At 39.7% G+C, this 135,279-nt stretch overlaps 6 protein-coding genes across 8 annotated transcripts; 2 read left to right on the top strand and 4 right to left on the bottom strand.

Annotated features, from left to right (window-relative positions):
- Window positions 1–15,685: 15,685 nt before the first annotated feature.
- Window positions 15,686–20,533, bottom strand: LOC134862883 (protein phosphatase 1 regulatory subunit 3E). Its single transcript, XM_063880984.1, has one exon. The coding sequence runs from the start codon at window positions 20,220–20,222 to the stop codon at window positions 19,299–19,301; it is 924 nt and encodes a 307-aa protein (XP_063737054.1). The 5' UTR covers window positions 20,223–20,533; the 3' UTR covers window positions 15,686–19,298.
- Window positions 18,941–24,117, top strand: LOC134862881 (uncharacterized). 2 transcript variants are annotated; one of them, XM_063880982.1, is made up of 3 exons: window positions 18,941–20,055; window positions 21,310–21,537; window positions 21,925–24,117. In XM_063880982.1, exons 2-3 carry the CDS (start codon window positions 21,343–21,345, stop codon window positions 22,810–22,812), a joined length of 1,083 nt encoding a protein of 360 aa, XP_063737052.1. In that variant the 5' UTR covers window positions 18,941–20,055; window positions 21,310–21,342; the 3' UTR covers window positions 22,813–24,117. The 2 variants fall into 2 exon arrangements, with proteins under 2 accessions (XP_063737052.1, XP_063737051.1); XM_063880981.1 differs by lacking the exon at window positions 18,941–20,055 and adding an exon at window positions 21,031–21,179.
- On the bottom strand, window positions 24,018–32,108 carry atmin (ATM interactor). Its single transcript, XM_063880979.1, has 4 exons — window positions 31,732–32,108; window positions 29,112–29,237; window positions 28,192–28,391; window positions 24,018–28,087 (listed from the first exon to the last, which is right to left on the bottom strand). The coding sequence occupies exons 1-4, from the start codon at window positions 31,960–31,962 to the stop codon at window positions 26,347–26,349; spliced, it is 2,298 nt and encodes a 765-aa protein (XP_063737049.1). The 5' UTR covers window positions 31,963–32,108; the 3' UTR covers window positions 24,018–26,346.
- A 387-nt stretch (window positions 32,109–32,495) lies between these two features.
- On the bottom strand, window positions 32,496–36,939 carry cenpn (centromere protein N). Its single transcript, XM_063880983.1, has 10 exons — window positions 36,631–36,939; window positions 36,469–36,514; window positions 36,309–36,368; window positions 36,121–36,194; window positions 35,830–36,003; window positions 35,640–35,741; window positions 34,161–34,215; window positions 33,890–33,999; window positions 33,616–33,739; window positions 32,496–33,361 (listed from the first exon to the last, which is right to left on the bottom strand). Exons 1-10 carry the CDS (start codon window positions 36,799–36,801, stop codon window positions 33,252–33,254), a joined length of 1,026 nt encoding a protein of 341 aa, XP_063737053.1. The 5' UTR covers window positions 36,802–36,939; the 3' UTR covers window positions 32,496–33,251.
- Window positions 36,940–38,139: 1,200 nt separating this feature from the next.
- Window positions 38,140–40,460, top strand: cmc2 (C-x(9)-C motif containing 2). 2 transcript variants are annotated; one of them, XM_063880525.1, is made up of 4 exons: window positions 38,140–38,219; window positions 39,298–39,414; window positions 39,505–39,576; window positions 39,682–40,460. In XM_063880525.1, exons 2-4 carry the CDS (start codon window positions 39,334–39,336, stop codon window positions 39,763–39,765), a joined length of 237 nt encoding a protein of 78 aa, XP_063736595.1. In that variant the 5' UTR covers window positions 38,140–38,219; window positions 39,298–39,333; the 3' UTR covers window positions 39,766–40,460. The 2 variants fall into 2 exon arrangements, with proteins under 2 accessions (XP_063736595.1, XP_063736594.1); XM_063880524.1 differs by having other exon boundaries at window positions 38,161–38,449.
- Window positions 40,461–41,603: 1,143 nt separating this feature from the next.
- On the bottom strand, window positions 41,604–61,370 carry LOC134863460 (chromodomain Y-like protein 2). The gene is given in 8 exon segments (XM_063881995.1): window positions 41,604–44,544; window positions 44,629–44,772; window positions 44,934–45,144; window positions 45,228–45,400; window positions 49,284–49,507; window positions 52,915–53,046; window positions 53,049–53,514; window positions 60,972–61,370. Coding segments are annotated over 8 exon segments (1,533 nt in total). The 5' UTR covers window positions 60,996–61,370; the 3' UTR covers window positions 41,604–44,385.
- Window positions 61,371–135,279: the final 73,909 nt, after the last annotated feature.

Here is a 135,279-nt window from a genome sequence, read left to right as displayed (position 1 = left end):
TCAGCCTCAGCTAGCCCTTGTGTGATTTACTAATTTGCTAAATGTAGGTACACTAACAACAGATGCTATGTTAGCATGTAGTTCTAACCAATTAAAGCCTAACAGAGCCTCGAGCCTGGCTGTAGACTTTAACTTTTGTTATTGTAGTTTCTGTTGCTCATCCTAATTATCTGATAAAGCCATATCAGGGTGAACAATTTGATGTATTTGTCTGAGAAAAGCTTGTTGCAAATGTCTGATCAGTCACTGTCCCTATTCCCTCACGTTCTCCATTAGTTGTAGAGCCAATTTAAGAGATAATCTATAGAGGAGACATCAAGGGACCATTACCATACATCTAGAGTGAGGTTATTCTTTTGTCTCCTGTATTTCTCTCAATTCTCCTGCTCTCTTCCATGACAACCCCTTTCACAATCCCCCTTCCTGAGCCATCCTGGGCTATGGGCCAGAGAGCAAAATAAGAGTCTTTCTTCTTCTGTCTTTCTCTCAGACAACACAGTTCCATCACATTGAAACCACAGTCTTCAGTACTAGCACTCCTCAAGCCACTCTTTGCTGCTCATCATACAATTTGCATTAGACAGTGCCTCAAAGGTTTGCTATGACAGGAGCATCATACCTGGTTTGATGTTGAATTGAATTGAGAACACACATATAAATCCCACCCGTCTTTCTGTCTTAGTCATAGCCTCTCCCACTTACAACAGGGCTTTTGTTTCATATGATATATACAGTACTCTAACAAAACCAAATAGACATGGTTGTTGAGTTTGGATCAGAGGACAAGTTGACAGAGTTGGATACGGCTCTCAACTAGATTTCTCTCATATTGAAAAGTACTTTACTGTGTGCTTGTGTTGCCAAAAGAAGAGATCCTCTGTTTCTTCATGATCATCATCTCAGTAGAGGAATCTAAAATGTAAATGGACCATGGTTGATAAAGTCTGCTCTGTTGTCTCGGTGTAAATGTTGTAATACTTTTTGTGTGCACTAGTCATTACGGATGTGGGTGTCCTCTACATCCAGGAATGTGGTGTTGTGTTTGTCTGACAGTGTGTTTTCATGTGGTGTGAATCATATGAATAAATGTGAATGTGCATGTGTCTGAGTATGCATCTATTACTGCATGTAAAAGAAGTTTACGAATGGTACATTGCTCATCCCCAGATGTGTGGAGCAGGTGGCCACATTACTCTCTTCTGAGCTAAACTGCAGGCAGGGATAGACACTCTCCACAGCTCATATGTATACTAATTCTCATGTATCACCATTTACCTGACAACAAAAAGAGCACAGAATCAAAAGGCAGCCTCTGTGCATTTAATCGAGTTTCACCCTGTCTCTGCATAGATGTCTGCAGGTTCTGATGTGTGTGGGTGATTGAGCACATGTGTGTTTATCATGATGCCTCACCTCAGCTCTCCCACAGCTTCCCAGCAGTTTCCCGAGGATGAAAGCGAGTGAAACCCCAGACTAGTGGGGCTCCACAGCCAATTAGGATTGTTTATTTAGCCAGCCACGGCCGCCTTGCAGAACAGGAGCACACAGCCAGCCACACAGGCCTGCACTGGAAACCTCTTTCTCTCTCTCTCCCTCTTTTTCCACTCCTTTAAACTTCTTTGGCATCATCTCCTCTCTTGCCTCTCTCAACCCTTTGCCCTTTTTCTCCAACTTGTATTACCCTTCAGTCAGACGAAACCTTTCCAGGATTTTCTAGAAGTCATAAGCTCATAATGGTTATCAATAAATTGGAGATTATTTTGTTTACCCAGCAATTTCTTTATTTGTTTACGGATGCATTTGTTGCTTCTAGCATTAGCGCCTATAATCTAGCCTTGCGTCAAGCACACACATACATAAACACACTTGATCATAAGTTATTATTCCTCTCTCAAACTCTTGATATTCAGCCTCTGGCAACATTAGACTTTTGTTGTAGTAAGACCTGTCATACAATGTTACGTTTCCAAGCAGTCTAATGTCGAAATGTAACCAATCTTACTGATTTCTGACCAGTATAAATCCTCCAGCCTTTTGTCTGATGTTTTCACTGCAGAAAACTGACATGATAAGTTATTGCTGTACAAGCGTTATCACCCATATTGCTGCTAAATAGGCAGGAGTTATTTGGAGAGAAAAACAATTAAACAAACTTGCAGATTAAACATATCCCAAGGGTTCACACACACACATGCACGCAACTTGCATAAGGAGTCTTTATATCCCCTGCTTTCACACATTCACCCAAGGGCACACACAAAAACACACACTCACACACACACACACACACACACACACACACACACACACACACACACACACACACACACACACACACACACACACACACACACACACACTCTCAACTTCTCCCTCCAGGTTTCCAATGTTACTTCACACCAGCAATCAGCCAGCATCCTCACCCTCATCCAACACTGTAATCAGGGCTCTACATCTTCTCCCTTTCACTTTTCTTTCTAGCCCCAGCCTCTTTTCCTGTCTTTCTCTGCTTTTTTTTCCTTTTCTTCACATCAGCGCAAACTTCCCATGATGGATTGGCTCACTGACTGATGCCTTAGGGGGGTTTTAGTGATGTGTGCATCGGGGTTTGCGTTGGGGATATTGGACAGAAGCAATAGCTGGGGAGAGGGAATAAGGGGGAAGTAGGCAACTTGATATCCCACAAAGATACATTCAGTTTGTGCCGAATTCCTTCACTGGGGAAAGATAAGTCTTTATTCAATCAACCACTCCAACGCACCTCATATATTTGTAAACACATATTTTATGGAGTTGGTTTGAGGTGTTTGTTCTGGAAAAAAATCAGCTGGTTGCCCCCTAGAGTCCTCTTTAACTTACCCCCCCAACAAAAAACACCCAGAGGTTTCCAAGTGTTCTTGTGTATACACAAGCATACACACAGTAACACACACATGTACGCATGCATACATTAGCACACACAGGGCGCCCAGGGCTTCCAGGAGAGTGGAAAATGTAAAAATGTTTACTTCGACACACAGTCAGTAACCCAATCAGTGTGTCAGACAGGTACTGGGGGGCAAAACAGGCTGCATCCCTCGCTGGGCAACAGGCCAAATAGAGAGAGTTCACTCCAAGGTCACAGAGCAGGCAAACTAATTCCTACAAGTAAGAGGGTCAGCATCCAAACCGGACAAAGACAACTTATTAAGAATAAGTTCAGCACTTTAACCACTTTTGATAGTCATAAAACAGTAACACACACATAACTAAGTGAGAGTACATAGAATTGATCCTCACAGTTTAAACGTTTGAATGATTTGGTTTACTCATAGATCAGCTCAGTGCAAGAATCAAGGTCTGTTCACTGACCCGTTCCATATGGGTGCCTGTGGTTTGGGCCTGTCGTGACCACGACGTGTGTGTGTGTGTGTGTGTGTGTGTGTGTGTGTGTGTGTGTGTGTGTGTGTGTGTGTGTGTGTGTGTGTGTGTGTGTGTGTGTTGTCTAACCCTTCCTTCCCCATTACTCAACGTGTGCATGACTGTGGAGAGCAGAAGATCATGGAAATCAACAACACTTTACAAGACCTGACAGCATCCTGATGAGTAAACCAAGAGTGCTGGAAATTTGCAAAAAGCAAGCGTTGACTAATTTCTTTTCATTCCTCAAGTGGGTGTTCTATGGCCAACCTGAACATTTCATGAGGCATACACTTTGTACGGAAAAATGTATTCCTATGTGTATTAAGGAGTGCTTGATTTGAAATGGTCATAGTCCTAATTTATGCAAAGATGTAGTTGTTAAGAGAAGAGATTATTCTCGAGGCAGACATTTTCCCTTTTTTGGCATTATCACAGCACAGGTTAGAGATCAAAGCGATCCCAGAAACAAATATCTATCTTACGCTGAAAAATAAACATAAAAATAGACCAACTAATGGAAAAGTAATCATTTCCAGTAAGTATTGCTGTTGTATTGACCTCTGTTAACATTCTGCTTCTGAGTAAAAAGTTGGCACCCATCAAAGGCGGCTCACATAAAAAGATAAACGTTGGTTTCACATCCAGTGTGTTCAATACCCTAAGGCCTCATCAATCTGGGTTTGGCTAGATAAATACTGTAGACTGTCATGCACAATCAATCTCCTCAATTCACCCCCCATGTGAAACACTACTGTCTGAACTTTGTTTGGTACATCGCAGTCTTTCTCTCATGGTCTCTCTGACTTACTGTCAGGTTGGCAGAGTTGTTGCTGGCCTGCGACTGGCAGGGCTATTGTTTTCATTTCCCTTCCATTAAACACAGCTTTGGGAGAAAAGAGAGGGAAAGTAGGAGAGGAAAGTGGAGAGGAGGGTTGGGGATCCATCTTGGGAGGATCTGTTGCTACTAGACAGTGTGTTTATCATAACAGCTGCTGTCCACAGGGGAAACTTGGCAGGCTACATCAAAGGCTCATTCACAGCCCACCTCGACCATCTGACACACATAGACAACCACGCATACAGGCGGACACACACTCGCAGAAGGACGTGCCATCTTCCCATTCAAGGTGCAATGTATATTGAAAGAAAAGCCTATAAAAGGCTCATTCTCAGGTTAAAGGAAGTTATGTTCCAGCTTTTATTACCTAAGCTGTTAGCTCTCAGCAGTGAGGACTTTTTACGATTGTTCTGGTTTTTGTGTAAATGAATTAAAGTTCCATTTGAGTGGCGCCCCTTGTATATGCCAACACATTCTTCAGATGGAGAGCTGCGCTGGCCTCACTTCAACACATCTCTCTCACAGACCCTTGTTAATAGGCAGCAGTCCTTACAATTCATCCCTTGAAGACAGAGAGAGAGAGAGAGAGAGAGAGAGAGAGAGAGAGAGAGAGAGAGAGAGACAGACAGACAGACAGACAGAGAGAGAGAGAGACAGACAGACAGACAGACAGACAGACAGACAGACAGACAGACAGACAGACAGACAGACAGACAGACAGACAGACAGACAGACAGACAGACAGACAGACAGACAGAGGGTAGGGGAAGCCAATGAGAGCACTTTTATACAGCAATTTTACCAGACTCCTCAAAGGCTCAGAGGATGAGGTTACAATTTATTTCCTTGTTAAATTTCCCCCTGCTCTGTGAGAAGAACCCAATCATGTTACTTTGCTGCCATCATGAGGCTGAAAACAGCATCTACCAACTATCCATCCATACAAATCACAGTTACCTTTAGAGGTGTCATTCCAACACCATACTATTCAATATGCCAGACAAATCTGTAGTAAATACCAATACATGGCAAATGTAGTATTCCGAAAGGATCAGTGCAGTCCTACTTTATCCAGTTGCATATTACTGTATGCAAGCCAGTGTGCTTATTCTATTGTGACCCAAGGTTCAAAGTGTGTGGTGGATTGTTATAATGAGGTATTGTGCTCACATTTTCTACACCCTGCAAGCAACAGGCAATACATTGTAACAGAAGCTGCAATAATAAAAGTAAAACAAAAAAGAGTATGTGATTTGGAACACATATGATTATGTGTCCTCAAGAAAAGATTTCATTTTGGGAAATGTTTAATATAAGTAGGAAAAATGTAATGTCTGCAAGACCAGTTTACTAAATTACGCATGGTAATGTACATATTATTCATGTATATATCGTGAAAAATATAGCTAATACAAAGAAAATGTTGATTTGTGCTATGGTGCACATGCACACTGGATTATTGATTAAAACAAGTTTAAAATAAATGTAAAAAAGGAATTATGTCGTTACAATTTTGTAATTGTGTTTCATTGTATACAGTACACATGACAGACATATAAAAGGCATATATCACTTGGTCTGGCTCGATAAACAAAGGAAATATTCTCCAAAATTACAAGCAAGTTTTCTGCATTATACATTTATATTTCTTCTATATATATTGTTGATGAAGGCTCGTCTGCTGTTTGTTTTTTCGTAAGGCTCTCTGGTTTTTAATAGACCTATACATAGTCAAAATGTGCAAGAACTGAGACAACTCCACCATTTTTTTCAGATATTCACTAAGGCTGAGATAAGAAATCATTTGTTGGTTTTACATATCAGACAGGCAGAGAAACTGCTGACAAGTTATCATTGTTTTTGTACATGACTAATAAATCTAACAAAATAAAACATTAAGGGACAGACTGCACTCAGAGGGCACGAGCTGAGAAGGTCCTCCTCTTTCATAGCAAACATTTTGACTTGAAATCACAGGAGTTACTAATGACATAAAGACAGCTGTGTTCTAACAAGTCGTAACACTAAGACAGTGAGTCAGCATGCTCAACGACCAGACACTAAAACTGAAGCAGATAAAAAGGATACAGCCAACATTCCTTTTCTCATCAGCGAGTCAGCAGGGATTCTTGTTTGGTTGTTCTGTTTACCCAAGAGAAAAGGTTGTTGAGTTTGTTTCCACTTTTTTTTTTATTAAGTGTCTACTTGATCCGACTTAAACATGCATAACTGGAAGATGATTATAACCTCAGTCCTTTGTTTAGCCATTGTACAGCCAGAGGGATCAAAGCAACTCTCATGCTGATTACCACAAATTAGTTTTAGATATACAACAGAAAATGATGTGTTTTTGTCCCTCAGTGTAGATAAAATAGTATTACATACTTTCCTCTGTTATAATCAATCAACTGATGACACTGTGGAGCTATGTTTGCCCTCAGCAAAGATAAATTGCCCAACATAAGTTTAGTCAAGTGTTCAAATCTGTTAGATGGTACATCTAATATTTTGTTCTGTTACAAAATGAGTAAGCTCTACAACAATGGAAACTGAAAACACGCCATTTCAGCTAGACAGTTTATAAATGTAAAATTACACAATGAATGAATGCTTCAAACTCTCATCATCATTTTGTTCCCATTGAATGAATACATGAATAATATTCAGCCCTGGTCGCTGAATATGAACCGTAACTACTGTTTTGGAAAAGCTTCTACTGTATGACCTGAGAATTCATTTCACAACAACTGTTTCTGTCTCATGTGTGTCTGTTACCATAAAACATAAATGAAAATGCACCTGTTATTATATGCTGAGGCCCCAAATGCAATATAGCTCCAATTCAACCATCTGGGGATTGTATCCACACAAACAAAAACAGGCACGTATACACTGAGCTATAACTGGACGACATCAATACAAAGACAGTGACGTCAGAGTGAAAGCACCTTTCATATTTCTGTCAGGCTTGAATGAGGTCATTATTGCTTCCACATAACTTAAGTGTCTGGGGATTATAGTGATTAACGAGAAATTTGTCTTGCCATTTCTGTCTGTGTGTCTGTGTGTCTGTGTGTCTGTCTGTCCGTCTGATGTGTGTCATGTTAAAATCCTCCCCTCTGGATCTCTCCCCGATGCCCGAGGCTGCCCAGCTGAAACAACATGGAGTGGAGGACATTTAAGAGCCGTGCTCTATCCTCTCTCACACACTCACACAGGGCCGCCAAACTCATAAGCCCTCCACTCATCTTCTGCCAAAACCTCTTCCTCGTGGCATGGAAGTGTCAGCTCTGATTTGACAGCTGCTGTGATGAATTGTTTCTATTAACCCCTCGTCTGCTTTTCAAAATGATAAATACAGAGATCCACCAGTGTGCATAATCTGCTGGTATAACACCTGACACCTAATTGGGGAGATGGGGGTCTCACCTATGCTGGAGTAGTAGGTCACCAAGGCAACAGGGAAGTCTATGGAGAGATGTAAGCAAGTGACTGAGAGGGAGACGGGGAGTGAAACAAGCCTGGTAAAAACATGTTCTCATACTCAGTGCATAAGAGAATCCTTTTTTGATTTCTGAAGTGACGCCTTGAATGCATTTGGGAGAAATTGGGGCCTATTTTTCCAGTTTGTCAAGAGGATATATTCCCCCGTCATTCCAGATAGAACTTTTGTCTTGGTGATAAGCACCGCAGATGTAATTTAGCTAGTATGACATTACATGTCACTTATTCGACCGTTTTTATCCAAAGTGACTTACATACATTCCATATAATCCTCACAGGAGCAATTGGGGTGAAGTGTCTTGCCCAGGGACACAGAGACTCAAACCTACTCTCCCCCGATCCAAAGATCAGCGCACTATCCCACTGTGCCACAGCCACTGCCTACTACTTTGGACACACACTCTGCTGTAACAACTGTATGCTGTTGCAAAAGTACTAGATGTGCTGTTGCACATAAAAATGTCGGCATGTCTGTGTTAAATGCAATATCACAGCAGGGGAGATCATTGCTTGTGTATTAGTGTGTGCAAGAATATTGAGGAACATGCAAAAAAAGAAACATATAAAAAACACAAGAGAACATTTTCAACAGCATATGTTTGTGATTGGCCTGCATATGGTGACGAAAATGATGACACACAAAGACAAACACACCCCCCCCCACACACACACACACACAGGTAAAGGAGGAGAGCAGATGGATTGTGAGAGGGTGATAGAGGAGAGAGATTGTGTCCTTCAGGCAGATGGAGGCAATGATGCTGTTTCTGATGACTGGGCCCGAGAGACAGGGGCCATTGCCTGTGCCACTCTGTGGCAGCAGGCAATGGCTCATACGCTCATACTCTGGGTTTGTTCTCGGTAATTTGCTAACCTGTGGAGCATCTGGACAGATGAGACCATTTTTAAGGCAAGAAAAACCAGAAGGCCTCTTTTAATAAACTAAATTGAAGATTTACACCATTTTAAGAACATGTAGCTGTATGTGTTTACATGAGAGCATAATATGATTAGTCCCCCAAAAGGACAGTTTCACTGAGGAGTTTTTTTCTGTAGCACTGGAAAGCGAATATTCTCTATACATGTTTGCCCGACAGATGGCAGCAGAGAGTAAACTTGAGCCTCAGGAGTAAAAGTCACCATATGCAGAGTCTATGTGCACACATGCATGAAGGGAATCAATGTGGTTCATCACAAAAATAGACTTTCTCCCACACGTGCAAGGCCCTAAACAACCCTTAAATGAACAGATGAAGTTCTGCATATGCTCACAGTCTGGATGTGTGCTACAGATGGGTTTAAGTGCACTGAACCAGCATTATAATCACATTTTTTGTATTTCTATAACTGTCTTCGAGTAAAAAGCACTGTTTATAATGAGACAATATCAGGAAAACAGAATAGAAATGTCAAAAATAATCAATTTAAAAAACACTGAAATGTTATATTGAAATTATGAATCTGATGGTTCAGTCTTAAAACATGTCCTTGGCTCTGTCAGTCTAGGCAAATTGACCAAATAGAAACACTTTGATACTACACAGATAAACCAACGACAACCAGGCACGTACGTGAGCTAAGGGTGAAGGAAGGCTACAGCGCGTCCAGTCACACGTTCGCTCCATGTGACCTGTCTCTGTTTGAGGAGAGAGTCAGTGAGACATAAGAGGGTGCTTTGGGATGGAAGCCAGACACCCAGAGAGATGTGTGAGGGTTCAGCTACATAATTATTTAATGAGACCTGTTGTGAGTGCTCTTCAGCACCCAAAGGCAACAGGGCTCATAGAGATGTAGCAACCAGGGTGAAAATGATGTGATTCAGGTTACCATAAGGCAGAGAGACACAGAGAGAGAGGGAAACCTAAATACACATAGCATTCCCTGAGTCACACAGATGTGTATACGAAAATGAACTTTCAGTATTTATAATTTTCATGCTACACATGCATGGCCGCAGCATCGTGCCTGGTGCATCTCCAGCACCCATCTTAAGGAAGAGACGCCCCCTAACAGGGTAACAAATATTTGTCCTGACAGCAGTCACGTTTTGCTGAATCACTCACGTGCCCTGTCCTGCTCCCAAACAGCAGACAGGGTTTTATTTTGGAAACCAGGGTGGGGGTAAGAGTCACTGACGTCATTCCGGGTGAAGAAGTGCCCATGGGAGCCCTGCATGGGTGACGATGGTGAAAACGTAGAATTGTGGGGCTTAAGTCACCCAGCATAAACAGGTGACACGGTGAGAGACAAACTGGCATCCTTGGCTCCTGTTACACACATATCCTATTTTAGCACTGCTGAGTATTATTTAGGGTGACCTTTTTCATTGCTGCTGAGTCTGTTCTCTCTTTCTCTCTCTCTGGCAGACCCCAATTCACTGACATAGACACACAAATGTACACAAAAAAGCTAATCTAATTCGTTTCACACAGGGGACTAAAGTCTGTCCGAGAATGGATTGCGTGCATATCCTGAAAAATGTCATGCCTAACAAACCAACATTTTAATAGTCTATAAAGCTCCCAAAAAGTTCTGTCAAGACTTTTTCATTTACTCTGCTCGGTTTTCTCAATCATGACACCATTTCAGGTACGCAGGTTAGAACATGTCCTTTCATATTTGTTCTGATTCTTAAAATCCAAGAAGCAAATCCTTCCTATCAAGTTAGCCCAATGCTACCGCTGCTCTCTCTTACATTTAACATTCAACCACAAGGTTCAGGGAAATCTTAATCCTATAAAGTGAATAGTATTCTACACCTCAGTCCTGACCTCAACCCATACAACACCTTTGAAATGAACATCAACATAGACTACAAGTCTGGCCTTATCGCTCAACCTCAGTTCCCTACATCATGCATGTGTGCCTAGATGGGAACACATTTCTGCAGCCAGATTAATGTGGAGGGCCTTCCCAGGACACTGGTATTACAGCATAAAAATAAGAATAGAAAAGAGAAGTTCAATAATCCAAAACAGGTCATGCTTTTCTATTTCCAAATAAAGGCCATGTAGTTTATATAGTATGCTGTAAACTGATAGGAAGCTATTTATTCTCTATAGCACTATTGATTCAAACACATTGACCATCTCTTATGGGCACCGTCTCAAACCTGTATTTGCCACAAGTATTTTCCAACAGTTTTGTCTGAAGAGAAAGTTCTTCAAATGTCCTTAATTCATTACCTATTTTGGCGTTACAGACAAGCCATTTTTAGAGTGGCAGTGACAGACCTGTCAGCTGGGAACTGATGATGCTTGATGTTCCACTGATTATCTCGTCTGGCCACATGGTCCTTCAGTATGGGAGTGAATGCACTCTTGTGGGTGCTTTTTATAAAAGTCCCCACAGTCCACTAAGATGGTCTTTCCACCTGTTTGTTAATGGGACGTTTTCTGTTTACCCATCTTAGGTGAGACTGATGCAAACTGATGAGAGTGTGGAAAGAGTCTGGATGTGTGGATTATTTATGAGTTTGCCTCCGGCCCAGGGTTATTCACTGGTGCCACTGCAAGAAATTTGTCTGCAGTCTGAATACTCATTGCTTTGAATATAAGATACATCCAGAAGGACACTGAGAGCAAAGAGGTCAAGTGAGGACGGAGTGAGCAGAGTGGGAAAGGAGAGGTATGCAATGAATAGAATGGAATAAGAACCATTTCATTTATTGGACAGCGTTGAAAACAGAGCATGGAAATAAAAACAATGAAGAGAATGGAGGAAAACAAAGGGATTAACATTTCAAAATGTGGAAGGAAATGCTTATCTAATCCTTTTGTTTTATTCAGAGTAAGATTCCCTGAGCAATAACTCCTGCTGTACTCATAGGAAACTTGAGGGTTTTATTATAGAAGGCTTGGTAGACCTGAGGTCACAAGATGGGCACGACATAGTTATTAAAGGTGGACAGAACCGTCTATACAGCTCTTTGTATTCACATCACACACACAGGACTAGATTACTGCTTCTCAAGATATTTTCAAATACTGTACATTTCATTTTTTCAATATCAGGCTCTTACCATTTGTTGCATGACTGATCTCGCAGGTTAAACATCTGCAGGTGAAATTATATCAACACATACAATAAATGATATAATAGTTAATGCTTAAAGAGTAAGTTTGTTGTTATTTAAGTAAACAAGCAATACTCACTTAGATAGTTCAGCTTCATATTCAATCTCTATCAATTTATGAGGGAAAAGGGTCTTTAACTGCCAAACATTTACCAGCTAGTCGCTAACTTTGTCTTTTCGGCGCTGAACAGATAATGTACATTAGCTTTTTCGCTAAGAACAGCTTCCTGCTCAGCTGAACAACTACAGAGTGGTAAGAGTGAACCAAAAAACAATGAGCTAAATCTTGCTATACAGCTGAGGGGAGCTTCAGATCTAGGTTATACATCTCATAGTCACATTGATTTCACATTTGATTGGGTTAATGCACATATAGCCAATACAGCTGTTTTAAGTAGAATTATTAATGCAGCAGCAGTCTGTGCCTTTTCCAGGCATAGCAGCAACATTAAAAAAAGACATCTGTAAAACATGGGTCAATTGTTTGTGTCTGTGGAGGAAGTTATAAATCACATTAACTTTATCTCACTAGCTTTGGTATGCAGCCTTGGCATATGACCATTGTTTTGTTAGGGAAACATTTCCTCTCTAACCTGTTTTCTTTGCCATGTCTAAATATGGTGTGTTGGCACACTTCCACTGAGAGCTCCATGTCCGGAAAAAGCCCCCACTGATAAAGATACAACCAATGTTATAGGATTGTTTGGTAACTTCTGTGTGTCTGCTTATGTTTCTCTACCATTACCTAAGAGTAGCGTTCTGTTGACCTACTAATAGGCCTTCACATGAATGGGACAAAAGCTAAACCTGCATCTTCTTCAGTTCGCTGCACTTCCTGATGCAACTTGGGTTTCCACCTTCATCAAATTTTCATGATCCTTTATCTCTCAGAGAACTGTTATAAAACTCTAAAAACAGCAACACACTCTGCAATCTTTGGATATTTCATGAGACACTTTCGCGTGTGAATATTTGAGCTCCCATTGGCTTTCATAACATAATTGAATAATATATCACTGTGAGGTAGCAGCACCATAATCATGTATTGGATTAGGTATCCTGAACACAAATGTAAATATTATATAAGGCAATAAAGACGGAAAATATTTAAAGAGGAAAATAAAGCATTTGTAAGCCTGAAGGAGTCAGTGGGAGAAGGAAAGAAGAATTGTGCTGTAAAGAGGGAAAGAGAGGAAAGGTGAGAGCAGGCTGTTTGACAAGACTCAGTCTGACTCCTGCCATATGTGATTTCCACCTCTTTAGATGGAAAGAGTAAAGGTGCATGTATATAGGAAACAATGTCCTTTGAGACATAATAAAAAGTTCATTTCTAACCGGTTTTGGGGATGGTGACATGATGGTTGCTTCAGCCTAAGTGTTGTAAAGACGATGAATGTAAAAGAAGAAGCTGCAGTCAAAAGAATAAGGAAGACATTTTGGTGGACTGTCTAATTTGACAATTCGAAAACAACAAAAATCCAAAGTTGTAAAGACCATTTAGCTGATTAATTATTCAGTTTGAGTGCTCACTGAGATGAACGTTCCCTATGCTGCAGCTCTGCATGGCATCTGCTGAGTCAGGATTAATGTCACGTCACAGCATTTCTCTAAATGAAACCCCTAATTTTTCAAACTACAAGTCATGAATCCTATTTGTGTTACGACGACTTGACCACATTTTTAGAGCCGTAGGACACACTTGGGATGAGAAGCTATGCAGGTGTGGTGAAAATGGCACTGTGGTTGCAGTTTAATAAAGGCAGACACCTGAGGGAGAGAACAATAAAAACGTCATCATCACATGGACACAGCCGTTACATAAGCAGCTGTTGTTACACAGCAATGTTTCCTAATTACCACGGCTTGTTTTTACACAGGCAAGCATACAAAACACTTGCCTATCTATATGGATTGACTGGAGTCACATTCATTCCAAAAGTCAAATATGTAAAAATGCTGTAAAATGAAACTTGAAATTTAAATGTATCTGAGTCAAACACAAGAGAACACACAACTACCACATTGCAGGAAAATCCATTCCCTGAGTCACAATTTACTGAGAGCGGGTATTTGAATCTCTCTTCATCTGTATTCCGGGGAATTACTTGATGTTCTGCTTCAAGCTAACTGCTGAGTAGCTCTAATCTTAGAATTAGATTGGGATCTCACAGCAGGTTTTTATTGACCGGCCTCATGGATTCACACTGACTGGTTACTGAAAGCACTGAGCTGGAAAACAGAGCAGCTGCAAACAGTCACGATGCCTTCAACACAACTATAGGTAAACAATGTTGTCCTCTGACTGGGGGTCCAACACATCCCTCATCACTGCTTTAGGTTAACACGGAGATTAAGCAGGATTGTGTTTCCTCACACATAGGGGACAGTTTTATCCTCCAGGCCATAATACTGCTTAATGCCTGAGCTCTGTTAAGTGCCTCCAAAACCTAAAGCATTCATCTGTTTGCATCTTAAAATGTATTTATCTTAATGTTAATCACGACAATAAACTGTATTTTATTTTACATTCTGTTATGGTATATATTAATATATAGACTCCTGCATTTACTTGGTCACTTACAACCTTTTGTGCATTATGTAGCTTATTGCTATATTCATTTCTGACATGTATATAGTTTACTTCATCTGCATTAATTGCATATTGGTCTTGCGACATAATCTGCACTATTCTATTCTATTCTATTCTATTGTTTCTTCTTCTACTATTTTTATTATTTTGTTTTTAAATTAGTTTTATGTCCTTTATTATGTTGCATTGTTGGAGGAGCTTGGGAAGATTTGTATTGCCATATCTGCACTGTAGCATCTGTTCATATGACAATAAAACCCCTAGAACCTTGAACCCTAAACAGCATACACCTATACACATTTGCACAGATAAGCTTCAAATGCAGCACATATCCATTGCGTTCCAAAAACAAAACTTCACTTTCCATCAGTTAAATCACTGAGCCATTATCAGCAATTGAATTCAGTTAATGAAACAGTTGGCGGCTGTCGATGTACTCTAGAGGTTGTGGCTTTATCTAATTGAATGCCACTTTGCTTGATATTTATTACATGCGAGTGGTCTTTGCTATATTCAGAGAGTGTGTGTGCTTAAGTAAAGAGATTGTAAAGTAATAGTAGTAACACAGAAAGCAATTGATATAAGATGAAACACTAAGCTTTGAATCTTGAGGGACATACTCAAGGCATTGGTTGACATGAGCATATAAGATCTTAACACGTTCAGATATAATATATATAAACAACTGATTAAAGTAAAGCTAACCACATAACTGTAAGTCTGACTACAGTTAAATAGATGCACTTACTCTTTGAGCCATGAGAGCATACTAATATTTAGGTAGGGATACTGAAGGAAAAAAAAGGTCAAATATATGGTGTTATTTAGAGCATTTCCCCCCCATCTTTTATATGCTGTGTATTGCACATTTGCTCAGCTATCCTGCTCCAACCCCTCCCATCCCAACAACAGAAAGGGGGCGTGGTGTCAGACTGTGATCAATTCAAGGACATGTCTGCAGCCATGGATACAATGGCGATGGCTGCAGCCCTCTGCAGTGTGCAGCTTTATGAATGGGCGCCAGCAGCAGCAAATGAGATGCTCAGCTGATCTAATACCCACACACCTCGGCAACACACGCAGAAACAGCCCTGCACATTGTAACACATATACTGTAAGATCTTATTTTTTAATTATTATACTAAATACTGTGGCGGTTTGCTAGATTCTAAGAGATGTGATTTATTGATTACTATTTAGCAACAAAATTAGGAGATAGAAATATCATAAAGGCTATTGAGACAACATTTAGATAGTTCCAAGTACTGGCTGAGTATTTGTTTCCATCACAAATGCCTTTATTAACCATTGGTATAACAAAATATAGGTAACATTAAAAAACTAAACATTAAATGTAAATAAATGTGTCACAGCTGTTCATGCAAACATGGTTAATGTTAAAGTTCACTGCAAGAGATCAAATAAAAAAACAGCTCACAATATAGATTAACACAGTCAAATGACTGCAGTTGTTACAAAGAGAAGTGGTTGCATAGAATACACAGAACTGAAACAACACTGAAATAAATTCAACGTCATACAGTGGTTATAAATCAAACAGACATGATTTAGGCTTTCCACAGTGAGAGAAAAGAGCAGAAGAATGGAAAACATCTTGGTTAGTAGCTATTCACAGGAGAATATGTCATTTACAATGTATAGTGACCTCCAACCATAATCCTTTCCTTGTTCTCACTCAAAGTACATTGCACCTGCTTTGACAAAGTCTGCTCAGTGTCAGCTACAATCATAAGTCATTCCAAAACGTTTCTACTATCAAAGCACATCTTCCATTACGTTTCTTGCACAGATTTGTCGCTTTTTCATTGTCTACATTGCACATGTTTCCACCCAACAGAAATCACATTATTCCTTGACAACCAAGCACCTGCATTCTTCCATCTGGCTTCATGTCTCTCAGTAAACGTTTTAATAAGGCATTGTACACCTATATTTGTGCACATGGGTTTCCGAAGTATTCATTTCATTCAGATACACTGCTCACATTTTGGAACCTATTTAGGGAAATTCTGCAATATCCTTCTGATATATTGCAACATCCTTTTGAGACAAATTATTGCAGTTATTGGTAAAACCAATATTACAAGAGCTTTATTTTAACTTATATTAAAGAAAGGTTAGATAATTCAATCTAACAGTAAGTGTGCTTTAGGAATTTGGTTGGGCTCATATGTTATTTTCCAACTTCACAGACTTGTACCTCTCGCTTCCCTCAATACTGCTTTCAAATGCTTCAAAATACACACAACATAGAATAATAACAGGAAGACATTCAATATGAAACATCAACACATTTACATACATATTTAAATATCAGTGAGATCTGATGCAAAATGTTACGTTGACATTGAGGTGAACATTTAATTAGACCAGAAGCCCTTCATTTACTTTATGGTAGGGATGCACCAATAACAACAGCAGTGTGGGAGAAACCAGGCTAAAACTGGACACCGCTATCCTACAGTTTCCACACTTTTGGAGTCACATGTGATGAAAAATGGAGAAAGCATCATATTCTGACAGTCATCTATGTCAAGTAATCTCAAACTGATTGGCAGAGCAAATATTTTCAGGACTTGTTAAAACCCAATGTTAAAACCTAAAAAACACAATCTGTTTTGGCAGTAATTAATTGGTATTGATGCATCTCAGTACCCACGTCAGACTGGATAATTAATGCTTTCTGGTATTGCACAGCATCAATGCTTGAACAAAGTTTACACAGGCCAAAGCAGACAATAAGCAAATACAGACTGATTAAAAAATATAGCACAGTAAGATCTGCCGAGGCCAGATCTTTATATCCACAGTGTATTTAAATAAACAAATTTTAAAAAGCAGGTCTACATGTGATAAAAGCAGAGTGAGCAAATATGAGCTCAGTGCTGGCCATCTCTCACTTCAGCAAAACTATTCTAACAACATCAGGTATAGCTTTAGAAACAGTGTTGGATTTATAGACAAACACCACTGATGGAAACACAGTGGACCTGCTCCAAAAAACTAAGTGGTTACAGGAAGAGTCTTTATCCACATCCCAACATGATGGCCTCATTAAAGGAAAGCTTCCCTCTGACACCACAATGATGTAAACACTGGACAAAGTGTTGTTCAGATTACAGTCAGAGCACTGGAATTAAAAGCATCCCGTCTGTTGTTTCTCTACTTGCTGAACTGAGATCACGGGTTCTACACTAAAAATGTTAATATCATACACCTGAAAAACAGCATGATGAATATTTATATTTTCAAATCAACTTATATGACTGTGACATATTATAGCCTGTTTGCCACAGAGTACATTATCACAAATGGTTTGGAAGATTACCCGATATAAAATGTATGGATGTCGCATAAGCTGTTGTATGAAGATATCAGACTTGTTGTTTAACATCAATCTATGCATATGGTTTGTAAATTAAGTAATGTGATTACAGTTTGTCATCTAACGATGGAAATATGAGGCTCAGGAGGTTAAAAATATTTGGGGTTTAAGGAGCTGCTCTATTCTTGCACAGTGGCGAATGAGGATATTATCATGTTCCTTTAAAGCCCTATAAATACAGCCATCCGTGCAATAGCTACTTTGTCTATAAACAACACTGCCTGAAGAAAACAGAGTTACACAGTACGATCAAGAACATTAAAAATGATTACACATTGTGTTTTGAATCGGCAAATTAGCAATAATTTTTGTTCTGATTGAATGCATCCATTGTAAAATAATTCCTGTGAAAATAACATCTGTTTTAAAACGGTCTACCTGAAGTACAAGAGAAAGGTCTGCTAGTAATGAGGTAAATTTGACATTGCAAACATTGCTACTTTTTTTTCTTGGTGGTACAAAAACCACAATCAAGTGTTTCATTCTGATCACAGTACAGCATGAGATAACTGAAATGCATCCTTTATAAACACAGCTTTTATGATTTGATGGAATACTGTAAAGGGTTTAATCATTAAAGAAAACTTTTTAATAGTCTTGAACTTTGGTAAGGGTGTCTTGATTTTCGGAATCTGGGAGAAAAAAAAAGTTGGGTGTTGGATAGATGCAAATGCTGCTGGTTTATGACTAAGTATGGTGTCCCTGGATTGAAAGCCTACAGGCATATGGACACTGAATGATTCCCAGTGCCTGAAGGGCCTTATTTTAAAATGTAATCTAATGCTTTCAAGCCTGATGAAGAAAATACTGTACAATATTCAATGCACAACTTCCCAAATCACGGCTTAAAATAAGGCATTTTTCCATGGCATGACGGTGGGAAATTATACATTGAATGTTTCAATCAAACAACATGCCACTTCTTTCTGTCTGTCAAGTAAGACATTGTGGGTGTGTTTCTCCCAGCCTGCAGGAGAATGAAGGAGTATGCACTAGGTTATCTTGGCATCCATATCAGCCAAGATGCGATGCTTTCTGCTTCTCATCAATCCGTTATGAATGCACGCGCGCATGCAAAGCAAACTAACTCAAACAGCTCCGTGCCACCAACCATTTCACAGCTTCTCCTAACAGGAACAGCGATGCCTTGACTCGGCATTGCCTGGCACGTTTTTCCGTGGCACGTGTTTCTATATTACATAACGTGGACATGCCCTCCCAAAGGGCACCAAGCTATACAGAGAGCCCTGGCATCAAGGCAAATTATCAAAGAGCATCCCCAGGCACCTATCAAAGGCTTATGCTGTAGTCTTCGCAGCGGGACTAAAATTTGAATTATTGTGGTAGAATTTTGAGTGTCACAGCATGTAGCTGGCAATGGCAGAAAAAAAAAAACATTTTAGAGCTACAGTCATACTTAAGGTTTCCACGGATCAGATACGCGCAAATTACGCACGCAGTGTGCCACTTAAGACAACAAAGCTCAAATAAAATGAATCCATCCATTCTCCCATTCTCGTGGAGGGGACATCTTGAGCCGGTGACGCCGCACTTTGTAGTTGTTCCCATTATTATTGTCCCAGAACTCTTGTCCTCCGACGCAGTATTTAATTGCAAACTGAAACGTGCCTCCGTTGTCTAGGTAAGTAGGCATGACGATCTTGAAACGGAACTTATCGGTGTCGCCGTTGCTTGACTCAGGGACGTAGGAAGCCAGACTGTCCATAAATGTTATCCAGTTGTTAAGGGAATACCGCAAAGAGACGCTCTTTTCAAAAGCCAGGTTTAACACGCGCACAACCCCGGAAAGGTTGTATTCATCTGCCTCCACTGTCTCTAACAAGACTCTCACCTCCCTCACTCTCAGCTCAAAGTCGGGTAGTGTGCCTGGGTTGGTGAATTGCAACTCCATGAACACAGGCTGCGCAGGAGTACGTGGGAACTTTGTGTCCAAATGAGTAAGGTGCAGGTGTCCTTTGGGTAATTTGGCCAAAATGCGCTCAGGCACATCTGGCTCATCTGTATCATCGAAATGCTTGACTGAAATGAGCTCCAAGCCCAGGGAGTCGGCGAACCGAACCTTTTTCTGACTGGTTGGACTCCGGCTGCGGGAGATCTCTAACTTGGCCCTCTCTGTGGGTGTGGGCAGAGACTTGCATCTCCGACGCAGATTTGGACTCTGTGGAGGCTTCAGGCAGATCTCTCTTCCCCGTGGTCTCTCTTCCACCACCGGGCTCTCGGTAGGTAGACAGTTATCGTTGATCATGTCAAAATCTTCCCCATCATCAAGCCGCGGGTTTGCCGCTGCCAGGCTTCCAAACAGTCCGGCTATGCAGCTGTAGTTCCTCGGCAGGCAGTTCTTTGGGGGCAGCATGACCACGACAGGATGCACAGACTCTGCTTCCATAAAACACAGTTTCTGCACTGCAGATCCAAAGTGGTCGTGATAAAAAGACCGGCGTGTGGAGAGATGGAGCTGTCAGGTGTCAGTGTCCCCCTCGCGGATAGGTGCTCCGGCTGCGTCAGAGTTCGACACCGTGCAGCTCTGGACCAATAAACCAAGCCTTCACAGTGCGTGCACCAACAAAGTGCGACTCAAGCTCCTGCAGATCTTTTATTTTAAGTGTGTAAAGAATATATGCCATAGCTTGCCCCGCATTAAAAATACATAATAAAAAGATAACAGCCTACTACTTTCCTTTCGGCAGCGACACTCGCTTCCTGTATTTAATATGATGTGGTTCTCTATCAGTGACGTAAGCCCTGCGTAAAGCACTTTGACGTCTGTTGCTCTACGTGCAGAAGTGAACGTTGCAATTTACCACTATGGTTTCCTCCTTCACAAGCCAGTAACTTCTTCCTTTTTAAAATTGTAACATGAGAGACCCAAATGTCGACAGAAAATAAAAAATAACTCTCATTTAGTACAGTTAATTGAGTTTTTGCATGTTTTGTGATGTGAAGACAATTTCATTCACGAGCAGCCTCCGAACATAAATCTTAGATTAGATGTTACTATAATGTATTATACTGCTTCGTGCACCACCAGATGGCGGGGGGTACAGTATAACTGCATAGTTTTGGCTTTACATGGAAGTAATCATTTATCAGAATGGGGTTCAGCAGCCCTCCCCTTTTCTCTACGTCACATCTTCCCCGAGCAGCCTCTACGGGTTGCTAGGACGACGTGGTTGCAGCTCGTCTGCAAAGGCATTCAGAGCCTCTGCACTTGTGTTTGGGAAAACTCTGTGGACCGGAAAGATAGATCACCACGACAGTTATTTGTGAATGGTGCTTTCTGCTATTGGAATACTTATAGAAATGCGCTTAAAGTGCAACTAGGACTTCAGAGTTCTTCCTTTTGGTGAGTGCGGTTTAAAACAAAATAAGTATAAAGTGTAACTTGACATCTAAATGTAGCCAGCATTTCAAGCCAGCTCGTTCCTTGTTGTTGTTTTTTTTTTACTTTTCTCTCTCTCTCTCTCTCTGTCTAGATATCACCATGAATCCCATGAGTTAATTACATAATGTCGACTATAAAAGAAGTGGATACCACATCCGTGAATGGATCAGACAAGGATCTTTCAACACAGGGGGAGGCAGTGGGCGAGCAGACACCAGAAAGGAGACATGCTGATGCCCTTCTAGATTTGAGTGAAGAGTTCTTCATGAACGAACTGGAGCCCCATGAGTATCATTGTTACTCCGGTTGGGAAGAAGCTGTAGGTATCTTATTACTGCAAACCTTTTTTTACTGCCTGCCTAAATCTGATTTAGTGAATTACGTTGTACTTACAGTGTATGTTGATCATGAGTAAGTGTTTTGTAACACAGTTTGGAGTCAAAATGACGTTAAAACAAGAGAGCTATTTTATAAAACCTTTACTTAAATTTCTGATTCAGTATGGTTCCACATGTTGATGTATCCCTTATAGAGACTTTTTTCATGACATTCTTATGTAATACAAATAGGTATTAGGTAACAATATTAGCATCATTTCCACGACTGTACTTTTAAATTGGACTTTGCAATCTAACTTTGTTGGTTTTCAGTTTAAACGTATCAAAACAGTTGTTTCATATTATTATTATATGTCATTTGAAAACAGGTTCATGGTTGGGCCAGAGTTGCTCCACTGAGCTGCATACTTTTGAATCAGAAGAGCTACAAGAAACCGAAGCATAAGGAGGCTGAAACCCCGACCCCCTTGTATGTTGACCCAACAAACCCTAAAGAGGACAGCTCAGCCCGCATTGCTGAGCAACGCTGTGAGTCTGAAGAGGGCCTGCATAACAGCATTAAGAAGTCCATGTCATTAAACCTACACACGCATCAGCCTACGGGATACTGGATTAACACTGCTGCTTCAGCTCTGCAGAAAGACGCTTCAGATTGGCCTGTCCCCAATGCAATGCAGGACACTATGTCTAATTTCTTACACAAAGAGATGACAGAAAAGGAAGGGAGGCGCAGAGAGACCCCTATGCAGCATCACCATCTACCCTCAAAACACCCGGAGAACAGGCACACTAAGCCTCAAAAACACAGACAAAGGCCAAACAATATGGTGGTTCCCATTAAAAACTTCACATTTTTACCACCCATTATATCACCACATCTGAATTCTCCAAAAGTCAGTGGCCGGACCTGCAGTTGCAAGAAGGCCCCAGAAGGAGAAATCACAGAGGAAAACTTTTCGATGTTTGATAAGAGAAGCGGGACAAGTCGATCAAGAATGGACCGTGTGGCTAACCCTGAGCTTCCTGCTAACTCTGCAGCGCTGACCTCCAAGTACCGGACATGTCAGCACAAACCCCACTTGTTCTCTGCTGTGAGTGTCTCTATCCCCAGGAGGTATCAAGTACCGGTGTCTTCCAAACCTGACACAGCGCACCGCACTAGCTACTCAATGGGAAAGAGCCTCACAAAGGCCCTCCACCCAGGTACTGCAGGTGCACAAGCCCATATGCACACTGGCAAGACTGTGTGTATGTAATGTGCAATTCAGGTCTAATCAAGTAAAAACAACCCGTCTTATCTAATGTGTATCATGCATGTTTTAGCCTCACCACCACATACAATGTTCACATCAACATTTTAGGAATATATATCAAGGTATGAGACATCAAACTCATTGCAGGGAATGTAGTACAACATACTATCAATACAGAAGACAGTCAATTATTCTGAAAATAATTTGGATGATTTTTTAAAAGATAGAGGAAACAGCTATGGGTAGGGAAAACAAAAAGTGCAGTCATAGGTAACATTGGCATGAGAGATCAGCAAAAGGCCCACGCCTTTAAATGTTAAGCTTGTTATGTGCTTTAGACCTTTATTTTGTCCTGAACAGTTCCCATAAGTGCTCATTAAGCCATTCTAGTTACCTAGCAACTGTGTAACTACTTCATACGAAACATGGCAGTGTGTTTGTTTCAGACTTTCTACTATTTCATCCTCAGCCACCTAGGTCAAAACCAGCAAACTGTGACACAGTAGCTTTGGACTTTTTGTGATGATGATGATATAACCCGTTGCCAAACTGCATGTGCTCTATCAAATGTGATTGTATTTAGTTTTATAACAGTCTGTGTGTTAGGATTCCTGGTAATTGTGGATGGAATCTGGGTTATGTAATACACGGGTTATCAGTGCTGCACTATGCTGGATCCATAATCAGACTACAGTATGTCACGTTGGTCTCCAAAGGACAGCCAATTACTGCAACATGATTTACAACTGGGATGATCTTGTCACTTTGTTTTTGTTTTTTACTACCTCGTTGTATAGCTGCCCTGTTAAATAAAACGCGATCCACAATCCACTCAGTGGTATTGTTTTATAATACAAAGACCTGCGGCGTTAACTTACTAGACCAAACTTTTGTCGAACCTAAATGTGCATGCGAAATTAAATTGTGACTTTAAACATTTGTAAGGAGTTGCACAAGCCTGGACTCAAGGAGAAAAGATCAAGGAAAAAATATTACATTTCAGTTAAGTACAGGGAAGCAAAATGTATTGCACACATATCACAACATCAGTTTGTTTTTGTACCGTGCTAAACAAAAAAAAAGGTGAAGGTTTAGCAAACAAGCCGACTGATATGGGTGAGTGAAAGTGTTTGTACTGATCCTGGACGATTGCAATTGTTTTCCTCTTCCACCTTTGTCTTATAAAAAAAGTCATAAGTACCACAATGTACACTTTCCAGCATTTTATTTAGAACATCTGTAGTGTAGCATCAACAATTAATCAAGGCAACCATTAGCACTACACATATAGGCAACAGAAACGTAAATTCCGCTTAGACAAATATTTTTGTGCTGGGAAAATATCGGCATGCACTTCCTACAGAGAAAATAAAGCACTGTAACAGACACTTGAGACTGACAAGGCTTCTACAGAGATCTGTATTAAAGCAAGGCATTACCCTGTGCCGCTAAACCAGCAGGGAGCAGCTGTATTTGCATTCAGGAACCACAAAGTATTTAACTCAACACAAGACATTTGAAATGTAGGATAGGGTAAAAATCCTTATCAACACAGGGAAATGATCCTTAAACCATTTGTTGTGTGCAACAAAAAAAAGGAGCATGTTTTACTTAGGCAGTGTATGTTCTGTACATTCTTCAGTTAAACCAAAAACAAATGAACAACTCACCAATAACAAGCAGTCAGATGGCCTTGAGCAAACTATGTTAAATTAAATGCTGAATAGCATTATTTTCAAGAGACAAAACACAAATCTTTCCATATCAACTACGGAGAAAGAGTAGGGACAGTCTGATATTTCATGCAAACATGATAAAAATACCAATACAGAATAGATTAAACATGCAAAGGAACAAAATAAGGACAACTTTTGAGTGCGATACCTTTGCAAAACAAGTAGCATTAATAAATATAAATTATTTTGAAGCAGCAAATCGTCTGTAACAGAACTAAAGTTAGTACTTGGGTTAAGGCACCAACATAACAGAATTAACAAATAACCAAGGCCTATAGCATTATGTTTCGTCAGTACAACACAGTCTACACGTGGGGTCTGTGTTTAGTGAGGTAACTTAGTGCAACAGTAACATGAGAAAAAAATAGCAATAACTTGAAATACTGCTCTGATTGTTTAGGGTTGAACATCTGATGATGGAATATATTCAACAGGGATCTTTTCAGTCAAAATCAGGTTGTGAAAACATACAATAGCTCTGCGCTAATCCTTGCTCTAATCCACTATGTGTTTCTGTACAGTAACACAGCACTGCCACTGTATACTCTTACAGCTAGCTAATGAATAAGTCAAAGACGATGACTGCCGAGTCTGCTTACTGATTTGACAGCTTACACAACATCGAACTTCACAATCACATTTCAATGAAAAGTGTGCAACAATAGGATAAACAATTACGTTTCACTTGTGCCACACCTGCATGAGTAATGGTGTGTTTCAGAGATGCATCTTAACAGCTTTTAGCGATGCCTTGTTCAGGGTGGAAGGCTTTATGGGGTTTTGTTTTGGAAAACATAAACCTAGTCCAGCAGTGGCTCAGTCGGTAGGGGCTTGGACTGGGAATCGTAGGGTCACCTGTTCAAGTCCCCGAACAGACTTGAAATATGGAAAGTGGACCTACTTGGAGAGATCCCAGTTCACCTGCCCTTGAGCAAGGCACCGGACACCTCCAATCCCTCCTCCCCATTGCTCCCCGGGCACTGAATGATAGCTGCCCACTGCTCCTAGTACTAGGATGGGTTAAATGCAGAGGACCAATTTCACTGTGTGTGTATGTGACAAATAAAGAGGGTTTCATCCTCCGATTCTATCTTCTATCTATCTATCTAGTCAAGTTTTCCACTGGCTGTAAAGCTCACAGTATGTTATTCAGATGTTATTAGTCTTGCTGCAACTAATGAACCAACATCAACAAGGGAGCAGGCTGAGAATAGATCTAGGATGTTACTGTGCTGACTAACTAAAGGCTTCATGCGCATTTTGTAAACTAAATGCAAAATGTTGTTTGCTGTACAGCTGAGATGAAAGAGTTTTAATGCAGTAAATGCACATCTGAACGCTGTCGATACTTTTATATAAGCCAGTTTTCTTGACAGTCACGCACGGCTAAAGAGAATATCCCTTCGAAGTGCAGATCTAACATTGATGACACGAGTCATTTTTAAACTGCGAGTAAGACCATAGAGTGAAAATCTGACTGGTTATACACTGAAACATAAAAGTTAACTGGCATATCAAAGAAGACACAAATAATATGTTACTTTATGTGCAAATAAATATGTAAACTGTTACAGGAGCTATCAAATCATGCCCATTGAGCTAATAAAGTGCAGGAGAGTTGTCAGGATGTACACCTGGAGGCTCTGGACAAGATGTCTACAGTGGAATGTTCAAAGACATTTTCGCAGACTGCTAACTGCTAAGACTGTGGTCTGCTGGAGGACAGCTGGGCTGATTCCTCTTACAGGAACAGAACGGCCTGAGAGACCTGTACTGCAAAGGCAGCTTCACTAAGAGGGCTTCAGCTGTTGGGTTTCTCCGGCTGCTGCAGGAGAGCATAGAGCTCCTCACATGTCTGGGTTTCAACAGAGCTGAAATGAGACTCCATATTCCACGCCAGGTCTGCTGACAAAAAGTCATCCATGACTGTTTGTGTTTCATTGCTAGTAAGGAAGAGGTTTCCCAGGCTGTCTGACTGGCTGGTCACTGTCTGTGTCTCTGTGCTGTTCAGCAGCCGGGCCTGCTCACCCTGACTCATAGGAGTCGGAGCAGAGAGACCTGTTGCGAATGAAGGGATATCTGTCTGTGTTTCTGTATCTGAAGACTCAGTGCTCATGGAAAAGCTTGAATGTCGTAAGATGCTGCTCAGGGGCATGTGGCTTCCGGCGTTCAACAGGAAATTGAGGTCAGTCTGAGTTTGAGTATCAAATAGCTCCAGGTCACTGGCCTGGGTCCGACTTGGTCCCTCACTTTGGTCCAGTTCATCCATCAGGAGGAAGTCAGTCTGGGTCTGGATGTCCAGAGACTCCAGTGGCGTGTCACCACCCAGTCCCCCCAGCTCACTCTCCTCTGTCTGTGTCTGGATGTGTACTGCGTTAAGAAACTCTTCAAAGTCAAAGTCAATGCCAGTGTGTTGCTCCTGAACAGATCCTAGACCTGCTCCACAGCCTGCAGACGCCACAGAAAGCACCTGGTGGCCTGACATGCTGTCGGACAGAATATTTTCCAGGTCATTTAACAAGGTCATTGTTTGGGTCTGGTTATCTGCCATATTATTTGAGTTGAGCTCATCAGTCTGCACCCCAAAACACATACCACCTCCTGCAGCAGTGAGGGTGTCGTCTATCTCCAGAGCGGTCTGAGTGGAGACGCTATCGAATAGGTCAGAGCACATGATAGCCTGGTCCTGCATCTTCTCCTCTGGTTGTGGCACAGAAAAACATGTCTGCGTCTGCCTGGTTTTGTATGGGGGCAGAGATGAGGACGAGAAAGGAATTTGACTCACGCACTGGCTGTCTGTCTGAGCTGCGATAGAAGATGTGGCTCTGGCCCGGGAGGAGAATGTCTGTGTCTCAACACTGACTGGCAGGAGGACTTGGGCACTTACGCTGATGTCTGTTTGGGAGCAGGATGACACAGAGGACTCGCCCACAGAGCACAATGCCAGTCCCTCACCAACCCCTACTCCTGTTGGCATTTTCGACAAGTATGATTTGTCCGTCTGAATGTTGGTAGAGGTGCTTCTTCCTCGATGTCCTGCCAGGCTAGCTGAGTCATCTGTGCCTGCAGGGTCCAGTCTGACCTGTACCCCTGTGCTAATAGGCCCAAGGCTGGAGCGGGACACGGGCATGCTATTTTTGAAACACAGACTCTTAGCATCAATTTGGGGCACGACGGCACCCGTGGGCTGTGACAGAAGGTGAAGGGTGCTAACAGAGCCGTGGCTGTCCACTGCCAGCACAACAGACCTCAGAGCGCCGCCTTCTGCAGACGGAAGGAGGACAGGCAGGTGGGCCAGGTGCATCACAGGAACACTGACCAGAGCCATCTTGGGCTTTGGGAGGAGCATCTTCTGAAGGCTCTTATGGGGGTTTAAGCTCTGATTCACTGAGTCTGGGATACAGATGGTTGTATCAGAAGGAAGGGCAGTCTCTGTCAGGTCTTGACTCACTGCCATGATCTGGCAGGTCGACGCGTTCATCTTTACCTTTTCAGAGCCACGTAACAGTTTCTCCATCTTTCGCTTTTTTACTGGAGGAATTCTGTGAAGTAAACAGATGGAGAGAAAGCCAGCCAAATTAATATTTAGCCATATCTATTTTTAAAGTTTTCAATATACATCAGTCCAAGCCATGCAGGTACATGCCTGTGTTCGGTAGGAATCTCGTGTCCTGTCCTGTAGATGTGGGAGAGTAGTGCAGCTCTGCTAGCATAGGGGCAGCCACAGGTACAGTGGTAGGTCTTCCCACAGTCTTCTATGTGCCTCTTGAGATCCCACTCAGTGCTGTAGCCATTGTTGCATTTAAAACACTTGTGTTTCTTCTCTGCATGCATCTTCATGAAGTGCTACAATGAAACAGATAAATTAGCAAGAAGCATACAACTGCTTTTTATTTAATCTCGAAGGTAACTTGATTTTAACGGTAAGTAACAGATGGTCTCAGCCAGAATTGGTCAAATATCTAAGAGGATATTACGTATGCTGATAAATAATGCTAACATCAGTTAGTTTTGATCAACATATGGCAGTAGAAAAGTATTTGGGGATATATAAATATTACCAGGAAGAATTTGTTCCTGTACAATGTAATTGTGTAACATTTTTGTACTAAGCAGTAAACAAGTAGTAATACCAGTGGAGTAGAATGTGTTACAGGTTTAAATCCTGCATTTGAAATGTTATTCAAGAGAACCAAAGTATAATCTAAATATAATTCAAGTACCAGAAGGAACAGTACTCTTAGAATATTCTGCTTAATATTTTATGTTCTCATATTACAATTGTTTATGCATTTACTATCCCTTTATTGTTGAAAGCTGTAACGCTTATTTAATGTTGTAGGTGCAGGGCCGCTTAATCTTTAATAAGATACATTATTAATACAATTATTAGAATTTAAATTTGCAAACTTATTAAGGCTGTTAGACCAATGTAGTCGATGTTATACTATTTCTCTCAGACACCATTTAAAGTAGTAAGTTACAAAAGTGCTCGAGGGAAACCTCATCATTTTTGTTATATTACTTGCATGGATAGGAAAACATATCCTTGGAGAAAAGGCTTACTTGTTTAACAAGGGAGAACTGGGAGAAGGGTCTGTTCGGCCCCCTGGGACAACCCTCAATTGGACAGCAGTAGAGCTTCTGAGAGCCCTTCATGTCTTTCCTGACCGTAGGATTGACAATACCATCCTGACGGTGACGAAGTGGGTAAAAGACAAAGAGAGAGGAGAGTCAGAGAAATATTTGCATTTGGGATGTTTGTATCATGCCATTAATCACCATGGCTTACAGTGTCACAGTCTCAATGAATTCCTTGAACACTATAAATACAAGCAACCAACAGAAAGCTTGTCAATGCTTTGGAGTTATTCTAAGAGCTTGAGCAAGGTGCAAAGTTGTCAATCTAACAGGTGAACCTTGTGACTGACAAAGACTATAGCCGAAAAACTGAGGTTTTACTTAATATATCTTACTGTAACTGATGTGAAAGGCACACAACGCAAACTACACTGTATACCTCAAATTCTGAAATGTTTGTACAAATATAAATAAAAGAGATTGTTGCACATTCCCTTTCTTCTTTCCTTCCTAAGTGTAGCTAAATACGCTATGTGAATTAAAATAACCTTTTTAAGAAATCACATTGTTCGGCTCTGCTTTACATAACTGACAAACAAAACTAATGAGCAGTATGGGATGTAATAGTTTCCTGTCCCAAGGCAGACTAAAGCAGATGTTACCATATTGTATATCATTGTAGAAAAGTCAAGCAAATGTTACTCATTACAGAAAAAAGCACACCCACTGGTTATAAGTTGCATGTCTTGACACAAAGGGGTCAGTACACAGCCTTTTATGTGGCCATAGCCTTGGTATATTTCTTATTTCTGGGAGACTTTTCAAAACGGCGTCAGAGTAATAGGGTAATTCTGCTTCTCCCTGCTGCCAAAGTAGGTGATATAGATGAGAAGGCCAATATTCAAGCACAAAACGGTCACATCAAACTGAGAAAAGGTGTCCACACTGGGCTGGCTGAATGAGTTGGTCTGAAGTTTATTTGTGTTCACGATCTGTAAGAACCAGGAATAATGATCAGCAAATATGTATTACTTCTGTGTAATGATGCAGTAGAGCTAAAGCGGTGTTAAAGTGGCGTTAATAAAAACAGATATGATGCCCCACACATCATTTTTGCAGTCTGACTTCAAAGAACTATGCATGGAAGGGTCGCCGGTTCACGTCCCTATCGGACCAAAAAGAATATGGAGTGAGCTGGTAGCTGGAGAGGTGCCAGTTCTCCTCCTAGGCCACTGCCGAGGTGCCCTTGAGCCAAGCACCTAACCTCTATCTGCTCCCTTGGCGCCGGGTACCTGGCTGCCTCTCTGCTCTGCCACCTCTCCTCTGCATGTGGTTGTGTGTGCATGTATTTCCTCTGTGTTTGTGCATGTATATCCTCTGTGTGTTTAATGTGTGTCAACACAACAGAGTAGAGAAAGCAATTTCCCTGTAAGGGATTAATAAAAGTATGTCTTCTTCTATGTCTTCTTCTTCATTAGGGAGGAATACAGAGGTTTTTTTTAAACATTTGGTAACATCGTCATCATGTCAAACAGTACATCTTTGATACTGCTGACGTGAGTTGTACATAGCTGTGGAGTTCAAATAATATGCATTATTTCTTTACATTTCTATAAAGCCCAGTCTTAGAAAAGAGAGTGGGGCTCATTTTTAAAGAGATTAATACACATGAAGGACAAGTACATTTGGATTTTTAAAGTCCACTTTAGCTCTTAAAAGGTTCGTCTACAGCAGTAATATTCAGGCATTTGAGTGAAGAGGGCTTACATTTAAATTGCAATTAAATAGCCAAATGATACCTCAAATGTTTGACCAAAACACAAAATCAGGAATTTAAAAACACCTTTTCAGCTTGGCTAAATTAACTACTTCTGAAATCTCATTCAAAATATCGTTTACAGATACAAAGGGGTTAGTCTACTAAAAAAAAGGCAGCCTTTTCCAGCAAAGAACTTCATTCACGGAGGGGAAACAGTGAATAACTGCCTCCCACGAAAAGCCATGGTCAGTGAGGACAAAAGAGCCAGGGTCAAAAGTAGACTTTGGTCAAAATGCAGTGACTTCCTCTACTTTGCTGTCTGTTAAGTACTGGTAGTAGAATGTTTATACTCAGAAAATCAATAGTACTTCTATGATCGTATTTCGAAATGTAAAGAGACTCCCTAAAGACAATTCCCTTTACACACTCTTTAGCCAAACCAATAAAATGCTCCCCAAATTCCTTTCCACAACTACAGTCCATTAGTTGTTAGGATGTAATGTTAGCCGTGTAAAGCATGTTGACACGGTCAGTTCAGCACCAATCAGAACACGCGACCGTAATAATTAATTGATGACACACGTTAGCTTTACTATGTAGCTACCTCGCTAAACCCAACTGTCATGGAGAATCACTAAGTGAACTTGTACCAAACGCTTAGCCATAACTTCGTGTTCAACAAGCATCACTATCGTTCGTCACGTCAGCTTAAATTAACTTGCTGTGCATGACTTGCGTTTTCTTGTTTGTTGACAGCGTTTTCACGAGAATGAGTTAGCTAAGTTAGCATTGCCGTTACGTGCAAGGCTAACGTTAAGCATCAACCAGGTTTAAGTAAGCGTTTACCTTTATTCTGTGTGACTTAACAAGATGCATGTTCAATGCAGGTGTGTTTGGGAGGATCTTGCCACATCCTTCAACGGTGCAGAGGATGTTCGTCCTCACTTCTTTGGTCAGCTCCGTGATGGTAGGTTTGATTATTTCCCGTGACTGCGACTGAGACTCTTCATGGTATTTCGGACTGTCTTTAGTAGCGTTATCTCTGTTATTCGCTCTGCTCGACGCAGAAGCAGCCATGTTGCTATGTTGCCAGTCTGTTTGTTTTCAGCATAGACCTCCAGCAGCAGCATTGAATTAACATTGGCATGCCTTCCCTCAGCTTTCCAACCCTCGCACTCTTAGAACGACTGAACCAGCTGATCATACGTCACACCCGGTCTAATGACGTACTTCCGGTTTTCAAGAAACAAGTAAACCTTCAGACTAGTTTTCTCATGTGGCTGACTCCCTAAATATATATATGACTAGTGTACTATAGTATTGCTGTACCTTACACACAATATGATATTAAAGGACCCCGATCACGCTAGCAACGATCTGTTCCGTCTGCTGCCGCCTGGCAAACGGTACCGCAGCATCCGGACCAATACCACCAGACTCAGGGACAGTTTTATACCACCAGACTCGGGGACAGTTTTATACCACCAGACTCGGGGAGTTTTATACCACAGGCTATAAGACTGCTGAACTCCTGAGCTCTGTGAATATCTACTCACATCTGTTTATAGTACACATATGTTATACATTTTATTCTTGTCTAATTGTTTGCATTATTTTATTTATCTTATTTGCACTGTGTATGTTGAATTGTTGGAGGAGCCTGGGATATAAGATTTCCATTGCCAACATATATGCTGTATCTGCTGTGCATATGACAAATAAAACCTTTGAACCTTTGAATGGTTGAAGCACTGGAAGTGAATCTTTTCTATAAGCTATAACTCTTTATTTCAATCAAAACTGTTGGTTAAAGTTTGACCTCACATGAAAACCTTCTAGGCATTTCTAGAAATTCGATTTAACAGTGGGGTGTTTTAGCAACACATACTATAACTTTGGAAAATACACAATTGACATGGCTAACTCATGTCAGCTTTGGGCAGTTTATACTCTATCTCTTAAAGGGTAGTTGTGTTGAGAAGAACCGATTTGCACAGGAGAATCCAGTTACTCTTCTATGCAAATATGGGAATGCAAGTACAGTTTTAAGACACTTTAAAAAGTCTGAAACTATCCTTTAAATAGTTTGTGCTGAGACAATGGAGCTTAAATGAACCCTCTAACATGGACATACATTAAAAAAACACACAAACAAATAAAATAACAATTATCTGTTGTCCACTACTGAGATATTTGCAACTGGGTAATAAAGGGTACATTGAGTGCTAGAGAAATTGGACGGGCAGCTGCTCTTGAACAAGGAGATTGATTATAAAACAATAAAAGTCAAACCCTGGGTTGACCAGACATGGCAACCATGCTGTGACCCCTTTACGTGAAGGTCCTGTCACGCATCAGTTCTGTGTTTAGGACATTTGTGAGGAAGGACCAGGTCCATTTTCTGTGATGACAAAATAATTCTTTCCCTTAAGGGGTATAGATGAAAGCAGAGGTGTGACTGGGGTGGAGGCAATTCCTGAAAAAAAACACAAAAAAACAGACCTTAAATTATTTTGCCTGATTTAAGAAAAACTCTTTGAATGCACTGACCAAGAAACTAATGATAATGTTACAAGAGCAGAACAGGGGGGATAATTCAACATGTGTTTATGCGCCCCCATGTGGTAATTTATGGAAATTTCAGAATTATGAAACATTCAATCGTTCTTTATTTCACAATCTAAGTATCTTTTACGTTTTAAAATATAAATGGCTGTGACTAAAAAGTACCTGAAGATGCACAATTCTTGAGTGACTCCAGGAGGTTTGTGCTGGCAAATTTGACAACACATCTGAAGGGCTCCTCTCGCTCCCTCATGGTTCTGTCGGTGTGGTCTCTGAGTTTTGTCTCCAGCTGAGAAAAGTTCAGAGCATAAATTAGATGATTACCACACAGAGTGAGGGTGACTCTGTGCCATGTATGCCTTTTGTTTCTTAGACTTTGACACTTAGCTATTAAAGATGAAGCTCAGTATTTCAATACACAAAGTATGCCTCAGGATACCTTGTAAACTGCAGACTGTAGCTGAGGTAACATCCCAACACCAAAGGCCTCACAGGCCAACTGTAGTCTGCGTTCTGCAGGCTTCGCCTGTTCTCTTTCGATGTGTGGGTCTGTAAACAAAATAAAAACCAAATAACTAAAATCACATTGCAAAAGTCTACCAGAAGTACATGTTAATGCCAAATACACATAGCTAAAACACTTAATGTTAAATTATGTGCAACATCATATGAAAAACTGGCTTTTAGACATGATCATTTGATTAACATACTTGTGACTGTTTGATTTCTTTCTGTGAGAGGGCTGGGATACTTGGTGGGAAACACCTAAAAAGGAACAAAACAAACAACTGAAAAACTATTTTCCTGTACAGTGGTACTCATTGCATGACAATTCCGACAGTAAAATAAATGGTAGATTTACAGCAAATGGATATTCAAACTATTTTTTTAAATCACTGAATACGGAAAGTATTGTGAATCCGCAAAATATGTAAGTGCAATAGGTAGACTTGAACAAGGAATTAGTTCAACAACATCATTGACAATTTAATGGCAAATATCTAAATAGGAAACTGGAGTGTGATGCTTTTCAAAGTAAGGATTATTAAAGTTCAGTGTTATTAATATCTAAAAAAAACATCAACAAAAAGGATGCACTTTAAACATTCCATTTGGAGTATTAGGTATCAACAATGTTGATAAGATAATAAAGATAAGTGTACACTGAATTCATAAACTATTCATTAGCTACATTTTGGAAGAGTTCAGTGTCAGGACACTTCTAGACACTTGGATGCTAAAAAGTAATTATTCGACAGGGCCTAGAGAGCTTTTTATGGTGTGTGTGTGTTAGGGCTGTTAAAATTGCTCACAAATGACGTTTGAATATTCCCTACAAAAAATACCTATATTTGAACTATTCGAATGGTATTTGCGCATTATGTCAATAACAGGACAAACTAATACAACGAGACATAACTACTTGTATAGGTAGTTTATTTAAGTTTAAACATATTTGACAACATATTACCTACACAAAAATAAGTAAATGAACTAATGGCCAAGACCTCACTCTCGCTCGCTCACTCGCACGCACTCTTTCTGTCGCCTGCAGTACGGTACCTTGGTTCCAGTTCTTGACAGAACTCCCTGAAGCCTGTCCCATCAACGACACTGATCAGTCTCATGTCCTTACATATGAACAAAATTAATTTCTGCGTGCAGGCCTCTTGTCGTGCTGCAGACAAAGAGCTTGTGGCTGTTTAGCTGGAGTTCCACATGTTATGCCATGCTCATTTGGGTGCAAATTATCAAGATGTGACCTCATGTTGCTAGTGGTCGAAGGATAAGCTAACTGTAGCTGACATAGCTTGCATACTACTTTATCTCGAGGCTCCACAATTTTACCGTCTACCGACCAAAATCCGAAGTATTTCCAGACAGGGCTTTTTAGATTTCTTGGGGTTAAAATCAATTTCTCTGCTGCGGTCGAGTTGGGCTCTGCACTTTCTGCCATCTTCCACGTAAGTCAACTTTCAGCAGTGACACTGTGCCAGACAGTGCGACTTCTGTGACCTGTCCCTGACCCCTCAGGCAGCGCGCCTACTCGCAAAGCACAGCCTTCAAAGGTCTGTTTTTAAAAACTATTCGACATACATTCGAATTTAGAATATTCGTTGACAGCCCTAGTGTGTGTGTGTGTGTGTGTGTGTGTGTGTGTGTGTGTGTGCAGTTGAAAAAGACCTAACCTGTTGATACTGCCTCATCAGCAGGTCCCTAATGGCAGTGAGTTTCCGGCCACTGAGGTTTGCATCCTTTAAAGACTGATATCGGGTGGACAGAACCAAGGCCTGCAAAGTACATTGATCTGTTAAACAGGAATGGAAAGACAAAAGAAACAACAACCTGGTAACAAACTATATAAAAGTGAACCCTTACCTGAGATAACATGAGCTTTTTCTTTGAAGTCAGACTGGTCACAAAGACATACGGTGTTTGAAGATTGTGAACAACATATGTTGGTTTAAGATGGTTGGGGCAAGAGTAGGTGTCTCCCCATGCAATCCGAATCCAAACGGCTTCATCTGTGTGCTTTCTTATTTTGACAGACACCTGGAATGCAGTGTTTAAAGCATACTGTAAATAAATGATTTTAACAGTGTTATCTTTCAATGTTGAAACTATATAGTTTAAAAGACTTTGCTGTGTGAGGAGGAATATTGGACTTACCTGGCTCACAAGTTCTCTTATGTGAGATTTGAATTGTTCCTTGAACTGCATCAAATCTACAGAGCGAGCATCATCTGTGAAAAAGGGAAATTAATAAATGGACAATACGGGTTTGAAAGTAAATTATTTAAAGTAAAGTTACTTTATGGCAATGACGTTTAGCCCTCCATAGTACTAATAAGTATTACCTTCAGGGTCAGAAAGTCTGAAGGCATACCACATCTCTTGGTTTGGATTGTCAATAATATCTAGAGACAATGACAAAACGGGCACATGAAGCGTTACAGGATTGGCATTGGTAGTACTTTAACCTAAATTAGATAGGCAGTAGATAGACAATTTACTTACGTATCATCTCGAGTTCTGTGAGGCGTTTGACCCCTAACTCGTTTTTCTGTACAGACAAAAGCGAAATTAATGCCTGTTTATCTCCAAATGAGTCACTTTAAACAGTCAGTTTTTGTGAGATACGACTTCAGCATGTATTTTCACAGCCTATGGACTGTTTACCTCGCAAAATGAAAGTAGATGTTCCGTTAACGCCCGTTTTGACTGCACGGCCTCGATCTCCCGCTGCTGTTTCTCAGTCAAACGGCCCCACTTCTCCAGCGTTATTTTCAGCATTTTAGACGGTATCCGTCTCATAAGTCGCTGCACTAGGCGTTTCGTAGATTCATCCATCCTTCCCCAGATAATAGTGGTATGATACCAGCAGTTTTATTGAACAATTAAAAGGTTGGCTCGGTTCACCTTGCAGTGTGGCAGAATAACAATCCAAACAAACCGCCTACCAACGAAAATACGTATGGACCAATCGGATATGGCCAGAAAACTCCACGTACTCCCTTTAGCGCCCTCTGTTGTTTCGGAGTGGTATTGCTCTTATTACTGCCGATGCTGCTGCCACTTTGACACGACTAATATTTAATAATATTACCCACAATTGGGAACATCTGCAAACGGCGGAAAATGTATGCATGCATCCCTACAATATTACTACACATTGTCAATGGCTAGTTAAATACTTCTTTACCAATTAAGGTGCAAGTACAAGTTTAAAAGCAATTAATCAACTGGCTCTGCAAGTTTCGCAAGTCATGACTTAACAGTGCTTATACTGACCAATGTCTACATATTGATTTAATATGTTGCGTGTGTACCTGATCTTGGTAGCGTTAGTTTTAACTAGTTTATTCTGATTTTAAAAAGCAGTTCCTAAACATGTAGTCACGTTACTTCCAAATGGTCATAATAGACCTTATTAATAGGAGGGTGGAAGAAGAAACGCATAGTTGTTGTGATACACACATCTGTTTTCATTTTCATTGACTTCTCTAAAATGTTGGATTTTCTTGTAAATAATTGGTAATTTAAACAGTTTCTGTTTAAGAAGTTAAGATGGAAATAAACTATTCTTTAACAATTTGAATTGAAAGTAACAAGTAAATATAAATTAAAATATATATAGTGGTACATTTCCCTAAAATATGTTGTACCTGGGACTGTACCCTTTTTATTTGACAGTTGCAGGGGTTCTCTAACACTATTATCCACTGCTAGCTCTACTGCTACTCTTTTCCTCCAATTCTCATTAATGTCCAGTGCAGTTCACTCACCCTTATGGGTAAAGTAAGGTAAGATAATTTTGGACCTGGACTGGAAACGAACCATCTCCTAATATGTTTTGTTAAACCCAAAACAACACTGTAAGGTGGAAACAAGAACATAAAGCAGTGGTGTCATTGCATTAACCAGTACATGACCTTTAAATAGAATAAGACAGGAAACACTGTGTGTTTTGTTGTTGTTGTTGTTTTTTACAACAGCATTATAAGCAAAACACAGAGAGCGTTTTTTGGTAGTAATATCCATAAGTAAAAGCGGAAGTACGTTGCGGGGAAATATCTTGTTTCGTCTTTGAACTTCCGTCAGAAGATGTCCCGCCTTTTATGAGATGAACGCATGCTATTGGTGCTTTGAGTAAAAAGGCTGACGCTAAATCGCTGTATAGCAACGTCACTCAATTCCCTTGTACCAAACACTTACGAAAACCAAAAGCGTGGTTGCAGACAGACGTCCTTCAAGTTCTTGCTGTTTTTGTAGGTTAACTTCGTGTCAGACATTTTCAAGGCTAATATAGTCATCTCATATTGTAGTAATCTTCGTTTTCATTCTACGGAAGACCAACACCATATGTATATCTTCAGTGGTTGATTGGGTTTATGCTGTGTTTACAACCGGTTAATGTTAGCAGAGGCCTAGCAGTTAGCTAACGTGATAATTCACCAGCGTTTTCTGGGACTTCTCAGATGATACACTCTCCCCACTGGTAAGGGTATCACCTTTACACTCAGCCGGCACCATGTTTTCAAATAGCTTAAAATAAACCAGTAGACATGATGTAGCATGACATGTGAGAGAAACTACAAACACCTCCTAGTCTGTTCGAGTGAAGGCTGAATTGTTAACATGATTCAATAGGTTTCAGGGTGAATGCAGGTAGTTACATTGTTGAATATTCTCCCTCTGTGTGTGTGTGTGTGTGTGTGTGTGTGTGTGTGTGTGTGTGTGTTTGTGTGTGTGTGTGTGTGTGTGTGTGTGTGTGTGTGTGTCTGCAGCTGAGTGTCCACTGGAAAAGTCAGCATCACAATGACAGCTCAGGAAGGAGAGGGATGGGGAGGCGTTAGTATCCTTTAGAAAACAACATGTCCTTTTACCTAAGTATAATAATGCTGAGATGACATGTTGGAAAGTGGCACAGAAACAATCACAACTTGTTAAATAGATTAATTGTTTGGTCAATTTTTGAATTCCAGATGCTGTTATATCATTGTACATTTGGAATTGACTATGCTTGGCTTTTGGTTTGTTGCCGGGCAAAACATACACTTTGGAGAATTCATCAAATTGACAGAACTTTCACACTTTATACAATAGTCACAGTCAATGAAATACAATTATAAAATACAAAGTTATTAATGAATAAAACCATGAGTTGAAACCTTAGTATGTTAAGCATATTCTTATCTAATGGTAAAAGAGAGTAGAGCATGAAGCAAGAATGTGTTTAATGGTAAACCTGCTATTGTGCTGCTGCCAAATGAGCTCTCTGACCGTGATAACAGTACATCCTGGTGTAATTGTAAATCAGTGCTGCTCTTGTTTGTGGATTTTCAGTGTTGTCGAAGTGACACAGTAAGCCCTTAACTCAGCATGCACCCTGACCTGTCACCTCACCTGCACAGTGATGAGTGTAATCAACTCATAACTCTTCTGAGGCAGTGCCACAAAGAGGTAAGTCACGCTCCTAAATAATGTTTTGCTGCATGTTTCAATACACTGAAAACAAAACAATGGAAATCTGGTTTCTTGTCGTACCCTTAGCACAATGTCATGAAGTTCTTTGGAACGTGTAACGATATGGACCGTGCCATGCGTCACTGCATGAAGCAAGAGGTATGTCAGTTATCTTTGTGTACTTTGTGAATGACCAGCATCAGAAAATCTGACTATTGAGCTTTGTTCATTCATTGTTATCTTTGATTCTTCACCATTCCCTAGAGACTGAATAAGCGGGAACTCAGCAAGCAGCATGCCAAAGAGATGAAAAAGAGGCTGAAAGAAGGGCCAAGAGAGGAGCTCTGAAGGACATTTCAATGCAACTTTAACACTGCCACTACCAGTTTGAAGGAGTGAGATAGTGAGACACTGAATAAAGCATGACACTGTGTAACAGGCCTCCCCTAATCTCGTGTCAAGGCGGAGGAAGGATGACAACTTCTGTCTTTTTGAAAATTCAGTGGAGTGTGGATTATATTGGTAATTAAGAATTGAGGTCTAAGTGTCATGTGCTATACATCATTTTGAAATTGTTTGAAAAGCAAGGTTATTTTAAATGTTGTGCATATATCAACAATGATATGGTTAAGATGCAAAGCTTACTTCTCTATTCAACCTCCCTAACACATTTGACTTGTTATCAGCCGGAAAGACTGGGATTTACAGCTTTACCAGAACATTTGAGTAAAACATGAAAACACCTGACTGAGTGCTTTGGGTGAAAGATTGCTGTTGGGATCATCTATAATTTCCCCTCGGGACCTTACTGCTCAATAGAAGTTAGTAAGTGTAGCTGGTGGCAGAAGCCTTCCATCAAACTGCTGAAGTTAACAAGACACCTCAGGAATAGTCTTGTACCAGTTTCAGGGTATGAGCAGTGGCTCTGAATGTCAACACACACCCGTGAACACAATTTCCGTTTGATTGTTTATTTGAATGGGGAATCATATTGATTCGGTACAGGTTTAACTTCTTTCAAATAAAGTGATATTATAATAATCCATGTTTCAATTTCGTGTGTCATCATTGTACATCATAATATCCATAACTGGTTGATACTTTGTATGAAGGTCTTGAGAAGTAATAAAAGCATTTACATGATACTTCAAATACTGCTATATGCAGTTATAATTAAATAGATATGTTTTTGAATTTAGATAGTATACATCTATAGCTAAGATGCGTAAAAGGTAAGGGTCTGTTTTGATATAAATATTTCTAGTAAGTATTTACAGGGTATGAACAAAAAACAGGTATTAAATTGAGTTATATTGAAATCGAAATATCATACGAAGTCTATCATTTACTTGGTGAACTCTGAGGAAACCCTGATCAAGTTGTAAAGAAGATCTAAACTCAAAGGTCAAGTAGTTAATATTTTAGAGATTTCATCTGCATCTCATGCTCTCCATTTGGCAACTGGAGCTGGTAAAGGAGTCATCATGTCACCTGAATGAGAATCGTAGGTCCTGGTGGTCATATGACCCCTCTCTTTGTGTAAGGATGGTCTTCTCGATCTTTCTCTTGCTCTTTAGTGGCTCGTGTTTGATGACCTTTGTGTTCATGTGACTGAAAGGTCACAATTATGTCATGAAATTACACCTGAACCGTCTTATTTTTACCATGAGATGCAGCTGAGTGGTAATAGAAAAGTAACAGACCTTTAAGGTTGAATCCTCTTCATCCTGTTCCCAAAGCTCTCATTTATATTTATTGTATTTCAGAGATTGTATCAAGCCTGTACATCAATGAGAAAGACTTTAAATTCCTTATCGACACAAGAAATAACAATAAACTCTCTGTCCATTAACTGTGCTGGGGTAAAAGACAAACAGCAATGACAAATATGCCCAGAAATCCAATCAGAATAAAGCTCAGTTTCTTTAAATGGTAATAATATTGTATTACATGTTGAAGTATCAAAGCCAAGAGACATTGACTGCATTCATCCTTTTTAAATATATACATTTATTTGAGTGACTATCTGATAATTACTACTAGGCTTGGTCATAGGAGTTGGATCTTGTCCTGACCAGTCAGAGCTGTGTTGAGGGGCAGTGAGTGTTAGGTAGTTTGGACTGAAATGAATAGGAAACTATCAACAAACGTAGACATAGTTTGAGACATGCAAAACATACAACACATTGTGAAAGCACTGTTTCTTTATTAAAACAGCTCACCATTTACAACGCATGGATAACTCCTTGACATATATTTAAATTGTAAGGCACCCCAAGGTGTGCTTTGAGACAATGTTTGGAGAACATAAAAAACAAAACATGTCAAAATAGAGATACAATACATGATATTGTGGTTATTAAAGACAAAAGCACAGAAGCCTGTCAAAACACAGTCATTTGAAATAAATAATGGAACAAACATGAGTAGTTCTTTTTAGTGAAGACTTAGTTACTTCAAATTTTGTAATCCGGCACGCTTCAAAAACCAGCTAAGGGGAGAATTTGGATCCAATGCCTAAAACAGAAACGTAGTTCAAAACACGTAAAGAGAGGCATTTTACAAATACAATTTCACAAATTGAAATAAGTAAATACACAAACACCCATGTCTTGAAGGGTTAGTGTGAATATCGTTCAGTGCACCCGAGTCATTTCACTTCAGTAGCCACATTACGCAGATCCCTATCACTTCTTCTTGGGATTCCAAAGCCAAGCAAAATAAGTGTTATTTTAAACCAGACTAACAAAAAGTCTAAGTAAATTAACAAATAAGTAATTGATTGATATTCTAACTCTAATGGAGTCTTTGGTCACAAAACTGCCAAACTGCGTGTTTGAAGCGAAGTTACTTTACGCAGCTACAAATGCTTTTTTAGATCTTAAGTGAAAGTGTGTGGTTTTTTGTTCATTTTACTTGAAACTTAAAACGTCATACAATGCTGCATTAAACTACTTGTTACTCCCTGCAATGACATAAAACTGATAAATGAAAATAATTTAACAAACCTTGTGGAGCATTAATGTTATATGCTTCAAATCTCAAACAAAAAAGAGAGACTTTTTTGATAATCATTTCATGCTGATATCATCCATTCAAATTATCTGAGATTTCTTTGATGATTTTAAATTAAATACATAATATGATCATGTTAACTGAAAGGGTAAACGTACTCCTTCTGGTTTTTAAATATAGGTTATTTATGGGATGATCCTTAGAAAGGATGATTAAGGGGGGCTTCTCGAGAAACGAAACAAAATGGCACTGCACATCCAAACAGTTATTTGAAATAAATAGAAAAATAAACTACACCATTTCTAACAATACTTACAATATTTATACAAAATATACCCCGACATACAAGGTATACAGACAGGCAACACATTTATATGTACATTATATTACATGCAAATAGTCACACAAAGCAGTCTACATTATATAGTATTCTATACTGCATGTGTACCACTGCAAAACAGGGACAAATATCTTCTTTTTTTTTTTTTTACAAAACAATTTTCACAGACCTACATTCTTTTGGTAAAACAAAATAGATCCCTACATATAATGCATATTAATTTAAAACGCAGACTCCAGCTATACGACTGTTGCATTTCCACAATATCGATCACTGACAATTAGTGTAGTCACAATGTGATTAACATGAGGACCAAACACTCATCATCTCTTTTGTGTGCTCTAAAAATTACACAACCAAGCAAAAACTGTCAGCTCATATCAACATAATGATCACACATTTTAAACGATAATATCTGCATTGTTAACTGGAAGCCTTTTTATACACATGAGCCAACAAAGTACTGCATGTACGGCTACTAAATGTAGCTCAAATTAAATGGGATAAAATCCACTACTAATCCTGGTAGTTAATCAAGGGACACGTGCCACCGATGTATTTAATCACCTCAAGTGTTTTAGTACTCAACTCAAGATGCTGTCTGATTAAGGGTAGACATGTTTGCATACTTAGTGCTAGCACTCACATGAGGCTTCCATTCTTGTCCATTTATCTTTCTGATTTGCAATTTATTTCAAGTGTCGCTTAAAAAAAATCCTGACTTCAACGGAATTTCATTTTTATAAATAGAAAAAAATAATAAAATAAACTTTGTTGCAGGTGAAAAAAACTAAGCACAGATGGATGTTGACAAAATGAAGACATTTATATACTCATGCCGAAGTAGTCTGAAATCTACATAAGCATTTATCTAGGTTTCATGTGACAGAAGCAGATTTAATGAAATTATAGTACTGGCTGTTATCTGTGAAATAAACTAGACTTAATGAAGATAAAATAGTCTGTTACAGTATAAACAATGAATAGCGTGATGAAAAAAAGTCAGTTTTAATTATCCAGAGTGTTTAATGAAGATCCAAGCACTGAATGTGATCCACTGATTGTATTTTCTGCCAGTTTTCTCTTGAATAGAAAGGATGGAATGTGCATGTAAGTATCGAGAAACAGTGTCCTCGTGAAAACTTTGATTTCAATTCAAAACAATAAGCGACACAAAGAAAATCCTTATTTTCAGAAAGCAACTTTTTTACACTATTGAAATAAATATATATATATTATCAACTATTTATGTGCTCTCAGACATGAACTGATTTTCATCCTGATAATGTAAAGAAACACTGTACCTCCCTGAAGAACCACCTTCCGCCTTTATTTAGGCAATGCACATTTGGCCCTTTGCTCTTTGATTTCTACACAATAAACAGCTGGACAGTTATGGGTCCGATAAATATATAATAGAAGACGATTTACTAAAGAAGAAGAAGACCATGAAGTTGTTGTTGGTAGATCTGTGAGCAAACAGAACTCTAGAGGATCCCCTCTGCTGATGGATGGAAACAAAGACCCTTAATGCAACTTTTCCTTTCCTTTCATCAAGGATGTCCCTCTAGATAACCTTTGACCCACATCATTCAGTCTTCTGGGTGTGTAGCTCATTTCTCATACGTCTTGTTTTGCAGATAACTGAAGAGGGCCTCTAGTCCTTTGGTTGAACACCACAGCTGCTTCAGCATCTGACACTCCTTTTCATTCACCTCCTCCAGGACTGACATGATAATACTCCTCACCAGACATTTGGATTCTTCCAAAACCTTTAAAACACACAGAAAAAGGAGGGGAAGCTTTGGATATATTCTAGTAAAAGCTTTGCCCATTGCATCTAAATCAAGACTTACCACTGCATTGCATGATGCCATTTCCTTTACACGCAGCATCACTTCCTGGTTAAATGTGGTTGGCCAGAAGACCTGCGACACCAGACCTCGACTGCATGCTTCTTGTGCTGTGAGTTTTCTTCCACAAAACAGCATCTCGTTGGCCTGCCATCGGGAAAAGCAAGGGGGGAAATGAAAAAGCATTTTCAATATTATGAATTCCAAATGTTTTGGGTAAAAAAATGGAAATTAGGTGGTTATAAGAGGAAAGTAATCAGCTGAAGTGGTATTTAAAAAAAAAAAGCCTTGATAGTGCTGTCACCCACCAAAGCTACACCCAGGATCTGGGGAAAGGTGTAAGAGGAGCATCCAGAGGGGGTGAGGTGAAGGGCTGCACATGGAGTTTGAAACCAGGCTCTCTCACTGGCCCACACCACATCACACAGAGGCAGGATAGAGGCGCCTAAGCCCAGGGCCGGCCCATTTATTGCTGCCACAATGGGTTTCTTGAAGTGGATGAATGCCAACACAAACTCCCTAAAGGGGGTGAAAAACGATCAGTACAAACTCTGTCAAGAGTAAGAAAAAGTCAGTGTTATAGGAGAAATATTTACTCTTACCTTACAGCTTCTGCGATGCGGCTGCTCTCTTTCCTGCGGTCAGTGGACAGACGGCCTATCAGGTACGAAGGCTCCAGGCCACTGCAGAAAACAGTCCCCACTGAGCTGAGCAATAATAATTTACTGTCATCAGCAGCTGCATTACCAAGAGCTCGACACAATTCCTTCATGATCTGAAAAGAAATAGGAGGAATCGGCATTACATTCCTAACTCATCTGACACACTGAGAAAGGTTGAGAAAAAAAGGATGAAATATTTGTATTCGATCCTGAGACTAAGGCCCGACATTGACTCAAAACACTTTAGGCAGACAGGCCTAAGAGTTAATGAGAAACACTGGGAGTGCAGGATTGCTTATTTCTATTCCTGCAACACTAACAGTTTACAGAAATGTGCATTTACAATTTTTTCAGCATTTCATTTTATAATTATTTGTGTTAAAGTTACAGAAACATTATGGTTTCAAATATTTTCGGATTTGGTTTTAATTATTGTGCTCAATCTGTGTAAAAATAAAACAAAAGGAAAATAACGTAAGCTGCGAGTTTTTCATTATGTAGATCAATAACGTTCATTCGCTTGTTTTGCAAGTGACAATGCATGTTCTTCTTATTTGTATGACATAAACTTTAAAAGGAAGCCAAATTCCACAACAATAAAATAGAGCACAATGCCATTAACAAGGTTATGTCTAAAAAGGTAGTCATAGTGCAGGAAAAATGTAGTATCCTAACTGGAAATATTTTTGGTAAAGTATTCGCATTAGGAAGTGAAATACATCGAACAAATCAAAATGTGTTTTGGTATTGACTTTTAGCTCGCTAGGCAAGAATAATAGCAATTTGAATCATTAGAAAAGAGTTGTGTCGTCGTCGTAGAGATAAAGTCTAGCAGTATAATCAGTCTTTGCCGAGACAGGCTTCAATCTGCCAGTTAATATCTGCGATGCGTCGTTCAGCATCACAGACGAGTGTTTGGCCTTTGTCTCCTGTGATGAAGAAGGGAGAAAGCCTACGTTGTCAGACAGCCGACCTGATAAGAAGTCTTCTGACAACCCGGCCCACTACATGGCTGTCTGCAGTCGATCTGCCCACTCTATTGCTGCATTTTAATCAGATTACCACCCCTGACCCATATTAACCATTCAACCTCAAAGTGAATTTAATTCTCTGTCTCACCAAGCACATAATTGGTCCCAAGTTTTAACTAGATGTGATGTGTGTGCATGTGTGTGAGTACGAGTAACGTTATTCTAGCAAGGTGAACTAAGAATCCTGATACGAGAAGCAGCGAGTGGCAGATGCTGGTTCCAGTCTGTGAAACAGAGAGGAAGAGGAGAGCTGTCAAAGTGACATTTGTGTGCAGTGAGCAGATGCCTCCAGGACATTCAGAGACAAACAGAAGAGATTTCCACAACAAAAGAACTTGCAAGCAGCAAGCATCGGTTCCTTAGAAATAACCTCACCACGCATGGCTGAAAATAAGTCGATCAATCAATGTTTTCTATGAGTAATTTCTTCCAAGTTTCTTAATATATGTTGATAATGTCGGGTAAAGCTATATTAGTTGTATTTTTCAGGGGGTATATCCAAAAACCACTTCCCTGCTCCCTATGGAACAGACTTACAGTTTACTCTAGAGAGCAGTAGAGTACCGTGGAGATACTTCAAATAAAAAAGAAAGAACAAAGAACAGGTGTAAATAATGATCAAATTAATGGTTGGCATGTATTTCATTTCTTCAGTTTCAGGCTCCAGGTATTATGCATGCTGGCTCATTGTCTCACTAGCATGGCTTACTGGGATTATTTACTCTGACACGTTAATGTTATGAGTAACTCCTGAGCTAATGTCAAAATGTCTGGATTGAAAAGGGCCTATTGGGACCATAAACCCATCCTAAATTAATTTGTGGCAGGAGTGCAAACATATAGTATTAACATTAAAAAACAAACATATTTGACTAGTTTATTTGAATTAGATATATGGTTTCCCTATATAAAGAAAAAGGATATACTGCGTTGTTCACTCATAAGTCAAAAATAATCAGATTCTCCTAATCAGTGTGCTGCTTTGAAATATCAAAACATTGGAATAGCAGTATACCACCAACGCAGCAAGCTACTGTGTGTTGAGCTTGGAAGGTGACAGAACGAGTTCCAGTAACTGCTCTGGGGACTTCTCTCACCTAAAGCTTCGGGTGTTAGGATAAAACATATTCACAGATATTTTTCAAGATTTCCAAAAGCTATTCAGCAGGCACATCTGCAGAGTCTCTTGTTCCTGTCGCTTCAAAGACTGAGCAACAGAGAGGGAGCTATCAGAGCTATTTGTTAAGCCCACGGCTTACGGGCTTACTGTCACACATGGAAGAACACACACATGTGCACACAGTTTAGGCCACTTCAGGGCACTACAGGATGTCGTGCACAAGGCACTGTGTCAAAGCGAGAACCCCCCTCTGTGGAATATCTGAGACACATTTTCAATCTGAGTAACGGAGAATCTTCTTTGCTTAGATTTATGATATATGAGAGGTGGATGATTGTGACACATGCCATTAGCTGTTGCTAAACTCATTATTAAAGCTTTGAACCGTTCAGGAATCTGTAAAAAGTACAATACATCTCATACATTACTTTAAAATGTTTACTAAATGTCAAAACTATTAAACAATCATTTATAGATCATTTCAGAAACTATCTGTCATATTTACAGATTAAAAACGAACTACTGATATAACAACATGGTAAGTCATAAATTATATCTTTAACAAATATTGTATGTTATCAAATGTAGGAATAGTCAATGCATGAAAAATCCAGGTTGGGGAAAGCTCTCTTAAAGCAAGTTCCTGAATATTTCCAGGGAACATGTTAATGGAGCAGCTTGTTGTTGATTGCAGTGTGGATATGAGCAACCAGCCTCAGTCTGCTGCTTTCCTGCAGGCGGCCAATTCTACAAGTGGATCCTCACAATGCATGAAGCTACTGCATCAGAGCAGAGCGCCATCAAACCACATTCAGTGTTGCACCGTTCCATCACTATAAAGCTATCACTTTCCAACCTCTTCATTGCAAAAGGCTCAGAAAAGGTAGCCCATTGTAACACTGGAACTCAAAAGGTCTACACACACTCTAAAATAGATATAGAAGCGTGAAAATAACAGGCTTACATAGAACCGTTACCTCCCTCTCCGTCACACGAGACAGATTCTAACAAATCACAGCAAAACTCCTTATTAAAAATGTTCCGCAACTACATGTTTGATTGACATACAGTTAGCGGGTGATTGACACATGAGACTGTGATAAAACATGTCAAAAGCCAGGAAAGACAGGTTGTTGCTGAGCACCCTGATTGCCTGCAGAGAAGATTCATTTCATCAAACATGAACATCTGTTTTCAGTCATCAAGAAAAAAGACAGTGCCAGCTTAAACCAAATGATCTGACACTAATTGGACAAAACAGTAAAGTTATTGTCAGCATTGCAAACTTGTTATTTCTGTGTAGAAAGTAGAGAAAAACATTGGAAATCTGGCCATCTCAAGGGTCTTCATTTCTCTGGAAGATGCATCACATAATGCTTCCCTCTCCGGACCTTCGGCATAAATAAGTAGTTCAACTAATTTTACTGCAAAAACAACAGAGGGCGTAACACTGGGTTATATGTACCCCTAATTACTCTACTTGTAGAAATATTGTTTGTTAGGATGCAGTTTTAGGAAAATTCTGTTTCAGTAGCATAGAGCTATTTCCAAACCTTTTTGACTGTACATACTTTTTTCTTTTAGCAATGCCCTGTGTCAGATTCATGCAGCGAAGCATATTTATACTTGGCAGCTGTCAAATAAAACCACAGTTTTCAAAGTTGTCTTTTAAAAAGTACCTTGGAGCAGTTTGGAAGTGTAGATAGCTCTGGGGGATCTCTGCAGTAAATGAGGACACTTTTCTCATTTAGAATTCCCAGACTGGGCCCAAGTTACACCAATGAACGTAGCTCTTGATACATAGAAAAACAAAAACAAGGGGAACTCAAACATTCCAGTTCTTACCTCTGGTGTCAGAGCGTTGTTGTCTGTAGTTTGGCTGGAGAGCAGGATGTGAGTGAAGCCTTCCTCCTTCCTGACCACGATGTCTCGGAATCGACAGTTGCTCTCGTTTTGTCGCACATTATACCTGAGCCGCTTGTCGAACACGTAGCTTTTTTCCTCAGCCAGCTTCCGCTTTACTGAGCTGTGTAGATGCATCTTGCCATTGGCCAGAGGGGAGCCTGACACTGAGGAGGAAGGACAAAACAGCTCAATGTCTCTTCTTGGACTTGTGTAGCTTTTAGAAAGTTAATCATAAACCACAATTTAACAGAAACATTGTCTGAAATAATCATTTACATTTTAAAAGCTGTATGTTTCAAACCTGTTGTTGGTTCGATGGTATCATTTTGTTCATTTTAAATCATTCGCTGTACTAGGCGTTAACTTTGATAAATATACAGGATACAGGATTTAGAAGAGACATTTTGGGATAACGATTTAAACACCAATCCACATCATTTTTACTTCCCCCAGGGAAATGACTATAGATAATATCGTTAAACCAGCTTGTTGATCTGGGATAAGCTTGGCATAAACAAATCTATACAGAGCTTGATTTTACTGGGTGTACAATATATTTGCATATCTGATGTTGAAAAGTGGTGATTTTCTGATGTGTCTTGTTGTGTTTGTATTGTTATGTTATCTTACATACTAGACATTATTCTGTATATTAACACATATTAAATAGGCTTTGAAAGTCGAAAAAACAAGCATTTACAACATTTCTTTTAGACATCTTGACTTGCAAACATGAACATTTGGATCCCTGTATAAAACTAAAATTCTTTCACATGAAACTTGAATTTGATTAAAGTCAGATATGCACACCAAGCGTAGATTGAGGAATGTAGTTGTAGTTTTGTCAGGGATGTTACATATTTCTAATCTGTTATTTTGCATATACCATTTGCTTTTATACTGACGTCATTATATAGATTTCTCTGCTAGAACTTCTGACACTCGCTGACTTACTGTGCCCTTGCAATCACCTATTTCTGTCAGACAACATTTACTCTGCATGATATCAGAGCTTTCGCAGTGGGATTCATTCAATTTGAATTTCTGTTGATTACATTAACATATCTGGCTTTTATACAGCACACAAAGCACAATTCTTTTTTTAGATTTGCCAAACTTTTCAGGCCTTTTCACACAGAGAGAACTCGACTTTTTGGAGCAATCATGAATTCAAAAAATGTTTCAACTACAATGATAAAAAGGTTTCGGTAAAAGCCGAGTAACAAAATCTCACTTTTCCACTTCCATTAGTTGATTGGATAAAAATAATAAAGCAGAGTCATTTGTATAAGATTTAGTGATGCAGTAGTTTAAAAGAAAATAACCTACAAGTCATACGTCACACAGGAACAAGCGCAATCTTCAAGCAAGTGGTGTCAGCATCTTTTTAAAACATCAACACGGATAAGGATGCTAATAACAAAGCTGTGTTTTTACCACAGACGTCTCACTGATATATTAAGTCATTGAAGACTTTAAAACTAACTAAAAGCCCTCCATTAGAGTCTGTGTTTTGAACCATGAATGCTTTCCAGATGAATAATGCAGTGGCGATGTAGACCCAGCCAGCACTTTATAAAATCAGCAGATCTTGACCTTTGAATTACCAATAGAAACAGCAATCTCAAACTAAATGAGACAGAAAGAGTTTGCTATAGGTTAGAAGTAATGGTAATGATCATTTTGGCTAACTACACATTTGGGAAGATTACATGTAATCATCCCTAATTATTTCTAAAACTCAAACACAACATTTGACACTTGAATTCATAGTTTAACATTAGACATAATCAGAGAGGAGCCTGGAAACATGGGAGTTCTAATGTCAGCACTGATTCAAAAGGGTTGTAGGACAAGAAGCTGTGGCGCTGGCTTTACTCACAGACCCTAGATACATGACAACACTATGCTGAACATTTGTAGATCATTAAGACATGCTGTGGGAAAGTGGTGCTTCCGTTATGAAGCTCATTGGCACAGAGTGGCCGGCTCATTCATTATGATTTAATAACATTTGCAACATCCACGTCCCACAATTTTCACCTAATATCGCCATTACTTTGTTGCCGTCTTAAAATCAGAGGCAACCTCTGGCAGTGGAGCAGAATAATGGGTGGAGCTGAGGGTGCTGAATGTGGTGAGCAGCTAGTCTTTCAAGGATTAGGCAATAAGGATTTTTAATGGCTGCCAGACCGATAGCCGTTGGTAGCACTCATGTTCTCAAATCGTTGGGCTTTGGAAATGAGAGAACCACTGACTGACTCCGTATAGAATTTCAAAGGAATATTTTCCATTTTGAATTGTACTTCCTACTTAAAATTGGCATAGCCCCAAAGGTAGACAAGCCAAAAGTTAAATACATTGAATATTGGCGGGAGCTGGTCGATAACAAACAGCAAAACTGAGAGCACCACTAGCACATACCAATACGCACATATTCTGTGTTAGAGAACAGAACAGAAAAAGGCCTGGCACCCTCAACACAGAACACAACATTCCTTTAACAGGTATTATGGATCTTGAGAACTCATGCCAAATACAATTGTATGTCACTGTTAAAATACAAAACCCCAAAACAACCCTTCTCATCTGGATTTTGAACAAGACCAGATTACTTTTTGTAAACATTTGTAATGATTAACAATAGTGGTGCAGGCCGTGGACTGTGACCCAGGAGTGAATTTCGAAGGCGTTATCAGCTTCTCCTGTAGTGAAGGACCAGATTCAGGAGGAGCTTCAAAAGCTGTGCGTCAGCATGTGTGACTACAGCATAAATGTTTTCCGACATCTATAAAACAGGATATGATGAAACTTCTATGCAGTTGACTGGCCTGCTAATCCTATATCCACTACATTTCCAAATATTAACAAGCTGATACATCTGTATGGCGTACAGTATATTAGCCAATCAAACATACCGTATATCAGTACGGAATTAGTATGGACTTACATGTCTTGCAGCCAATAGGCAGAAATAAATGGCAGTACAGACAGGTAATTGGTAATGTCCACCCACACTCTCTTCTAATGCCAATGTTCCGCTTGTGATACACTACCTCATTTAGTCCTCTCGGTCATTTTGTTATTACGAAAATACCAAGCCGCTGACACTCAACTCTTTTGTCTACCGGCGGCATTTAAAAGGGAAACTGTCACTTTTACAAGGAGCACATATTCTCCCTCCCACACCGTTGTGTAACAAAGTACAATAGTTCTGATTGGACCAGGAGCCCTTAGTGTCTGATGTGAGCAAACTTTAGATATTGCTGTGTAACTGAAAAGACCAAATCTGTTTGCTTATTTTATGAAGGTTCTCTCGTCGTGATATTGCTATTTCATTGGAACATTTACCATTATTCTGTACTGTTATCATCATTTGAGGATGAGGGGGCCAACGTTCAGCAAAGGTTATTCCCAATTAACCTCGGATGTCTGTTAGGCCCCTAAAGCATAATAGATACATACAATATAGGATAGGAATTCTGGTTCACTTTGGCTCCGTTTACTTTTACCATATTAGCTATTTGCCTTATAAAAGCATCCTCTGATCATTCATCTCTTAACATCTTACCTAGCTCAGTGGTGAACTGTTGTCCAGTGGAATCCATGCCTCCCGGTTCTCTGTCCGAGGGCGGTCTATGTGACCTCGCAGCTGTCCTGTACATGAGAGGCTCCATGTCTCCATTCTGCAGTCCGTTATGAGAACGCTCATCGGAGGAACAAAGTGATGCCCTCCCGGCGGAGGAGCCTTGTACGTCATGGCTTTTCTTATCCGATCCCCTAAGGCATGTTTCCCAGGTCCAACAGCTACCTTCTTCTGCTTCTGAGTGGGACCACCTGACCCTGCACTTCCCATCCCGAGTACAGCTCCTACTCGTACTCCAACAGCCGGGCCAAACGTCCTTTTTTTCTTTCGGGCCTCAGACCGAGCTCTGGAGTTTTCTGTAGCAGATGGCTGGCTGGTGATGAGGGGCTCCTGGCGATTTTTTGGAACCTTGGGCCGTTTGTGTGAGTGCAGTTCGAGGCTGTTGAACTGGTCAATAAATTCCTCGCAGTGCATGAGGTGGTGCTCTGGCTCCCATGTGTCCTCCTTACTGCCATAGCCTTTCCACCTTATCAAGTACTCCCACTTGCCCTTCTTGTTCCGCCTCTTGTCCACGATTCGCTCCACCTGAAGGCAACACACAAAGGTATTAGAAAAGTATTTGAAGAATAAAACATGATGTCAATGATGACCAAAATAATGAAACTATGTTTTTTGCCATAATCAAGTATGGCAGTAATGATTTACAGCTTGATGTTAATTGTATTTGAGACATTGCTAGGGAGTATAAAACCGCCATTTTCTTGTGACGTTTTGTGACATTTCTCCTGTTTAAAATTAGGGCTTCTCTGAGATGAGCTACAAGCTACTATCATCAAGAATCCTTAAACATCAGCCTTCTGAGGCCAAACTAAACCCAGAAAAGTCTGTGTATTTGCAATATATTAGAACAGCAGAAGACATTACACATCAGCAAATGCATCTTTTGACAAAAGGTACTCTATTATTTGTATTTCTGAAATAAAGTCACTGTAAAAAAGGGACACTTTTTCAGAAAAATACACAGATTCTTATTCATTAAAAATAGTGACTAAAGGTACTGGTGTCTTTCTTCATCAGCATAGTAAGAGAACAACCTGAACTTAATAAATGATGGCATATACTAACACCAGGAATATGCATTTGAATTAAAAAAAGAATGATGTTGCATAAGGCAATGACATATTCAGTCATTTGCTAAAGGACTAACTATGACATGAGTGTCTACAGACTTCACACAATCACTCAGCTAATCAGAGTGTGAATCATTACTTTGCAATTCAACTTGATTTGCAAGTCAGAAGGTGCTGATAAGACTCTTCTAAGCAGTAGGCTGTTCATATTCCATAATTTCATATCGCACAAACACTACATCCCTCTTTCATAGAGACAGGATTTTGGCAGACCAAACCCTGGGATTTAATGCCAGTGAAAATGAGCAGGAAGTAAACTTAAATGTAATATTTTGAGACTCCTTTAATTTAACTTCTGTTGTTTTTCAATTTCCCAAATCTGGATGAAACGAGTTGATGTATAAATGTAAACTGGACATTCACATTTTTTGAAAGCATCACCAAAAAGTATAAAACACACACGCCCTGACAAAATCACACATCAATTAAAAGAGAAACAGCCTTACCCCACGCAGACATAGACTGTCAGCACCAGCTATTCTCAAAATAAACAAGTCCAAACCTGCACCATGAATGACACAATGCAGGTTTTGGTTGGATATCTTTGCGCAAGGGTTCTTTATCACTGCCTGACGCGAGGCCACATTTTGCTGACAAACATATGGCTTGCAATTTACAAATCACATGCAATAACAACCTCAGGCATCTTCAGATTCTAGTGTCCAAAGATACATGCTTATTCCAGCATTGTGTTCTTTAAAACTGACAATACAACAAATAAAAATGGGTTAATATTAAACATCCCTCATAAAGACATTTAGAGATGGTTTTGTGCTGTGAGACGGATGGAAAATTATACTTCAGAGCCTCTAGCACAATGATGGCATTAACTGCTCATCATGTCCTCAGATGTGCCGTGCGAGTTAACAGGAGTAAACAGCCTTTGATCGGTGTGCCGCAGGGATGTCACAGAAATGAACAGACGATTAGGATGTTTAAAGTCCCAAACAATGTCACACTTAACAGCATTGCATAGAGACACGCAGGCAGAAAAAAGAAGAGAAGGAAGGAGAGAGCATTGGGGTAAACCTCAGAGAGGTTTAGAAACACTTGATGCTCAAGTAGCACAGAGTGAGAACATGTGGGGCAGGGGATCCTCCAACACTGAGCATACAGTAGTGTTTTCATCACATGGTTGTATAAATTCTGACTATCTATCAGCAGCAACTTTTACAGGAGGACCAAGCACAAAGGCCCCATTTACATTTAGCCATCTCGTATTGTATAGACTATTTTTGTGTGAAATGACCTGCATCAGCACTACTGCTTTCGCTCTCTACGGGTTTTCTCGGAGACCTCTGCCCACAGTAAAAACGGCTGAACAATCGAAAATGGCCAATCTCTTCTTTTATTTTAAGGTATTTTTTAGGGGGCTTTTTAGCCTTTAATCAGATAGGACAGTGGAGAGTGACAGGAAAGTGGGAGAGAGTGTCGGGGTGGGATGCGGAAAGGACCACGGGTCGGGAATCGACCCCGGGTCAACCGCGTATGGTGCAGGAGCCCCAGCCAGTTGCGCCACGGCCGGGGCCCAATCTGTTCTTTTCATCCTCTTTTCAATTGGCAACCACAAAACCAATCATCACAGCAGAAATATGATAAGAGGGACAGACCACACACTTCTAACTGGAGGAACACTTTTCGAAGGGGGAACAGACTTTAAACGACTGTATAAAAATGGCTAAATCCTGGTTTGTCGTCGCCTGACAGAATCAGTAAAGGTTTTGACAGCAGCGCCATTTTGCGTACAGCTGTATTGACATTTAAGATCAACTTTTATAGAGAGGGGTTAAGGCGACTTAAGATTGTTTTCTTAACGTCACTTTATTTTCCTTAACCTCACCCAAGCCCTAACTGGGCATCATTGTTTTGCCAAACATACATTTTCCCAGGCCAGCACCCATTTAAACACCATGCTTTATGATTTATTGACTCGTCTTTGGGCGTGAAATTTCTGGTTTTGAGTGGGCTATGGCTAAAATGAAAAGGAAAAGATGCATTTACAAATGTAACTTTCTGTGGGTATACTCAGCTGTCAACCATCTCAATAGGTTTAGAAATTTAAAAAATACCTAAAAAGCTTCAGTCTGATACAAAAACCCTTGTTGTTAGTAAAAACCCTAATATTATTATCCAAACTCAACTGTGTTAAAGTGCACTACATAATGTATTGCTACTTCCTGTTTATACTTGGACCAACATCACGTACCTATACAGTTTTGCACACAATGCTAAATCATTCCATGCAGTTATAGACCTTTTTAACTTCCCTGATTCTTGCAATTGTTTCGGTTTATCTTTATGGTTGAAATGCATTATTGTAACTCTCCTTTGATAACATTTGAATAAATGTATTGTTATGTAAAGTAAATTCTACTTTCATTGAGTGTGTAAGCTGTATAAAGGTTGTTTTTTTTTACCAATCCACAGCTGTCAAAAAACATTCAATATCCATTCCTAACTTTAGTTTCTGGCTTTATTTGAATCTTAAAGGTAGCTTTTCTGTCATACAACAAGTTATTAGTGGGTATATAATTGCCAGTGACTCATCTGTATGCCATCATCTCATTGGTCCATCAGTGTTTAATGGGCACCGTTAAGCTGAAGAGTTTATAGGCATTACAGCATAGCTACAGAGCCCAAGCACACAGCTACTGTAGCTGACATAGCTAATGCACACCTGCTCAAAAAGTGACTACACATTAAAAAGGTGAGATGGCTCTGGAGTTACCACATACTAAAGCTTGATTGGGTCAGCTTTGGCTGCCTGTGTTTTCTCCTGCAAGTTAAAGAGACAGATCAAACTAAGCGTAAAAGGATGTTTAAGAAGAAGGGTAATTTTTTCCTAAATCACAGCCACCAAAGAAATGTCAACTACAAAACTTCGACTCACCTCAATCCAAAACTGCATGATAGAAAACATAAGAATCTACAGTGAGACTCCCTTAAAAGGTCCTCTATTAGGCAAAAAGCACTTTTTGCTGTCTTTTATACATGAATATGTGTCCCCGGTGTGTAAGGAGACTCACAAAGTGTCAGAAAATATCACCCTCTCTCTTTTCCTCCTTACCCACATCTCTAAAAACGGGGATACAAACAAGCTGATCCAGATTTGCTTCGGTTATGACATAACCGAAATCTGGGCTGGCTTTACATTGAACTCCTGGCCACGTGACACGTCCCAACCTATCGTCCGCAATATACAGTCGGCGAGCTGAATCCCCTCCGCAGCACCTCTGTGTGTCTGGGTATTCAGCAGGATGTCAGCAGGAGGGACTTAGAGTTGTTGTATTATATAATACATATAATGTCACTGTTCTAGTGGTAAACACTGAGAAGTGTTTCAGAAATAATGCTTGATGTGGTTTTGAACATAATATGGCGTTTAGCTGAGTTTCTCCATTAGAAACTTCTCTCTTCAGACAGACAGCTGCATGACGCTCCAAAGGGGTGAGGCCAGCTTCAGCTCAGCTCAGATTTAAAGCGACTGTCACAGAATCAGCACTTCAGGAACAGGGCTGAACTAGAGGTGTATGAGGCATACTTCAATGGGTGATCTGTTTGGTATTTTGAGCAAAACACTTCACAGACAAGTTTTGTATAGATATTGCCCTACAATATATTGTTCAAATATAGCATATTAGGAGACCTATAAACCCTTTTTATTTACTATACATCCATCAGGAGCGTGTTCATACGTACACAAGCATAAACGTTCACAAGTTCGCGCAATGCACGTTCCTTTGCAGGCAGTTGATTTGTTAATATTTAACTTAGTGAAATTTAGAGGGTATACCAGACATTGACTACTGTTTGTTGAATCAGATACGGAGGATTGGAAAGCTTTAAAACAGGGTTTATTCAGCCATGGTAATACATGCTCAATATTTCGTCAGAAGTTTAGAGCACATTAAACAGCGTTTGATGGGTGACCTGCTGTGGGCGTCATTGAAATTAATAGTATATTTGAATGTGCACTATCCCAGATGTCACACTCAACTATATACCAGCATAGAAGGGAGACATGCAAAGAAAAGGAGAAGCAAAGTGGAGGAGGCAGAGAGAAGAAGTTTAGTAACACTTGATGCCAGAGCTGAAAGATTGGAGGTGGGCATGTCCTCCCTCAGCAGCCAAATATCTTTTTAGCATCCTCCAGCCTAAAGCTTAGTGTGGAGAACATATTGTCAGGGACGTAAAGACAGGTGTGTAATGTAAACCCTCACTTGGTGTGGTTGCAGGTGTGATAGAGCACACGTCTGACCACATCCCTCCCTGTAGCCAGCTGAGTCTGCATTGAAGGATAATTTGCACCTCTCGACTGATGACACCTACAGCACCAGGAAGTAACACTCGAGTTACATACTGGGATAATACACTATTTTACTTGAGCAGTTCTCCCAAACACAATATAAGAGTAATACTGACTATAACATGAATAATTAATATGTTTAAAATGTTGGAATAAAAACAGAACTAAATGAAAGGTAAGTTGTGTACCTGTAGTGTCACCATCATGCAAGTCTGCAGTTTTGGGATTTTTTGTACAACTTTTCGCTTTACAGCTCTGTGAAAAATATGGACAGCTGTAATGTTACATGTGCCATTTGTTAGATTTAATAACATTTTGATCAAAAACCACAGCCTACAACAACCCATTAGCTGACTGCTGAAATGTAAACTAATAGCAGACAGGAAAATGTGATTTTTTTTTCATCAATTACTGAGTTCAACAAGCTGGTGAGGAAATGACAAGTGCATTGTTATATATTATTACGTTTCTCCTGTTTTCTTCTGGGAAATTAAAAGATGTTGGGTGAAATTGGGTCTACTTATTCTTGGGTAAAATATGTTTAAAAAGGGATCCTAAACCTCCTTAGAGTCTGTACAGGAAGTCTCTAAATTGGCTACATTGGTATCACCAAAGTCATCGGGATTCATCCCATGGACAGGAGGGTATGTCAGTACAGAAAATAAATATGAATCCTCTGCGCACATCATGGATATTTGTACCAAACATCAGCATGTATAAAAACCAGAAAAGTGCATTTCACTTAACTTTGGCCTAAGCCTCAATGACTCATGGGGGTCACCGCTTGTTCATTTCAAAGGCTTTCAGTCAAGGCTTGAAATCCCAGACTCGCCAACATTTTCTCAACAAAATATGAATCTTCTAATTTCCAGTTTTCAAACTATTCATTACAGCTTCATCTGACAAACCATTCTAGACTACTTGTTAGTTAGTTATTGGTGCTGGCACTCCCAGCTTGCACAAACGACTTGGAATTATTACTTGGAAACTTAATAGGAGACATTGTTTATATTTTGATATTAATAATTCATATCTCAACATTTTTTTTAAATTCAAACTGTTCAGCGGCATCTGCAAACTCTGGTTAGCTTCTCAATTTTGGTCAATCTAAACTGTTACAAGTGGAGCTGTGGAGTGGACACCACTCCAACACAAACGTAAAGCATTTTCAAGGTAGTTATAAGTATAAGCAAAAGTATAATATTGCCAAGTACTTCTGCATTTATGTAATTCAGGCAACTATGAATTCAGAAGCTGACCTGAGTGTTTTACCCAGAACAAGTGTTACCGTTTTAAAGCTCAACATTAGTATGTTTGACTGCATGAAGCTTATCCCAGTTGAAAGAAGCATAACAAAGCTAAAAGACATTTATATTCAAATCCATGTTGTGAGAAGAAAGTATACAAAACAAAAGTCTGAAAAAATATGGGGTGGGGTGGTGTTGTTTTAAGGACTTTCTTCACATTGCTACACATCCATGGATCCTCTTCTAACATAACTGAACATAGGTATTACAGTCAGGAGAGATAACTGTAATAAAACACTTTGTGAAAAGGCAATCACACACTGCTTCTCACATATTTAATATAGCCTACTGTCTGCAACAGATGTCCTGCCTCATCATATATTGTATGTCAGTGTTGTGAGTACATACTGTTATCTTCTTGAACACTCATGACAGGGTGCCCATGTTCCTTCTAGATAGAATTTCTTTGTGGTGTGTTTGAAATGTGATCTTTACTTTACAACATAGAAAACTTGTTTTGTCTAACTATATTCATTTGTCCTTGGAAGTCATCAGACATTTGTAGCCCCCCCATCTCTCTCTGTCACCACCATGACCTGAAACATATGACACCATGTCAGCATGACAAAGGCTAATGGCAGTAAGTCATTGAAGCTGATGTTTAAACCAGGCTTCATGCACATTCTGGCACCCGTTTCAGAGTGATGTTACGCACGAGGGCAGCGTGACCTTCCTACAACACATTTGGGCAACTTTTACGCCCAAAACTGTCGGAGTCACTATTTCACAAATTCGCACATCAACCGCAAAAGGAGCTCTCACATACTCTTAACACTGCTCGATATAACAAAAATAAACTAGTGTCTTATTTAGTGTCAAAATTCAACAAAACAGTCACATATCTGTAAAGGTGTGATGACAAAATATATTTTTGGCATGTATGCGCACCTTCAAAACCATCACTCCGTCTGTAGCTATTCACCATGACCGTTCAAACAGCACCGCTGTCACTTTACCACGACTTTCAACTCGGCGACAGACTGAGGAGTTCAGCCCGTAAATGGCATCTTATCTCTTCACTACAGTCGTGAAGAATTATGTCAAAGTATATCAGAAGCGACACAAAGTGTACGCATAAATTAACTAACATAGTCTTCGCAAAGCATGAGAACGGTTAGTTTCGCCTGTTAAAGGGCTTAGTACACCGCTTTTACATGCGCGACGCCCTCCCCTTTACTTCCTAATTCCATTTTTCGTCAATATTACAAAGCATTTTTCATGGACATGGTTTTATCCTACCTCGTAAAGGTCTCCTGAAGCCATTCTCGGGTGCGGACTCCGCTGGAGCGAGGTTCTTGCCTGCCTTGTTGGCTTTTTTTGGACCCTACTCTCTCGGTGTTTCGCCGAAAGCCCCGATAGACGGGAATTAGCGAGCAGCCGTGTTATTCTGAGCAATCCGCAGTAGCAGATCAGCAGACAGTGTCAATCGAGCCCGGCTCTCTGCGATGGATCGTTCCACACTTTAAACAAACAACCATCGGGGCGGTGCTGTTTACCAAGAGCCAAGTCGAGGACTGTCTGAAAATTAGTCCCCAGCTAAGAATGCACAGCCTGATGGTCTGCGTGCACCCTGTGTTGCAATCCAACTACTCAACGGGAGATGGTATGCTAGATGTCCTGTGTTCACAGAGACCAGCAGAGACAGTTTCCTCTCTATCACCCACTCTACTCTTTACTGTAAACAGATGATATGATTTAACCTTGATTAAGAGTCCATCAGGAAACATTCTTTGAAACTATTTTTAAAGAAGTGATTACTGGAAGTTTCAATCATATGCTTATTCAAGTTCATGCATATCCTCTTTTTACTTAAAGTCACTACAACATTTCCACTCATTTGACAAAATGTATGCAGACATGATTTAAACGTATTATTCATTAAAAATACACAAACACAATTATCTACTTTCCATTTTACAATCCCCCTGTTGCATCTCAAATGAGCTTATTCAACAAGGACACATCTTGGCTGCTGATCAACACAACATTATCAGTGTTGTACTCCACAGGTTTATGGGAGTCTATAAAGGTTAATATGGTAAGGCAACACGTGAATAAGCATGTGTTCCTTACGTATTGACTATTTGTGACTTTGACATTTGAAGTTCTTAATCGTTAAAGCCTAAAGAATGATAGTAAATGTAAATATACCATTATCATAGACTAGTTGACTTACTGTGTGTCTTGTTCTTTGTATTTAATTACCCATTTAATTCTTTTTTATCAACCATATGCTATGCACAATGTAGAAATAATCATTTGAAGAGGTCAACTGAATTATGCAGTGTGGAAAGTAGCGATACATTTAAACAATTTTAACATAGATTTTTTTCTGTCATTGTTGTTAAACTTCAAATTATGACCACACATGCCTCTGCATGCGTAGTCGACCACTTACTTAACAAACCATGAAAAACCTTTCTAAAATAAACTCATGTATTCATATACAAAGCTGTGTCTTGGAGCATATATAAAACAAAACAAACTCTGCCTGCTTCACATTATTCAGTCTGGGGAAAGGAGCTCAGTTTAGAAGTTGATTTGGAGCAAAACTTTTCCTCTGAGTGTAACACAAAGAAAAATCTCAACATGCTGTTTTCATTGAAACAAAAAACATCACTGTGATATAAAATGCTGAATAAATTGAGCACATTTGGGTGAGATTGGATTTAGATAAAAGGTTGGGTTTAAGCATTAACTTTAGCTGGTTAAGGTAAGGGCTAAAAAAAGGCATCCAAATGCATTATAACAACCATTGTCCTCACAAGTACGTACGTTTAATAGTACAGTGTGTGTGTGTGTGTGTGTGTGTGTGTGTGTGTGTGTGTGTGTGTGTGTGTGTGTGTGTGTGTGTGTGTGTGTGTGTGTGTGTGTGTGTGTGTGTGTGTGTGTGTGTGTGTGTGTGTGTGTGTGTGTGTGTGTGTGTGTGTGTGTGTGTGTGTGTGTGTGTAAACATAAAAAGGTGTCCTGGGATCTTGTGACTCCATTTATTGTGGTTAGTGAGGCATATGTTACAGTGCACTCTCCCTTCTGAATTTCTTTGAACGCTACTGAACACTTTAGTTTAAGTTTATTGAAGCTGAGAAGGGAAATTCTCCTAATGGTGTAAACAAATTGACTTTATGGTGTTAAACTGACTAAGAAAACATTGATACAACCATTGCAAAAGGCTAGATCTTGTAGTTTCAGGCAATTTAAAACCTGACTGTTGAGTTTTTAATTCACTAAAAAGTCTACCTTGTAGACCTTGTTTCGTAAATTAAAAGCAGTTTAAACTGTATGCGGAAAGCGAAATATTTTTTTGTTGGCTTTCGCTTTTACTTTCTAGATAATGCTTACTGCTCATTATCAAATGAGGCAGGTGTTCAGTTTGAGTGTCATTCTCTACCTGTCCACCAGATGACCTCCGATTCCTTCACCTGACTTCCTCATTCCTATGCTCACATGTTCCCTCTTCCCTTATCTGTCACTCACTACTTAAACCAGTCCTCTTTGTTGGTTTATCCTCTTTGCTGCATGGAGTTTTCAATAGGTGTTTGCCTGTTATCTGGACTCTCAGCCAGTAGGCTATTTTCAATAGTTTCACTGATATTGTTGGAGGATATTAAAGGATGCACATGTTACATGCATGACATAAAATACTTTCATAATTCCGGCGACAATAATAAACACACACAATTAGAATAAACCAACTCCAGGTTTAGTTTCCAGACTGTTATACAAATAAATTGCAGTATATTATAGCAAATGTGAAGGAAGTCTCAACCAGTTATAGAAAGCATTGAATATTCAGAAATATCAAAATGTAGAAAAGGTGTCCCCAGCTGCATCAACACTTGCATAAAAATAATATAATAGCTCCATGGTGGATCTAATAAAAATAAAAATAGTGCAAGAAGGTTAATGTTCAGTAAGAAGGGCATACAATAAAGTGATTAATTTTGAATGATACATTTACTGGTTACATCACGTTGCCCCGAGTTGAGTTATTTAGGAGTAATTACTTGCTTCAAGCTCCTTTTATATCACATTGCTTATTGTTGCATGTCTCACTCTTTCATAACTCCCATCTTAAGAAAGAAAATCCTTGCTGAATCTAAGAGCTAATATTGCAGTTTTGACATCCTCCCTCTAAATAACTCCTTCCACCACTCTGGCCTCAAACTGTCCACACCACCAGCTCTGTGCCCCTTGCTGTCCTTGTAGTCACTGATACAGCTGCTTGTCTTTCACAGATTCTCTCCTTCAAATTCTCTTGGTATTATAGCTGACAAGAAGGACATCTGGACTCCTGTGGTTTACCTCCCATGTTGCCAACCATTCTCCTAGGTGGTGTTAGAAATTCCCTGTGTTTTCTGTTCACAGTGTTCATTTACCTTAAACAATTTATGGGCGTCTCCGCTTAGCTGTACAATCATGTAAGGCCAATTTCAGTGAGAATGAACAAAACCAGTTATTTCCCATATGTCAAATAGCAGACAGCGCTGAAAGCTCAGACATTCCCCAGACCCAATGAAAACCTACTACTGGCCTACATTAGGCCTACACCTTTTTCTAAAACTGGCCATGTAACACACTTGAATGTAGTCAAATTACTTCAATGATTTAAACTAAGTTCATCCTAAAAAAACAAGATATTGCTTAATGCAATACTCAAATATATGTATTCCTTATGGTTTTTCCAAATATTTTCTAGGAATGTCTTACATGCATGACAAGTATGTACTATTTATGTTTACACCTGAAGATAGACTTAAGAAAGAGAATGCAACAATTCACTCCATCCACTGCCTTTAGTTTGACCAATTATTTATTATCTAACCCTACCATAATCAAGTTTTTGTTAAAGACAAACATGACAGTTTATAAAGTGTTTTACCGGAACAAGAAGGGAAAAAAACTGGAAATACACAGGACAGTTACAAAATACAATAAACAAAGGTAATTTATGAAAAAGAATAAAACAATGGACTAAAGCCTGTGGTTTAAACAGACATGTTTGTTGCATGGTTGCCCCCTCAGTTTAGCTCCTTATTTGCAAACTCCATTTTGTAATGCTACATCCTCATGAATGTTGTCCAATTCACAACAAGCATGATCAGAAAGCTATTTTCATGGTGACCTTGCTGATGATATCACTCTGGCAAATAACATTCTGCAGTGTCTGTGATTGGAGGATGTATTCATATGAGTGTTTATATTTATTTGTATGTATTTAATAGGAATAGATAACATATTCATAGAAAAACTAAAAACCATCTGCAACATACCCTAGTGTTTATAGTGGGTGCTACTTTGCAACACCCTATTACAGTTAGAATGACTGCAGGGAGTCCAAGGACACTGATAACACATGATGACAATAAAGTGTTAGATAAGACGCTCTTTCATGTACAATTTGTGGAATGATGTTGTTAGCCCTCTTAGGAGAGCCCAAGCTCCCGCAGTGTCCGTTCACAAACTAACTGAGTCGATATCTTGCCACAATGCACAAGTAAGAGCGATGGACAGAGCAGCACCCACACTCCCTATACATAAAGCATGTTTCCTTCAGCTGTGGATAAATGTGTAACAGACTTCTTTCAATGTGTACATTTTGATTTGTTACAAGTGTAAAGTACAGTGATGACACTGAGTTAGACCATGACAACCAGAAACTGTATCTGAAACATCTCAATAGCATTCAGTGATCATTGATTTTGTCCTCCCCACCTGTGATTTTCCTGCAGTGACATCTTAAAACACCAGGAGAGTAACAGAAATGTCAATCAAAGTCTGTACATTCCCACACAGTCCAGAGAAGTCTAATCAGAAAATGTAAGTGAAATCACCTGTGGGTTTAAATATGGACCAAACAGCTATAATTATTAAGAATAATTCATAAATAAGGGAGACATTTTTTATTATTTTAAAGGCTTTACAGTGGTTCCCTTTTGCAATAGATACTGTATGTATGGCGAACAACACTGTTCTATCCAGGCGCCAGTTCAACAGGTGATTTGCAATGCTGGCTTTGGCCACTATGTCAAAACCACACTGATCCCAGTGTGGTTACTGCAAATTGTCGTAGACGTGGTTAAGACGTTCATGCATTTCACCCATTTAAAAGACCCATTCAATATAGTGTAGATACGGGGTTTATTGTCTCTGTCTCTACATGGATTATCTCTATAAATCTCTATATGGTGTGAAGATGTGGTATCTTAAATACCATACAAAAGCTACAAAAACAAAACACCACAGTAGATATTTGTTAGTTGAACTTCATTTAGTTGGTCTGATCAACTGGAGTCACACCAGGAGTAGTCTGGACACAGGCCAAAGTCAGATTAAGTGCAACTCTATCAACCACAGTCAGAACTAGGAGTATCAACAACAAGTCTCCACCCCGATTCACCACCCACTTTTCCCTATTGAGCCATGATGTTGCAACATTATAATGACAATGACCTCTCACTTGCTGCTGTTTAGCTATAAAGGGCAGCTGGGGAGAATTAGCTGGAGTCTTATGCATCAAGAAAGAAAAAACTGGAGGGGGAATTTGAAATTTTGAATTGCCCACTTACTTAAAGCTTACTCTTACTCCCCAAACTTGACAACAAAACACGAGATTATCTGCAGTTACATTACTGTATCTAATTCCACAGGTAATCAAATCTCACGGTCATAGTAAGCTTTCACCATAAGCTAATCGTTTTTCGGTTCACCGACGGACTTGATGCTACTGTGCCTCACACACACACACACACACACACACACACACACACACACACACACACACACACACACACACACACACACACACACACACACACACACACACACACACACACACACACACACACACACACACACACACACACACACACACACACACAGTAGACCTAGGCCTAAACCTAATTTAGCTACTTAAACATCTTCGTTAAATAATATTGAGAGATAACACAAAGTGCTGAGAGTATGACTTTATTTTCTATATGACATTAATACATCCATTGGCTAGCAGAGATGTTGACTTCTTACCTGAAAAAGCACAGGTGTAAATGAATACAAGTTGACCTCCTTTGTAAGAATCTATGTAAGCCATCCAAGTGTGATATTATGCATAGTATCTAACAGTCGTTGGCTTACTATGATGTGTCTAAATGTTTGCTGTCAAAAAAGGTTCTACAATGACAACGATTTGCGTATGTTTCTGCTCACCCCCACCGGATAGCGTAGCTGCACGCATGCGTAGTATGATGAGCGTAGAGCGGGCCGCAGAAAACCGACGTTCGAATGGCGCCGCATCGAGAGGGAACTACTACACAAAACTTTCAGAGCAGTTGGTGGACACAAGCTACTTAATTGACACATTGCTTTGCAAAGTAAGAGAAAGCAAATCAAGAGAAAGACCCTTGCAACACATACTGAGGAGAATGCTAAAACCACACACTTGGTGGCCGAGGACGCAAAGAGCGAGGCAGAAGCGTAAAGTTAGCTTGAACGTCAAATTTGGGATTTTGGGGCAAAAGCGAAACCCTGCCAATGACAGCGTCCAACGAGTTAACTGACATGGCGAACAAACTCCCGACTACCAGGTCAGGCAGTTTGGACATTTTCAAGTTGAGACTTGTAGATTATAGACTAAACTGGAATATCGTGTTGGTTGATTGCTGTGGGCGGAGGAGCAAGGCCAAGAAGTACGCACCTGCTGTAAGGTAGGACCGCTGGTTGTGATATAATGTCTATTGCTTGTTAAATGTGCAGTGCAAAGGTTTTGGGCTTAATGTTGCGCTTACTGATAAAAGAGAGTATTTAATTGGTTGGTAAAGGTGTAATATTTTGTTTTTCGTTCCCTCACTGAGGGATTTGGATGAAGGGAAGGCATTAAGAAGAAGAAGTTGCTCTCTCGTTTCATGTAGGCCTACTACGCAGCTGGTTTGAATTAATAGTCGTAATTTGTTGCATGCATGGTTCTTGGATGATGTTTGCTTGTGGTATTTACACATTAATTTTAGCACCAGATAACTGGTTTGTGTGATAAGTGGCCTTTAGTTTGCGTGTTTCCCATGATTGCATATTCTTGACTGATCTATGTTTGGGTTTGTGAAGGCAGCTTTTTCTCAAACTCGGCCTGTAGGCAATGTATTGCTGCACATTTCTTGCTGTTTCTGTAAATGGCTGAGCTTTATGTTTGGATTTTTGGAAAATCATCTGTTTCAACATTGGTGTAATGTCTTGCAAAGCAAGAGTTTAACATTAAAACAACATGGATTAAGTTGTGCAGGAATTATGAAACATTGGCTCTGGAGTTTGACATTTTCAGAATTATTTGTGTTTATTTACTCAGAACTTCAAATCACTGAACGAATCTGTGTAATGCTACAGTAGCCTTTTTCTCTACATACATTTTGACATATTCCAGAAACCACATTCAAATATTTTTGTTGAATAACTTTGATTAACATGTTTATGGTAATAAATGAATTTATAAATATTATACATACAAAAGCAAACATCTTAAATGGCTGTCAGAACCATATCACCATTTTCCCTATAACTTAAACCGGGCATGGGCAGTATTTTTCTATAAAGTGTCCAGTGTGGATATTTGGCTCAGATGCAAGTCAGCAAAAAACAAGTGTATAATTAACTTTAAAGAGATACTGGTATTAATTATTAATATATTTTTGAGTTTGTAGCCTATTCCCTCTTGCAAAACCAAATCTCTCTCAATTCTGTTGGTGATGCAGAAAAAATAGCCTTCATCAACAAATCCCCTACAGACCATACAAACATCCTCCCCAGACATGATCTTCAATTATTTTCAATTTTTTGGGGAAAATTCCAAAGCATATCACCTAACATGATGCGAAGTGGGCTTAGGTTTTAGATCTTTTAATCATTTGTGTTGATGTATGTTTAAGTACAAGATTATAAAACATATGTGATTAAAATTCCTAAATTAAGTTTTTATAAAAAAGCCTTTTTCAAATACCGATGTTATCCCATCCCTTGTGATATACATGTCATAACACCGTTTGTCCTCTAGATAGCGCTCTCAGCTCACATTGATGTGTGGTTTCAATTATGGTTGCAGTTAAGACAGTGAGTGTGGAACCAGAAAAAAAAATACCAGAACAAGCTGTGCATTCATTCAACTAATATATTGTCCCTGTTATCTATTGGTGCTGCAAAAACATGTTGTATAACCTATGCACTAATAAATTCACCTTAAGCTGGGTAAATATGAATATGGTAAAACAAGTGTCTCTCAATTGTTAATTTAGTCATTTTGGCAATTAGTCCAATTATTGATATTACTGCTGCAAAAATAAAAAGCACACTGTTGTTTGGTGGTGTGTGCAAATGAAGTTGTTGGGGTAACACAATCGGGCCTTTGCTGAATGCAGCTACTTTTACGTTTTATTTAAGCCGTCACAGCTGTCTACTGACACAATCAGCACCATGGACAGGGCCAAATTTCCCCCATTTTGCATTTGATCAATACCCTGTTGTTGTTTGTTTTTCTATACAGAATGTCTGGAAACAACCTTTATTTCTATATAAGGCATGGCGTCCTTATTTCATTTGAATCCTATACATAACGTTTTTTTCTCTAGACACAAAATGTTCTTACAGCGTTTAATACAAACAAACAAAGCACTATAACCAACTATTTAGAAATAAAATATCAATAGAGACCTTTTGGGAAAATAGTTCCACTGAAGCTCAGGGGATGACTACTACTTATTGCTGGCCTATGGCTCTTTCACATGGAAACGAACGGGTCACCCTTCTACTCACTAGATGGCAACATTGTCTTACTATATAGTGGAGCCATGAGCCGTCCAGTTGTTTTATATTTGAAAGAAGATCTGGTAACCTCTAAATGTTAATTATAGCTCTTGTTAGTGGGGAAAAGAAAATAGAGTTGTAGTTGTCACTTTCATACAAGGTTACTTTTGTATGTACCATAGTGACTCATTAGGTAAAGCCGTTATGAGTCAACGTTCCATGAATCATACACCTCAAGCACTTGTACCATACTGGATGAGTGTGAGAAGATAATGAAGTACGTAGGTAAACAGAGCTTTAGCACTCATGGATGATTCACCTCATCCTGCTACTGTAGTTCATCTGACAACATTTTCCCAGGTACATTTTGTTCTGCTATATCTTGGTGAATGATCAGAAGTGTCATGTCCTATCAAACCACATTGCACTTTACATCCCCTAATGTCCTGTTTCAGGTTGTCTTTAAAAAAAATAGTAATCACATAGAGAAACAAATCATTGTTGGAGGTCATATAATGGTTTTACTGAGGCATAGGTCTATGCATTTTTTTTCTCAGTTAGTGATACAATTAAAACATGCCTTTTGAAATGACTTTCAATGTAATACTCGATTAAATTTTAAGATGTATACAAGGCAGGCTAAGCCAGTTAAATACAGCTGATTGTATTCTGACTGTATTCACATTTAATTCATTAATGGTGATATAGAAAGTTCTATTATACCTTGTTGGACTTTCTTAGGAAAGTTATACTTTTATTCCTCTAGTTTAGTTGCTCATAGACAACGTTCTGTGTTGTAAAGCAGCACTTTCTTTACTCAGAGCAGCCTGGGGTTAGGGGTTGTCCTCATCATCACGGTTTCTGTAACAATGTACAAGTATTTTACAAACAAAGGCCTACATCAACCCTAAAATATTACATTCTATTTTACATTCAGCTGTTTTGTTAGACCTAATTCATTGGATCTACTGTCATTTTTTTCTTGAAGATAACATTTAAATATAATGTCCAATAGATGGCAGACAAATGCTACAAATCCACTTGGCTCATCCACTTACAGACACAGACTACATTAGTATCATGATGTGAATTTGGCTTCCAGTAATTGCATTTATATATTTACCTCTCAGAAAAAAACTGAGGAAATTTTAATTTATGCTGTAGATGTTATAAATTGGTATACCGAGGTCGTGATAGTCTATTCATGGCCACTTTGTCTTTCTTAAACATGACGAAATTGGGAATAGATAATATTGTCCAATAATTACATTGATCCTTAATCCAATTAGTCACCATTCTACTGTGCAAGGGTTCAACTCTGCCACATCCAGCTCACCTTTCCAGGTCCCTGTATTCGAGAACCGTAAGGATTAATTATTCAGCTACAATTAGCGTGATGTCAATAGTAATTGCCACCAGCGCAGAGCTCCTCTGACATTGAGGCGGCCTGTTGTGAGCCTGAGATTATGCTTCTCTCATGTTAAAATTCCCAATTTCAATCAACTTACTGTACTTGTTCCAGCTCTTGTGCAAACACACTCACACACACAGTCACATCTCCACACCCTGGGGCAGGCATGCATGACTGCACTCAAATAACCGACACTGATGCACACACACATACACACACAGAACGCACACACAAGCACTTTCAGTTAAATTTGTGAAAAGTGACTGTAAAACACAGATAAGTGTTGCTCATTTTTCTTTCAATATTTGTAATGTTTATTAATAGATGCATGTTAACTAGACTGTGGTGAGCGCATGGTAATTGCCCTGAGTCCTTCCCATTACTAAGAGGAGGTTGAGGAGGTTTATGCACAACTAAATATATGCTACTGCTGGTATTGACATGAAATGAAATTGCACGCAAAGAAACTCTCAAAAAACGGTATATATTTAAACTAAAATAACCCGTCTGTGGGGTTGCAGTGGACAAACCAACATGTACTTACATTGTTCTGATAAGATACAAAATAATGTGCATTTTGATTATGAAATGCATTTGATATTTGATTAAAATATAAGGGTATTGTAAAGAATTACACTGTTAACAACACTGTTAGCAGTTCATGCCAAATATACATGAGAAATGACTCTTGTCTTGGCTCTTAGTCTGGCTGTGTCTTCTGGGAACACGGGAAATGTATTTTTTATTTTCGGCCGTTCATTGTGCCCCTTCAAGTGTTGGCTATGTGAAAGCCAAATAAACCAAACGAAACTGCAAGAATATACATTTGTGACTTCCACTTTTGCACAGGAATCTACAACCACTATTTCACATTTTAATATGCTTTGAAACATTCACATCAGTATGGAAAGTAGAGTTACACAATTAAGAGACATGTATATGTTTAAGTAATGAATACCATTGATGCTATAAAGACTGTTGAGTTAGTGTAGTGTCCATTTAAATTAAATATGTCTGTTGCGTCTTTCACTCTTATTTTTTTTTTACTCTTCTGATCTACAGGAAATATCTTCCCTATTTCAAACTCTGTCTTTCCTATCCTTTTTTTCATCCCCTGCATTTGTTCCATTTCCATATGATGGGCTAAAGTAATTCTCATCTCAGAGTAGACGTTCAGTTGAGCTGTCTGATTTCTGATTTAGAAAAAGAAACCAGGTTCTTAATGCGAGTAGTGTACTGAGAGGAAAAAAGGAAAACGTGCTCAAAAGAATGTTTGTAGTCAAGGCTTTAAGGAAATAAAGAAAAACAAAAAATGGATTGTAACAACCATGCACACAGTACAGTGGTATACTTCCCATCACAATACAGTATACATCTTATTTATAGCTTCTACATATTATTCCAACCTCTATGTTAGGGTTGGGCACGTGTGTTTATGTGAGTGGGTGGTGTGTGTGTGTGTAATAAATGCAGTCCGGTGCTGCCCCCCCTGCGAGCCATGGAGCATTGTAAAACCCACTTCATTTAAACTTTGCAAAAAGAAAATGAAATACATCACACCTGCTTTGATTAGGCCTTTCAACTATTCCAACAATCACCGACTCTGGTTTGGTGACATGTGAACATTTCAAACCTGCTTTTAAGGGGAAGACCATTAATCTAGCAAAATAAAAGGACAACAATTGGTCTGAAAATGGTGTAAAAAGACCCCCCTGAGATGTACTAAGCAGTTATATTTGTCCAATAGCCAAACCCTGCTCTGATTTTCTTTATACCACTCCTGCATGTTGAATCTACTAGACTGGGTGATATAGGAACTACTGCCTTGTTTCCATTGATTTCAGAACTGAATTTCATTTTGAGTGCGAGGATTATGAATCTCATTACAAATTTCACACATGCTTGGTTAGTCAAACTATTGAACTTCTGTTATCACAGTCAAGTGTGTGCAGCCAGACGAAAAACAATTATATCCCAGACTGAGCAGAGTAGAACTAGAGAAGTAACTACTACTTTATAAATGAGGCGTTATAATGTTGATTAAGTTGAATTGGAAAAATATTAATTTTATCTATTGCTTTAGGTTTCTGTCCAGCCAAATAACCGCTTTAAACCTGGCATTAAAACACATTTTGGGTGCTTGGATTGCAATCAAATAATACTTGACCACATAAAAACACAGGTCGACATGCTCCTAAATTGTATACAGTTTGGGATCTGATAACCAATCTACCAGGTAGTCTGGGATGCATTTTGACCATATTGAACACAAATATCATTATTTAAAAATCATTCTTAGATATCATCTGGAAACAAAACACATTTTAAAACAAGATATTAGGGGGATAATTATGATGTAATGTACTATGTGAGGAAGATTTGTGATCTAAGATGACAGTGTTTTTGCCTTGTCTGGAATGGATGTTGAAACATCTCACTATAGGGCCAGGAGTATTGATGGTGGTAATAAAGACACGTAATAATGCCATAAAGACAAGAGAAGACAAGGAGCTGTAAGTGGAGACCGGCCGAAGAGTGTAACCGGTAATCAGTCAGCGGGGCGAAAAATGACAGGGCCAATGTGTGTGGACAGAAATGGGAAATAAAACATTGTGCTCATGAAGGCTGAACAGACCAGAACAGGGAGAGGGCGGGGGAGTAGAGGTGACCCGATCTTAGAGGGGACGGGCCTGTCGTGTTTCCTGATTACAACCAATAGGTCTCAATTTCACATGACAACACCAAGCACTGTCTGTATCATAGAACTTGGAGGAGAGAGGGGAGGTTGGGTTAATGTCCCGTTGGATTTGTGATACCTTCCTAAAAGAGTAACCTCTATCATGAAGAGTATTCTTTGTGCCAGCACTTTTCCTCATCTGCAGTACAACTCTGAATCCATGCTTGTTCTGTCCTCCCATCTTTTAATGCAAGCTGGTTGGGAGTTTGGATTTCAATTTCCTTTTTTAAGTCTTTTTCCTTGCATATTACTGCTAAATGAGTGTTTAATTGTGAGATTAATGAGTTGTGACTAAATTAAGTTGAGTTAATTTCCTTGGGTTAACAAAAGTGTTCAGTCACTTTGATTGACAAAGCTTTTGATGCCCTGTGACAACATGGTCTGTGGTGTGAGCGTGGTAAACAGTTGAGTTTATCAGCAGAGCAAAAGGTCTGCAAGTTTGAGAAAGCAGACAAATCAGTCTATCTGGTGCTAATGGACTATAAAGGTAGGCCTGATTTGAAAGTCATTAGCTAAAATAAGTTGTTGGTTTACTTGCTTTAAGCTACTCAGTTTAATCTCAGCTGAGCAATATGATATTCAACATGCTTTCTAGCACACAAAGTGACCTTATCATCCAATCACAAGTGACCATCTCACTAACATTTCACCTACATAGCTCGCAAACAATTTGAAGATCCCTAGGTCAAAGCAACTGTGTTCAGGCCAGATTTGAGACAAAGCTACTGTGAGGTGAAAGGGACAGAAGTGTGTTTTCGAAAACAAAAACAACAAAAACTGAATTGCTGATGAATCTCTCTGCAGCTGAGATGCTCAGCTAGGGCTCTCAGGTTATTTGAAAACTCGCCTGAAAAGTACGGGTGAGGCTTTTTATATATTTGATCCCTCTGATACCACTTCCCACACTCAGTCTTGGCCCCCAAGTTTTGCCCCTGGCACCGCAGGCTTTTACATAATCAATTCTTAAAATTCACTGTTATTTGAAGCATGCCCAACTTTTATTATTTCCCCCTTTTTAGTATTCAATAAATACAATCATTTTCTATATTTACCTTATTGTTTGAAGTTATTCTGATATGGAGTTTTGTTATTTATCTTTTTATTTAAAACATTTAGCTATTCTGGTGAGAAGAATAGGTTTACTTTACACAGTGAACACTATTGTAGTGTGCATTAGCTGGTACAAGTTTGATTAAATCATATTATTTTTCTAAATTATGTTTTAAACTCAAGTCTCATTTATGGCACAAGATTCAGTTTGTCCTTTTATTCACTATAAAAATGCTCTTAATTTGAAAGCATGTTTTGGAAGTTGGATTGATAGTGGACTTCACCGCTAATTTCACTGAAACCCCTCTTTCTGCACTTGTTCCCCTCATCCACTCTTCCAGTTTTATGCAGATAAGACTGAAGGCTTTCCCCTCCCAGAGCTGGGCCGGTGCCCAGTATGCAGGAGTTTATCTGGCACACATGTCCCCCTCTCCATATTTCACTTCTGGTTCTACTCTCTCTTTCTGATAGCTTTATCACTGCGGAGGGGTCAGATGCTGACACCAGCATAAGGGCCGTTTAAATCGCTCTAAACAACATCTATCATGGACCCTATAAAATAAGCTTCATGGCACGCACAATACCCTGGCGTCGGGCTTGGAAATGCTCGTCTATCATACGGCTGCTTGACTCTTGGAAAGCCTTTTTTGATGATATGTACTGGATTCAGAAGAGGAAGGTTCTGATTTGCCCTTAATCAGTCTTTATGAGTAATTTTAGATCATAGATGGCATGGGAAATCACTCATCAGAAGGCAGGTAGGCTGCTTTGGAGGTGATGAATGGCACAAGCCTACAGTTCTATTTATTGATCAGGAAGAAGCTTGATATCAGTAAAACCCCCTTTGGATAGCTAAAAGAAATGTCTTAGAAATGCACTAACAGTTAGTTTCAGAGGCATGGCCAGGGGAAGACAGAAGAAGTAAACAAAAAGGGAAAGGCAGACAGTAATTGACTTGGATTATTGGTATTATTATTAATATTATGACATGCTGACAGGTTGCTTAGAGCACTCGGAAAAAAACGAAACAAATGAAACGGTGGTGCTTGAACAGAGAGAAGACGCAATTATGACTCTTAAATCAAAACAATCCTGCAGGCTGTTCAACGACCACTAGATTAATAGCTGCATGCCAACAGATTGCAGCAAACTGTTTGTTCTCCAGGGTCAAAGAAAGAAAAGAGAAATGAGAATGTAATAAAAAGAAAAAACCTGTCATATGACTAATTCTCCTGTTTTGACAGTCTCCATGTGTAAAACAAATGTTGTTATTGCCACAAATCTATCTGAGCTTTTGACGAGCTTAAATAATTAAACATCTTAGATACCACAACAGCTTCTTGTTTCCATTGTCTGCTTTATTCCTGTGGAAGCTTTATGGCACAATTTCCCTGAACAGTTTATCTATCTAAAGATTAACCACAGTAATTAGCTGGATTTAAGTGCTACTCACTACATAGTGTATACATCATTCAAATTGGGGACAAAAATATCCACAATTTCAGATTGTGATTAAGCTTGATTAATGTTAAAATTGGTATCCTGTTGGTTGAGAATGTGAATGCATTACAGTGAAATGTAATTGTCTGAAATTATGTTACTTATACTATTTATAGTTGTGTTTAAGGGAGGAAGTGGACATAATGAAGGCACATGTGCTCGAGATGATGTCAATTGCCCATCCTCGTTTGCTGAGCAACAGCTTTTTGCCTATAAAGAATAAATCCACCCAAATCAACACTTATCTACTGTTGTTATTCCTTCTTTAAAAAAGTGGATGGGTGAGCAACTTTTAAAGACATTAAGAGATTAAAGTTCAAGGTAAATATTTAGTGTACCACATTTCAAAAGTAACAACCGGGAAAGCTCAGTCTCATGCTTCTCTTTAATGCCTTGACTTGTCTGAGGTTATAGGGATAAGGCAAAAGTCCCTGAGTGCAAATCTTAAGTAGATGAGCAAAATGCGTCTGGACGAGCCAAAAAGGAGAACAATCAATGACCCAGAAAAGAAAAATTATTGTCCAAGCCCATCACTTAATTTCTTTAAAAGCCTATTGAGAAGTCAGAGCCGCTCAATGTGCATCCACTAAAGTTAACACTCTTGGTATGCCATACAATTTAATTATTAGGACATGATTCATTCAGTGAGTGGTCACCCATTCGATGGGACCATTTATGGGCCAGCGTATTCTTTACAGCTCAAGAATCCTCCTTTTGGTCAGTGATCACTGAACTGTACAAATGTAATTTAGATACTTGATTGAGGAAGAGATTCTGCTAATTAAGAGTTTTTGTAGAGAGCATAATCATTCTGGCTGGCTATTCATCAGGAACAATGTGATGATTAGCCCTTGTGGCAGTCTAAGTGCTGCTTATCTGCTGGAAAGAAAAGAAAAGTCTCTTTATATTAAAGGCTCCTTTAGCATACAATGACTAAACAGGCTTAGTAAGCCCAAGGAGTGTTTTTTCTGCAAACTGCATAATCAAATCATACCAAAACCATAACATATATTACATTTAATTGAACCTACAACTTTGCCATATACCTACGGCCAGGTGTATAAATGATTTATATGCTTTAAAACACATGGTACTCCCTTTTCGAGAAATGCATGGTGTTGCTGCATGTAACATTTAAAGGCATGTTTTGGGTGAGCCCAGTGTGATATGTTGACACTCTCCTGTACTTTCACTATCTATGTGGGGACTTGCAATTATATTAAAGATGACCCAGTCTGACCTTAAATACTGGTAGGGGGGTGACCAAGTTTTTTTTTTAAATGACCCCCTTTCATATTGCCTTTCATGGGTGAATGATGATGATTCTTTTATGTTGCTGTCCAATAAGTGTTGACAGTAAATTTAGTTTGAAATCAATCAGTGACTGAAGACTCTACATGCTATTTCAGCATGTCGCAGATGTTAGGAGACCCCATGTGTGCATTGCAAGGCATGAAACATCCAAGATGACCTTTGTGTAGGTATGTTTGTCGACTATTGTAAGCTATATTTTATATTTGTTTGGTACACAAGTTTAGACCATTGCAGAAAATCAAGACATCTAGTAATGGCAATAGAGAAGGAGAGTGTGTCTTGGCTCAGACCTCTGATTCTATTTATGGCTTTTAACAGAAATCTGGTTAACAGGGGGATTTTAAGCAGTGACCTGGAGGAGGAGTGAAGAATGGGGGAGACAAACAGATGCTTTCATTAAATCAGCAATCGATGCCAGTGGTCCTCAGAGACCGGCGCACGGGAATAAAGGAATAAAATAAAATGAAATAAAAGAGCAATTTCCCATGTTTATCTAGACTGTATGGGTTTGAAGTGCACAGTGGATGCCACATCTCTTTACACTAGGGCATTTTTATATCTCTTACCCAGATCACGTCTGCCTATAATGTCTCTTCTTAGTTGTTTTGTAGTGACAAGAGTATATAAACTCTCTTTTTTTCAGATTATAAGCAGGAATCATTTTAAGGATGAACAAACCTGAGGATCTCGGTTGTCAAACAGCCAGCTAATTGCTAAAAAAGACATAATGTTATAGATCAGCGATCAAAACAAGCCATTTATGAGTTGATGTTATGAAACACTTGCGAAAAATAGACCTGGAGGCGATGGTGTGAGGGGTCCGCTGAAAGGGCTCTCTCCCCCCAGCAGATAGAGCCATTCAACCCTGCATTATAGCCCCATTCGACATGGCTATCGCACTGAATGGTTTGCCTACCACTGATGCCGTTTCTTATTACGGCTGTACAAAATCAAGGAGACGTATCAATTTTCAGGTTTAGAGCTCATTATATAATGGCACAAAAAACAAACACGTAGAGTAGAGCTGGTATTGCAAGGTACATCTATTTTTAAGGGCACTAGCTGATCATTAAAGGCTAGTGAAGGATTAGTGTTTCATACCAATTCTTACACAATGGAGAGATACACTTAAGTTTGTGGATATCCACAGCGTTATTCACCTGCTTCGGCACTTAAGTGTAGAGAAGTGAAGGAGAAAGAATGATAATGATAACAATACTAATTAAACAATGCACGTGTGGGTCCATCATTACCAAGAATCTGAGTCTGCAGCTTTGAGGAGTCTAATGCATCATAATGAGACAATTGTGTCTGTTTCAAAATGTCCCATTATGGTTTCTAACTTTTCCCCATATTCTCTTTTCAGTACAATACAGTGGTTATGGTAAAGAAGGGAGGCATTACATGTTGTACACACCGCGATCATTCATTTGCTTGAACACGTCGTGGGTAACTACTTTTGTAATAATATAACTTTGTTTAAGAGGGGACATTCTGCAGACTGTAGTGGAACATGGTACCTTTATCCCTGTGACTAACGCCTCTGTAATACAGACAGATCGCACCCTGGAGAGGGCCAGTCTGGTGAAAATAATCTGTCTCCTTCTCTGAGTGTGTGCTGAAAGTCTACCACAGGGAAGCAGTGACAGTGATACACAGTAACAGCAGGAATCACTTTTAGCTGTGACAAGGATTTAGCTGTTGGCTCTTCACAAGATGAATGGAGCGTAGAAATCACCTTACTTTTGCAAGGATGAGGCATGGGGATTAACATGTAGAGGCAGGGGAATCACCAGTGGTTAGTGTTGACCAAGTAGTGATGTTTTTTGGATAGCATTGGTGATTATTGATGGTCCTTCTGATTAATAAAACCCAGGGACTTTCCTAGGAAGCATTGATTGGACAGCGGTGTGGTTGCTGGGTAATCCCGTGTTTGGTCAACCCTTTGGTGGCACAAATGTTCTCCACAATGGGAATTCCCCTTGCAAACTACAACAACCAGGCTTCCTTTTTAAAGTGTGTGTGGTTTCACATAGATGGAAGTGCATTAAAATCAAATGGCAGTCCGATTCTATTTATTATTTTGTCCTCTCTGCCAGCTGGAGAGTTAATATTTGGTGTACTCCAGCCTCACTCGTCGTTCTGATTCACACATCTGATTAGCTTTGTGTAGGCTGATAGCAATGCTGTGAATGAATGGTTAAATGGAGAGGAGGCAGGTTGAGGAGTGACAAGTCGAGTGGGTACTACACTGATAAATAGCCTTGGGTTTATTTAGCTTCATCTGTTTAAGAGAGGCTCAGCACTCTACCTTTCAGCTTAAGAGTCCCAGAGAGATTCTTATCCCTGGGCAGGTGGGCTTGGTACACAGCTCTCCTCTTTGTGTAGGCACCTCTCCTTTAGCCACATGCCTAATGATCCTAGCGAGCATCTGGCACGTGTGTCCTCAGTAATTCTTTATACCGTAAGAGGAATCCAAAGCAAGACACTGTTTCATCCCTCTCTTCTTTTAAACCCATTTTTTACTGCCACTTTATTGTACATTTTCTTGTTTTATTTCCTGCAATCTGTTTAACCCCCCCACATCTCAGTGCCGCCTTCCCGCCTCCTGTGTCTACTGTCTGAAGCTAACCTTGAACACCAATTTAACACACATGGCTGAGTTTTGCCAGCCCCATTATATGATTTTAGAGTTAAGACGGAAGGGAAATTTACGTCATGAGTTCCTTTTACAACAAAAGTGCTGTTCCTCTTGTTTAGATGGGTCTGCAGGTGCAGCTTTTGCCTGTGTTGAAACATCCATAAACTCTGGTGGAGCATTAAAGCAGCAGATGCGCTCCTAAGGGAGAGCGAGGCAGCTCGGAGCCATGCCAGGGAAGAGGCTGAGAAGATATAAAAAGAAGTGGAAGCAGCTTGGGGATCAGTAGCATACTTTTGTGGTGCAGTCTGCAAATAGTCACTAATTAAAGCTTCCTTTTCTTAAAGAAGAACATAGCTGTCTTTGGAATAGGAAACATCCACAGAATGACAGGCGTGTTTGTTAATGCCTAACACATAATTCGACCACACAACTTTCAATCATGCCTGTTGAATACAGTGTTTTTCAGAGTCTATTAATTTGTTCTTTGTCAGAAAAGATGCTCCAGGATTCTAGAGAGTTATTCTTTCTCACATCTAACACTGAACAGTGTGAGATAGTAGTAATAGCATCTGTAAATTAGGTTTATAGGATATTCCCACAACACCTGCTACTCTATATTTTTCGCCAATTAGCACAATTATAATGTGCAAAAACAGCGGTGCAAAAGAAATCCAGGATGCCTTCATCATCACTATCCCTGTCTACCCCAAATGTCACAAGTTATCATTCCTTCTTTAACTGTTGTCACGGTAGAGCTTCTCATCATTCTCACCAGCAGTCAGGCTTTGTGTCACAGTAGCACATCTGCCCTGTGCCTCACAAGTAAAATAATCACTCCAGCTGATCTCGTTGTATGGGTCCTAATCTTCCTTCATGTGAGATAAATAAAGAAGAGTCCATTATTGCATGTTGTGTTGCATTTCGTTTACGTCATTATTCAATGATTGTGAAATTGATGGCAGTCTGAGTTTCTTTAAAAGCCAAACCAAAACTTCTTAAAGATAAAAATGTAATGTATTGCAAAAGACATAGTTCTGATACAAATTGTCAGACAGTTTGGCTTCAATGGAAACAAATATATTGATCCGACATTTTGAGGCATTTCAAATAACGTTTGAGCTTAAGGAATTTTAGTTTTGCAACATCATTTATTTTGTGAAACATGTCTATCAGTTCATAGGGAAAAAAGTAATTGTAATCTTTTTCCATATTGCCCAGTCTCAACACAACTCATTGAGGTCTCAAAGCACGTTATTAATGAGTCTCCAAGAAGTCAAGGCACTTTTTGCCATTTATGACTATAATTCCCCCCAAACCCTGTCCAATTTACCCCTATCTCTCCCTTTGCTTAGTTTGATATGCGTAAAGAATGCAAATTAGCCACTTAGTAACCACATCAATTACCCACCTGGCCTCTTATCAGCCCCACTGTGTTGTTTGCAAAACACTCGTTACGGTCCTGTGGTGATGAAGGGGGACAGTCGTTGGTGGAGTCCGTGTTATGGTTCGCTCTGGAACCAATTAGTTCTCAATGCCCGCTGTCCTCTGAGACCAGTAAAACAGAGCAAGAGGCCGAGGCTTAAAACAATAATGTGCAACCAGGCCACACCTATGCAATGTGTGTATGTAAGTATTTTATTAAACAAGGGTCATGGTCAACACTTCTTGACTTTATCATAAAGTCCACTCACATTTAACAGTGTGTATACTGCATGTATCACACTACAGAGAAACATTCAGAGAGTGAGATTGGAAAAGGGAAGTTGCAGAACAGAATACACATTTATATTTTATTTTTAGAGACCGGTAATCTACTCCCTTCCACTCCCCTGTGTCTCCTGCTTTCGATAAGGTGACGTCAGCAAATGGGAATCTTTTTCCGGCCATCCTCTATTTCTAGAGGCAAGACTGGCCTGGTGATATCCGGTTGTGCAGTAAGATAGGCGTGGGTATACGTAGGTCCTGTATATCAGAATGGAAGAAGGAAAATGGGAAGACTAAGCAAAGGGGGGAGGAAGAGGGAAAAGCAGAAAGAGGTGAAACCGATCTGTTATGTCCTCCGTCTTTGTCAGATAACCCAGGAAACATCTCAGACTTGTATGCAGCTTTTAGAAGCTTGATTTAGATCCACTCTGCTCCACAAACTTGCTCGATGAAACAAAAGAATTATGGCTATAATGTTAGAAGCAGGAACTTGTGTGCATAGTATGCGAGCGTCATTGCGAGGGAGCCATGTGTCTGCGAATGTGTCTGCATGTCATACTATCTGCTGTGGAAGCTGTTTCTATCCTATGAAAAGAACCTCAAGATTCAACCTCTGGTGTCAACCTCTCCCATCCCATGACTTTTACTGTCCTGTGCGACCACCTTCATGCAATATGCCCACAAAGTGAACAGTTATACTATGTGAAACAGTCAGTATATGTTTTATAAAAAGCCGATTTCGACTATTGGGTATGTAAGGTAACCAATCTTCCCAGGTCCCCAATAGAAATCTTGTACATGTTTGACCACATCCAACCGTGAAAATTCAGATTATTTATATTATTTAAATGCTTTAAAATCAGAATAAAGTACCAAACTCCATATAAAGAAGAAAAGCAAGATTAGGCTAATATAGACATCATACCGCTTGTAGAGATGGTTGTTCTATCCTGATTGCCCAAACACGGTTTTAATTCATTTTTAATGTGGCTGCAGAGTGGTTGGGCAAGTGAGCGTACAGCTAAAAGGGCCAAACCTAGGAAAAATAGAGGCTAATAATTTAAGATTTGTTTCAAAGTGAGTCATAATAAATAACACTATTACCAAGAAATGCCATACTACAAAAAACATTGGTTGAATACAGCCAAGACATTTCCCAGCCAACAATTTGATGGCTAATACACACAGCTTTGGCAAGAAAGCCGTTTTTCTCTCACTCTAGGCTTGTTAAAAAAGTGAAAAATGTTGACCTGCTACTGTACTTTTCCCCTTTCCTTTTCTACAACTTCGTTAGCTGCACCTGTACATTGGAAGTCACACTCCATTCAGCTTTCTTTTTTCTTTTCCGCTTATGCTTCAAATAAAACACTGTTTCAAAGACCACGCCATATGTGTATTTTCCACAATTTGGAATATGTAATATATTTAGTTTGGTGGTAATCACTCACACATTGGGACAACAGAGGCAAAGTACTGACTGAGAGAACGAAGCGAGGAGAGTCGCTGATGTTTTAAAACATGTATGGATGATTAATTACTTGGAGCTGCTGGAGGAAAATACTGATTTTAAAGAACACAGAGAGAGGCCGCCACAAAACGAGTGTTTCCTCTCCTCCATTGGAATAATTGAAATTTGATTTAAAGGGAAACCAGAATCTTCTGCCTGGTAAGCAGAATATCCACAGTGAAATGCAAAAGTATCCTTTTCTCCCTTCACTGTGGCGAAGCGTCAGAGTTTACAGGGTCATTTGCCAAAGGACAAGAAGGGAAGTCATTATTGCCTTTCCCCTTACGTGTAACCTCCAACAAATGCATATTACATTGAGTGAGGTGCAGTCAATCAATTGCGACCATACAATTACAATCTATCAACAAGGCTGTCAGGTTGAGCAGATCCCCAGGCTGGAGTTGGTAATGATGAGTTCAAACACCTGAAACAGGTCTTTCAAGTCCCTTGGTGTGTGTGTGTGTGTGTGTGTGTGTGTGTGTGTGTGTGTGTGTGTGTGTGTGTGTGTGTGTGTGTGTGTGTGTGTGTGTGTGTGTGTGTGTGTGTGTGTGTGTGTGTGTGTGTGTGTGTGTGTGTGTGTGTGTGTGTGTGTGTGTGTGTGTGTGTGTGTGTGTGTGTGTGTGTGTGTGTGTGTGTGTGTGTGTGTGTGTGTGTGTGTGTGTGTGTGTGTGTGTGTGTGTGTGTGTGTGTGTGTGTGTGTGTGTGTGTGTGTGTGTGTGTGTGTGTGTGTGTGTGTGTGTGTGTGTGTGTGTGTGTGTGTGTGTGTGTGTGTGTGTGTGTGTGTGTGTGTGTGTGGAGAGAGAGGGAAACAGAAAAGGCGGTTTGAGAGATTAAACAGGGGCAGGGACAAAGAGCTTACATCTCCTCAGTTTGCCTTTTTTTTGTCATCGCCACCCAATACATTGACAAAGGTGTGAGCTCCTGCTGACCAGCCGATAAACCAAAAGCTTTCTGTAGTGTAAAATAACAGGTGATTCATCCTCCGACCTGTTCTACTATCTATGATTGTCTCCTTTTGTCCGAGAAGTGCTATCGAACAAATAACGTGCATCATCTTCTGAAGACAAGCTAAATATGAGCCTACGTCACAGTCTTTGCTCCAAATTGCATACTCGTTATTTTGGTGTTTACTGAAGCTGCCATTGCTTAGTAATTACTGTTGAATGCTAAATGCATACATTTGGGACATAACATTGTACTTTGACCCTCTTGGTCATATATCTGCTGTGCAAAGGAGTGTAGGTGAAAATCAGAAAAGCATTAGAATAATGTAAAATACCACCGGATGGAGTTGGACATTCTGGTATGTTTGGCAGACTTGTATTTGACAATTTGAAGTATGTAAATATTTCTTTTGTAATCTAAATAATATGTTAGTATGGATATTGAAACACACGGGTTGTGTGTTAACAATCTGGACATTGACATGGATTAATAGTTCAGCGTTTACCTCCTTCTTGACATATCCTGAACTTTTCTATAATATTTCTATATAATTTGCTTTCATGGCGGGCTTATTGGTCCGAAGTATTTTGTGTTTTGCATTGATATTTTTCCATTAGGCTAAAGTTCTTTTCGGATAGAAAAAACAACTCTCTGATATGTCTTGTGGATGTGGACTTACAGGATATGCATCTCTTGGGTAGAGGCGGATTTTTCTGACTTTGGAATAACAACACCCCACCTTCCACTGGCATGTCTTTTGAGGGAATTCCACTCCATTTGTAAATCTTTATTTCCTGTCACAAACCCACAAGAACATATCAGACACTCCACTATAGCCTCTACGTTTGAAACCAGGCTCCATAAATTCCTAAATTAGTTTTTGCAAAGGCCTAAACTGCACAGGATAGCGATGCTAAATAAATAAATGTCTGGCCTGGGCGATTGGTGGAGGTAAGACTTCAGGAAATGGTTTGCTTGGGGGTCTGAGTGCTTCCAGGTTGACATTCCCTGTGATGGATCAGTGTGTCTTGGAATGTCCAAGTGGTGTTCTGAGGTGTAGCCGTTGTTTCAGAGGGATTAATGGGCAGGAGTGGGTCTAACTGTAACCATGCCCACATGGCCTTGATCATTGGCTCTCTGCGCATATCAAATCACTGGACCCCACCTACGGATTAAAGGGTGTGGGCAGACCACAGACTAGCTAATGTTGGTCCATTTTTTCCCTAAGGACTTAGAAAAAAGAAAAGAAATTCAAATTGTTTGAACGGAAACATCAAGTGTGTTTGCTCAACCCTTGGTGGAACATTAAAACAGACAGAAAGCAAAAAGTTATGTGAATGATAATAAATCAAACGTCTTAAAAAGCAGCTCAATTCCTTCCAAACTGGAACTTCCTTTTGTCTAATTCTAGTCCAGAAACAAACAATATTATTGTAAAGCTGTTTAATTAAAGTCTTAGGTTCAAATCAATACAGAAGCAAAGGAAGTCATGATATATTATTATCTCTGGCTCTCAACAAGTGTCATACTTAAGAGGTTTTAATTATTTTCCTGGATTACAACTGCAAAAGTCCAAAATAAGTTCTGATTGGACAAACAAAGATTGAATGAGTAAATGCAAAAACACGCACAGTATAGACCTAATATACTTGATGTTTATAGACGTATACTACCTACGCAGTCATCACTGTGTATGTTTGTGTGAATGGGTGTGTGTGTTTGTGTGCTGTGTGTGTGTGTGTGTGTTTGAATATTTGCGCTTTTCTGCCTGTAAATATTATGGGAAGATATTTCTTTTATGAGCTTCTGTATTAGCATACATATTTACTGTTGCAGACTGAAGGAGACGCTCTGCCATAAGAATCAGAAAAACAGTCCACATATCACCCAGCTTACAAGTTAATCCACATTTTATTATGGATGCTGAGCCGGCGAGGGGTAGATTAAAAACAACATGTTTTTGAGCAAGTTCGTGAATCAACTATATTAAAGGGGAGATTAGTTTGCCTTAGAGATTAAGTGTGGACTCACCACAATATCACATGCAGATTTGAATGTGTGCATTGTGAGTGCAACGTAATGTTTTATGCTTCCTAAAATATTTTATATCTCGTCCTGCTTGTGCACCGATTAGCTGGTTTATAAGCAGTACTTTTTATACTCTCTCAGATTACATTTACTCTGGATGAGGAACTCTTCTTTTTTTTGTAGACGGGGAGCTGTCAGACCTGGCTTTAAAAGTGTCTAGCAAAAGGTGATATGTCAAGTGCAGTTATGGATCAGATTGTTGCATCAAGTTCAGAAAGTCTTGATTTTTTCCCCTATGCAGACCTAATTTAACATCTCTATTTTGGAATTGACTTTATAAACTGGCAGTTGAGCCATATGGCAGGTGCTGTATGAGTCTAAGCATTGTTTGCTGTTTAAACAATCACTGTGTAGCACCTCTGCAATAACAGTCTACACACTTTCATCGCTGTGCCTGCTGTGCTAGGAGCTCAGCCAAATGTATAACAATCCAGAGAAGGCCAACAAGGGGACAAACCATTCTTCCCGTCTGTTTTCTGCAGACTTTGTCCTCTATAAAAGACATAAGCATTAGACACATTAGGTCAGGACAACCAAACGTACAACTTTTCAACTATGATGACATCCATCAGGAGGAATTGATTTCAAATCTTCAGCCGTTAGAAAAAAATTCTGGACTGTTTCGCCTTAAGCATGTGAATACCCGAACCACACACACAGTATCGTGCACATTTCAAACCCCACTCTCTCCCAATTCAACCCTAAACAAACCTGCTGTAACACCTCTCTGGGGGACGTGTCGGTTGGCAGCTTATGGACCACACACAGACATAATACACACACATTTGCAGACTCGCGCAAACACAGTGCACACACAGGCAAAGCCACACACTCTAATTTAATATCCCTAACAACATAACCTTGAAGGATAAAATGCAGGACTCATTTAAATGCTAATTTGTTTGTTAACATAACATCAAGATTTCGCGCGGGACAAGTTACGGAACTAGGCTGTCACTTGATATGTATATTTTATTCTACTTTGTTTTTTTATTGGAACTTTGATTATGATAATACAAAACACTAAATAAAACATTAATATAACCAGGAAGGACTTGAGCAACATCTTTTATGTATTCAGGTGTTATTACCCGGCAGGAACTAAGGGTGGCGAGAAAGAAAGCTAAGAACTAGAGGATTCTTTGGATCTGTCAATATTGAAACGGTTGTGCCACATAATATTTATTGTTTGGTACTTCATATGCACATACTTCAACCTCTGAGTCTATGAACAAGCACACAGTTGCATCAACCCTTTGGTGTATGAGCATTGAAATGAAAAGAATACAAAACAAGCTATGAGTGTATTAGTATGTTATCCATAGAAATGGGGCTTATGCAAGTATTTAAGTGTAGTTTTTCTTAACCTTCTTTCCCAGCACTTACTGTCATATAGCCTATGCTATTGCGTTCTTGACTAATTTATAGCACGGGGCAATTTCCCAGTAGGACAGGAAACCAGCAGTAGTTGATCCCTAGTACAAATCTGTGGACATTTTGTTTTCATAAATAATATTGGTAATGTATACATAGTGTTTTTTCTGCCCACATAAAGGTATCCTGTGGTGTTTAGTAGTTATAGGGAGCAATGTTTTCATGAGGAGATCCCTATTTTGCTTTTATTTCACAGATAAGGACAGTCATGCGTGCAAGAAATTTATAGTCCATATTTCTGCCGGGAAATTAAACCAAACTATTCAATAGTTAGTTGTTTTGGCACACCAGGACGAATAGCAATGCAACAACAAAAGTAGCAAAAGAAGCCTGTCAGATGTCATGAGCAGAAAAAAAAAAAGAAGGTTTCATAATGTTTATGAGGAATGCATTTGTATAGGCTTGTAAAGTCTTAAGGATAACTAGAATTTTTGTGAGAAATACTGAATTCCTTAAGATCACAAAATCCTTCCACAATGGTAACAAATATGACCTCTTAACTTTGGGTTTGCCAGTTGAGTTATTCTAATTTTTATAGGACAATTTCTTAAAATATTATAGCATATGATTATGGTCAGTGGTATGTGAGGGGCGTGCGCAGTTATATGTATTTCATAGTCTGCAAGGACAGAAGACATCTCTTCTACTTTTGAGACAGGGATGTAAGATATTGCTTGCAGCAGGTATGGGTGGTGTCATTTGGGATGAAACTGGTGTCAATAAAACAGCCTTTAAGGAACAAAACTATAATGAAAAAATACAGGTTGGAGTATTTTCTTCTTTTACAAAATTGCCCATCTACTTTATGGTCTCAAAATTAAGCCAGTGTATCATTGCCATTTGTGGTTGTACTCTCATATTGAGTTACGGAGCATCTGTTGGATTGGTGGCAGAAATGATCAATTGGGGTATTGTGTGTGTGTGTGTTTGCCTGTGAGAGCCTCTGTATTTCTGTCTGTCTCTTCGTCTGTCTGTCGGTTCCAGTGACACAAAGCCCTACAGTGTGCTCTCATAGAGATGGATGGCATTGGTTGGTGGCTGTATAAACTCTCATCCTGACTCCAGCACCAACTACACTGCTGTTGTGAGTGAGGAATGTTAACAGGACCAACGTTTTAGAGGGAGAGTGGCTGTAATGGGGAGAGCGTTGATCTGCCAGGGCTTGACTCCTCATTACCAGTCTGCCTTTTTAGAAATGGGATCTGTTTATTTGGAGTCTCCCCTCGAGGCACTGAGCTAGCGGGGCAGTATAGGCAAGTACTCTGGCAAACGTGTGCCAGTGTGATTATTATATCACTTTCCACAGCTCATCAAAGAGACATCACTTCTGAGAGCGTTTAACTAGTGCACCCAGCCATGGAAAATGTTGAGGCTCGTTTGCTCTCTCTTTCATTGGCGGGGAATATAGCAACAGTGCAGTCCTGTGTTTCTTGGCCTGTGGTTGTCATTTAGGTGTTGTTTGGTTGTTTAAATGTGTTTAAGTGAGCGTGTCTGTTAGTGTATGTGTGTATTTATGCATGTATGTTGGCATGATTGTTTGTGTGTGCGTGTGTGGTCTTAAGTTAGAAGTATTGGCCCACCCTTATGCTTATATGTCTAGTTTTTTACCTCACACATAAATGAACATGCACTCAGAAGACATAGTACTCTTTCTCTGTATTTTCATTTCCTTAGGGGTGCATACAGCTGAGGGAAAGCTCTAAGTCTCTTAAGATCTATTTAAGTGGTTTGGACGAGCCTCCTCTTTATACGTCAGTGTTAGCTGGAATACACTGAACCATATGTCGGCTCATGGGTGTCTTAAGCTGAAGCAAAGACTGCCTTGTCACAGGGGCAGAACATTTCCATCATTAAACATTAGGAGGATCCCCCTGTGTCATCACATTCAAAAGGGAGTACGGGTGAGTTTTACACAAGGTGATTGCCATATATTATGTCTTAGGTGTTGAGTTGTTGGAAAGTAAGACTATGAATCACATGACCACCTGAAAGGGCACTGACACATTGAAATGATTTAGTTTTCTGTTGACAAGATGCCTGACATTATAAAATGTAACATTGCTGTCAGTGTACAGGTGCAGGTATCTTTATCTATTTTACTATTGACCTAGAACCAGTCATGGCACCACCTGAAGGAGAAATTGCACCCCATGAGTGTCTGCCTGGTCGCCATTTAAAAAGTGTTCAAAATATTTTTACAGAACAAAGATTAAAAGTTATCATATATGTTTTGGTCTTGAAAAAAGTGGAGTGGATATTAAATTAGTTACAACCAAATCTGTCTCTTAACATTTACTGTAGGGTCCTAGATTGCCACTTTAACTTAGGGTTAGGGTTAGTGACCTGTGCAGTTATTCAGACATTAGACCGACCTTTATGTGACAAGATGCATATTTTGAAAAGAGGTTATGAGAAATTTGTCATAAATATTCATGCTGTGGCATTGTTGGATATTTCTGGGTGCTCATTTATACCCGAGTGATGTGCAAAGATCAAGGCTACACGTGAGGGCGCGAAAAAGCAGGAATAGTGGATCCTAACAACTTGGTCAGGGTCTGTCGCTCCGAAGTTACAGTAGGAATACCCCGGCAGACTTGCATATGTGCCAAGCACACCAGCGTACACTCGCACATGTTTTCAATGAAGCGGACAGGCAGGAGTATAATGGCAAGTGGCAGGAATGGGGTTAGGTTTCCCATAGGTCCTGCTGCACCGTGGTGGGCATTGGGTTTTGAAGTGGGTCCAGGAGAGTGTGTGTGTGCGTGCGTGTATTTACACATGCACATGCTAGAGTAAGAGTGTGTTTGAGATTGGGTTGTTTTCACAGTAATGCGGGTGGAAGGAGCGGGACCCACCCTGACTCACGAACAGAGGAGTGATTGTGCAGCAGACAGAGGGGGCTGGATGGCCTGAGCCGACTTGGGGGAGAAGCTGGGTAAGAATGTTTCCCCTAAAGCCGCACTGTGACAGGTGGCAGAGAGAATGCTGTCACATTATATCCCTCCATAGCTCTCAAACCAAAACCACCAAAGATAAAATCATATTAAAAAATAAATACAGATGTTGATATCTTCTTAACTTGAATGTAGAACTGCCTGCTTCAATTATTGATGCTATAAAGAAAATCATGTTTGGACGTATAGTCATGAAAACTGAAATATTTACCTGCTGTTGTGGTTTCGTGATCCAAACTGCCATGTTTCATCGGCTATGCTCAAAATCACATCTCCCTCTCCTCACCTCTCAGGCCTGAAGTGTAATTTCCCAGCTCTAAATCCAGAAGTGCTACCGGGGGACACGTTGGGTAGATTACGAGGTTAAGGCTTCATTTTGTCCCTGAGCTGTGGAGAAAACGAAAAGCAACAAACTTGTGTGTGACCTGTGCTGGTTTGTGGTTCCAGGGAGAGCCCAGAGCAGCCCCCGAGGCCCTGAGGTGTCTGAACTACCTCCACTCACTTCTCTCACTGCCTCAAATTGTTATTGAGCTGGGGGCCTGGAGAGCTGGCTGGAAATATTGTTTAATGTTTTTGAACAGAAAAGGCAAGATACAGTACAGCTGCACAGGCCAAAAGCCACAACCCTGACTGTACAAGGAAATAGACGCAGTTCACACACTGTGTGTTTGAGTGTTTGATCTGGACATGGGCAACAGAGAACCACTGAAAAACTAAACATAGATCGACAACTATTTCCCCTTAACTCTCTATTCAAAGGAAACATCTTCTTATGTAGCTGTAACACAGAGTTCATCTACTTTCAAATCAGGTAAAATTAACCTATTATTATAACCTGGAAAAAAAGTGAGTAAGCTGGTCAAAGTCCTCAAGCCAATATCAGTAACTGATATTCTGACCACATCATGTTAGAAGAACACAAAGTGGTTTTATAGAATATCTGCTGAGGAAATCTGTGAACGTTGTTGCTAACAGTGCCATGCTATCTCTGTTGTATAAATGTAGGGGATTTTAAATAGAGATCAAAAGCAATACAATATATATACAATGCTAATCAATCAGCAGGAATATAACAAGCTATACAAATGAAAAATAAGGTCCAAGACTTAATTTGACTAAATGTTCATGATTAGAAATGAAATTGAAAAAGCTTCAATTGTTTCACAAAGGTTTAAAATATATTTTAATTGCAGTTTCTTCTGCCTACCAAGTTGGATGTTACTGAAGGTAAAGGCTCTTTAGACAACCCAGAGCAGTCTGATCATAATCAAATCTAGCTTTCCATGGTCCTGTTTGCTAAAACGTCCTTCATTATTACTGCAATTGTTCAGTTGGTTGTGTCACAAAGGACAAATGAACCAAATGATTCAGATGAATCATGGATCATAAACAAGATCCAGAACGATTTCCACCTTTTTAACAATATTCAGTATAGAGTTAAAGAGAAAACTGTTACTGACAGCAGGACATTACACACCAATTCCCCTGGTCTCCCCCTAGCTTTCCCCAGCATTCATAAATACCCCCTCGCATGCTTCCCCTAATTACCTAACATGAGCATAGCTGTTTCCACTTCCCTCGTACACATAATAGAAACTGCTTTTTAATATCCAGGCATCATAAAATGTCATGCTGACTTAACAGACATGAGGAGCAGAAGGAGCAATAACTGAAGGGGAGGCAGGGCTGGGAGGTGGATGGCTGTTCAGAGTATAAGGAGGGATGGGAATTGGATGTTTAGATGCAGGATCGATCCTGAATTTACCTCTCCTTACTTTCTTTCTGGCCTGCTGTCATTCCTTTTTCTGTTCTGCTTTTCTATTTAGATTTGCCAGTTCAGACATTTCATTCATTAAACTTTTTACTGCTAAGATAACTGCAAATAAAGAACCATGGTTTTTCCTTCAGTAGTGAAAATATAACTTGGGGAACACAGCCAATGTTAACTAGAGTTGGGCTTCATTAGCATTTTGTCAAACCAATTACACTATGACAACCCCTTATCAAAACTAAATATTTCCAATCCCTTAGCAAAATATTAGTCTTTATCAAGTTCTAATAACGAATGCCCCTTTTCCACCAAACCGGATCCGGGTCAAGATCCAAACTTTTGCTTTTCTGGTTCTAGCCTGTATCACCCCTTATGTTTCCACCGCTCAGAGGCCGAGTGAAGCTCAAGTTGAGCTGCGTCATTGCGTCATCGTTTGCGTCATGACGTAACCGTTTATGAACCACATCGGCATTTTACATCTCAGATTTATCCCCATTAAATTAAATAACTACTTCTCCAACCTTATTCTCTCCAGAGTGCCGTGGTTCAGCGGCATTTACCACCCGCTGCAGTGCTGGTTATCAACCGGCGTTCAGTCTGACATTAACTCACGGCGGTGTTCGCTGAAAAGTATTCACTGTCTGCCTGTCACACATGCAGCTGATGAATACCCCCCCTCCCCATAACTGAATGTGTTTCAGTCTGAATTGACGCTGTTTGGCATCACAACGCTGTTATGAAAGTTTCTCTGGCTTTGGACAGGTGATGTTAGCATAGCAAGCGAGGCTACTTGGACTATCTTCACTACTTTGCTATCCTATTGTGGCATAGTCCGTTTTCTACAGGAATATTTTAACGGCGTAGTTTTCGTTATGATTTTACTTCTGATGGTAACCTGTGTAGCCCATGTATTGATTCCATCCGGACAACAGGAAAACCAGCCGAGACCGGGTTGGTGGAAAAGTGGCATAAGGCATACATAATTACAACTACATAGTTCAGTTGGATCTGTGATCACCTGTTTCTGGCAGCCAATAACATGATCGTTTTTAGTAATAGCTAATTAATCAACATTTATTATGATAGCTCTTTACATTTTTACAACCTGCAGCTATAACCGGGACATGACCCGAGCTGCTGAAATAACAGCTGTTTGATAAGGTAACTTTTTTTTGTGTTACTATATTGTCTCAGCTTGCTAAATATGTATGACCTTTTAAGCTCTAACTTAGTGCAAAGATCCAATCTCCATGTTGACATTGACCTTTTTGTCAAACTGCATCAGCTCTCATCACTGGAAAACAACCAGTGGATTTCAGATTAGTTTACTCTGTAGCCAGCTTAGCTTTTATAGGTTGGCATTACTCAGATATCCGAAGCATTTCAACAGGACCATTAGTCAACCTGTGGCCAACACCACCCACTGGGACAACAGAGATGAATGACCTGCCAGTTTCCGCACCATTTTTCACCATCCTTAGGAAAGACAGGCTTTGAGGAATGAGGAAAATCAAGTCAGAGCCCATGTGAGAACCTTGTTTGTATTGAAATGATATGAAGTCAGAATTTAAAAGAGCACCTGCTTGTTAACTGCTCTGGTCATGACATGTTTTTTCATTGAGTCTGTCAGTTCCCAGCTCTTTTTGGCATAGAGGGCATAGTTTAGACATTGTGATGGCTGTTGAATTTTCACTTTTTAAAAGACAAAGTACAATAATTTCCACTCTTCCTGTGGGCTAGGCCCAGCCTCCCATCTGCCTCTGTGGGCCTTCCAATAATTTTTCACTGGGCAGTGTGTGATGGATAGGTTGTATTTATTCACTGCTGGGCGTCTGCTATGTGAATATGACTCATTTTGGGGCATTACGTATTCATGGCTTGGGATAGGCTGTATACAGGAAGTTATAATTAATGTGTCACAGTAGGAGGTTTTGGTAGACGGCAGGTTTGTTGGAGGGTGTTGTGGAACATAAAGTGATTTACCGTACAAACAACTGGGAGGATGTTTGTCTGCTGTCCAAACACTGAAAGACAGTTCTTCCTTCTCAATCAAATGCCTGAAGTTTTACAGCTTAACAATGTTGAGCAGAACATAAACCACACTGAAAGCAAAGGATCTTTTAACACTATTTGTATGTATTATGCAAGGATTACTGGCTGTTATGTCACCCTGATTTGTTATTTAAAGATCATTACTGATGGAGCCCATAGAACAACTAAATTCTACTTAGATGACCACATGCAACTAGTCAAGCACCTGCTTCACCTTATGTATAAGGGCTTTCTCCTTTTGGCAGACACATTCGGGACCAGGCCAGTCAGAGTCAGAGCAACATAATCAACCTCAGTAAGTGTAATGCATTCCCCTTCAATGATATTTGAGGAAGACCCACAGTGGTCTGAACCTTATACTGTATCTATCTATGACATATATCAGTATGTATAATCCTATATTTATGTGTTTTTGCATTTTCTCAGTTTAAGTTTAACATATTTTTTAATCTACATTTGTGTTTGATTTGTTTAAATTTGTTCTGCAACTATGATTATTGTCATTATTGAATAATATTTGTATTCATTTATTCAGTAGTGATTTGGCCTATAACATATCATATAATGCACAAATTCCTTTACCAACACAGGAGTTGGAATTAAAAATGTTAACAGGGACAAAAAAAAGCGCATCTCCTGTCATTAAACATCAGCATAAAGCTCAGGGTTACATGTATTCAGAAGCCAGCCAGAGGGGATACAGATATGCCAAATATTTTAGGTGTCAACTCGGGTGTGTTTCCCAACAACTGTGTTTGGATTTGGTTCTTTGCTTATATTAATAATTCCTCCCTTCAGATGTGTGTAGTCCCTCCCTCCTCTCCTAGTGTGCCCTGCTCCCTATGTCCACCTTTGTCTGGCTCTGGTGTGGGCTAAGTTCCTGAGTAATAGCCAATCCTAATCACCTGCAGTTTGTTAGTGTTTGTGGCTCTGACCATTTCCAGCTGCATGACCTGATTTTCCTGCTGGGTAGGTGGTCCTGAGGAGGCACTTATCCCAGAGCAATAGTCAATTAAAGGGGAAGGCCTGTTAAAAGGTCCTGTGTGGATGTGTATTTACTGGAATCATTTATCTTCTTATGCAAAGTGATGGATACAAATAATGGTTATCTTTTCTATAATTTTTAATAATTTGCTCTCATCTTCTGGGTTCATTCCTTCATGTGCAAGTTTGTGAACATTTGACTGCTGCCTTGTGTTTTGGATGTCAGCAAATCTCGATCCCTCCACTGAGCCTTATAACCTTGTAGGACAAGCATGTGCAACGCCAAAGCAAACATAGTATAACCAAAGTAAGACCAGTGCTAATGGTGAATGGCAACAATTGCAGAACAAATTGGCTGTTCATGTAATGAAATCCTTTTCTTTTTTATCAGTTGGAAAAACCTTGTGCAGCAGGAACACCCAGATTTGATAATTGTATAATACTTTATGAACATTGAAAATAGAGGACAGAGGTCAATTGGTGACCAGACATCTTATTGTTGGGCTTCAGCTGAGACTTGAGGAATGTTTCAGAGGCCCACTAAATAAACTCACTGCTGCTTGAAGCCAAAACCCAGCACTCAGCCATGGGCCAGAAGGAATTAGCCCTGATCCACAGTTTGGGAAACGTGTAGTCCTTCTCAAGATTTGACCCTCTATTCATGCTTTCTTTAGAGTGTTTGAAAGTGGAAAAGCTACTCCGTTTATCTCTCTCACCCCCAATCTCTCTCCCCTATGTCTCTATCCCTCTTCTCACCAACATATTTTCTCAGGCAATAATCCTATTAGACACATTTATGTAGTTTATTGTCTGACAGGATTAGATTTGGAGAGGAATAATAAGAAGAGCTTGACATTCTCAATGGGTTCTCTGTCCCTCCTGTTGGCTTTAACCAGATTTGTTATTGTATTATGTTATATAATCATATCTGTTTCCAAATCGTGCAGTAGTTTTGCTTAGGCTGCTAACGAGACATTGGTGTTACTGTAAGTCGGCTCTGGTACAGGTGGTGGTTATTTGACAGATTTTGGGGCTTAGTAACAGTTTGTTTTGAGGATTTTGCAGAGGTCACACGATATGTGAACCTGTTTTTGATAACTAATAAAATATTGCATTGGGGTCAGCTAAAAGGATTTCTAAGCAGTCTGGGTCCTTTATTGGAAGCACTGTTTGAGAAATACCTTTGTTTTGTGGTTCAAAGTTGCTTCTTGTTTACTCCTTTTATGAATGCATTGACTTTGAACACTACAGAGATATTGTAAGCTCTGATGCCAATCCTGTTTTCTTTTCTCCTCCATACCTCAATCATTTTATTTCCTTTTTTAAAACAAGGACAGCATAGAACGTATAATAAGATGTTTGCTACTTTACATGGTTTTAATTGAAAGGAAAGTTTGACAATTGTCTTTTAATACATTTTAGATAGTAGAGAGGGATGTTAGAGTATTCCTTTTACATTTACATCCTGATTACTGTTATGCAAATATACCTTTTTTTTCAATGTTTATTTTAATCTCTGCAGTCATTATTTACAGTAATGAATTCCTCTGCACCTACACCAATACCTCCCTCACAACTCCAGCTATTCTGAAGTGAATGTGAAATATTAAGATGTGAAAAAAAGAAAACTTTTGATTTCAAGAACCGTAAATTGAGAGGAAGTTTTGTGCCTCCTTCTTTCTTTCAAATGCAAAACAGCCTGTTATTATTCAGGAGATTTTTAAACGCTGCCCGACGAATCTAAGACACTCAGCAGTGCCCTTTCAGGTTATGTGTTTAAAGATTTCTCTAGTGTTTATGGTGTGTGAAATGCACTCTTGGAAAATGTCCAGTTTACCCAGGCTGTGTGCACGTTTTAATTTAATTCCAACACATTTCAGAGGCTCCTCAAAACTCTGCCTCAAATGTAATGTGAAAGCCAGATGCTGCACCGAGCGTGTGCTGTGTTGGTTTGAGTTATAGGCAAACACAGATAGACTGTGGTCCAAAAGGCTTGGTTATTGCTCAAGTCAAACACAATCAAAGTGACTTTAAGCAAAATATGTGCTGGACTATAATGAGATGCTGAGTTGCTGAATGCTATACATGTTGTGATAATTATCTCCAGTTATGTGGTTCACTTGCTTATTTTAAGCTGCCAGCAACTTTAAAGTAGGCTTTTTGTACCTGAAATGAGTTTCTTTTCTGTTCCTTTGCATTAAATCCGTTATTTCCATCATTTGCTTGAAAAGTATATATGCATTTACTCTGTTTTCACCACCGTCACACATTATACACAATTATACATACATATACATGCAGCATTTTGATGTTTGTTATGTCATAATCCGGACTTAAATGTTGCCCAAACTGCATTAAATACTTTGGATTAATAACTGCATTTAAAGATTTCTATGTCATATCACAAATATGAATTACTAACACTTGTTTGAGTCTGACTTGGACATCACAGAGCTCTGAATATAGCCTGTTATAAGTCCATTTTGTTTCTGTTTGGCGTTAAAGCATCACAACACTTGCAGTATTGACAGTGGATGCATCATCGTGTACATGTAAACATCATCTTGGAATAACTGAATACAACACTGTCAGTCAATTACTGTAAGTAAAACAAGTAAGAGCAACGGCCAAAGTCAGCTAGACAGCATCTGCACAAGGTATTGTGTGCACACAATATTTGTTCTGTCATTTAACGTTGAAATGGCCCCCTGACATCTTCTTGACAAGTGCAATGATAATTTATCTCCTCCTATTCTGCACCTGTTGGAGAAGGACAATGCATTTGGATTGGATGAGTCATTATGATGCAGATCGTTGCTACTCTCTCAAAGAAAATATTAAACGGTTTCCAACGCCACAAACTTATGTTAGTTTTACAGATTTCTAAATATGAGTTTATAAAATATAAATGTCCTTTTTATTACATATTGAATACGATCCAGCAAAGAAGCCTGGCATTAATACCAATTTGTATATGTTACACAAATAATAAGGTAAGAAAAAAGACAGAATAAGAAATCAAAAACACAAGAGCTGGACACGTTTTATGTTAAGTTTATAGACTGAATTGTGACTAGGGCTGTCACTTTTTGAAAAAATCACAATCGATTTTTTTAGGCTTACATTTTCATTGAATCGATTGTAGAATCGATTATCCACGTCTACGTTTCAATTTTCAAAATAAAGGCCAACACACTGCCATTAGGACGAACGTAAAGAGGGCGCAAGAGACGTACAGGTCAGCATTTCTGATGATTTTTTGCGTGAAGTTTGTGTATAACAAACAGGAGCATTCTCGAAAAACAATAAGCAGTATGGACTGCCATAACTAACATCAATGACGAAAAACATTACTGCAGGCTTCTGGCTGTTTACCATTATAACTATGAAACACATTTCTCATAGGCAGGCGATTGTTAAATAGTTTGAAAATAAAACTTAAAGTTCACTTGAGGACTAGCTAACATAAAAATAGCCAACACGCAGGATCGCTACATTACCCACAACAGACCGTGACCAGAACATACTGAGTCTGCATATGCCCCCTCATAGTTGTAGTGCTGCTGTGATATGGGAACTCACGATCGCACAGTTTGCATACCACTTTGTCCCTCTCCATAGTTTTGCCTTCTGCCCAAAATCCGAAGTGCTTCCATATCGTACTCCTCATGTGATTAGGGGTTATCACTCGTCTCTCATGTCGCGCAGGTTGATCGCCGTTGCCCTCCATTTTTTGGCAAAACACTAAGCCGCGGCAGCCGATTGACACTATCAGGCAGTTTCCGGTGCGTACAATTGGTGGGAATTTACTTTTTAGCCCTCGCAATGCCTACTGCACTTTCGGAATTCTTTTCTTTTCTGCTTGTTTTATGAGTTATGTTAATAATAATATTCATAATGAAATAAAATATTTTTCATTTGTTTAATTCGTTAAAAAACAAGTTATTTGGTAAAAATCGATTCCCTCTTTTCTTTTTCGAAATCGATTCTCGAACGTAAAGTGACAGCCCTAATTGTGACCTTGTTAAAAAATGAGCCAACAGTCTGCGTTAATGACAGACACTGTCCCTTATCCATGTTTTATAATGCTTTACAAATGTGATTTTTTTTATTTGATGAATTGTGGCGCAGCCTGTTATAGCAAAAATAAACCAAATCATTGACGGGGGCAATGTGCAAGGAATGTGATTGTTTAACAGCTTTGACACCAACTACCCGGGCAAACTTACAGGTATAGTTTTCTGCTGTACTTTTCCTGAAGTGACATTATTCAAAGCAACATGAATAGGATGTTACATTAGATCCTCGATTTTCGATTGACTGACTTTTTATGGTCCGTGGGTCTGGTACAAATCAGAAAAACAAATGTAGCTTTGGACAAACTCTAAATCCTGTACTCCCATCAGGGTTTATAAAAATGTGCTCTTCACCTTGAGTCAAGCAGTAAATGATCAGTCAACATAGATTCTCCTTATAGTGCTGATTGATTCTTTTGCATGAGAAAGTGGCTTTTGCCTTCTCACATTGCAGAGGTCAATACATCTTTCAATGTATTGATTTTACTGGTAGTCGCATGAGATTTTTTTAAATCAAACTTCTGGTTGGTGCAAACACTTAGTTATCCGTAAATGATTTAGAGAATCAACATCTGTCTCCGGTAAATCTGATTACTAGTGATTAGATTAAGGTTACTAAGAACTGATTTTACGGATATTGACATCTGATATCAGTCCTGTCCAATTAGGGTTCCTTCGCTTCCACCTTGTAAGTGATGTTTCCGTGCTGTTAAGGATTAGCATAGTCCCTCGTTTTGGGTCATATCAAAGCACTGAGAGACATGATTATATTTAATTCTTAATGAGATTAGGTCAGGTTAAGCATTTGCATATCTAATGCCATTGACATCCTTTTACGAAACATGAGTATTTTAGAAGCTGCTTTCTGTGCCATCTTTGTAGTATTCTGTAAATTTGTTTTTCTTTTAGCTTGTTTTTCTGCATTCCCTGGTATTCCAAGGTAATGGAAATAATATACTTGTTATTCAGTGATACTTTGTTTTGCACAGGCTCAGTTGAATCAACCTTCCCTATTTTACACTGGACAAAACATGTAAGATTTTATTGTGTTGGGTATTCATGCAAGCTTGCAACTTGATTGTCAACCATGCCTGTTTGTGACAACTGTTTTGTTGACTTTTACCAGATTTTTAAAATTTTGGACCTGCTTTTAACAAGAAAACTCACAAAAACTCAACCTATAGTAGTTTATCTCTCCATCATTAATCACAGGTGCTTTGAGTTCTCCTGTTCCTGACCAGACATGCTGCTGGGCGAAATACAGTTCTAGTATTTCTCTCTGGCTGGAGCGCAGCACACTACAGACCTGTGTATGATGCAGCCGGCAAGATTAATTGGGCCCAGTTACAGAGGATCAGCAAGTTTGGTGCTCTTCGCATGCTGCTCCTCCATATGGCAGCATTGCATTCACACTTTATGATTAATAGTTCAGGTAAGACATTTTTAAATTGTGGCAGTCATAATTGAAATAGTTTTCAAATAACATTTCTTATTCTGAATGAATAAAATGCTTATTGACAGGTTTACTTTTTGAATTCTACTTGCTTCTAACTAATGCAAATCTAAACATTGTATGCAGCTTTCATAAGTAAGCTTTTACTGGTGATTTTTACCACTTAAGCAGATATGCAAAGCATTAATTTACAAGTGAAGCATCTAAGCTACCTTGCAACATTGTCAAGGCCAACTCTATCGAAGTTGCTCCAAGAAAAGGCAGCCTTGACAAAGTTAACTCCTAACACCTGCCTATTTTTAGTTCAGAAAACAAAATTTGGCCTCATTACTTTAGGTATTTATCATATTTTTATTTTACATGACTTGGCCTAAAAGTGTGTTTCCAAGCAAAAGGATCTGCAAATTGCCCCAGGTCTTATTTGCTTCAGAAGGCCCGTGGAGGCGGTAGTGTTGTGGTCAGCACTCCTCAGACTCTTTGAATTGCAAATCACCTCCGTAACTCAAAAGTAATGCAGCGGGGAACGTCACCTCCTGTCATTTTTCTGCATTTAGGTGCATGGGGGCACCATTGTAGAGGAAGTGCAGTTATTGTTTCTGTCTCTGGTGTGACTCTTCCTTATTGTAGGAATGACTAGGGCCTGTTCTCTCCACCTCCAGCTCTCTAATGTGCTGGAGGGCTCCCTTAGCTGTAATATTGCCCGTCTGCTAGCATTACGGCATTGTGCTGCGGGACTTCTTCCTGATTAAAGGATAAAGAACCAAAGAACTGATGGTTTGGCTTAATGCACAACAGCGACTTAGCTTTTTGTATAGCGCTGTATGTGCATTAAAAGTTGGGCATAACTTCTGTTGGTTTAAATTCCCTAAATCTTTATGTATATATTTACAAGTTTAGAGGGGGAAACAGACATGAGGTTTGGTAAAGACTCATGCACATTATTTCCTGAATGTAATATGTTATGAAAGAATTTAATCAAATACAGTACATGGATTCAACTCTGTATTACTTTTTGGATAGAGGGAAAGATGTGATATTAGTATAAGCAAAATGGTTATTATGTTGAAGAAATGCATGATTATGTGCTTAATACCCTGCTTTAGGAACAGAATGTATGGTAGAGTCAATTTACTTACACCTTGTTTTTTATAGATTATGAGTACTGCAGCTACAAATATCAGTTTTAGGTATCGGCAAGTACTTTACATTCTGTTCCAAATGCAAACCTAAACCTAAAAATAAAAATAAAAAAAACAATCAACATAGAGGCACACTCTGCATTCATCTACTTTCAGTCAGAGGCTGATCTAGCTCCAACTATAGTGTCACCTTTGAACTCTATATGGATGTGTAAGCACCAAATGGATTACCAGCTTTTATTATCACCCTCTGCTCCACTGGTGATGTGATTATATATGTGTGTGTGTCTCTGCATCTGCGTATAACATAATATTATTCCTTTACGTATGCTATTCTTTGATGAAAAAAAGCTTACTGTCTGGTGACAATCTACTCTGAAACAGACCCGAAAATGCAAAAAGCAAACGGAACAAAGAGAAGTTTGGTCTTCAAACAAGAAGATAGATGGTGCTCATTAAGTCACTTAGTGAGTGTACACCATTTCCACTTTTAATTTAGGAGTTTGTCTGATGCAAGTTACAAAGGACACAATCTGAACTGGTATTTCTTAATTAGTGACACTGCTGATTTGTGTGGCTGGCAGAGAGGCGGAGGAGGAAACCACTGAGGGGTCAATATAGGGCGCCTCTGTATTTGCCAGGCTAATTAATTCCCCATGTCTTTCCTCTCAGCCCATTATGACTTTAACACTTTAAAGCTCAATGGATTTGAAATAGAAATGATTGTCTTACTATTTCGGTTTCTACACTCAAAAGCACTTTGTTGTTTTTTTTCTGTCAAATAAAATAACCAGAGATAAGAAGAGCACATGCATTCATCTGGACAATGTTGGAACAGAATATGGTTCAAAATAAGGGGTGTCTTTGCATTTAGAATGCAGTCTAATCCGTTTATAATTACACAGTGAGGAAGTGAAATAGTGGTCCGACTGTTTGAATGTGTAATCCCCCTCGTGCATAAACATGAGCACATTTCATCAACGGGGCTGGACTAAGACTTCTGGATAATTACCTGGGGCAAGGAGTGTTTTTGATAGACCTGCCCTGCCCCCCTTTTTTCTCTGTAAATAATGCATACAAAGTTGAAATCAGAGAGGCCTACGCAATGTAAAATTACCTTCAAAGGCTGGCGTAAAATTGGGCAGCTCATCCATGTAGACAGGAAAGGAACCAATGTTTCTATTGTGAAAGAACAAGAGCATAGATTCCATATCTCTAAACGACAACCATGATGAAAGCTGTCAGATAGGATTTATTTTGTATCTCTATTGATATTGCATGCCTTCTTAACAAGTTGTATTAAATATAGAGGAGAGTCAACCCTTGGGGTTTTCATCATCATGGTCTGAGGGGCTTCCACACGGCTCCAGGGATCACAGTATTGTTTCCTATTATGTGCCCTTGCCCACAGAAAATTAATCCCTTGTCTTGAAAACATTTTTTTTTTTACCTTATACCACAGTCGGATCCATCACAATCATTAAGAGGCTCAAGCTTATTGTGAAAGCCCATTCTGGAGCCTTTCATTCAACAATGGAGATGAAGAACTTTGTCAGAAACCATTGATATTCAATGTATTTTGTGAATTGCTTTTTGAAATGTATTATTCAACTTTGCACACATTGGACTAACTATTTAAAATCCCTATATCTCACATAATGATTACATACCAAACATGTAAATGTAATATATGAGTATATTACAATCATCTAATATCATTCAATAGTGGCACATATTCACCTATACTGTTGCCAAAAGACGTACTCTTAAGCTGTTTTTCTGTGAAACCATCGGCATGATGGCACTTTGTATGTTAATAATACCTTTCTGCTAAGTTTTACAATTACCCAATTATCATTAAACCTTTTCCCTGTCCAATTTTGTGCAAGACAAGGGAAAAATAACATGTTTTTATACCTTTTTAACTGTGCTGGAGATATATATTTATTTCCTTCTTTACAAAGTTAAAACATTACAGTTAAATGTTTTTGCTGAATCGCACAATGAAGCCTACGTGATTGTTTGAGATTTAAAAACTCGCTTTGAAGCGCAGGTACATTTAAGAAAAAACATTATTAGTGGCACTATTAAAATATCCTTAGACAAGGCAGGTTGTCTTTGAAACTGCAAAAATATGCATTATTTGCAAGTTTAACAGAGAGAGTTTAATAATTTCAGCCTTTTAACAAACAACAAAACTTTGGACAATTTCTGGTACATTGTTTCTGGTTGTTGTTTGTGGCATACAATGGAAAATAGAGAGCAAAGTGTTGGGTAGATGAAGTTCATTAAGACTAATGGAGTGCAAGTTATTGTAGATTGATGGCAGTCGAGATTAGATTTGATACTATAAGGGATATTTATGAAGCTTCCAATCATTCTTCATGTAACCAACACTTAAATGACCCTCTGCACAGAGCAGAAAACTCCCAGTCTTAGCCCATGCGTAATAAGCTCAATAAGGTCCCTCATAAATCACTCTAATTGAAAGGATTCCTTCCCGGCCCCTCATTACAAGACACCTCTCAGACACCAAAAGGGTGAACAATCCCTGATGCTCCATTTGAACTCCAGATGAACTGAAGACTGAAACTCCTCTGGCTGAATGAAACCAAAATGACACGAGAGAAAGATGAGTTAAGATTTGTCTCGTGTAGGAACATTTAAATTAGTAATAGTTGGATCAAAAAACATAAGGAAAACTGAATCCACTCTTCAGGATATTGTGAGTGATATACAAGAAAGATTTCTCAGTATTTTGCAGGTTCATTTTTTTTTACATTTCCCAGCAAGACATTTGAATGGTTGTGCCCCGTATAAAAGGTGTCTAAACATTGGTCATACAGGTGGACTGCTGGTTACACGATTGGTTGTTACTTATTTAATCAGAGTCGACCAAAAACAATGTATATATTGTAGAACTGCTCTGGAAATGTGTTAGGTGAACTTGTCTCTTATGTTGTTTTCCGCAAAATGGTTCAATTACTTACATTTTTTAGCACTACGTCTTGAAATTTGAAAACTGCTAAACTGTTAAAGACAGGATGTATCCGTCTCAAATGAAAGTCCGTTTTCAGGGCGAGTACAATGGAGGCTTTAAGTTTCCACACTACATTTACTTAAGTTGCATATTGGTCTGATGGCTTTCCATTCTGCACAGTGAAGGTCAAACATCCAAATACCGATTAAAGCCTCTCAAAATGTAGAATGTCTTTGGATTTGAAAATCATTGTTATTGTTACAAAAACAACATGTGGTAACTTTTGATGGGCATGTGTTTACTATGTGATAAACAATGTAAATAATCACTAGTTGCAGCACTGTGTTATCCAGAGGCCCCTGCTGACCTTGATTATACAGGGTCTCCAGTTAGCCCATCAGGTGGCAGGGGTTTTTGATCACATAATGGTGGCCTTCCCCTGGAGCCTTAGGAAGAGGTGAGAGACCTCGGCATTAAGTCACTACATTAAATCTCTCTCACGCCAGTCCCATTAAAGACCATTTTATCACCATTAAGCAGGTCATAGTGTTTCTCCTTGCTCCTTTGAGTGAAAAAGAGTGGGTATCAGCTCGGCTGCTCCTAATTTGATTGAATTCTCTTGAATCGTTGACATGCGACAAGGTGAAAGCAAGGGTGTGTCCAAATTTTATTGTCAATACCATTGATACTTTTCCTTTTTACATGAAACTCGTCCACAATGGAAAAATATTAGATATGTTTTTCAGATGCAACACATAACAAGTCATACAAACTTGTATTGCATTACATGGCCTTGATCGACATTTTACAAACAAAGGGACATCCATAAGAAAGGGCTAACTTATATAACATTTCACTACAACCAAATTGTTAAGATAAATAAATCATCAAATGTTGAGTATATTATCACCACATATGACATGTTCCAAACTGTGGTGTACACTGAGTAACAGTATTTCCGTGACCTGTGTGTACTGCTGAAGCTGCTGTGTTAAGAGTGAGACACCTGTGAGGCTGTCTTCATCCTGGGAATGCTCTGAGATTTATTACCTATTGATAACATACCTTCGCTGAACACACCCCCAAAGACACCCACAGTACATTGTTGACTCATGAGTTGCACAGCCTGGAGCTCATGAATCATTTTCTTAAAAAGAATATTCCCCCCCTCATCCGCTCTCCTTTTCTGTGATTTCACATCCTCTGTCAAATAGATAAAGTACTCTATGTGCAACCAAATAAAGAAACAGTGTTTTTCCCTGCCATCATGTGTTCCTCTCAGTGGGAGAGAAAGGGAATACAATCATGTTGGATGTTGTTTTGCTACTGCTTGTACTCTTGCCCTTCCTAGTCTTGTTTTGGTATTCAATTGGTAGCCAGGCACATAGAAGACATTGTTAAGTTTCACTCAGACAGGGTTCCTGCAGAACACTCTACTTGTTTTTTTGCATACCTTTTTTCATTCTTTATCATTATGTAATGCTTCTCGTCACTCAATATTGTTTATCAGGAAATGGCTTACAGTCATTGATCCAAGACTTTCTTTTAGCCATGTTCTATTTTGAGATACCAGTCGTGTTATGGAAGCCATTCTAAGCAGCAGTATAACAACCAGCAGTTGTGATGGCATCTCTGCACATCCTTCACTGTGATTAAAGACCACTTCCTCCTCCTTGTATTGCATATCAGGTGTACGTGTGTTCACTGTGGAGACATTGCAGAGGTACAATGACAGACGTAATAAAAATAAACCTGCCTGTCGGGGATCGCTTGTACATTCATCAGCCCATCTGAGTGAGCCTTCTGGGCCGGTTCAGCCTGGGAAACACCATTTGTCACCTGCTAAATGCTGCCAATGTGCATGGAGTTCCCACTGGCTGTGTCCTTTTAGAAAGGGTAGGTAGGTTTTATTTATGGCGTTGGGAAAATAGACAAGGAAAAGAGAGAATAAATAGAGGAGTAAGGGTTTCATATAGCGATCAAACAGAAAGTAAATTGAGAGTTGAATTGCAGAATACATATGAATAACACTGCTTTTTGTATGTCGAATGTCAGGCAATTGGGGAAAAAATAAAATGAATGGCTACTTTAATTCCTTCTCTATGCGGAGATTTCCCGTTTTATCAACCACCGTTTTTTCCCCAGGAGGTGACAAAGGTTTTTCTTATAGGTACAATTTATGATAGATATAGTCAGGGCAACATTACGAGTGATAAGTAGTTGGTGAGTCCTACTAGGGAACATAAAGGTGCCTTCCTAAGTGCACATGAAATATTGAATGGACTTCTTTGGCATGATATCAACATTCGTCTATCCCCCACCTGAGCTTTATCTGAGCATTGTTGTTCTGTTCTTCTTCTCAGACCCTTACCTTAGTTGTCCTTTAACATATTACACCAATGTGTAAAAAAAGTCTCCACAATAACTTTAAGATAAGCTTCTCCGTGGGTCAAGCATACCCACACTGTCTGGCTCTAAGTATAATAAAAGAGGACTAGAGTATTCCCAAATGGAAAAAAATGGAAACAAACACCTTACAAAGCATTATAATTGTAAGAGCAAGAAATAAGATTCACTCTGACATTTTTTCAACAGTCATGAATTATTTATCTGGAGAGTTTATATCTGATTGCAGATACTGAGTCTGAGCAGAGCAGCCATTTTACATCCCGGTCCCTTCTCTGTGTTTTATGATAAATGTGTTCAAAGTGCTCTGCATTTTACCCAGAGTGCACATAAACTACAGGCTAGCTAAAGCCATAACTCTCTTGGACCCACTCTCACGATTGCAAGCACCGCTCCATGGAATCCTATTCAGTCCCAAAACGTCTTCATATTTAGGCTCTGTTTTCCTCCTTTTTAAGAAGAATAAAAAACATAACTGCAATATGAACATCATCAGGGGCAATGGCATTAGTTCAATACCACCTTTTTTTAAAGTATACATTAATAAATGAATATGTTAGGTTTACTATATTATACTCTACCAAACATAGTGCATAGATAATCTGTCCACATTGGCTTTAGAGAATAGTTTAATACTTCCAAGCTTTGTTGTTTGTCCTTTCAATTTCTAAATCAACATTTAAATGATACACAGCAGATTTCTTGAAAATGTTTCCTCTATAACAGACTCTCTCTTTTTCTCTCAATCATAAACTCACTCATTAAAATGATGCTTTGCAATAAATAAGCAAGTCTTAAAATACTCCATCAATTATTGGTCACAGTGGACATTGTGACCAAGGTTTAATACTGAGAAAGGCCAAAGGTCTGCTCTCACTATTGTCACTTAAGAGTGTAGGGTCAGGGTTTATCTGACCTGCATCTGCAAAATGTTCACATCAAACTGGTGTCCAGAGGATCATTGACTATTCCATAATCCCACACTCAAGCAAATCACAACCATACATTGATTCATGTTTTCTGTGTCTCTCTTCTAATGAGATAGTGAGAAATGATTGAGTTGATAAAAGTCCCTAATTAACTTCCCCCAGTTTCCGAATCCATGCAGAGACCAATGCATGAATCATAATAAGCCCCATTTAGCTCCACCTACCTATATCCATTTGCAGAAAAGCGAAAAACAGAAGAAAGAAAAGTAAATGTGAGTGTGATCAAGTATCATCCTTACAGAGTAGATTCTCCATGGGTTACCACATGCTCCTGCTCTTTTTTGTAAAGTTTTTATGTTTAATATTATTAATTGTGTAGTATACAAATATAAGTATACAATATACCAGAGTATGCAAGCCCAAATTATAACAGTACAGATTGAGTATGTTATGTATTAATGCAGTATAGTGTTTGACCAGTTTGGAGTTAGAAACTAGAGCCTTCTGTCATACAGCTTGTTCTGTCTTAGCATGTTTGCTCAGCTGGAAGTAATGCTTGCCCACAGGATGACTCGGTGAGAGTGTTTCTCATTTACATTTTTGACAGGAGACTTTGAAGACATTGTTTTGACAGAATGTGTCGGAAATTTTAATAAAGGATAAAAGAGAAATTTCTGTGTAAACATTGGGGCTTAAGAAGAAGGCACCTCCTTTCCCTTCTACGTCACGGTTTGGCCGTTAACAGGTCTGTTTTAGTTTTTAACAAATGGTAGATGATATGCAAAGAGGATATCACATTTTCATTTTGCATATGGGAGGATAGTTTTCTCATTTTTCAATGGAAAACCTTTTAAATTCACATGCAGCAAAGTATTTTTTAAGGTGGTAAGGAGGTTTGTTTCAAAATGAATCAGGAAATAAAATGTCAGTTGAACTTGAGGACAGCTGTTGCTAAGGAGCAGATAATTAAATCTGAACTTTTCTGAATATGATTCTCTGTACGTTCAATGAAATTGCTCGTATTCCAAAGCTTTTAAAAAAATCTAGCTGAAGGGGATGGTCTGAGTGGCTTCCATGACTTTCCATGAATGCAGTTACGCTGTAATTTTCAGGGATTAGTGGCAGAGGGAAATTCAGACGGGATATCTGCGAGGAGTGTTGCTGTCAGACGACTGAGCAGCTTTTAAAAAATCTGTCAAAATGAACTTTAAATTAGCTGTTGCTGAATAGCAAAAAAAAGACTAACGGTCACTCTGACAGCCCCTATCAGCTTCATCACATGAGGTTCTTCCATGTTGCTCGAATGCGCTGAAGGACAGGCGGGTTAAGCTTGTGGATGGGCTAATGATAGATGTTGGTTGTACTGACGTCACATGGTCACACGCCTGGAATTCTGTCTGGGTCAGCTCTTACCGCTGTTTCCTGGTGGTTTGTGGATGGCTATTCAACATCATGAGGGGATCCAAATGCTGCTGGTTCTTCTGGCTGGGGTCCCAGTGTACTTTGTTCTGAGCCTTGGTCCTCTATTGAACCTCTGCGAGCAGCTCAACTGTACCGGCAGGCTACCCCCAGATACCTTTTACAGGGAAAAAAGCCCTGGATATCATTTCTAGTGAACAGCTGTATGTACTGTTTGGACATCTCATCCCTCATAATCACCATCCCCTAACCCCGAACCTGGTCCCCAAAAAGGTAGACAGTTACTACTACATATGACTGCCTTTCTTATTTCTCTTTTCCTGATGGTCAGACTTTCATATTGACTCTTTATTTGCAAATTTCACACTGGGATTAAAAACATTGCCCAACTCCCACACTTGTGAAATTCACCCACTTGAAATCTAATGTGATAATTTTTGTTTCAGGGAGACGTATTGAGGCAAGAATGTGGGGGAAGAAAAGTGATGTGCAAAAGAGGGATTTAGGGAGAGTAAAGGCTGAGGTTGAATGACTGGAATACTTGTTTTTACCTCCTGCCCTCACTTTGTGGTCTATGGAGAGCTGGGCCGGCTTGTCTGGACAAATATACCATTATGCTTTACCATCTGTCCCTTCAGAGATGTACAAGTCACCCTGAATTTAAAGGGAAGAATTTTAATTGGTACTTGGATGATACATCACTTGGGACCCAAATAGATGTTGCATAATGACCAATACTTATATCCCAATCCCTGGTCCTATTTAGATGGGCCAAATGTGACCTTTTCAAGGGCACGGATGACCCAGAGAGGGGGGTCCGCTAACCTTGCAGACCTTGAGAGCGTTTCTATATAGTGTTTTACTGGGAGGTCAGGAAATGTAACCTGCAGGCAATTGGTTCATTCTCAAGAGTTTAACAAATATGATTGATTATTACCTTTTTAATGAACAGGTAAGAATTATCCATATTGGTGACCTTTTCTGCATGTATAACTAACACAGTGAGGCAGATTAGCATATTGATGAACATCTGAGGTTCACACAGAATCTGAGGAACAAAAATATAAATAAAGTATAGAAGCCCAAGAATACTCTCAGTCGTTCAGCTCTCCCTCCCTTGTTCTGTGTCTCCTCTGTCTATCCATGCCCTCTCTGTATGCCCTCTCTATATGCCCTCTCCTGGGGCCTGAGGGAGCCTTTTGATATGCCCCCTCTCTCTTGGCAAGGTTGTATTTCTTCATTAGGCCCTCTGGGGGCTGCCAAAGTCCCAAAGGATGTCAGAGTACATTAATTCTCATCAGGACATGGGTCCTCTCAGGTGTGAATGGCAGCCAGCAGCTGTCGACAGGGCTCTCTCAATCCTACCGCAACTCATATATCACCCACTGCACACACACACACACACACACACACACACACACACACACACACACACACACACACACACACACACACACACACACACACACACACACACACACACACACACACAAATAACAGAGTATGTAGAATAAAAAACAGACACACATGCAAGTATGCCGTTGAAAGAATCATCACATACACAGATGAAGATTTACACAGAAATCACTGGTATATGAACATATCTCAATTTAGGACCGGACCCATGATAATTACAAAAGCAGCCATATATCTTAAAGTCTTTAGGGGGACAGAATGCCATCCCTGCTTAATTTTCCATGTGAGTAAATTTGCTGGGTGCATTTGAAGAGCCTTTGTGATTGCCTCATAGCCTCTCCACTGAGTGCCCTAACCACCATGGGCATAGATCACATAATCTCCCTCTCTCTCCTCCTCTCTTTCCCTTTCTCTCCGTCTCCTCTGTGTTTCTCTTTCATAGCATGACATAGCCTTGCATGCGTCTTACCAAGATATTTTCTCAAGTAATTACATAAAGTAATTCCTCCCTGTGCGGTTGTTATGGCTCCCAGCAGACGTGTATACAAATTACTCATATTTGCTCTGTGGTCAAAGCCGTGAGCTGTCCCACAAGGCTATGGGTTTACATTATGAAGGTCTGCCTATTAAAGCCATTTGTTAAGGTCTTCACTCCTGGGAAGAGGCAGCTCCGTAGGACACTAAATGAAAGAGGTTAGCCTTAGAAGTGAGCTGTTAATTACTTCAGTTTGTTATAGAAGGCTTCACATTGGATTCTGACTCGACAGCCAAACCTTAATCCTCATGTAAACCCAGACTGTGCCCCAGAGCAGTGGAAATTGCTCCTTGTGCTTATGGCAGTTTGTTCATGTTAAAAGATATGACGGGGTAAATCTAGGGGGCTTTAAGGCCTGTTAAGGATGATTCCTCTTTCCTATTATTATTGTGTCATCATGGTGCCATATTTTCCAATGTTTGTGGTTGTTCCATGAATTAGCTGTCTGTACTCTTCAGTACAGGACTCGGTGTTACTGTACGGCTGTGGGCTGTCACTCTTTCTCACTTCCAAGCAGCTTCCTTTTGGTCTTCAAACACCCTTTATTCAATAATTGTCACTAATTAGGGAATGGCTGGATTGGAATGAGGATTTATCCAATTAATGCTGAAGAACATTTTCACACCATAAGATCAAGCAGTTTATGTTAAACATGCCTCATTTATGTATTTTTTGACAGGACTCCTCTTGTAAAATCCACATTAAACTTGCTTTCTGATTGCACCACGTCCATCTTTTGCAGGGGGCTGATGGCTCTAACCCTTTTCTCCTTTTCAAACTCACATTTGCTGTTGCCCTTGAAACTGTGTGCTTCCCCCAATACTGACGGGGTCTTTGTTTTGCCAGTAGCATGGACAGCGGTAAGAGGAGAATCTTAGTCTAGATCAAGCCACCCCCTCAAAGTGTTAACCATTAAGACACTTCACCTAAATGTGGCTTCTCACCTTACCCTGTTTGTCAGGAAAATTCTTCCTTGACGCAATGAAATTGTATTTATTTTTCCAAAGGGAATACCATCAGAGAGGCATTGCTGTGTTATTCTCTTTGCTCACCTGCTCCTAGATGTTGAACAGAAGGCTGGAGCAGGATAACAGAAGGATAAAGGCACAAAGACACAGTAGGAGTGAGGACACTAGCTTCATTCATCGAAACAGCCCTGGTTGGGGAAGCTTGTAATTCCTCTGAAGCTCTTGTGTTGACGGTGGCTTGGCAAAGCTTATATTCCCTAGACAGAGAGAGGGAAAAGATGGTTTAGGGAGGAGAGCGGGAACGAAAGAGGAGCGCTGTCTTACTCAAGGTCACTATTCAAATCAAGCAAACCATACATGGAATCCAAGTGAGGGTGTACTGGCTCAGAGCACCCAATCACACTGGGGCCCAGCAAGCACACCCCATCACTCTCTCCACTGCACCCACCAGGGGAGCCAGGCATTGGGTTACAAATGAGCAATTACCATGGTCTGAGTTACGCTCTCTTCACCCTGTTTCATTTAACTTTTGTTTATCTTGTATCTCACAGTTTGCTTTAAAAGTGGACTGCTATTCCCAGCCAAAAACCATCTGTAATTCTATACAACACGGTTGTTTAGCGTTGAACCTTTGAATAGAAATTGAATAGCTCTCATGAATTGCTGGTTGTTACAGTCAAACGTGCTGTTTGTGTTGCTCTTATTCCTGCCTAAACTGTCTGGAAAAGGAAAAACACTTGATTTTTGAAATATTGTGTGTCAGGACTCAGTGCTGTGGGGCCACACCTTAGTCTTCATCATTCCCAGCTGTCAGTGAACCTGCACTGTGCTGCCCAGTCACCTCATGCATTTCATCTGCTCACTGGAGCTCGGTATTCTGCATTTAAACTCAGGAAAAGGAAAATCAAAGGGGCCAAATTAGCCACCTTCAAGCCCACACTTTAAATACTTCTGTAATTGTTTGAGCGTGTGGCACAATGATTATATTTCAAGTGGTTTTGATTCCAGTGAGCATATAGTACCTTTGCTTTTTCTTTGGCAATACTGAATGGAAATATTGTTTAAAGAAGATACCATTTTTGATTATGCACAATGTTCTCTGTTGCAAAGACCTTCAAATACAGAACTAATACAGTGGCTATAACAGAAATGTGTTTGATGACATGCAGCCTCTGTGGTTACACAGCCCGTCATCTCACTAGTAACAGTTGTGTACACTAAAGTGTTGTCTGACCTACAGTTCCTTTAATACTTATTGCCTCAGTGTAATTGTATTATTTGAACAGACGTGAGTGAGGAATTGAGTTTTGGGAAGTCTCTTAGTGCAGCGGCTGTATGATCCTCACCTCTTTCTTGTTTCTTTAGTGCAGTGTCAGTAAAGCTTTGGACCGTGGCCCAGACACCCATGCTATGTGACAGGGTAGTCCCATTAAGGTGTCCTAATCAAGTCTCCTCTCCTCCTCCCTTACTATACCGCTTTTTTCTGCCTTCACAGAAAACCAGTGTTTTGGCAGAGAGCTCTGTGCTAAGGATTCAAGGCTCTGTTTGTGTTGGAATCTGGCCAATACCCTCTTCTATCTGCCCTCCATTCCCATATGGATGGTTTGCAGCAAAGCAGGGGCAGTCATTACTTTGCCTAAAAGAGATTTCTCAATCATTCCATCACTTCATCATTAACAGGAATATTGTAGATTGGCCAGTAAAAGCAAGACAATAAAATGTATCAGAAAAGAGATATAGATCATTTTTATTGCTCATGCAATCGTTTCTAGATTTTATGTCCTAACACTCGCAAAAGTTGTTTTTGGCGGTTGGAAGACATTTTTAACATTAAATGTATAAAATAGAAAGGAATAATGACTTTAAGTTCAGATGTAAATTTGACCTAATTTGGTCTGGAACTTAAAAACTAAAGAGGTGTGAATTCAAAAGATTAACTAAATAAAACAACCCATCATTTTCATCTGTAGTTTCAGTCCTATTCACGGACCAGATCTGAGGCTTGTGGTGGAGGCCCTGCTGCTGCATAGTTATCTCATAACTCTGCGCGTTGAAGCATGAACACCAGCCACTTTCAACTCTCTTAAAGAACTCATTAAGTAGGCCGCATATTTTTTCAGCTGTGAGGAGCCGGCCGGCAGCCATAGACTGGGATGAAGAGGCCAGTGTGTCCAAACCAAGCAGGGGTGGAAACTACAAGGTTACTTCAAGGAGTATAAAGGCCGGGCTAAAGATGGATACAGACTATAGAAGGTCTAGAGACTGTGTATCAAAGCATTTCACTTTGGCACGTCAATGTCAGTGCATTTATGAAGTTTATCACAGTAAGTAAATACACATTTGTTAGGGAATCAACAATGGGAACATTTTAAATAGTGGAAAATCTTCGTAACAAAAGGTCTTTTGTCTGTAAGTTTTCACATAGTAATTGAGGTTTCTGTGAGCTGCGTCTCCACAATAGATTGTGTGGTGGGGGCGGAAAGGTAGGTGATAGATGACCAGTGGATATTCAAAGACCACTCTTTTTTTTTGATGGATGACTTCAACAATTAGGTAATTTTCTCTGTTTCCAAATTAAGATGCAATTCAACCTTTGTCTATCACGTGTTTGCCTCCTTGCACCTGTGTGCATTTTAATTGTAAATACTTAATAAAAATATACTATAAAAAAAGGTGAAAGCAATAATTGAAAAGAGAAAAAAAATGTAGCCAATAAGTAGGATGGAGATGCATTCTGTGTAAAAAAGAACTGACAAAAAAACCCATCTGTTTTCTGCTGCTTTATGTATACAGACACACTGACACACAAGCTGAGATGTCATGACCAACTGATGCACTGTGATGTCTGAGCCACCTGCAGGATGTGTTGACTGTGCATTAAAAGCATATGATCATGATTTAAGTTTAGCTGTTTGTAACTTTTATTTCAGCAAAGAGCAAAGGATCACTGTTACACTTATTCTACCTTTAAAAAAAAAATGTATTTCAGTTTTTTCTGACTTTGTACGATTCAGATATTTAGAAAATGCTGATGGTATCATTTACTAAATTGCAGCAATTTTGTGTCCTAAGACATTTGAGGTCGGCATGAAATTTAAATAATATATGTATATAACATTATGATTATATTGACCCTATTCATACTGATGAACTAAATCCATATAAAAAGTCTAAAAATATGAAGTCTGATCCGAGGCGTGGTTCTTCACAATACACTGTCTGGTAAGTAAGGGAACCCTTTCAGAGTGGTGAAATATAGCTGGAGTACCCTGCCTGACTCTGTGCCTCCCCACATTTTAACCAGGCATCCCAGGCGGGATGCAATTGATTTTGGCAGTGGATGGAATAAAGATTGATTGAATCAGAATGGAAAGGACCTCGCTGGAGGATCGACCATGCAGTAACCCTTGAGTTTTGGACGCCTTTGCCAAGAAAGTACTCACAGTTATTCTAGTGTATGGGGAAATGCGATTAAAGCCCATAGCTTCCACACACACAGAACACTGGAGGTGGAGAATGTGTCCTATGGAGAAATTACACATGTGACCACTAGACTGTGGTTTCCATGTTAATTACAAGATTGTCTAATATCTAACTCAATGTGGTCTGATGAAGGAATGGAAACAGGCAGATAGATGTATTAAACACAAGGTAATAACAGACACTGAGGAAATACTCAATATAAGTGGTTTGGTCTTTTCTTTCTGTTTGGGGTCTGTTTAGTGTAAACCTAATCCCATCAAATCAATATTAAACAGGTTTTGGCTCTTAATGCTGGTGTAGTGAAGCAGTGAGGCTGGCCTACAGAGAGTGGCGTTACTTAAACAATATACAGCCCACCTTTTATTAAGGCTATGTGGTTTGTTGTAAGTTTCATTCAAGCATTTTTGCAGGTTGTAGCTCAGAGGAATTGAAATGATAAAAAGTGTGCCTGTTGGAGGCTTGACACTGTTAAATTTCTACAATGATCTGATTACAGTATATCCTGCAAATGAATTGTGTTGCTTTCACAAACTTTGCATTGTCATAAACATCCTCAGGGAGTTCCCTGTGATCTCTCTATTTGCGAAGTGCCTGATGTGTCATTATGAGTGTATTTACAGCATGCTTTGCCTTTCTACCCGGGGACCTCGTCTAACACCTGTCAGAAAGCAACTTTACCAGAGACAATCAAAGAGTGGCGCGTGGCATGTTTGATGTGTACTCAAACATAATGTGCTGTGAAAACATCCCTATGCTCTGCCAACGCTAAGTCTCGCTCTGTCTCTCTGGCACAGTTTCCTCTCCACTGTTGTGCCTACGAGTCTTGCGTTTATCTCAGTATGCTACTTTATGTTCACACACAGAAGTGATACTGTGAACAGACAAACCTCGAGCCTAGAGCTACTAAACAGATCCTTCTGTTGCATGCACATAACACATTCTGTTTCCACGTTAGTAACTCACACACGTGTAAACAAATTATTGTATTTGTATCAAAACACTGTCTTTTTGTAAAAAAAAAAACAACCATTAAACGCCTTTCCTAAGCTTTAGGTATAAGCAGTTATGTGCAGCAGGACAACACCCACTTTTGAAATTGGAGGACACAAGGGGTTTTGAGTTCTTTTTTTGGTAAAGTCTGGGATCACTCCTGATGTACTTTTGGATCAGGCAATCCTCAGGTGAGAATGGAACAGCCAGCAAGCCGACCCTGTAATGTATTAGGCCAGAATAAAGTTGAAAGCTGTTGAAGCCAACAAAAGCATTTAATTGTGCCAGATCTGTCAGAAATTATATACTCTGACACAACTGAGATCCAATCATATTTAAAATCTACTTTCCGTGTTATTTTTTTTTCATGAAATCCCATTAAGACAATGCTAAAGTTATCAAATAACAGATCAATTGTTTTCTATCCGTATGATGACATCAACTTTTCATAGTTTGAACCAGGTACACCAAGACCTGCCTTGATTGAGCATACAGCCTTTGTATACATCTGGCTTACTTAACTCATTACATCCCAAATATTGCAAAATCATATACACACACATTTCTATCAGAACAACTTTGTACTTATTTAATTCTAGTGATACCCCTAAAATTATTTGTCATAGACGCATGATAAAGTTTTTTAAATAACATTTAAAAGGTTATATTTCATGTTGAGTGGTTACCACAGCTACAACATGTTTAAGACAACCTTTTGAAAAGACCCTATGTAGGTAATGGAACACAAGTGTTAACTGTTCAAAGTAAAGTAGAGCTCTTTGTAGTACGTCTATCTTTCAGAATAATAATATTTGTCTTGGCAGCATTGGGAATAGATCAGTTTTTCGGTCGAGGACCTCAGCAACTTGGCGAGAACTAAAACTATCCCCAGTGCTCCCTTTCATTATGCCCCAACTCTCCACCTGTCCTCTGCTCTTTCTGTGACAGGACATCATGTTGTGCTCTGTTTTAAGAATACTAATATTCTTGTGTATGGCACAAAGGCTTTACTCTCTGTACTGTGACCTGAAATCAGCTGTTGATTCACCTGTGTTCACAGTCTTTCTCCTACACAGGGACACAAACTATTGTCTGTCAGGCTGGCAACATGTTTATGCAGGTCTATGTAGATTGCTCCATCCTTGAGCCAGCCTCATGTGGCAGTTTGAGCCTTTTCCCCATAGACCTAACTGCTCAGCCCTAGATAATATTTCATATCGGATTATAAGTAAACATGAATAATACATATTTAAAGCTTTGGCGAAGATAGGCAAGAGTGAATCCAAACTTTTGGGAACATGATGGCTTGATACACCATCATAGAAAGAACATTTATCAGTTGAGTTGTGCAATCGATGATGGTTCAAAGATAATGCTTTTTTTTGTGGTTCACTTCAAGATTTGCTCCTTTCAGTCATATTCTGTTCATTTCCCAAGGGTCACTTTGAGATCAGTTTGGCCAGTTCTTCCATCACTTAAGCCGAATATTGCATAACTTGGCCTTGAAGGCTGTGGAGCTTGACTCTTTGCCCAGAGTACAACCTGAAACATTGTGTGTGTGTACATTTCAGATATACTGTTTCTATTTCTCTAACTTTTTCTAAGTCTCTTTCATTCTCGTCTTTCCCTGTTTTGTACTGACCCCGGTGCTAAATTGGGGTTCTGTTTGCCCAGCTGCATGGCCTATTTACCTGGGGTAAAAGGAAGTCCCACCAGACCTTTCGTAAAACACAGAATAAAATGTAATCTGAAAAGGAAAGACAGAAAGTGGCGAGGGCAAATATATGGTCTGCCAGGGTAAGAGGAAACTGAATGCACTGAACTGCTCCCACGACAGCACTGTTAAACCTTTGGGGCAAGGCCAAGGAAAGCAGAATATTAGGAATCTGAAATGTGGTCCCACACACTCCACGTCTCTCTTCTCACAAACACCAGTGCTCTCTCCATTTCTTGCTCTCCTTCCATAAAATAGACCCTATACACTTGTTCTCCAATGTCTCTCTCTTCTTATTGTCAGAATTCAGCAGGAAAAATGTACTGACTCATGGAAAGGACTTCCTTGCCCTTGGGCTTGTGGTGTGGTCGAGCAGGGGGAAGTTCTCAGGTTCAGGCCCAGATGGCACCTGTGGCTGTGTGGGATCCCATTGCTCTCTTTTTCCTTTTCAGAGGTTATGGCTGGAGATTCCCTTGCCAATGCTCAGTCAGCACCACACAAGTTAAACTGCCATTTCTGGTGAGTTCCCAGGCCTCAGACTCCAATGGACGGCAAAACCAACCCCTTGCCTCTTGTGCATTTGCTTTTATATCACCCACAATCCTTTTCACAATTAAATGACTTATTTTGAGAAGATAGAACACTGTAGTTGTTTTTGTTAATTAAGAGGTAAGAATAACTACATTCAAGATTCCTTCAAGAAGGACTTTCCTTTTAAGAACTATCCCAAGACACCAACAATGCAGAATGAGTGTTGATAAATAAACTTCAATTTAAATGGGATGCTCTCGGAATTTACACCCTAACTTCAGTATTGTCTTGGTTATGTATTTGATATTATTTCCTTGGAGTCTCTTTAATAATGTGCATGCATTTCTTTAAACCTTCTTTATGGAGAGGTATTAAAAGCACAGAGCTGTGTTCTAATCCAGCTGGGGTATTGCCCCAGACGCCAAGTGTCTTTATAGAGCAGTGACATTAGCTTGTTTATTGGTTGCAGAGGCGTAAAGATGCTATTGTTTTAATTGCTTGTACATGCTCCTGGGATCCATGGAGATTACAGAGACTGCAGATGCCAGCATATTGGAAATGGGATAACAAAACGAAGCTAAAGAAAGCCAAAATATACATTAGCTATATTTGATTTGCCTTGCACTCACTTCACAAAATTGCTTTCAGTGATTGTATATCCTTAATGCATTCAAGAAAGCTACGGAGACAGGCAACTGAAGTTTAATACTTAATACACATCACACCTCACAAAAAAGCAGCATAACTGTGTTGTCTGTCTAGTTTATGCTTGTCATGTTACTTATGCAACTCCAACATGGAAGCATGATGGTCACATTTTGCTGATCATCCAACAAGCATAATCCTTTAGACGATGATTGGAAATAAAAGCCAGCTTTATCACTCCTACTATTAAAGCAACCATTAATTAAAGTTGCTTTAAAGTGGTTAACACTAAAATACTAAAATACTAATCCAAACTCAAGCACCCATGTAGTCTAGACACATGTATTTTTGCACTTGCACACATAAACACATGCACACATTGTTCAATGGCATTTTGCACTAACCTTATCTCATTGCTTCTGCTGCCTTTGGCTCTCAACTACCTTTTTACATGTTCACGTGCGGAATTTTTGACCAAGGCCTGCTGGTGTGACATTAGCCGAGAGAGCGGTAGGTAGGGAGAGAGGGAGAAAGGGAGCCAGTGTCTTTAACAAGTTGCTCAGAGCGTTGAGCCTTGCCTTGCAAGCCAGTGGGGTAATTTCACAATATAGCTAAGGGATGTTTAGTGCTTTAAATGTGACTCAGTCCCTGCTCCCTTTCGCATCAAACTTCTTCCCCTGCTCCCCACATCCCTTTACCTTTGGCTGTCCTGCATTTTCCCCTGCTTCCGCAAGCCTTTCTCAAGCAGCTGGCACTGGGGCTGTAAGCCATCTCCCAGCACTTGAAGGATGTCTCCCTGCTCAGTTAATAAGGGTCCCACTTCACCTGTTCACCATGGGGATGGACATTTAATGAAGTGCCTAACAAGTGGTTCCACAGACTTGCGTTAACTGTCCTCCAGTTGCCTCCCCCCCTCTCGCCTCCCTCTTGCATCTCCTGCTACCCTCCATCTCAGAGGGTGAACCTCTGTGCGCAGCGCCAGCGTGAAAGAGGATTTTCCGGGCCAAGCATTGTTAGGCAGGAAGTGGTAAGGGAGGAGGATAGGGACTTTCACTTGTGAAACAGGGAGACATGGCGGCGGTGCCACGGTGACAGCCGTGTGGTGCCGTGGTCGCTGGGGCGGAACACAGTGGGCAGAGGTCCTAAACACCAGGCCCCCTCAGTCGCCTCCAGAGCAAATGAGCTGCCAGGCCAGACTAATGGAGTCCTAATTGGTGATTAGGAGGGAGGGAAAGGTTAGGGAGTGTCTACTGGCAGTCCGCTGTTAGCAGGATGAAGCAGCAGGCTGCTGTATTTACTAGTTCAGTGAAACAAAACAGCAATTACTGTTTTTATGCAGATGTGTCACCGTTTACTGCACTAGCTGCCTCCCATAAACAGATGCTAGAGGAAGACAACTATATACTGTTGTTAAATAAACACATAAATAAATAATACCATTCTTTCTTGCAACACAATTTGAGGAAGAGTTACATTATATTAAATAGAGCATTCCTCCTTAACAGTATTCATGTTACTTGAGTGATATGGCTTGAGTGTTGTCATGCATTTGAATTATCTGGAACAAATGAGGTTGATGCCAAACAAATAACTGTAGAGGGGTATTCATCAATCAGTGCTCATCTCGAGGGACAGAGCTTTAGTGAGCAACATGTGATTGAATCTGAGAAAAAATGGGGCACTTAAACGCTGATCTCTGCCATCAACCTCTATATAAATATGAAGCAAGGGCCCTAAGGTGTGGGTAGAGTTTCCCATTTACTTTATATGGTGCAATGAAGAGGAAAGGGGAAGTTGCATCCTGAAGGAATATCAACTACTGAAACAGGATCCTTTCTGAATGACACTATAAGGCTGAGAGTTGTATGGGGCTGCTTTTGTGAATGGACGAGATACTGATTTGGTAGATAGGGTGACGTCTGCAGGGATCCAGGGCCTGGTGGGCTAAAGAGGACAAGAGCTGTGATGACTGCCTGTCTGCTTCCTGCTACTAATCCACCACATTAGCTGTGTGTGTTACCCTATTTATAGCCAGGCCAGGATGTGAATAGACTGTCTAGTTTCACTTTTCATACAGATGGTAATTTTAGTCTTCTTTTCTCCACATCTCGTCCCTCTCCTTCCCTGAGAGTGCTGATGGGATGAAGGATAAAGCACTTCACATTCATGGTGTGTTGTCCGGACAAAGTTAATGTGATTGCAGTTATTGTGATTTCACTGAAAAGATGCAAACAATGCAAGCTTTATTTAACAGACACACCGTACTCCTATGTCTAATCGTATGCTATTCAATGTAACACTCCCTTTGTCGGAAATGACATCTTTAAACAGTTGAATATTGTTTCAATGAGGTAATTTAGCTCTGTGGTTATTTCTGAAATCTGTGTTTTTTTGAGTTTTTGGTTTAATTGTGTTTTTATATGTTTCTAATAAATCATATCTAAACTCAAAACAACATTTATCTCAACAATGAGTAAATCATCTTGCCTGGCCAATATATTTCTCTCTCTCTCTCTCTCTCTCTCTCTCTCTCTGTCTCTGTCTCTGTCTCTGTCTCTGTCTCTGTCTCTGTCTCTCTCTCTCTCTCTCTCTCTCTCTCTCTCCCTCTCCCTCTCCCTCTCCCTCTCCCTCTCCCTCTCCCTCTCCCTCTGTCTCTCCCTCTGTCTCTCCCTCTCCCTCTCCCTCTCCCTCTCCCTCTCTCTCTCTCTCTCTCTCTCTCTCTCTCCCTCTCTCTCTCACACACATGTATATACACAATATAGCAGTAAACCTTTTTTGTAATATTGCTGAAGTGAACTCTTACTGAAACTATACTTAGACGTGTAAGAATGCCACTGTTGCAGTTACCCTAGGGATGCTAATTAGTGGCGTAGCTAATGTCTGTGAACCTCTGTATTAACTAGTTAGATATTTATTGTACACATATTATCTTATGCAGCCCTTTTCACTCTACATAGCATTTATTTTTTCCACCTCTGTCTTGGAAGAACAGTTCTTGGCACATATGTGGCTGATTAATCAAAAACTTTTGAGGATCTTCAGGGGGCTTCAATTTTGTAATTATGTAGGTGTGAGACAATGTTATAGGTCACCACCCACAGCTTTGAGGTCCACCCAGAACAGTCTTATTTTTGTGTTCCACTTAAATCCTAAGTGGAGAAGCAACGAGAGAGCACTTTCACATAGATGGGCACACAGGTTTAAGAGCATACGGACAGTGTGTCTGTGCAAACAAACTAGAAAAGCCAGCAATCCCATTTGCTAATATTGACATGGGTCTCCCCGTTCAATCTTGTTACGAGGATTATTGTCTATTGAGATCCCATTTCATTAGCCTAAAACACACACCTCAGGTTGCACAATAGGGCTGCTGCAGGGGCATCGGCTTTTAGCTTCTTTGCTGGTTGGGAGGGGAATCCCTTAAGTGGTTTTACTGAAGATCACTGTACCTCAAAGTTTGACTCAGTTAATGCACAACGTAAACTTAATTTTATGGCTATAGCATGAGACATATCAAAGTTTCAAGGGAGCACCACAGGAGTCTGCAGTTCATGCGCAGTGGGTGGAGTGATGTGGTCAGATATCTTTCAAACTGCTCTATAGAAATGCCTGTTCTTGAATTGTTTCCAAAATGCATATGAGAAAGCAACCCAACACCCTCCCCATGGCCCCACTCCAGATTACGTATTGATTATTGATATGAAAAGCTCATTACATAAACAGAAACAGCAACACAAAAAAGCCAGTGAACCTTTGCATAAATCCTTTAATTGAATTTCCAGTGCCGGTGGTTGGAGGTTCTCTTTTTAATTGAATCCATTGCTGGTGTTGTGATTTGCATGCATGGGAGAGGGTGCTGTCCCAGATAAAGTGCCATTGATCCTTATTAAAGCTCACCTCTGGCCGCGCTGTGGACTAACAGGGAAAATTAAATGTGTTCATGGTGCATATACTTACTGGCCGCAGGCAGGACTGTGGGAACCGATACAGAGAAAAGGAGAATGAAAGGGATAGGAGGCAGAGAAATTGGAATTATCATAATATTAATTTTCTAAATGATCTCAGCTTTGGTTATTTTTATTAAGTCAATTTACACAAGTCATTCTTTTGAGCTATCCTCGACAGCTTGTGAAATGCAACTGACCTCTTGTTCAAGATTGGCAACTGATCAGATAAACCAACAATAGTGCCTCACACACGTACAGTGGGGCAAAAAAGTATTTAGTCAGCCACCAATTGTGCAAGTTCTCCCATTTAAAAAGATGAGAGAGGCCTGTCATTTTTATCAAAGGTATACCTCAACTATGAGAGACTTGGTAAATTATTGTGGAAAATAAGTATTTGGTCAATAACAAAAGTTCATCTCAATACTTTGTTATATACCCTTTGTTGGCAATGACAGAGGTCAAACGTTTTCTGTAAGTCTTCACAAGGTTTCCACACACTGTTGCTGGTATTTTGGCCCATTCCTCCATGCAGATCTCCTCTAAAGCAGTGATGTTTTGGGGCTGTCGCTGGGCAACACGGACTTTCAACTCCCTCCAAAGATTTTCTATGGGGTTGAGATCTGGAGACTGGCTAGGCCACTCCAGGACCTTGAAATGCTTCTTACGAAGCCACTCCTTCGTTGCCCTGGCGGTGTGTTTTGGATCATTGTCATGCTGAAAGACCCAGCCACGCTTCATCTTCAGTGCCCTTGCTGATGGAAGGAGGTTTTCACTCAAAATCTCACGATACATGGCCCCATTCATTCTTTCCTTTACATGGATCAGTCGTCCTGGTCCCTTTGCAGAAAAACAGCCCCAAAGCATAATGTTTCCACCCCCATGCTTCACAGTAGGTATGGTGTTCTTTGGATGCAACTCTGCATTCTTTCTCCTCCAAACACGACGAGTTGAGTTTTTACCAAAAAGTTCTATTTTGGTTTCATCTGACCATATGACATTCTCCCAATCCTCTTCTGGATCATCCAAATGCCCTCTAGCAAACTTCAGACGGGCCTGGACATGTACTGGCTTAAGCAGGGGAACACATCTGGAACTGACGGATTTAAGTCCCTGGCGGCGTAGTGTGTTACTGATGGTAGCCTCTGTTACTATGGTCCCAGCTCTCTGCAGGTCATTCACTAGGTCCCCCCGTGTGGTTCTGGGACTTTTGCTCACCGTTCTTGTGATCATTTTGACCCCACGGGGTGAGATCCTGCGTGGAGCCCCAGATCGAGGGAGATTAGCAGTGGTCTTGTATGTCTTCCAGTTTCTAATAATTGCTCCCACAGTTGATTTCTTCACACCAAGCTGCTTATCTATTACAGACTCAGTTTTCCCAGCCTGGTGCAGGTCTACAATTTTGTCTCTGGTCTCCTTTGACAGCTCTTTGGTCTTGGCCATAGTGGAGTTTGGAGTATGACTGTTTGAGGTTGTGGACAGGTGTCTTTTATACTGATAACGAGTTCAAAAAGGTGCCATTAATACAGGTAACGAGTGGAGGACAGAGGAGCCTCTTAAAGAAGAAGTTACAGGTCTGTGAGAGCCAGAAATCTTGCTTGTTTGTAGGTGACAAAATACTTATTTTACAGAGGAATTTACCAATAAATTCTTTAAAAATCCTACAATGTGATTTTCTGGATTTTTTTTTCTCATTCTGTCTCTCATAGTTGAGGTATACCTATGATAAAAATTACAGGCCTCTCTCATCTTTTTAAATGGGAGAACTTGCACAATTGGTGGCTGACTAAATACTTTTTTGCCCCACTGTATGTACAACTCATGATTGAATTACACCATTTTTTTTGTCTCTTATTACCTCTTTATTAGTTGGTTCATAATCTATGCAGTGTGTTATACTATTATTATAGATGTGAATAAGCACCTGTTGGTTCAGCATATTGAAAAACGACGGAAATGTGTTATCTATCTTGATTCGGCCAGTGATATCATGTGTGATCAATGGGCTGATTGCTGAGCATTGATCAGTGTTTCCTCTTGTTTTGGCGGAGGGCATTAGTGACACTGAGCGTTACTATTGGATTTCTTGTGGAGGAGGATACAACAGGAAGCAGGCGGCTTGCATCACCTTATCAATGCAACATAGACAGGTTGGCTGGTGAAGTATCATTCTTTTGTGCAGTGTCTGTTATGTTTCTCTAAATGATTGTCGCTGCTTATTGTCTAATAATTGGTCTAATGTTTTTTTCCTGTCTGTAAAAGCCTTGTCTCTCCACCTCAGTATTGGCACAGACTGACTTTGAAGTGAACAGATTGAATAAGATCAATGTAAATGCGTATCCTGTGGTGTTTTCATTGTAATCAAACAGTTTTGTTTGCAGTCATTGTTTTCTTAGCAAAAAAAACCCCCTCTGTGTTTCCTTAACAAATGGGTTGAATGGATTTGCAAAGCTTTTCATGTATGCTTTGAAACAGTAATGTACTTTCTTGGTTTCATAAGGCCTTGAAAGATAATTTAAATAACAATAGCTCCAATATACCATAGTACTGTATACATCTGAATAAACTCTTATTTTATCTCCACTGTGAATTGAGCAATTTTACAAGACCCTACTATATCATCATTCCGTGCTTTTGAAATGCACATGCCATCAACATGTGCATGGTGATATAATATATAAGACCACTGGAAATAAGCATCTAGCATGGCAATGTCTACACTGATTGTTATTAGACCAAAACATCAGCCCAAATTGTGACACTTTTCTCTTTCCTACGGGCCAAGTGAAAAGCCCCATGCTAGTGATGGCCACTCAGCTGAATTTTTGTTGTTAAATATTGTCATTTTCTTTTGGTTTCTGCTTCTTTAATATGCGTGTTGGTGCACATGTCTCGCAAGCAATGAGAGATTAAGTGATGGATGGAGCGAGGAAGTCCATTCTGTCTTTCTTTTTTGTTTGTTTTTAAATATTGTTCGGGGGCTTTTTGCCTTTAATTGGATAGGACAGTCGAGAGTGACAGGAAAGTGGGAGAGAGAGTCGGGGTGGGATCCGGAAAGGACCATGGGTCGGGAATCGAACCCGGGTCGCCGGCATACGGTGCAGGTGCCCCAGCCAGTTGCGCCACGGCCGGGGCCATCCATTCTGTCTTTCAACTTGTCCCAGATAAGATGGCAGTATTACCATTACTATGTAACACCAACATACTTGCATAATATCCTTTGTAATGTGACTCAAGCATGTATGACATACTGACTTTAATGGTGCCATATACACAGCGTGGCCACCTGCATATGGATCCATGGAGAGGCCGTTGAGTAGCCTAACACTCAGATCATGAAGTAATACAACAAAGATGTACAGTATGTGTTGTACAAACTTTATTTTTTGCCAATAGAACACCTGACTCTGAACTAAGATGGCTTAATAAGGGTTTATTGTTATATCAAAGTTGAGCTAGCCATGCACTTGCATGACAATTAGGTGGGGAAGAATAGAAAATACATACAGTGGGGCAAAAAAGTATTTAGTCAGCCACCAATTGTGCAAGTTCTCCCATTTAAAAAGATGAGAGAGGCCTGTAATTTTTATCATAGGTATACCTCAACTATGAGAGACAGAATAAGAAAAAAAAATCCAGAAAATCACATTGTAGGATTTTTAATGAATTTATTTTCAAATTATTGTGGAAAATAAGTATTTGGTCAATAACAAAAGTTCATCTCAATACTTTGTTATATACCCTTTGTTGGCAATGACAGAGGTCAAACGTTTTCTGTAAGTCTTCACAAGGTTTCCACACACTGTTGCTGGTATTTTGGCCCATTCCTCCATGCAGATCTCCTCTAAAGCAGTGATGTTTTGGGGCTGTCGCTGGGCAACACGGACTTTCAACTCCCTCCAAAGATTTTCTATGGGGTTGAGATCTGGAGACTGGCTAGGCCACTCCAGGACCTTGAAATGCTTCTTACGAAGCCACTCCTTCGTTGCCCTGGCGGTGTGTTTGGGATCATGGTCATGCTGAAAGACCCAGCCACGCTTCATCTTCAGTGCCCTTGCTGATGGAAGGAGGTTTTCACTCAAAATCTCACGATACATGGCCCCATTCATTCTTTCCTTTACACGGATCAGTCGTCCTGGTCCCTTTGCAGAAAAACAGCCCCAAAGCATGATGTTTCCACCCCCATGCTTCACAGTAGGTATGGTGTTCTTTGGATGCAACTCTGCATTCTTTCTCCTCCAAACACGACGAGTTGAGTTTTTACCAAAAAGTTCTATTTTGGTTTCATCTGACCATATGACATTCTCCCAATCCTCTTCTGGATCATCCAAATGCCCTCTAGCAAACTTCAGACGGGCCTGGACATGTACTGGCTTAAGCAGGGGGACACGTCTGGAACTGCAGGATTTAAGTCCCTGGCGGCGTAGTGTGTTACTGATGGTAGCCTCTGTTACTTTGGTCCCAGCTCTCTGCAGGTCATTCACTAGGTCCCCCCGTGTGGTTCTGGGATTTTTGCTCACCGTTCTTGTGATCATTTTGACCCCACGGGGTGAGATCTTGCGTGGAGCCCCAGATCGAGGGAGATTAGCAGTGGTCTTGTATGTCTTCCATTTTCTAATAATTGCTCCCACAGTTGATTTCTTCACACCAAGCTGCTTACCTATTGCAGATTCAGTTTTCCCAGCCTGGTGCAGGTCTACAATTTTGTCTCTGGTCTCCTTTGACAGCTCTTTGGTCTTGGCCATAGTGGAGTTTGGAGTATGACTGTTTGAGGTTGTGGACAGGTGTCTTTTATACTGATAACGACTTCAAAAAGGTGCCATTACTACAGGTAACGGGTGGAGGACAGAGGAGCCTCTTAAAGAAGAAGTTACAGGTCTGTGAGAGCCAGAAATCTTGCTTGTTTGTAGGTGACCAAATACTTATTTTACCGAGGAATTTACCAATTAATTCATTAAAAATCCTACAATGTGATTTCCTGGATTTTTTTTTCTCATTCTGTCTCTCATAGTTGAGGTATACCTATGATGAAAATTACAGGCCTCTCTCATCTTTTTAAATGGGAGAACTTGCACAATTGGTGGCTGACTAAATACTTTTTTGCCCCACTGTATTGGGATAATCGGCAATCTTGTTTAAGCCTTTCAATGATCAGAGTTTAAAACTGATTTTGATTGATTTTTCTTGCGTTAGAATGTGATGTTGATTTTAAAACTATACTTTATTTTGGTTAGTCCATGTTGCCATGTTGACATTTGGATTGTTTTGTACTGGCTTTTTATAATTGTTTTTACAAGACTATGAGTATACATTGTGTGAGACAATGATTATTTTTCACCGTTTCACTTTTACCTTGCTCATTATCTGAAACCTATATTTTAATGAAGATTTTCAGTGACTATCTCTATCTACCTCTGGGACACATTCATCATTCAGCTATCCCCACCTGGCACAGTGATAGTGGCAGCAGTTGCACACAAGGCTAGCTGATATAATAAGAGAAATAAGGCATCCCTAATGGAGGCAAATAGTGGAAACATGTTCCATCAGAAGTGATTACTACTAATTAAGCTGTTTTCACAGCTGGCTGCCTTGCTTTAATATGCATGCTTGCATCATATAAAGCGCTGAGAGAAAATGCATGGAATTGCTTAAGTCACAGAACAGTGATTAAATGGATTAATATTACTCACTACAGACAAACACCAGCATTATCAAAATGATGTGTTAATCATTTCCTTTTGCAGAAAACAAAATGAGAGTTAGAAGACAGATAAACAGCATTTAAGAGATGGAAATAAAAGCAGACATGACAGGACCTTGGAGAGTTAATGTGTGGTCTTGTTGCTGCACCCACCCTCCTGCCTGTGTCTGTCTGTGGCCAGTGTTGAGTGACCCCTCTATAGTACTGAGGCCTACGAGTCCCTTTCTAACAGATGACTGATTGTGCTCCTCCACTTTGTGTGGCCCGCAGCGCTCAGCAGCACATCAAACACAAGCCAGGCTTCCAGGGAGCGACTGTTGTTCGCTGCGGCTCCAACGCGATGAGCACTGATGTTTTTCTTTCATACAAAAGCAGTTAGCAGCCAATAATCCTACACTCTGAGTGGATAAGATACCCACAATCCCTCACACTGGGACTGTCATGTACCTGTTCCCTCATGCCCTGCTGGGGAATAGAGGGGACAAAAAGTGTGAATGGTGGCAGCTTAAAGATTGAGAACATAAAATGAAGGCTTCAAGAATCAGAGGAGTGTGACGTCACAAATGTCTGCCACATATTCAAGATGAAAGTTTGGTTGAAAAAAAAATATTTGTAAAACTCTTCTTGTCTTTGATCACATTTGATAGTTTTCACATGACATTGTTAATGTGCCACAATGTATGGATAATATCAGCTTCCTTACAAGCACACTTTAGTTCAGTTATCTCTTGCACAGAAGTAGCACAGTTCTAAAGTGCATTGTTTAATCAAAAAATATTCCGCAGAATTGTAAAGACTTGTCGTTTCTTTTTGTGATGTAAGCATTCATGGCACATCAGTCTTTCGTGGCTGTGTTTTCCTTCCTCTTTGTGTATGTTGAGATAATGGATTAATCACATTTGGGGAAGTGAGATCAGAATGAAAGAACGCCTCTCATCCCCTCACAGCCTGACGGGGATTTCTTTCTTTGTCATAGTGGGTTGTTTTGTTCAATAGTGCCAAACCAGGCGTGAGGTCTTTTAAGTATCCCTGTTCCAGTTAAAACCACAGCAGGGAAAGAAGTTGTCCCTCGTTCTGGAATTACAAGTTTCTTTTCCACCCGTTTAAAGAGGCTCTTTTTTCCTGTCTGTACCACGGTTAGGAGATCAAAGACACTTTAGATTTGGTTGCCTTGGAATCAAAGAGAGAGCTTTAATTGAAATAAAAAGGGGGATGAGACTCAGGCTAATAGATATGCTCCGGCATGTATCATAACGTATGTTGGTTGCATTGCGTGGCTTCATTTTCAAGGCCTTTTAACTGGCAATGAAAGATATACCTCTAAATAATTTTCAATGTGCTATTTGAAAATGAAGTGTAACAAAATTATTCATGACCGGTGTAGGTATCCTTTCACTTATTGGCAAATAATTCTCTAGGAGATTTGTTAAGCTTTGCCAAAACCTTTTGTAAAAGCAGCAGCTGCAAATCTTTTCTATAAGCCCATTTAACATTTTGCAGCTATTACCATTCCTCTCCATCTATTCTAGCTTTGCCATGTTGCCCCCACCTCTGCCCCATGTCTGCAAAGTGTTTTATGGTCGTCTGGGAGGTGGGAGAGAGGTTGTTTGCCAGGATGGTGCAAGCATACTAACATTTTTCATTCACACAAGCAGGGAACAAATGTGCGGAAGCAAAAACACAAGGGAACACCGTCAAGTGAAGAAATACTGTACAACTCTGCTGTAGTGTTTCTGGAGTGTTACCATTGTGTATCAATTGTTGTTGAGTCCTGATTTTCGTTTTGAAATTCTAAGACATTTTTGGATCTGAACTGAAAGTCCAGTATTTTGCTGTGTTTGTGTTTTCCACAAGAAATAATACATTTTCTTAAAATACCTAAAGTGAAAAATATTTATGATTGAAAAAGAATATGAAGGAATGGTGCCATAAATAAGATTATTTCATATTTCTGATGCAACACTTAATACAAAGATGGCATTAATTAGTAAAAAAGTGGGCGGTTTATAATGTAAATAATTTTTTTTAAAAACTAGAAGAAGGGCTTTGAGTAACACACTTTTGTGGCCTTACCCTGGGGTCATGCACTTACAATGGTACAATCTACAATGAAAATGTTTTTGGTTGTTGATCCCATGCAGATCAAAGCTCCTTCACCTGTCTAGAGTCCGGTTCAGTATTTCTAAGTGGCATGTGTTTGATATGCCATGATGCTACAACAGATGTACAGTGTAGGACATTTTCTTCACCCTGAACCAGCGGTGGAGAAGTGTAGCTGTCATATTAAACCTCTGTGCTCACTCACTTAGCTCGCCACACTCTCCGGGGCGCCCCTGTTTGTCTACACCACTGTTCCGGTTCAGTAGAGAGAGCAACAGGGAGACGTGAAGCTCAATGTGCATTCCTGTCAAGAACTCCTTCACGGATCCTGTAAACCATCCTCATACAACACACGCACGCACGCACGCACGCACGCACGCACGCACGCACGCACGCACGCACGCACACACACACATCTTACCTCTGAGAAGCCGTCTGTGAGTATGCAGTCTTCTAATGCTGGAGGCATGCTGGCTACACTTGCATTAACCTACTGTGGTTTCGTTCATTATTGTTCTAATTAATACATTTTAAGCCTTAATAAGGCCCCCTGATCACGGCGGCAATGACTGTTATAGTTGAATAACGTTTGTGGATTAATAATAAAGCATTCTGTGGTAGTTAGGAGGTTAATAAGGACAGTCTTTGAGGTTTGAAGTGATTGCACTTCAATGTGATATTTCTGCTGAGTGTGCTGGAAAGCACATCAGTCTGCTTTTAGTGTGATGGCCTTTGTTGAGGAAACAGATGCAGTGCCACACCAATAGAGGGCATTGTTGTTTAAGTACAGGCTAAGAAAGCATATCCTTTGTTTATATAGGTATCCATGGGCGCTGTTGTTTTTCTTTCAGTCTTTCTTCTTTTCTTCATTTATGCCCGGTGAATTTGATGGTTTTGTTTGGATACTAATTTGAGTTTCAATGTATCAATGTCATATTCTTTCACTTTCTGTCAGCAAATGCTATGACTAAACACACTCAATCTTTAGTTTTTCCTCTACCAAATTAAATTACTTATTATATTATATTTTATATGAGATGCAAATTAAAAGGATTCATTTCATCAAGCTGCAACCAATCCTTCTCTCAAATGAATAAATGAAATGTGTTTTTCTTTCACATTTTCCAAGGGAGATTTTTGCTAAATTATGTAAATAAAATTAACTTTTTTCTTTCTTGGCAACGGTTTTATTGTAGATGTAGAGTTTTTGATTTGCAGTTTATGTTATTGGAACTTGAAGGAATTACACAATGGGAAATATACCTGGCTCTGCAGATGTCTGCCTTAAGCTTGGATAGGTTCAGACAACTTCTTCTATTTAAACAGGCCTGCTAGTGGCAGGTGAGGGAATGCAAAAAAACGATAGAAAAAAAAAAGGTGATCTCAGATTAGATAATGTCATTTGTCTGGGGTTGAATAAATTGTTGCGTTTAACTCGTAATGTGTTCTAATAAACAATGCATGTGTCTTGAGATGTGTTTCAACCTCACATAAAAACCGTTTTGAGGAGATAACACAACAGAATAACCCTCTTTATCACACAAAATGGTCACACTGTTGCACACACACATGTATATTAGGAAGAATTATCCCCCCAGTGAACCTTGGCCAAACAAGAGAAAAGCAATCGTACCATAAAATAAGTCAAATGCAGAACAGATCCGTTCTGCGGGCTTCTAACCTCAAATATATGATGTTGCTGTTTATTTTCCGATTGTTTTTTTTCTTCATTTCATTTCTCTGACCATTTTTTTCCTGATTATTTTATACGACTCCTCTGTTTGCCCTTTTAAGAGGATATTCTGTCTTCACTATATCATTGCCGCTTTGATATATAATCATTTATATTGCCTAATAAATATTGATCATTTAAGAATACATGGAAAGTTGGGAAAAGGGCACCAATTATGATCAAATAGGAATGCTTAGGGATAAAAGTTGATTTTTATTTTGCTCTTTACATTTCTGTTAAATTCAACATTTGCTGACAAACAACTTATTGATAAACCAAAAGCTTGAGTTTCATAAATGGATTCCTCAACTTTACTTTTTCTACAGCATCTGAAAAGCTGAAATAATATAAGCAAACTCATTGGTCAAAAGGACAACACTCATTCACTCTCATTTTATCACAATTGATGTGCATTCAATCAAATGGATGCCAATTTATTGATTTAGGGGAATGCACAAAAGAGAGGATTTAAATCTTGGCCAATAGCCATTAACAGCGAATCCTAAGATAGACAGACGATTGGTCATAGATGGCAGGAAATCCATCTCTCCTTGTTCCTCCCTCCTTTTTATTTTTACATGTTCCCACAGATTTTGCACACCAGATAGTCCAGTCATATTTTTAAATGAACCCCTTCCTTCCTTAATCCGCATGAGAAGTTCAGTGTCCCTGCTTGTACACGGTAGATTTCTGTGTAGCAAGACTAAAGAGTTTTCAGTCAAGTTTATTGTGCCGCACTAAGTGGAAATGCATTCGATCATCCTTTCTTAAAAGGAAAGGATGTGGGGAGAGTGGGGTAGAGGGGTAAGAAATATGCTCCTGTAATGACGCACATGAATATTTGAGTCTAAATTGATTTGAGATTGATAATGAGGTCCATCAGCATCCATGCAGTCCAGAGAAAAGTATTAATTTGATACAGGGGATCGAAGGCGGAATCAGAGTTACAAATACAAACCATCTTTCAAAACGCCCTTTTTTGTCTTTCCACCAATCAGTCATTGTTAATTGACATTTATTTTTTAAGACAATTACTTATAGAAGAGATAACTTATCTGTATCTCTTTAACTTGTACCTCTTTTTATGAAAGTATAGGATGAATTTACGAATTGTAATTAAACTGCATGTTGATGTGCCTTATGTGGCGTCGACAGCAGCAGCACAGAGGTCATTCATTCTTTAGACACACCTTTTTTATTCTAACCCTGAGTTGAGCAAGCAATTGATATGTGATCTGGGAGAGGGCAGTTTATTGATTATTGCGGGGACTAAAGCGGTAGTATGGTGGTGTGCGGACAGATTGTTCCAGGGTCCTCTTCACTTAATCGCCTGTCTTACTCATATGGAGCCACATAAGGTATCCACTTTTGACATGTTGATAGCAAGTACTCATTGGAAAAGAGCACACATCAAACATGCACATAGGCAAGACAAGGTAAATAGACTATTATGTTACACCGCAAACAATTAGCCTGAGCAGTCTTTTAAAGGCATATATTTAGAGTGGACT

This window comes from Eleginops maclovinus, chromosome 4 (assembly GCF_036324505.1).
Source record: "Eleginops maclovinus isolate JMC-PN-2008 ecotype Puerto Natales chromosome 4, JC_Emac_rtc_rv5, whole genome shotgun sequence".
NCBI classification, from domain to species: Eukaryota; Metazoa; Chordata; class Actinopteri; order Perciformes; family Eleginopidae; genus Eleginops; species Eleginops maclovinus.
This window is presented reverse-complemented; position numbering and strand designations above follow the sequence as displayed.

What these genes read in the sequence shown, in the direction of transcription:
- LOC134862883 (XM_063880984.1), bottom strand. Translation starts at nt 20,222, where the DNA reads ATGGAAGCAGAGTCTGTGCATCCTGTCGTGGTCATGCTGCCCCCAAAG.
- cenpn (XM_063880983.1), bottom strand. Translation starts at nt 36,801, where the DNA reads ATGGATGAATCTACGAAACGCCTAGTGCAGCGACTTATGAGACGGATA. An exon ending in ATCTACTTTCATTTTGCGAG is followed by an intron (nt 36,515 to 36,630) that starts GTAAACAGTCCA and finishes TTGTCTGTACAG; the next exon opens with AAAAACGAGTTAGGGGTCAA. An exon ending in CACAGAACTCGAGATGATAC is followed by an intron (nt 36,369 to 36,468) that starts GTAAGTAAATTG and finishes CATTGTCTCTAG; the next exon opens with ATATTATTGACAATCCAAAC.
- LOC134862881 (XM_063880982.1), top strand. Translation starts at nt 21,343, where the DNA reads ATGTCGACTATAAAAGAAGTGGATACCACATCCGTGAATGGATCAGAC. An exon ending in ACTCCGGTTGGGAAGAAGCT is followed by an intron (nt 21,538 to 21,924) that starts GTAGGTATCTTA and finishes ATTTGAAAACAG; the next exon opens with GTTCATGGTTGGGCCAGAGT.
- atmin (XM_063880979.1), bottom strand. Translation starts at nt 31,962, where the DNA reads ATGGCTGCTTCTGCGTCGAGCAGAGCGAATAACAGAGATAACGCTACT. An exon ending in AGTTCTCCCTTGTTAAACAA is followed by an intron (nt 28,392 to 29,111) that starts GTAAGCCTTTTC and finishes GTTTCATTGTAG; the next exon opens with CACTTCATGAAGATGCATGC. An exon ending in GAGATTCCTACCGAACACAG is followed by an intron (nt 28,088 to 28,191) that starts GCATGTACCTGC and finishes TTTACTTCACAG; the next exon opens with AATTCCTCCAGTAAAAAAGC.
- cmc2 (XM_063880525.1), top strand. Translation starts at nt 39,334, where the DNA reads ATGCACCCTGACCTGTCACCTCACCTGCACAGTGATGAGTGTAATCAA. An exon ending in TGAGGCAGTGCCACAAAGAG is followed by an intron (nt 39,415 to 39,504) that starts GTAAGTCACGCT and finishes TCGTACCCTTAG; the next exon opens with CACAATGTCATGAAGTTCTT. An exon ending in GTCACTGCATGAAGCAAGAG is followed by an intron (nt 39,577 to 39,681) that starts GTATGTCAGTTA and finishes ACCATTCCCTAG; the next exon opens with AGACTGAATAAGCGGGAACT.